General features: G+C 37.1%; 2 protein-coding genes across 3 annotated transcripts; one reads left to right on the plus strand and one right to left on the minus strand.

Moving 5' to 3' along the window:
* Window positions 1-17,451: 17,451 nt before the first annotated feature.
* On the plus strand, window positions 17,452-98,464 carry APOOL (apolipoprotein O like). Of its 2 annotated transcripts, XM_030807195.1 has the most exons (10): window positions 17,452-17,484; window positions 23,216-23,248; window positions 60,278-60,382; window positions 65,222-65,341; window positions 68,199-68,253; window positions 69,674-69,772; window positions 78,053-78,144; window positions 84,886-84,999; window positions 85,162-85,279; window positions 98,116-98,464. In XM_030807195.1, exons 3-10 carry the CDS (start codon window positions 60,278-60,280, stop codon window positions 98,202-98,204), a joined length of 792 nt encoding a protein of 263 aa, XP_030663055.1. In that variant the 5' UTR covers window positions 17,452-17,484; window positions 23,216-23,248; the 3' UTR covers window positions 98,205-98,464. The 2 variants fall into 2 exon arrangements, with proteins under 2 accessions (XP_030663055.1, XP_012354247.1); XM_012498793.2 differs by lacking the exon at window positions 23,216-23,248 and having other exon boundaries at window positions 17,459-17,484.
* A 3,013-nt stretch (window positions 98,465-101,477) lies between these two features.
* On the minus strand, window positions 101,478-117,810 carry SATL1 (spermidine/spermine N1-acetyl transferase like 1). The gene is made up of 6 exons (XM_003282215.4): window positions 116,911-117,810; window positions 113,453-113,504; window positions 105,151-105,231; window positions 104,358-104,459; window positions 103,452-103,492; window positions 101,478-102,829 (listed from the first exon to the last, which is right to left on the minus strand). Exons 1-6 carry the CDS (start codon window positions 117,808-117,810, stop codon window positions 102,659-102,661), a joined length of 1,347 nt encoding a protein of 448 aa, XP_003282263.1. The 3' UTR covers window positions 101,478-102,658.
* Window positions 117,811-144,179: the final 26,369 nt, after the last annotated feature.

Here is a 144,179-nt window from a genome sequence, read left to right on the forward strand (position 1 = left end):
AATGTAAATAATATAAATAAGACAACACTAACAACACCACAGGATGCCTAAAATATTGCATGTTAAAACAATACTTTTGTTTTGAAAATTAATTTAGTTTATTCCTCTCAACTACCAAATTAGTTTGGCATAAAAAGACACAGGGCATAAGGGGGAAATTATTGAAATATTTTACTAAATCGCTGAGTAGAATGCCCTTCTCAGAGAGAAGAGGACCACTTTTTAATGGCCAGATAATCATCATGGTATTCAAATTACACAACTATAGTTACCTGTAAAATTTGGTTTTAAAAAACATTTATTTCAGCCAGGCGTGGTGGCTTACGCCTGTAATCCCAGCACTTTGGGAGGCCGAGGCAGGTGGATCACCTGAGGTTGGGAGTTTGAGACCAGCCTGACCAATATGGAGAAACCCTGTCTCTAATAAAAATACAAAAAATTAGCCGGGCATCATGGTGCATACCTGTAAACCCAGCTACTCGGGAGGCTGAGGCAGGAGAATAGCTTGAAGCCGGGAGGTGGAGGTTGCAGTGAGCGGAGATCATGCCATTGTGCTCCAGCCTGGGCAACAAGAGCGAAACTCTGTCTCAAAACAAAAACAAAAACAAAAAAACAAAACAAAAAAGCAAAAAAAAATTTATTTCACAAAAACCTTTAAGATAGGTAAGATATGACTGGAAGGTAATGAGGCTAGCTCATAAACTACAGGGGGGAAATAATCTCATTATATTCAAGCATAATATATTTTTTTCCAAAGTTTTGGGGTGTATGGGCCATTATTCAATTTGTACATTTAAATTTTCAACTATGCTGAATAATGGTAGCTGTTGTTTTTACAAAACCAAGGGCAATTTAAATTTTAGGTTACCACCTAACCCCTAATTATGTGTTTTACCACATAATGCAAGGGGTGGTAATCTGTAGTCTAATGGCAAACTCCTGCCCACTCACAGGATCCATTTGGTCTTTGAGGAAGAAGGTAAAGAGGATAGCCCTCTCTTCACTACCCCCGTTTCAGTGTGTGCTTACTGAACCATGACTTTGGCATCAGAAGAAAAGGACAAGTAGTGAGATTTCTTTCCCATATTTCTTACCAGCCCAGAAGATAGGATACCATTTCAGACTTGAGTAACCTGAATTTTGTATAGGGTAGCAAAACCACAGAAGTAATGGAAGGATACAGGCTGCCATACTTCAGTTACTGCCAATGCCTGACTCAGAAAAAAACAAACTGACAATTCACCTTGTTTAGCACAGAGTCTATATATATACACGATCTTGTCACACTGACTTTGTAAAACAGAACTATTACATTTCTGATCTTCAAAGGGAACCACCTTGTGGGTGCAAAAACAGTAAAATAAGATGGAAACTGAGAAACGGCTTACTAAGAACTAACATTTACTACAAAGCAAGTGAAAAAAAGACAAACAAAATTGTGCTCAACCATATATAATACTGACATATAATTGAAAATGGTCACTAAAACACTACCACCATCAACAAGAGCAGCAAAACCCTGCTACGTCAGTGTTATTTCTTATCCTTTATGATCAATATATTTTTGGGGTACTGTATTTAGTGACTTTAAACATAAAAAATTATATGTGAAGTGGCCAGGTGCTTCTTTGCAAAATTTTAAGAAATTGAATGAAACTAAGGTAAATAATCAAATGTGAAGATGGTCTAAGAAGATAATTCTGAATCTTGTAAAGAAAATTACTTCCAAATATTGTTAGTTCAGAACTGAGCAATGCAAAAGTTTCAATGACACATCACTATTTATCTTCCAAGATTGTCCCATGTCTTCTTAGGGCTCTCTATGTCAAGTAAATTATCTAAAGTCATTCAATAATCATCATAATTCTAGAGGAAAGAGAGAGTAAAGAACATGGAATATACGGAATAAGAAATTTTCCTCACAAATTTCACATAAATTGAACCTGAGGCCTTCATGGAAAAAAAATGTTAAAATTGAAAATCTAAAGGCATAGGATTGAAGAAGGAAAATGATGAGCCATTTCTAATTCTCTTGCTTTTTCCAAATAAATGACAGATTAAAATTACCTACATGTAATATTTCTATATTTTAATATGTTCCTATAAAATAAGAAGAAAATTACTTGCTAAACTTGATGATAGCATAGGATGGGAGAAAGAAGTCTGAAAGTGTCCTGCATATTTTACTATGCAAGAAGGAACAGTTAATCAGAAAACAACAATAAATAGTTATTGGTTAACCACCATAATTAGCCATATTGTTTCCTTCTAAGGCTCTAGAAAAATGTAAAGTGTGCACTGCTCAGTGTGAGTAACAGATGAATTCTTCTAATTTTACAGATGTTTTACATCCATTCCCCTAATTATACTAAAATAATTGTAACTTGTAAATTAAATTGTACAATGTGCATTCAGATAAGTTGAAATAATTTTTAATTCACAAATTACTTAGCAGAAGAATGAGTTTGCTTTACTAAATAATATTTCTTTTATGTCTGTTTAAGTCTTCAAAAATTAAGCAAATGAAAAAACATTTTCCTCAAAGGTTAATATGATGGAACTAAGGGGAAAAATATTTGACACAAAAACACTTACCTAAGAACCAACAAAATGTAGTATTCAAATATCATAACTGCTACTTTCATTTCAATAAACATAGTGTTAGAAAAATATTTCTCAAAGCATTTAATTCAATTCAAAATATTTTTGAAGCATTCTGAATAGGGAAATAATTCATGCATAACCACGACCTGTACATTAGAACAAAGGGACTTCAACAGTTTGTAACATTAAAAAATATATATTTCAAACGGTCTGTTTGTCTATAATTAGAAGGTAAAATGAAGAATTGAGGCTTTACACATATAGTGAAACCTTAATTTATTTCAGAAAACCACAATATCAAGAATCATTACAAAATTACAACACACAACTATAGAAGAAAATTTATCCAAAAAATCAAGCAAGGGCATTAATTTTGAACATTAAACTCATGGTAACTGAACGTACAACAGTATTTCTTTTTAAGAATGAGACAGTATAGACAGTGTGTATAATTTATATTAAAATCCATTAACTAGCAAGAAAGCTTCATTTATTGCATGTGGCATTTCCATCTAATGATTAAACTTTAAGCATGTTTTAGAAGTGAAAACTCAAAATATAGCAAACTGCTTTTAGTAGATCATAGGGTATAAAGTACATATGTCTGTTCAGTAAATCTTTTAAGAGCAAAGAGCCTCATTGATGTGTGATAATCTTGTAGAAAGTGGGGGGATAAAAGAAGAGCAAAACAGAAATTAGAATAAAACTGTAGCAAACCACCATGGCACACGTTTATCTACATAACAAACCTACACATCCTGAATATGTACCCCTGAACCTAAAAGTTGAAAATCAAAAAAGAAACTTAGAAATTAATGATAAAATATTGTGAGCAGTCCCAGATCATATTTTAGCATTCTTTTGCCAAGTGAATGGAGTGATTATGAAACAGATATCTCATTTGCCATTAGAAAAGGAATTAGTTGCATAATAATAGACTTGATTATATTGTTTGTTTCACTGTCTTCCCACTTTTCATGTGGGCAGCATCTCATTTTTTTTTTTGTATCCTTTGCTGGTATGCAAAATAGATTGGTACATTAGTTTTAAAAAAGGAAAAAAATAAAATGATGTATTTTGAAGGTTTTTACAAGTTTTTTTGCACGTTTGAACTTGTCATTTTACTTTTTATTAATATGAACAAATAAGCCTTACAATAATTAAACTTTAGCACTAACATCCCTAAAGTTTATGCTACCCCTGGCCGGGTGCAGTGGCTCATGCCTATAATTCCAGCACTTTGGGAGGCTGAGATGGGTGGATCATGAGGTCAAGAGATGGAGATCATCCTGGCCAACATGCTGAAACTCAGTCTCTATTAAAAATACAAAAATTAGCCAGGCATGGTGGTGTGCGCCTGTAGTCCCAGCTACTCAGGAGGCTGAGGCAGGAGAATCGCTTGAACCTGGGAGGCAGAGGTTGCAGTGAGCTGAGATCATGCCACTGTACTCCAGCCTGGGTGACAGAGCAAGACTCCATCTCAAAAAAAAAAAAAAAAGAAGTTTATGCTATCACCGATTTCCTAATTCTTATGATATACATCATCAATTTATGAATTTGCCTAGAGCATATTTTTGCTATTAAAAAGTAATATTTAAGAGTTTATTTTTAAAGCTGACTTACCTCCAGTAGATTTGATTATCTTATGCGACTAGTATTTACCTACAAACTACGTTTTCTATTCTTATACATATACTAGAGTAAAATAAGAGATCATCTTCAAAATAAAACTTTAGAAATGCAGTGACATTCAAAATTATAGCTAATATGATATTAAACTGTGTTAGAATTATTAACAGTTAATATTGCTGATTTTCCCCAAAGCCCAATACTGAAGATCATCATGAAAATACTAATTTTCATAATTCTTCCATAAGTGTATCTAGTCATTCAAAAATAAATACACATTCAGAATTTTAAAGTTGCAGAATAATAATGGGCACAGTTCATTCCTGAAACTTAACATTTCAATACTATGTAATAAGTGCTAATGGCAACACATGTGCAGTACTCAGATGGATTAAAAAGTCTGTGAAGAAGAAAAGATCACAAAGGCGTCGTATTGACTTGGAAATATCCATTATTGTCAAAATTCGGTAATAACACCTCTACACATTACACCTTCTCAAACCTTTAAGCCTGTCAAATTCTCAAACCAAGTGTTTGTTTGTTGTATCTGTGTGCAGCATGTTTCAAGTAAGTGACTTTATATTTCTTTTTCTACATTTATCACCAGTGACTAGAGAGCAAATCTGTCTTAACTTAAAAAACAAACAAACAAACAAACAAAAACCCTTTCCTGATTCAAGAAAATGAGCAAGAGCTGATGCAGTGCTTAAAATTTTACTATTCATTATGAATTTAAACTTTCTACCTTTCGGAAATGAAAGATACAACTTGAATTTATTTTCAAAGAAAAGGACAGTGAGTAAAGTACACTGGTATTATGAAACACTTTCCATTTTTACACTGATACTGTATTCAGTTTTTTAAAATGTGTATTGCCATTAATTGCTGGCCATTGTTGACTTCTGCCTTATGTATGAAGTGTCTACTTGGATAGGTTTAAACAGTGTAGCATTCAAGGTGATATTTTAATATATATGTGGCATGTATACCTTGGCCTCTATTGTATCTTTAAATAAAATGTGGTATAGATTGATGTGATAGGTTTTTTTTTTAATTCTGGGGTTGAATTATCACAACACTGGGATATTAAACTGTTAGTGCTCAATCTGTACAATTATCCTAATCTTGCAAAGTTTACAACAGGTATTTCAATATCTTACTAAGTTAAAATTCTAATGAAGAATATTGCAGACCGGGTTATAACAATTCAAATGCAAAATTTTTACTTGATTAATCTTATTTCTGTAGCAAAATTTACCAATCATTTATTAGGATTGTTTGCAAAAATATACAAAATTAGGCTGGGTGCAGTGGCTCACATCTGTACTCCCAGCACTTTGGGAGGCCAAGGTGGGAGGATTGCTTGAAGCCCAGGAGTTCAAGACCAGCCTAGGCAACAAAGTGAGACCACCCCACCCCCCCACCATCTCTACAAAAAATAAAGAAATTAGCCAGGCACGCTTGCAGTCCCTGCTACTAGGGAAGCTGAGACAGGAGGATCACTTGAGTCCAGGAGTTCGAGGTTACAGTAAGCCATGATCTCCACTGTTCTCCAGCCAGGATGACAGAGTGAGACCCTGTCTCAAAAAATAATAATAAAACCGAAATCACTTCTACACCTACTGATGCAGCTGCTACCATGGTCTTTTGTCCAAGTGTCGTGGTATGATGTAGGCACTATCGTTTTTTTATCTTTCTCTGTGAGTGTGTGTGTGCATGAATACACATATATGTGAAACACAGAGAAAGGAGACTTGGAAATAAATACATACACCATCATTCGCACTTATGTTTAATCATTGACAGTTTTAACACAGTTACTTTCCTAAGCACCTTAAGATTATTTTATATTTTACTGTAGAAAGATTCCAATATCACTTCATTTGTACTGGTAATATGCACCTGTGGTTCTTATACTTTGCCTTGCTAAGCTGGCAAGCAGAGAAATAGATATTTCAAATGTTACCTTTTGTGTCCGAAATTAGTAATTAAATATCATAAAAAAGTAGAAAAAATGTTATGATTAATTCTATGTAATAAAAAGAAGAGCTAACCTACCGACTTACACACTGAAAATCTTGGTTGGTTCTATGTTTCACATGTTTCGTTTATATACGAAATTCATTAAAAATTCAGTTTTTCTTTATTCAGAAAGTGAACTATTTTGTAAAATGCAAAAGATTAAGAAACATGAACTAAAACACTAGAAATGTTTGATGCTACAGGAATTAAAATTAACTCACTTCTGTCTTATATCTTAAAACTAAATTTCAACTCGTGGATAATGTTGTTTCTCCTAAATATTTTAAATTTTGTATTTGTAACATGCTGAGACTTGTACTCTAAGTTATGTAACCTATAAGTGTTAGTTGTTTCTTTTCCTTCTCATCAAGTAAATTATGCAACTTATTGTAATTGATGCTATTTTGCTATCAGATTTCTGCCAGATACCTTGTTAATATTTAGTGTCTGGTAAAATTTGTTGATGGTGAGTGTTACTGTGCAGTCCTTATTAGGCATATATTTTCCAATACATTACAATGATATGCAAGGTCCGTTGCAAACATGTTTTAAAATGGTCTTTTTTCTAACATATTGATCTGCTGCAAATAATATATATTTGGCACAATAGTGAAAGGAACATATTTCTTCCTAAATTCAATTTTTCCCCCTTTTTTTATTTTTTATTTACTTTAAGTTCTGGGATACATGTGCTGAACGTGCAGGTTTGTTACATAGGTACACATGTGCTGAATGTGCAGGTTTGTTACATAGGTATACATGTGCCATGGTGGTTTGCTACACCTATCAACCTGTCATTTAGGTTTTAAGCCCCGCATACATTAGGTATTTGTCCTAATGCTCTCCCTCTCCTTTCCCCCGACCCCCCAACAGCCCCTGGTGTGTGATGTTCCCCTCCCTGTATCCATGTGTTCTCATTGTTCAACTCCAGCTTTTGAGTGAGAACATGCAGTGTTTGGTTTTCTGTTCCTGTGTTAGTTTGCTGAGGATGATGGTTTCCAGTTTCATCTATGTCCCTGCGAAGGACATGATCTCGTTCCCTTTTATCTCTGAATAGTATTCCATGGTGTATATGTACCACATTTTCTTTATCCAGTCTATCATTGATGGGCATTTGGGTTGGTTCCAAGTCTTTGCTTTTGTAAAGAGTGATGCAAAAAACACATGTGTGCATGTGTCTTTATAGGAGAATGATTTATAATCCTTTGGGTATATACCCAGTAATGGGATTGCTGGGTCAAATGGTATTTCTGGTTCTAGATCCTTGAGGAATTGCCACTCCACAATGGTTGAACTAATTTACACTCCCACCAACAGTGTAAAAGCGTTTCTATTTCTCCACAGCCTTGCCAGCATCTGTTGTTTCCAGACTTTTTAATGATTGCCATTCTAACTGGTGTAAGATGAAATAATTAAACATATAGTTGAAAATTTCAACAATACACTTGACAAAGCAGAAGAAATCCTCTGGGAACTTGAAGACAGGTCTTTCAAATTAATCTGGTCAGACAAAAAGAAAAAAGAATTTTAAAAAATGAACAAAGCCTTTGAGAAGTATAGAATTATGCAAAATGACTGAACCTATGAATTAAAGATATTCATACAGAAGAAGAAAGACCAAGAGCAAAAAGTTTGGAAAATTAATTTCAGGAAATAACTGAGGAAAACTTCCTAGTCTAGCAAAAGATGTAGATATCCTGATATAAGAAGCTCAGTAAATACATTGCAAGAAGGAACTCACCATGGCATGTAGGCATCAGACTAAGATCATCAAGGAAAAAACCTAAAATCAGCAAAAGTGTCTAGTCATCTATAAATGATACCCCACTAGACTAATAGCAGACTTCTTAGCAGAAACTCTATGAGCCAGAATGGAGTGGGATTCTTTTTTCAGAAGTGGTTAAATTTAAAAAAAAAAAAAAACATGCCAAACTCAAATTTTGTATTTTCTGAGAAGAGCTTCATAAATTAAGGAAAAATAAAGTCTTTCTCAGTCAAGTAAACACTGACAGAATTTGACACCTTTAGACTAGTCCTAACAAAAATAGGCAAAGGAGTTCTAAACATGGAAACAAAAGATCAATACTCACCATCCTAAAATCCCATGAAAGTATAAAACTCACAGATTTTATAAAACAATCACACAAATAAGAATGAGAAAGAAAGAAAATGGCAACATGACGGAACTCCACCAAATCACAAAAAGACAGAGAAAAAAGAAACAAAGAATCTACAAAGCAACTAGATAACAATATTATGACAGGAACAAAACCTCACATATCAATATTAACTTTTAACAGAAATGGATTAAATGCTCCATTCAAATGATACAGATTTGCAGAATGGATAAAAAACACGGATTAACTATATGCTACTTACAAGAAACTCACTCTTAAAGACACATAGACTGAAGGTAAAAGGGTGGAAAAATGATATTCCATGGAAACAGAAACCATAAATAGGAGTCCAGGTGTGGTGGCTCACGCCTGTAATTCCAGCACTTTGGGAGGCTGAGGCAGGTGGATCACTTAAGGTCAGGAGTTTGAGCCCAGCCTGGCCAACATGGTGAAACCTCGTCTCTACTAAAAATACAAAAAAAAAAAAAAAATTATCCAGGCATAGTAGCGTGTGCCTGTAATCCCAGCTACGCGGGAGGCTGAGGCAGGAGAATTACTTGAACCTGGGAGGCGAAGGTTGAGGTGAGCCAAGATTGTGCCACTGCACTCCAGCCTGGGTGACGGAGTGAGACTCCTTCTCAAAAGAAAAACAAAACACATACACACAAACAAGAGTAGCTATACTTATCTAAGATAAAACAGAATTTAAATCAACAGTAAAAAAAGCCAAAGAAAAGTGATTATATAATGATAAATGGATTCATCTAATAAGAAGATATAAAAATCCTGCATCTATCTGCACCCAATCCTGGAGCACCCAGATTCATAACACAAATATTACTAGACCTACCAAAAAGATGGAAAGCAATATAAGAATAATGGGGGAATAGAACACTCCACTGACAGCACTATACAGATTATCAAGGCAGAAAATCAACAAGAAAACACTACTTAAATTGGACTTTAGACCAAATTGATCTAATAGATATTTATAAAACATTCTATCCAACAACAACAGAATATACATTCTTATCATCAGCACATAGACTGTGCTCCAAGACAAACCATGTATTAGGCCACAAAAGAAGTCTTAATACATTTTTAAAAATTGAAATCATATCAAGTATCTTCTTGGACAAAAGTAGAATAAAACTGAAAATCAATTCCAAGAGGAACTCTTGAAAAAATACATAGAAATTAAACAACACACTACTGAATAATATTTGGATCAATGATGAAATTAAGATAAAAACTTTAAACATTTTGGAAACAAATGAAAATGGAGACACAACATACTAAAACCCCTAGGATACAATAAAAACACTGCTAAGAGGAAAGTTTGTCATGCTAAATGCCTACATCAAAAAACTCAGAACACAAATAACCTAATGCTACACCTCAAGGAACTAGAAAAATAAGAAACAAACATAAAGCTAGCAAAAGAAAAGAAATAACAAAGATCTTGGAAGACCTAAATGAAATTGAGGTCAAAAAAATACAAAGAATCAATTAAACAAAAAGTTGATTATCTCAAAAGATAAACAAAATTGGAAAAATTTTGCAATCTATCCATCTGACAAAGGGCTAATATCCAGGATCTACAAATAACTTAAACACATTTACAAGAAAAAAAACAAACGAACAACCACATCAAAAAGTGGGCAAAAGGTATGAACAGACACTTATCAAAAGAAGACATTTATGCAGCCAACAAACACATAAAAAATGCTCATCATCACTGGTCATTACAGAAATGCAAATCAAAACCACAATGTGATACCACCTCACACCAGTTAGAATGGCAATCCTTAAAAAGTCGGGAAACAACAGATGCTGGAGAGGATGTGAAAAAATAGGAACGCTTTTACACTGTTGGTGGGAGTGTAAATTAGTTCAACCATTGTGGAAGACAGTGTGGCGATTCCTCAAGGATCTGGAACTAGAAATACTATTTGACCCAGCAATCCCATTTCTGGGTATATACCCAGTGGATTACAAATCATTCTACTATAAAGACTCACGCACATGGATGTTTACTGTGGCACTGTTCACAATAGCAAAGGCTTGGAACCAACCCAAGTGCCCATCAACGATAGACTGGATTAAGAAAATGTGGGCACGGCCAGGTGCAGTGGCTCACGCTTGTAATCCCAGCACTTTGGGAGGCCGAGGCGGGCAGATCATGAGGTCAGGAGATTGAGACCACGGTGAAACCCCGTCTCTACTAAAAATACAAAAAAATTAGCTGGGCATGGTGGCGGGCGACTGTAGTCCCAGCTACTTGGAGAGGCTGAGGCAGGAGAATGGCGTGAACCCAGGAGGCGGAGCTTGCAGTGAGCCGAGATTGCGCCACTGCACTCCAGCCTGGGCGACAGAGCGAGACTCTGTCTCAAAAAAAAAAAAAAAAAAAAAGAAAATGTGGGCAGATATACACCATGGAATACTATGCAGCCATAAAAAAGGATGAGTTCATGTCCTTTGCAGGGACATGGATGAGGCTGGAAACCATCATTCTCAGCAAACTAGCACAAGAATGGAAAACCAGACACTGCAGGTTCTCACGCAAAGTGGGAGTTGAACAATGAGAACACATGGATACAGGGAGGGGAACATCACACACCAGGGCCTGTCAGGGGTTGGGGGGCTAGGGGAGGGATAGCATTAGGAGAAATACCTAATGTTGACGATAGGTTGATGGGTGCAGCAAACCACCATGGCGCATGTATACCTATGTAACAAACCTGTACGTTCTGCACATGTACTCCAGAACTTAAAGTATAATAAAAAATAAAAATAAAATAAAAGGCTGTTTATAAAAAGATACAAAGACTCTATTAAACAAAAAGTTTTTTATTTCAAAAGATAAAAAAAATTGAGGCCAAGTGCAGTGGCTCATGCTTATAATCCCAGCACTTTGGGAAGCTGAGGTGGGCAGATACTAATGATACTAATCAGCCATAAAAAAGGACAAAATCATATCTTTTGCAGTAACATGGATGGAACTGGAGGCCATTATCTTAAATGAAGTAACTTAGAAACAGAAAGTCAAATGTCACATGATCTCACTTATAAATAGGAGCCAAATAATGTCTATACATGGACATAGAGTGTGGGATAATGAACATTGGAGACTCAGAGGTGTGGGAGGTGGGAGGGGTGTGAGGGATGAGAAAATACTTAAATGGATACAATGTATACTATTTGGGTGATAGTTATACCAAAAGCTCAGACTTCACCACTACACAATATACCCATGTATAAAAACTGCACTTGTACCCCCTAAATTTATACAAATAAAAAATAATAAAATAACATAGCCACGATAGAGAAGAGGAGAATTAGCTGCCTAAGTTCAGGTATATTTATCCTGAAAAAGGGGTTTTCTCGAAGAGTAAAATGAAACTTTTCCAGTGAGACTGGGTAGATGAGTTTATTGGCAAAAAAGTGGTTGAAGAGATGTACCACAAGGTCTAGGCTGGTTAGAAAATAAAATGAGGCCAGAAGGGACTAACAGATAGTGAAAAAGGTGATGTGATGGTGGCTTTAAAATATGTATTTAAAGTCTTTGGTATTCCTCCAATTAAAGCTAGAGCCTACTAACTCTACGAGCTCTATGAGGACACTCAGTCAACCTTATGGAATGATTCACGTGGCATATCTGAAGGCTCCTATCAACAACCACCAAAGCGAATGAGCCATTTTGGAAGTGGATCCTTAAACCCCAATCAAGTCTTCTGATAACTGCAGCTCTGGCTGATATCTTGAGTACAACCTCATGAGAGATGAGTAAAATCATCCAGCTAAACCACTTCAGAACTCTTGACCCACAGAAACTGTGAGACAATACATGCTTGTTTTTTATATTGCTAAATTTAGGGTAAAGTGTTGTGCAACCAAAGATAGCTAATATAGACATTAAGGTCTAGAGAGCTCAAGGAAAACAATAATGTGTGGGTCAAAGAGCTCAAGGGAAAATAGGTGAAGTCTGAAAAAATAATGTTTGAATTTAAAATTTCAGAGGTAATGTAGTTTCCTTAGCGATAACAGAGTCAAAACTACGGCCATTGTTGTGGATAGCTGAGGTGAATTGAAAATAAAAGTCACTGGAGAGGACGATTTCATGTGTCCACAAGAATACTGCTGTTGCCCAGGATCACCAAATACCATTAAATAAGAGCCTATTTTTGACATGAACCTAGGATGTCAGAGCTAGAAATAACATACCATTGTTAAGTTATGTAGACCATATAAGTGGACTTGATTTGTTTCTCAATATGTGGCCCAAGGAATATCCATATTAGAAACACCTGGGGTACTCTTCAGACATGCCCCTACATCAGAACAAATAAATACCAATATCCAAGGGTGGGACCCAGGAATTCTCATTTTATCAAATTATCCAGGTGATTCCCAAATACACTAACTTTTGGAACATCTGGTCTGGCTCAGCTCCTTCAAGATTCTGCCTTTAGAGGCCAAGATTTTATTTTGATGCTAATACTCTCCATTATACAAAGCTGCCTTTTGTGCCCAAAGCAATTAGTGGCAATGATAAACTTACAATAATAAATCAAGGAATATTTAAGAATAAATAACCTAAAAGAAAATCCAAATTCTTTATATAGATCTGGTTCCTGCCAGACTCTTCTATCACTTTCTGCCTTACTTATGGCACTCCAGTGAGTTTATTCTCACCTCACGGTCTTTGCATTAGTTGTTCCTTCTGCTTGGAGTGCTCAAATATTAACATGAGTAGATTCACTTTTTACTCAAGACTGCTGAAACATCTGTTCCTTCAAGAGGTATTCCCAATCTAAAGTAACTTTCACCCCAAACCAGAGACTAAATACTATAGTCACTCTCTATAGTATTTATCAGCATTTAAAATAATCTTAATTTATTTACTGTCTTAGTCAAAATATACTTAAGCTCCCTGGGACCAGGGATTTTGTCTGTGTTGTTCATTGCCTCAAGCCCAGTATGTATTTTTTCTGACTTTTTAAATATTTCTGCCACTAATTGGGACATCACATAGACATATTCTGAGAATTACACTTCTTTTTATTCTCATACACAACAGTTCCATATCCTATAGATCATTCTTATGTAAAGTCAAAGCATTTAGTTGATAAAAACATGCCAATCATAAGCTTCCATATTTGTGGATAAGGTCATAAAAGCATTGAATGCATTCCATTGATTTATTCTTGAATGTTCATATAGGAAAAGATGAGTGTAAGGGGATTATGAATTTTTTTCTGTTTTTGGATTGAAAAAGTTAATATTGTTTTTGTTTATTTATTTACTTTTTAAAAAACTTTTATTTTAGGTTCTTGGGTGCATGTGCAGGTTTGTTATATAGGTAAAGTTGTGTTATAGGGGTTTGTTGTACAGGTTATTTCATCACCCAGGTACTAAGCCTAGCATCAAATAGTTATTTTTCTGACCCTCTCCCTCCTCCCACCCTCTACCCTCAAGTGGGCCCCAATGTCCGTTGTTCCCTTCTTTGTGTTCACATTCTCTCATCATTTGGCTCCTACTTATAAGTGAGAGCATGTGATATTTGGTTTTCTGTTCCTGCATTAGTTTAAAATAAAGGCCTCCAGCTCCATCCATGTTGCTTCAAAGGACATGACATCATTTTTTTTTGGCTGTGTAGTATTTCATGGCATATATGTACCACATTTTCTTTACCCAGTCTATAGTGATTGGGCATTTAGGTTGATTCCATGTCTGTTATTGGGAATAGTGCTGCAATAAACATATGTGTGCATGTGTCTTCATGATAGAACAATTTACATTCTTTTGTGTATTTACTCAGTAATAGGATTGCTCAGTTGAATGGTATTTCTGTTTCTAGCTCTTTGAGGAATTGCCACACTGCTTTCTATAATTGTTGAACTAATTTACACTCCCACCAACAGTGTATTAGTGTTCCCTTTTCTCTGCAACCTCACCAGCATCTGTTATTTTTTGACTTTTTAATAATAGCCATTCTGACTGGCATGAGATGGTATCTCACTGTGATTTTGATTTACATTTCTCTAATGATCACTGATATTGAACTTTTTCTCATATGCTTGTTGGCCGCATGTATATCTTCTTTTGAGAAGTGTCTGTTCATGTCTTTTGCCCACTTTTGAATGGGGTTGTTAGATTTTCTTGTAAATTTGTTTAAATTCCTTACAGAAGCTGGATAGTATTTTCTCCCATTCTGTAGGCTATCCGTTTATTGATAGTTTCTTTTGCTGTGCAGAAACTCTTTAGTTTAATTAGATCCCATTTGTCAGTTTTTGCTTTTGTTGCAATGATTTTGGTGTCTTTGTCATGAAATCTTTGCTAGTTCATATGTCCAGAATGGCATTGCCCAGGTTGTCTTCCAGGGTTTTTATAGTTTTGGGTTTTACATTTAAGTCTTTAATCCATCTCGAGTTAATTTTTTATTGTGGTATAAGGAAGGGGTCCAGTTTCAGTCTTCTGCCTATGGCTCACCAGTTTTCCCAGCACCATTTATTGAATAGGGAGTCCATTATTGGGTATATACCCAAAGGAATATAAGTCATTCTACTATAAAGACACATGCATGGGTCTGTTCATTACAGCACTATTCTCACTAGCAAAGACATTGACTCAACCTAAATGCCCATCAACAGTAGACTGGATAAAGAAAATGTGATACATATATACCATGGAATGCTATGCAGCCAAAAAAAACATAAAAAAGAATAAGATCATATTAAGATCATATCCTTGGCAGCACCATGGGTAGAGCTGGAGGCCATTATCCTCAGTGAACTAGTGCAGGAACAGAAAACCAAATACTGCAGGTTCTGACTTATAAGTGGGAACTAAATGATGAATATGCATAGACATAAAGATGGAAACAATAGACACTGGGGCCTACTTGACAGTGGAAGGTGGAAGAAATATGAGGATTGAAAAACTACCTATCAAGTGCCATGCTTATTACTTGGGTGAGGAAATAATCTGTATGTCAAACCCACTTGACATGCAATTTTCCTGTATAACAAACCTGCGCATGTACCCAAACCCAAAATAAAAGTTAAAGTTGGAAAAGAAGCAACAACTACAACTACAACAACAAAGCATGGGTGTTATTGAAATACCTGAAATTTTTGGGAAATAAGATAGTTATAAATTTATTCTAAGCTTATTCACAATTTTAAGACTTTTCCTATTTGCCTGTTGATTATTGTGAAATAAACCTGACTGATATTAAAATCAACAAAAAGTGTGCCTCAATCAGTTATGAACAAAGTTAGCTTGACAAATCTATACCATTTATTTAATATGCAGAAATGTTAAATTTGGATGAAATTATTGACAAATACACAGAGGTTAAGGCTCAAAAACAGAAACTGTAATATTATTATTCATTCCTGTGGTAGACCACTATGTAGATATAAGTATTTTTCCTTTGAAAAATACATTAATGCAATTAAAACACCTTGATCCATTTTTTCCTTTTTGGTTCTGTACTATTTATTTTGCATTTTATTTTTATATTGGCATATATATGTATGTATATGTTTATATTAAGTTCAATAAAAGAAAATAGTCACTCAAAGTTTCTTCTGCAGCCAGTATTATTAGTTTCATTTCATCATTATTTCTTAAAATAATTTTGTCATTTACAGGACAGTTCTGTTAAAAAGGATCTGTTTTGGGTATGAAATGTGATAGGTATCAACTAATGCCTAGTATATAGTTTGCACTTAATAAATATTTGTTGACTGAATGAATGAATACATGAATTAATATTGGGACTGTTGATGGGCATATTATGAGCATCTTCTTTCCTCAGAATCCTTCATGGAGGCCTACGGAAGACCTTGCTCCTGTTGTGAATATTGCAATATACCCTTAGTATATTCTCCTGATAGCACCAAAATCATCCTTTAAAAGTGTAAATTAGATCACATCACACCTTTGCTCAGAATCCTCCAATGATTTCCCATCTTATTCAGCATAAAATCCAAATTTATTTTGGCGGCACGAAAACCCCGACACTGTGTTACTTCGCTACCTCTGAAATTATTGCTCCAGCCTCACTGGCCTTTTTCTTTGCTTTTCCTTCCGTATGCAACCCTCTTCTCTAAAATCATCCAGGACTTTTATCAAATGAGCTTATCAGAGAGTCTTTCTCTCATTGATATAAACCAGTAAACTCCCACCTCATTCCCATACTGTTTTATTTTCCTTCATAGCATTTGTCTCTTTTTAAAACTGTATTACTTATTTTTATTTATTTATTTTTTTTGAGACGGAGTCTCGCTCTGTCGCCCAGGCTGGAGTGCAGTGGCGCAATCTCGGCTCACTGCAAGCTCCGCCTCCCGGGTTCACGCCATTCTCCTGCCTCAGCCTCCCGAGTAGCTGGGACTACAGGCGCCCTCCACTACGCCCGGGTAATTTTTTTTGTACTTTTAATAGAGACGGGGTTTCACCGTGTTAGCCAGGATGGTCTCGATCTCCTGACCTCGTGATCCGCCCGTCTCGGCCTCCCAAAGTGCTGGGACTACAGGCGTGAGCCACAGCGCCGGCCTCATTTGTCTTTTTTACTCCTGGAATCATAAGCTCTGTGAGGAAGCCACTATGTTTTGTCTATGCTCCAAACAACTGCCTGGCATAGAGTAAGCTCTCCGTGACTTAGTTTTAGAATGAATGAACTTACCCATGTTTCGCAGAGGTAATAAGTTGTTTTTCTGACTATATAATTAATTATTAAAGCAGCTACACTTGGGTATTAAGTCGTTATCTAGACATATCACATGTGCCTGAAACAAAATAATTAAAAGTTCTGCACCCAGGAAAATAACTCCCAACTGGAGTATGGACAATGTTCTGAAAGGCTTTATCTGGGGCCGGGAGGCTCAACCACAGGGGTGAACGGTTTCTCCGGAAGACAGCTGACCAAAACCGCAGCAGTTGCCAAGGCAGCTGGAGGAGGGCGGAGAAAAGGCGGTAACTGGCAGGCAAGGGGCGTAACGGGGTGGGGCTGTCGTAAGGGAAGCCTAGCCGAACTGATTTGTCCCTCTCCGCTCTCCGTCTGAAAACCTTGGCCGAAAGGGTCGTAGACATGGCGGCCATCAGGGTAAGCGAAAACGAACTTGCTTAATTTCTGTGGGTGCCGATGGCATCCCGATAACTGTAAAAGGGATCCTACTAACTTCTGAAGGAGCCCTGGAGCAAGGGGCGGGGTGGAGATGGGTTTTGAGATAATTGCAATCTTTATCGTTTGAAGCCTCAAGACACCTGGCCTTTCCCCATTTGGGTTTTATCAGCCTGGGACACTGCTCCCTCAATCCCCTGTGGTTGTCGATTTACACAGTGGCACAGTACAAAACTGGGAAACGGCTGGGTGAAAATGGCTGGCTAGGCGACGAGCTGCAGTAGACGTTTTGGTCTTGAGCTGCAATAAAGAGAAAAAAAATATATATGAACTTGGCATTTGTCTCGGCGCACAGGGCAAGGCCTCATGACCTTATGGAAGGACTTTGTTGAAACATTTGGGGTGAAACTGACCAGGATAGAGAAGTCCCATAGTCTCTCAGCAGTGCGCTGGTTTACACATAGTGTTGTTGCTCTCTGTGCTCGAATAACCTGTTTCTTTCGAGTTTTACGCTTGGCAAAGGTGCCTTTACTTGGGAATCCGTGTACAGTGAGTGACTCAGCTGGCTGCTTGCTGCAGTTCCCTAAGTAGTGTTTAATAATGGTAGTCTACAGATATTTACGTAGCGGGTTTTAATTGTAAAATATTCTGTTAGGCTTGCAGGAGATACAATATGAATAATTCAGTTCCGCTGAAGTTTAAGTCGGCAGCGTCTACAGTTCTGGTTCTCATACTTCATCTGAGTTCTTTCAGCAACCTCCTACCTGAACTTGCTACCTCAAGCCTGGCTCTCATGTAATCCGTTTTCCTCTGTGTTGCCAGAGTACATCTACCAAAACGCAAATTTGATTTTTGCCTCCTCCCGCCCGCCGCGCCCATTTAAGAAGCTTTATGGGCATGTCATCATCTCCCCTCTGGGGTCAGGTCATACTCTTACGTCTAGAACACCTGATTTTACCTAGACTTTCCAGCCTCATCTCTTGTCACTCAGGAACCCTCCTCCTGTCGATACTGAGCTACTTGCTTGACCCCTCCATGCTTTTTTACGTGCTCTTTCTCTGGGCCTAAAGTGCCTTTTCCCATGCTTATTTAGTTGTATTTATAGTTCATTCATTCATTCAACAGGTATTTGTGTACAGCCTCCCTATATGCAAAACACAAAAATGCCTTGTCTAATAGTGTCCTTGATCTCCCCAGTCTATTTTATTTTATTTTTTATTTTTGAGATGGAGTCTTTCTCTGTCTCCCAGGCTTGGGTGCAGTGGCGTGATCTCAGCCCACTGCAACCTCCACCTCCTGGGTTCAAGCGATTCTCCTGCCTCAGCCTCCTGAGTAGCTGGGACTACAGGCGCCTGCCACCATGCCCGGCTAATTTATTTTTATTTTTATTTTTTAGTAGAGACGGGGTTTCACCATGTTGGTCACGCTGGTCTCGAACTCCTGACCTCGTGATCTACCCGCCTGGGCCTCCAAAAGTATTGGGTTTACAGGCGTGAGCCACCGCACCCGGTCCTCGCCAGTCTATTTTAAATAACTCTTGTTTGTGCTCCCAGAGGACTCTGGGCACACTCTTAACCAAGCGTTTATTCCACTGCACATATAGACTACTTACTTGCTGTTCTAACTACCTAAACTATAAGCTCCTTAAAGACAGTAATTATATTAACCTTTGTATCCGTAGTACCTAGCACAGGTCTGATGTATATTAGGTAGTCAACACGTTCCACATGAATAAAGTGCCAGGCAGTGATGACAAAAGAGATTAAGTGGTGGAGACATAACACATATAACACAAATGACTGTGATTCAGAGTAAGGGGAGTTTCTTACCTCAAGAGAAGTACAAAGTGCTCTGAGGCTCAAAAGGAGAGAGAGCTCACACTTGGTTTGAAGAGAGTAAAGAGAGGCTTCATGGAGAAGGTGCAGAGACAGAAGGAATGGTCAGTGGCAAAAAGCAAACCAGAATAGTGTGTTTTCATTGAAACTTAGAGAAGAGAGTTGAACAGTCCTTTGATTTCACCATTAATAAGTTGCTGCAGTTATCATTTATTAAGTGCTTACTCCAGGCCAGGCACTATGCTAAAACATGTTAAATGTGTTAATTCACTAATTCTAAAGATAACTTTATGTGGTGGGTATTATTACCATTTTACACATGAAAATTAAGGTTTAGAGAAGTCAGATTATTCAAAACCATGCTAATAAGAGCTGAAGTGAGCTAAAGAGATAAATAGAGTGGTAGAGGAACAACCAAGATTGTACGAGGTTAAGAAAAGAATAAGGGATGGAGAACTGACATTCAATTATCACCTACTTTGGCCAGATGCTTTACATATATTATTTTAGTTTAATCCTCTTGATGACCCTAAGAAATGGGTAATATATCCATTTTACACATGAAAAAATGGAGGCTTAGAAAAACTGCTTGCTCCAGGTCATACAACCACTAAGTGGAAGAACTAGGTTCAAACAGTATATTTATCTCCAAAGTCTTTCCACTCCTCCTTGCTTCCTCCTCCTTGCTTCCTCTGGAAAGGAGTTATACATTACTCTTTAGAGAAGTTTGGTGGTGAAAGGAAGGAACGCAATCTTGGAATGAGGGTAGCAAATTCCAGAAAATGTGTCTTTTAATTAAAAAAAAAAAACTAAAAACAAAACAGGAGACAGAAGACTCGAGCTACTTTGGAGACAAGGGAAAATGTACCAGGAGGTATCTAGAGGGACAGATAATAGTATTTACAGCTATTATGTTATTGAATATTGACTATGTGCTAGGAATTTTGCTAAGCACTTTATGCGGATTCTCTCATTTATGTTTCACGTTGGCCCTATGAGTAGGAACTGTTATTAATCACTTTTTACAGGTAGGGAAACAGAAGCTTAAAAAGGTCGAGTAACTCCAAGGTCACACAGGAGTAAAGTGGTAGAGCTGGATCTGAAATCACATGGTTTGAGTCCTGAACCTGGACTCTTAACCATACTTTGTAAGAAAGTGGTAAAATCAAGAGAACAAGTGGAGGGATTAACATTGCAAAGAGGAAACACACTTTGCTTCAAAGGCCAGAGTTGGTCGAGATAGAAGGTGAAGATACAAAGTGATTTCGAAGAACGGAGGAGGTAGAGGAGGGAGCTCACATTGGAGGTCTGTATCTTCTGGGTGGAAGGTCATCTGCTGAGAGAGGAAAATGTGCCTTTAGGAGTTTAAGAATGGGATAGGCTTGGAAAAGGTGCTATAGGAAATTCAGTAGTATCAGTAGCCATTGAATAAAATGTTAATAATTGCTGAGAAGTGAGGGCCTGGCTAATGTTGGCTCTAGTAGTGACTTTCTCCAGCAGTGCTCACAGCATAGGAGGGGAAGAGGAGACAGTGGGGTTGCTCAAGTGCTGAGTGTTGTCAAAGTGAGAATGATAGAAGATCTAGGGAATTTATCCAAATAGTCATCCACTGTGGATAAGGAGACAAAGAAGAAGATTGAAGTGATGGACTAGGGTACTAGAAGATTTATGGCCATAGTGAGAAAGAAGAACTAGTTCAAAAAGAGTAGGAGAGTTGAAAGAGCATTCTATTTTAATGAGGGAAATTTCAAGCATTTAGGATCTTGAAGGTGAAACAATTTCTAATAATTGCAAGGTAGGGTAACTGTTAGAAATGGCTAAGATTTGTGGAGATCATGGTGCTTGAGAAGCAAGGACTGTGCTGATCTCTCGGGTCTTCTGGAATCGGGGAATTGCTGGGGGTCTGGCCTTCAATTAAGTGGATTGGGAGGAATGTATAATAGTAGTGTCAAATAAAAGCCAAGTTTCATTTAATGCCAGAGGTTGAGAGTGAGTTTGAGGACAATTTGGGTATTGGCAGATAATTTGTTTTTAATGAATACTTAAAATAAAAATTTGTCTATGATTTATTGAGGACTTACTGTGTATCAGGTACTGTGCTAAGCTGTTGATACACATTATTTCATTTAATTCTCACTAAAAGTCTTCTAAGGTAGGTAACTTTACCTGTAAGAAATGAAATAGATCAGTAAGGAAATCGAAACTGTAATGATAGGAGGTTGTACTCAGAGAAAAGCTTGCTGAATTTATGATTTTAGCTGTTAAGAAGTTCTAGGGAATGGTAAATTCAAGATGTCCCCAGGAAATAGGTAGCTATAAGACCCCCTGGGTTTATGTATTTTTTTTTCTTTTTTTCCCCAGCTTTATTGAGGTATAACTGACAAATAAAATTGTTTGATTTTAAGGTGTGCAGTGTGATGATTTGATATACATATATTTTGTGGAATGATTACCGGAATCAAATTAGTTTATATGTATCACTTCACCATGCTGTGTATTATATCCCTTGAACTTACGTGTCATTGAAAGTTTGTGCCCTTTGGCCAACCTCCCAACCTCTCGCCTTTCCTTTACCTTTGCCTCTAGGAACCACCATTCTATTCTCTAGTTCAGTAAGTTCAACTTCTAAAAATTCCACATACAAATAAAATCATGCAGAGTTTGTCTTTCTCTGTCTGACTTACTTTACTTAGCATAATACCCTTGAGGGTTATCTATGTTGTTGCAAATGACAGGATTTCTTTCTTTTTTTTTATGGTTGAATGATAACCTGTGTGTGTGTGTGTGTGTGTGTGTATACCACAGTTTCTTCATCCGTTGATCTATTGGCAGATACTTCGATTAGACACTTAGGTTGTTTTCATGTTTTGGCTATTGTGAATAATACTGCAATGAAAATGGGAGTGCAGATATCTTTGCAATTGCTGATTTCATTTGCTTTGGTTGTACACCTGCTTTGGCTATTCAGAGTCTTTTGTGATTCCATACAAATTTTGCAATTGTTTATTTTTTCTATGTCTGTGAAAAATGCCACTAGAATTGAATCTTTGGATTGCTTTGGGTGGTATGGTTATTTTAACAACATTAATTCTTCCAATTCATGAACATAGGACATCTTGCCATTCATTTGTATCTTCAATTTTGTCCATTATGGTTTGATAGTTTTCAATATACAGCTTTTGACCTCTTGGGTTAAGTTTATTCTTAAGTGTTTTATTCCTTCTGATGCTATTTTAAATGGGATTGCGTTCTTTCTTTTTTGGGTAGATCATCTTCGATGGTATATAGAAATGTAACTGCTTTTTTGTATGTTGACTTTGTATGCTGCAGTTCCCTGAGTTTATTTATTAGTTCTAACAGCTTTTTGGTGGCGTATTTAAGATCTTCTATGTATAATATCATGTAATCTGGGAAAAGAGACAATTTTACTTCTTCTTTTCCAATTTGTATGTCTTTCATTTCTTTTTCTTGCCTAATTGCTTTGACTAGAACTTCCAGTGCTGTGTTAAATAGAAGTGGCAAGAGACTTGTTCCTGATCTTAGATGAAAAGCTTTTAGCTTTTCACCATTGGGTATGATATTAGTTGTGGCCTTATCATATATGGCTTTTATTATGTTGAGGTACATACCTTGGATAATTAATTTGTTGAGAGTTTTTATCACAAGAGGATGTTGAATTTTGCCAAATGCTTTTTCCACATTCATTGAAATGATCGTGTTGTTTTTGTCTTTCATTCTATTAATGTGGTGTATCATGTTTATTGATTTGGATATGTTGAACCATCCTTGCATCTCTGGGATAAAACTTACTGATCATGGTGAATGAGCCTTTTACTTTTATTTATTTATTTACTTTTTTTTTTCAACTTCTATTTTAGGTTCAGGTGTACATGTGAAGATTTGTTACACAGGTAAACTCGTATCACGGGCATTTGTTGTGCAGATTATTTCATCACCCAGCTATTAAGCTCTTACCCAATAGTTATCTTTTCTGCTCCTCTCCTTGCTCCCACCCATTACCCTCAGTGTCTGTGGTTTCCTTCTTTGTGTTTGTAAGTTCTCATCATTTAAGTTCTCATCATTTAGCTCCCACTTATAAGTAAGAACGTGTGGCATTTGGTTTTCTGTTCCTGCGTTTACTTGCTAAGGATAATAGCCTACAGCTCCATCCATGTTTGTGTAAAAGACATGATCTCATTTCTTTTTATGGCTGCATAGTATTCCATGGTGTATATGTACCAATTTTTTTTAATCCAATCTGTTATTGGTGAACATTTGGGTTGATTCCATATCTTTGCTATTGTGAATAGTGCTGTCAAGCTACCCTTCTAAGTGGCTGTACCATTTTGCATTCCTACTAGCAATGAATGAGACTTGCTGTTGCTCCATGTTCTCCCCAGCATTTACCATCATCAGTGTTTCAGATTTTCACCCTGCTAGTAGGTATACAGTGGTATCTCATTGTTGTTTTAATTTGTAGTTCTCCAATGACATGCTGTTAAGCATCTTTTCATATGCTTATTTGCCATCTGTGTATCTTTGATGAAGTATCTGTTCAGATATTTTGCCCATTTAAAAAAATTTTAAGTTTTTCAGGAACAGGTGGTTTTAGGTTAAATGGATGAGTTCTTTAGTGGTGATTTCTGAGATTTTGGTGCACCTGTCACCTGAGCAGTTTACACTGTCTCCAATGTGCAGTATTTTGTCCCTTACCGCCTCCCAGTGTTCCCAAGTCCCCAAAGTGCATTATCTTATTTTTATGCCTTTGCATCCTCATAGCTTAGCCCCCACTTATTAGTGAAAACATGATAGTTGGTTTTCAATACCTGAGTTACTTCACTTGGAATAATGTTCTCCAACTTCATCTGGGTTGCTGCAAATGCCATTATTTTGTTCCTTTTTATGTCTGAGTAGTATTCCATGTTGTATACATGCCACATTTTCTTGATCTACTCATTGGTTGATGGGCATTTGGGTTGGTTACATATTTTCACAATTGCAAATTGTGCTGCTGTAAACATGCATGTGCAAGTGACTTTTTTATATAATGACTTTTTTTCTTTGGGTAAATACCCAGTAGTGGGGTTGCTAGATCAAATAGTAGTTCTACTTTTAGTTCTTTAAGGAATCTCCATACTGTTTTCCATAGTGGTTGTACTAGCTTACATTCCCACCAGCACTGTAAAAGTGTTCCCTTTTCACCACATCCACACCAACATCTATTATTTTTTTATTTTTAATTATGGCCATTCTTGCAGGAGTAAGATGGTATCGCATTGTGGTTGTAATTTCCATTTCCCTGATAATTAGTGATGTTAAGCATTTTTTCATATGTTTGTTGGACATTTGCATATTTTGAGAATTTTCTGTTCATGACCTTCGCCTACTTTTTGATGCAATTATTTGTTCATTTCTTGATTTGTTTGAGTTCCTTGTAGATACTGGATATTAGTCCTTTGTCAGATGCATAGTTTGTGAGTATTTTCTCCCACTCTGTCAGTTGTCTGTTTTCTCTGCTATTTTGTTTGCTGTGTAGAAGCTTTTTAGTTTAATTAGGTCCCATCTATTTATTTTTGTTTTTGTTGAATTTGCTTTTGGGTTCTTGGTCATGAACTACTCTTTGCCTAAGCCAATGTCTAGAATAGTTTTTCTGATGTTATCTTCTGGAATTTTTATGGTTTCAGGTCTTAGATTTAAGTCTTTGATCCATCTTGAGTTGATTTTTGTATAAGGTGAGAGATAAGGATCCAGTGTAATTCTTCTACATATGGCTTGCCAGTTATTCCAACATGATTTGTTGAACGGGGTGTGTGTGCTTTTCCCACTCTGTTTTTATTTGCTTTGCCTAAGATCAATTGGCTGTAAGTATTTGGCTTTATTTCTTGGTTCTCTACTGTGTTCCATTGGTCTACGTGCCTACTTTCATACCAGTACCATGTTTTGGTAACTGTAGCCTAGTTTGTAGTACAGTTTGAAGTTGGGTAATATGATGCCTTCAGATTTGTTCTTTTTGCTTAGTATTACTTCAGCTATGTGGGCTCTTTTTTGGTTCCATAAGAATTTAAGGATTGTTTTCTTCTAGTTCTGTGGAGAATGATGATGATATTTTGATGTGAATTGTATTGAATCCGTAGATCACTTTTGGCAGTATGGTCATTTTCACAATATTGATTGTACCCATCCATGAGCATGGTATATGATTCCATTTGTTTGTGTCATCTATAATTTCTTTCAGTAGTGTTTTATAGTTTTCTTGTAGAGATATTCTACCTCCTGAGGTTTTTTTGTTTGTTTGTTTATTTTTTGTTTCTGTTTTGCAGCTGTTGTAAAAGGGATTGAGTTATCGATTTGATTCTCAGCTTGGTCATTGTTGGTGTATAGCAGTCCTACTGATTTGTGTACATTGATTTTGTAAGCTGAGACTTTACTGAATTATTTGTTAGCTCTAGGAGCTTTTTGGATGAGTTCTTAGACTTTTCTAGGTATATTATCGTATCATTGGTGAACAGCAGTGGTTTGACTTCCCCTTTTCTGATTTGGGTGCCCTTTATTTCTTTCTCGTCTGATTTCTTTGGCTAGGACTTCCAGTATCATGTTGAATCGAAGTGGTGACAGTGGTTATCCTTGTCTTGTTTCAGTTCTCATTGGGAATGCTTTCAATTTTTCCCCATTTAGTATATGATATTGGCTGTGGGTTTGTCATAAGTGGCTTTTCTTACCTTGAGGTCTGTCCCTTCTATGCCAATTTTGCAGAAGGTTTTTATCATGAAGGGAGCCAGTTTTTCAAATGCTTTTTCTGCTTCTATTGAGGTGATCTTATGACTTTTAGTTTTAGTTCCGTGTATGTGATGTGTCACATTTCTTGACTTGTGTATGTTAAACCATCCCTGCATCCCTGGTATGAAACCCACTTGCTCATCTTTTTAATACGCTGTTTGGATTCAGTTAGCTAGTATTTTGTTGAGGATTTTTGCATCTGTGTTCATCAGGGATATTGGTCTGTAGTTTTCTTTTTTTTGTTATGTCCTTTCCTGGTTTTGGTATTTGGGTAATACTGGCTTCATAGAATGATCTAGGGAGGACTCCCTCTTTCTTTATTTGTTGTAATAGTTTCAGTAGGATTGGTACCAATTCTTCTTTGAATGTCTGATACAGTTTAGCTGTGAATCCATCTGGTCCTGGAATCTGTTTTTGTTGGCAATTTTTAAATTACTGTTGTGATTTCGCTATTGGTCTGTTCAGTTTGTTTCTTCCTTATTTAATCTAGGAGGATTGTATATTTCCAGGAATGTATCCATCTATTCTAGGTTTTCTAGTTTGTGTGCACAAAGGTGTTCATAGTAGCCTTCAATGATCTTTTGCATTTCTGTGGTATCAGTTGTGATATCTCCCTTTTCATTTCTACGTGAGCTGATTTGGATATTCTCTCTTCTTTAATCTCTCTAATGGTCAATCAGTTTTCTTAATCGTTTCAAATAAACGATCTTTGTTTTATTTATCTCTTGTATTTTTTTGTTTCAATTTTATTTGGTCCTGCTCTGATTTTGTTATTTCTTTTCTTCTAGCTTTAGGTTTAGTTTGACCTTGTTTCTCCAGTTCCTAGAGGTGTGATATTGTCAATATTTGGGCTCTTTCACACTTCTTGATGTAGGCATTTAATGCCATGAACTTTCCTCTTAGCACTACTTTTGCTGTATCCCAGAGGTTTGGATAAGTTGTGTTACTGTTATTCAGGTCAAAGACTTTTTAAATTTCCATCTTGATTTCGTTGTTGGCCCAAAGATCATTCAGTAGTAGATTATTTAATTTATGTGTATTTGTATAGTTTTGAGGGTTGCCTTTGGAGTTGATTTCAGTTTTATTCTACAGTGGTCTGAAAAGATGCTTAATATGATTTTGATTTTCTTAAATTTATTCAGAAGTGTTTTATGGCCTATCATGTGGTCTGTCTTGGAGAATGTTCCATGTCCTGATGAAAAGAATGTATATTCTGCAGTTTTGGGGTAGTAAGTTCTATAAATATCTAAGTCCATTTGTTCTAGGATGTAGTTTAAATCCGTTGTTTCTTTGTTGACTTTCTGTCTTGATGACCTGTCTAGTGCTGTCAGTGTAGTATTGAAGTCCCCTACTATTATTGTGTTGCTGTCTATCTCATTTCTTAGGTCTAGTAGTAATTGTTTTATGAATTTTGGAGCTCCCATGTTAGGTACATATGTGTTTAGGACTGTGATATTTTTCTGTTGGAGTAGTCCTCTTATCACTATATAATATCCCTCTTTGTCTTTTTAAACTGTTTTTATTTTAAAGTGTGTTTTGTCTGATATAAGAGTAGCTACTCCTGCTCACTTTTGCTGTCTGTTTGCATGGACTATCTTTTTCCACCCCTTTACCTTAAGTATATGTGAGTCCTTATGTGTTAAGTGAGTCTCAGCAATTACTTGGTTGGTGGATTTTTATTCATTCTGCCATTCTTTATCTTTTAAGTGGAGCATTTAGGCTATTTACTATCAACGTTAGTATTGAGATGTGAGGTACTGTTCTATTTATCATGCTAGTTGTTGCCTGAATACCTTTTTTTAATTGTATTATTGTTTTATAGGCCTGTGAGATTTATGCTTTTAGTTGGTTGTATTTTGGTGTATTTTGAGGTTTTCTTTCAAGATTTAGAACTGCTTTTAGCAGTTCTTGTAGTGCTGGCTTGGTAGTGGCAAATTCTCAGCATTTTTTTTTTGTCTGAAAACGGCTTTATATCTCCTTTATTTATGAAGTTTAGGTTTGCTGGAAACAAAATTACTGGCTGACAATTATTTTATTTAAGGAGGTTAAAGATAGGACCCCAGTTCCTTCTGGCTGTAAAGTTTCTGCTAGGAAATTTGCTGTTAGTCTGATAGGTTTTTCTTTATAGTTTACCTGATGCTTTTGTCTCACAGCTCTTAAGATTCTTTCCTTCACCTTGAGTTTAGATAACCCGATGACTGTGTGTCTAGGCGATGATCTTTTTTGTGATGAATTTCTCAGAAGTCCTTTGAGCTTTTTAGTTGGATGTCTAGATCTCTAGCAAGACCAGGGAATTTTTTCTCAATTATTCCTTCAAACGAGTTTTCCAAACTTTTAGATTTCTCTTCTTCCTCAGGAACACCAATTATTCTTAGATTTGGCCATTTAACATAATCCTCAGTTTATTGGAAGCTTTGTTCATTTTTTTAGATTACTTTTTCCTTGTCTTTTTCTGATTGGGTTAATTCGAAAGCCTTGTCTTCGAGCTCTGAAATTCTTTCTTCTACTGGTTCTAGTCTATTTTTGAAAATTTCCACTGCATTTTATATTTCACTAAGTGTGTCTTTCATTTCCAGAAGTTGTGATTGGTTTTTCTTTATGATACCTATTTCTATGGAAAACGTTTCATTCATATCCTGTATTTTTTTTTTAAATTATCTAAGGTCTTTTTCACCTTTCTGTGGTATCTCCTTGAGTAGTTTAATAATCAGCCTTCTAAATTCTTTATCTGGCAATTCAGAGATTTCTTCTTGGTTGGGATCCACTGCTGGGGAGCTGGTGTGATTATTTGGGGGTGTTATAGAATCCTGTGTTGTCATTACCAGAATTACTTTTCTGGTTTCTTCTCATTTATGTAGACTATTTCTTAAAATTGTTCTTGAATCTTTTTTTGATTGGACTTCTTTTTTATTTTAAATTTTTTTCCTTCTTAATGATCGGACTTTAATATTTATTTATTTATTTATTTATTTATATATTTATTTATTTATGAGATGGAGTTTCACTCTTGTGGCCCAGGCTGGAGTGCAATGGTGTGATCTCTGCTCACTGCAACTTCCGCTCCCTGGGTTTAAGTGATTCTCCTGCCTCAGCCTTCGGAGTAGCTGGGATTATAGGTGTGTGCCACCATGCACGGCTAATTTTGTATTTTTATTAGAGATGGGATTTCACCATGTTGGCCAGGCTGGTCTCAAGCTCCTGACCTCAGGTGATCCACCCACCTTGGCCTCCCAAAGTGCTGGGATTACCGGCATGAGCCACCATGCCTGGCCCAGACTTTAATATTTATTTTAGCCTAATTTGGTTCTTTGTGCTTGTAGGGGTGAAGACTCTGTATGAGATCCTTAGTTATAAAGAGAGCCTTTGTGTGCTGGCTTTCCCTGATGCTGGTTGTAGTAGTTATATTTGTGGTGTGTGGGTGAGTTCACTGGCTCCTATGGAGTTGGAATGGCAGGGATCTTTTGAAGGTTATCTCATTCTCTCATGGCATACAGTTTATTTATTTACTTAATTTTTTCCATTGTTTTATTTACTAAATTGATGATTCAGTCTTCAGTCTAATAGGGAAAGTATCCCTGGATAGTCACCAGTTGTGGCTAAGATAGGGTTGGTGCAAATGGCAAAAACTTCAATTACTTTTGCACCAACCTAATAATGCCCAACTGTGGGCCAAGGTCCCAACCTTGATGAGGGTTGCTGGGGGAACTCTCAGTGAGATCTGCTGAGGTTTTATCAGAGTGAAGAGTGGGAGCTACCTCAGCTCCCCTGCCAGGTCAGCAGGAAAGTTATTCACATCATAGCCTCACTCCTGTCTTTGTGTTTCAGCTACTTGGATCATACAGGCACATCTTTTCATGTATAGGAATGTTGATCTTCCAGGTAGGGAGGAATTGTGACTCTGCCTCTCATGCTGGCCTGAACCTGGAGTGTGCTTCTCTTATGGGGATACACTCACCCTGGATTGTTCCAGCAAGTCTGTCTATACATTCCTCTAGGCTGCGTTCCTGTTGGGGAAGCCCCTGCTGTGTCTTCAGCGGAGTGCTGGGAGGGAACAAGGTCCCCTTCTCCAAGACCTTTTATGATCACAGAGGCTGCCTGCCTGTTGGGGTATAGGTGTAGACTTTCTCTACTGTGCCCAGCATTGCAATTGTGTCTCTGCTGTGAGAAACTACCCACTAGCAGAAAGATCTAGAACTCAAGTCCTGCTGTTCAGATTCTTTTATCCCATGGGGTGATCGCCTGACGTGGTGCTCTCCCTCTTCTTAGGAGCAGGGTTATTCTGTCATGAGTTGCTGTAATGGCCTGAGATAATTGGCCTCCAGTCAGGAGGTAACACATTCAAGATAACACCAACTGTGGTAGCAGTAGTGGGTTATAAGCTTGCCCTAAGTTTGCCAGAGGAAAGTATTCTGTTTTCTCAGGTAATGGGCAGGGCCATAAAGCTCCCAAGAGTTCATGTCTTTTGTACTTGGTTACCAGGGCAGGTTGGAAAATACCACCACGTGGGGGCAGGGTTATTAGGTGGATCTGAGCTTAGACTCTTCTTGCACGGGGCTTGCATAGGCCTCTGTGGGGGTTGAGGGGGGTGGTTCTCAGGCCAATGGGGTTATATTCCAGAGGGGATTATGGCTGCCTCTGCTGTGCAGTATAGTTCTCCAGGGATTTGGGGTATAGCCAGTAGTGAAAGGACTAACCCAGCTCCCATGCATTTAGCAAGGCCGATCTTGATTCTGCAGTGTCCTGCTAACAGTTTAGATCCAGGCAGCCTGTGCTCAGAGCTCAGACCTGTCCCGGGCCATAAGTTTCCTTGCTGAGAACACAAGCACGGCTTTCAGGCCCTCTTCTCTCTGTGTGTGCTCACAATGTTGGTGATTCCTATGCTCGTATTTGCAGCAGTTCCTGTTCACCCCCCATATTCTGCTCAAGAATGTTTGTGCCCAGTCAAAATTATTACAAAATTCAGTTGGAAGTTTCTTTCACCCTTTGACCCCTCCCTAATTCTGCTGGCTGTCTTCTCTGAGGGCCCCTGTGAGATATAGTTAGGGATGGCTTCCCTGGGCTTGAGCTGGAGACTCTGAATGCCTACAAGGTCCTTCCCCACTGGTGCTTTTACCTTTATATTTCATGCAGCTCCTGAAATCTGTTCCAGCTCCAAGCAAGGTTAAATCCTTCTCCTGTGATCTGGATTTTTAGATTCCGCAGTGGAATGTGTGTTTGGAGGCAGGTTTTCACCCTCTCTCACTTTGGGAACTCACCCGTCTCATGGAATTTGCAGCAGTGCTCCACTACCATCGAAGGATCTGTGAATTCTTTTGGTTTTCCTGGTGTGTTCCTGCAGTGGTTCTTGGAACAAAAGTTCATGGTATGAGTGTCCACACACTTTTCTGTCTGTCCAAGTGGGAGATGCATGTTAGCCCTGCTTCCTATTTGGTGTTTTCCTCCCATCCATGAATGAGGCTTTTAATGTGCTGTTGAATTTAGTTTGCTGGTATTTTGTTGAGGACTTTAGCATCTATGTTGTATTAGACCATTTTTGCATTGCTATAAAGGAATACCTGAAGTTAGCTAATCTGTGAAAAGAGGTTTTATTTTTGGTTTACAGTACTGCAGGCTGTACAGGAAGCATGGTGCTGACATGTTTATGGTGAGGGCCTCAGGAAGCTAACTATCATGCCAGAAGACAATGAGGAGCCAGTATGTCATATGGTGAGAGCGGGAGCAAGAAAGCAAGTGGGGAGGTGCCACAAAATTTTAAACAACCAGAGGTTGCAAAAACTCACTCACTATTATGAGGACAACACCAAGTTATTTATGAGGGACTGCTCCTGTGATCCAGTAACCTCCCACCGGGCCCCACCTTCAAATTTGAGATGACATTTCAACATGAGATTTGGAGGGGACAAACATCCAAATGTGATCAGTGATTCAGTTGATAGTGTCCCGTAAGTTCCTCAGGTTTTCTTCACTATTTTTCATTCTTTTTTTTTTTTATCTTCTCAATGGATAATTTCATAAGATCTGCCTTCAAGTTTGCAGATTCTTTCTTCTATTTGATCATGTCTGCTGTTTGAAGCTCTCTTCTACATTTTTATTTCATTCATTATATTCTTCAGTTCTAAAATTTTTGTTTGGTTCTTTTTGATAATTTCTGTTTCTTTGTTGAACTTGTTTTGTTTATTACTCTTCTGAGTTCATTGAGCTGTATGTGTTCTCTTGTATCTCACTGATCTTCCTTAAAATAATTATTTTTAATTATTTTTCAGATAACATAGATCTCCGTTTCTTTGAGATCACTTACTGCATAGTTACTGTGTTTCTTTAGTGGTATCATATTTCCTTGATGTTTTCATTTTTCTGGCAGCCTTACGTTTATATGTGTGCAGTCTGTGGTGGCTATAGTGGCTAGGGCTCTTGTGGTCTTTGGTAGTGGTGGCTGCTGGGTTCCTCCTGCACTCCTTTTCTCTCATGGGGGGATATTCTAGCCAAGGTTATTCCTCTTGGCACTGGTTGTGGCATGCTGGCATTCACACAACTGTAGCTGTGGTGATGCTGGGATTGGGGCAGGTGCATGATCAGTGGCTGCTATGGTTTGAATGTGGGTGTTCCCTTCAAATTTATATGTTGGAAACTAATACCGTATGTGACAATTTTAATAAGTGGGGCCTATCTGAAAGATATTAAGTCATGAGGGCTCTGCCCTCACAAATGGGATTAGTGCCCCCATAATAGAGATTGAAGGGAATGTACTTACTTCTTCTGCCATGTAAGGATGCTGGAAGAAGTTACCATCTTTGAAACACAGAGCAAGCCCTCATTAGAGACTGTGTCTTCTGTTGCCTTGATATGTGACTTTCCAGCCTCCAGAACTGTAAGCAGTACATTTCTATAATTATAAATAATCCAGCTTAAGGCATTTTGTTATAGCAGCCCAAAGAGGCTAAGACAGTGATGGTGGTACCAGTGCTTAAGGCACAGGTATTTGGAGTAGCAGCTTATGTGAGGATCTGTGGTTAGGTGTGCACAGAACTGCTGTGGCATCTGGGGACTGGGGCACAGACGTACTTGCTGGGGTAGTAGTGCCAGCGATTAAGACATGGTCTTGTGCAGATCATCTACAGAGTTCAGGGTGGGTCTCTAGGACATTCCACAATGACTTGACCTCATGGGGAAAGGATATAACAGTAACACAGATCCAGCAATGACAGGACCAAGAAGAGGACTGGGCTGTGGGTCTGTGGTGCAACTGTAGTGTGGCCCAAGGGGTAGCTGGTTGTAGCCAAAGCTCAGGCCCCAGGGAGTGGGGCAAACAGCAGTGATAGCTGTGACTTAAGCCCCAGAGTGTAGAGTCTAGAGCAGTGGCAGCATAACCCCAGTGATGGTTATCAAAACCCTGGCTCAAGACCCATGGGCTAGGGCACGGAGTAGTGGGAATGCATCCTTAGTAAGGACATGTGAAAGCCCTGATTCAGGACCTAGGGGTGGGGTGCTGAACAGAGGCATTGTTAGCAGGATCGGTGATGATGATATGACTGGTCAAAACCCTGACTCAGAGAAAAGCATCAGCAAGATGGCAGAATAGGATGCTCCAGCAGTCATTCCCTTGCAGAAACATCAATTCAAAGATCCCTCTATATACGAAATGACCTTTATAGGAGCTAAGGAAACCAAGTGAGAAATTACAGCTCCTGGGTGTAGCACAGAATTATGAAAAGATGCATTGATGAGGGCAAGAGGGACGGTCAGTTTTACATTGCCCATGTCATCCCTCCCCCAACACCAGGCAGTGTAGTGTGGAGAGAAGGAGGGCAATGGACACTGGACTTTGCCTTGGACACCAGCAACAGGCTTGTCTCAGTAAAACACAATGCAGGGTAGGCCCCCACAGCTCCAGACTCCAGGTCAACATCTATGGACTAAGCCTCTAAGCCCACCTGTTCTAGCACCAGGCTGCATCCCACAGCCCCGGGCTCCAGACCTATGCAGCAGACTTGCTCTCCAGGCTGCTTTATTGTCAGGACAACCTCAGGACCCTCAGGTTCTGGACTGTCCTCAGTGTTGAGCTGACCTCAGTGGTCCTAAGCTCTCGGCTATCCCCAGCACCAGGCTGGCTCTTGCAGCCTTAGTCATCAGGCTAGCATGTGTGGATACAGGTTCCAGGTCTGCTCAGTACCAGGCTAGCCCCTTTACCCGAGGTTCAAGTTAATACCTGCAGATACAGCCTGAAAGCCCACCTTGGTATCAGGCAGGACCCCCTAGCCCCAAGCTCCAGGCCTCCCTAGTGCTAGGCCAACATGAGCAGCTCCAGGCTCTAGACTATCCCCTGCCCCAGACAGGTCCTTGCAGTTTTAGGCTCCAGAGCCACCCCAGGGCAAGGCCACCCCTAGTGACACTAGGATCAGGATCGTCCCCAGCAGTGGGCCAGTTCTCAATGGCCATAGGCTTGAGGTCCACTCCTTAGCACCCTTAGCCTCTGACACTAGGCAGGAACTCAAAGACACAGGCTCTAGGTCTTCCCAGTGTTAGGCCAGTCCCTGTGGCCCCATGCCCCAGCAGACGCAGGGTCCAGGCCTGTCCCAGTAGACACTGCTAGTGGATTGGCCTCAATGGACCCAGGCTCCAGGAACACCCATGTATACCCAGGACCCAGGCTGGCCCCAGGACCCAGGCTCGCCCCAGAACCCAGGCCAGTCCTTTCAGACTTAGCCTCTAGACAAGCACCTATACACTCAGCCTCCAGCCAACACCAGCAGACACAGGCTCCAGGCCTATCTCCACAGCCCTAGGATCCTGACCGTTTCTAGTAGCTCCAGGTACCAGGCCAGTGCCATAATCCTAGGCTTCAGACCAGCCCCTACAGAACCAAGCTCCATGCTGGCCCCAGGCTCTAGAGAACCCAGAGTTCAGGCCCGCTCCAGCAGACCCAGGGTCCATTCTCACCCCAATACTGGGACAGAGCCTATAGACTGAGATGCTAAGACAACCCAGACCCAGGTTCCAGGCCCATCCCAGTGGTCCCAGGTGCCAAGCCTCTCTCAGCGCCAGGCCAGTTCCTGTGGATTCAGGCTCCAGGTCCCAAATATAAAACCTAATGTTACACCTCAAGAAGCTAGGAAAAAAACAAACAACAACAAAAAAAAAACTAAGCCCAAAGTTAGCAGAAAGAAGTAATAAAGATCAGAGCACAAATAAATGAAATAGAAACCAGAAAAACAATATAAAAGATCAGTGAAACTAAGAGTTGGTTTTTGTGAAAAGATAACATAGATAAACCTTTAGCTAGACTCAGTTCTAAAAAAGAGAAGACAAATCAGAAATGAGAGACATTACAAATGATACCACAGAAATACTAAAAATCGTGAGACTACTGTGAACAATTATATGCCAACAAACTGGATAACCTAGAAAAAAACTGATAAATTGCTAGACACGTACAACTTACCAAGACTGAATTACAAAGAAATAGAAAATCTGAACAGAGCGCTAATGAATAAGGAGATTGAGTCACTTATAAAAAGTCTGTCAAAGAAAAGCCGAGGATACGATGGCTTCACTGCTGAATTCTACCAAACATTTAAAGAAGGAGTAATATCAGTTCTTCTCAAACTCTTCAAAAACTGAACAACAGGCAATACTTTCAAATGCATAACAAGGCCAGCATTACCATGATACAAAAGCCAGACACGGATACAACAAGAAAAGAAAATTACAGGTCAGTATTCCTGATGAACTTAGATGCAAAAGTCTTCAATAAAATACTAGTAAACTGAACTCAACAGCACATTAAAATAATCACTTACCCTGATCAGTGGGATTTATCCATGGGATGGAAGGATGGTTCAAAATATGCAGATCAATACATGTGACATATGACATTAACAAAAGGAAGGACAAAAGCCATATGATCATGTCAATAGAAGCAGAAAAGGCATTTGACAAAATTCAATATCCTTTCATGATAAAAACTTCAAGAAATTAGTTATACAGGGAATATACCTAAACATGGTAAAGGCCATATATGAGAATCCTACATTTAACATCATACTCAATGGTGAAAAGCTAAAAGCCTTTCCTCTAAGACCAAGCACAAGGCAAGGATGCCCACTCTTGCCGTTTCTATTTAATATAGTACTGGAAGTCCTACCTAGAGCAATTAGGCAAGAGAAAGAAATAAAAGGTATCTCAATTGAGAAGGAAGAAGTTAAATTGTCCTTATGCTATAATCTGGATGTATTTTTCCCCAAACCTCATATTGAAATTTGTTTCCCAATGTTGGAAGTGGGTCCTCATGGTAGATGTTTGGGTCACAGGGCCAGATCCCCCATGAATGGTTTGGTGCAGTCCTTACTATAATGAGTGAGTTCTCACTCCATATTTCCTGCAAGAGCTGGTGGTTACAAAGAGCCTTGCACCTCCAATCTCTCTTTTGCTTCCTCTCTTGCCATGTATCTAGCCTTCCATCCAGCTGAATTGTGAGCAAAATAAACCTTTTTTCTTTATAAATTACCCAATCTCAGATATTCTTTCATAACAACACAAAAGGACTAAGACCCTGTTTGAAACAACATGATCTTTATATACAGAAAACCTTAGACTACACAAAAATCTTTTAAAAGTAATAAATAAATTTAGTGAAGTTGAAGAATACAAAACCAGCATACAAAATCAGTGTTTCTATACACTAACAGTGAACTATCCCAAAAAATCAAGAAAATTATTTCATTTAAAATAGCCACTATAAAAAATACTTAGAAATAAATTTAGCCAAGTAAGTGAAAGATCTGCACACTGAAAACTTCAAAACACTGATGAAATGGAAGACAGAAACAAATTGAAAGCTATCCCATGGTTATGAATTGAGAGAATTCATATTATTAAAATGTCCATACTACCCAAAACAGTCTACATATTCAGTGCAATCCCTATCAAAATTTCAATGACACTTTCCCCAGAAACAGAAAAGCAATCCTAAAATCCATATGCAACCAAAAGAGACTCCGAACAGCCAGAACAATATTGGCAAAAAGAAGAAAGCCAGAGGCATCACATTGCACGATTTGAAAATCTATTCCAACGCTATAATAATAAAAAAGCTTGGCACTGGCATAAATACATACGCACAGATTAAGACAACAGAGTGGAGTCCAGAGTGAGTCCAGAGTAAGTCCACCAGACAAAGTAGTTTTCAAGACAAAAATATAAGAAGAAAGAGAATATCACTGCATCCATCTGGATTTTCTCTAAGATAATTTCTATTGGGTCAAAACTTCCCGTTTATTTGCATGTTTTATATTTTTGTGTTGTAAATGGGACATTTTAGATAATGTAGCAACTCTGGTTTCCGATAGCACCCTTCATCCCACCCCAGGCTTCTTGTTGTTGTTGTTGTTGTTTGTTCCCTTATTTGTTTAGTGACTTTCTTGGACTTACTCTGTGAAGTCTATTTGTAACATGGTATGAAGTCTCAGATATGCCTACCTAGATACTTTTTTCTGTTTTTATCTGTAGGCCTAGATTTCTAGGGATTGCCTCTGTGCCAGCATGCTTAGTGATCAGTGGTTGGCCAGAGGTTGTGATTAAGCATTTTAAACCAGCAAGGTGTTTACCCTTTACTGTTGATTCTGTTTGTGGCTTGGAGAGTGCTTTCACAGTTGAAGAAGCTTGAGGTTGCCTCATATTCAGCCAAAAACTAGATAATAATTTTTCTCTTCAGGCATTCCTTGGAGTATGCAGCCTTGGGTATGTGCCTAGTATTCTTGGCCACTGGTGATGACTGGTATTTGTGGAGTTCTCTTTGTCTCTTTTTCTGATCTCCCCAATAATGGCTCTTGGCTTCTATTTATATCATACCAAACTTTTAGTCTCCACTGATTGCTGTTAGTTCTGTTGTTTTTGATAACAATCCGGAGCATAAATTGCCCTGCAGTTTGATCCAGATAAAGTCTAGTTGCCTGGCAAAGTTAGGGTGTTGCCAGTTTTCACGCTTGATCCAGTTTTCCCCTGGGAAGAACCCCTGCCATATCTAACTGGGATACCACTTTTGCACCATAAAGTTGGGAGATATACAAGATTCCACATGGGTGTTTTAACTCCTAGACCAGCTCTTCAGTCACACAGAGCTATGAGGGACTAGGGAACTGGACTTTTCACCAGCAGCCGTCCTTTCTGAATCCTCTCTATGGGGCAGAAGCTTTGGTTGAAAAAGCAGCATATTTCCCAGTTTTCACCATCTGCCAAATCCATCTGGAATATCTCTTTTAGCTCATGGAATTGGGAAAGATGAGAGTTGCCAGTCTGCTGGTGAGCTCTTTGAAATAGCTCTTTCAGAACAGAGCTCTGAATGGGTATGGGTACAGACCATTGTTGTAAACTGGACTGTGTTAGGCCATTTATGCATTGCTATAAAGAAATACCTGAGACTGGGTAATTTATAAGCAAAAGAGGTTTAATTGGCTCACGATTGTTTAGGCGTTACAGGAAGCATGGTGGCATCTGCTTCTGGGGGGGCCTCGCAAAGCCTCCAATCATGGCAGACTACAAAAGGGGGAGCAGGCATCTCCCATGACAAGAGAAAGGGCAAGAGAGAGAGATAGAGAGTATGTGGGGAGGGGAGGTTCCACACAGTTTTAAATGACCAGGTCTCACAACAGCTCACTCACTGTCATGAAGACAACACCAAGCCATAAGGGATCTGCCCCCAAAATGCAAACACCTCCCACTAGGTCTCACCTTCAGCATTGGGGATTATAATTCAACATGAGATTTGAGCAGGGACAAATATCCAAATTACATCATTCCACCTCTGGCCCCTCCTAAATCTCATGTCCTTCCCACATTGCAAAATACAATTGTACCTTCCCAACAGTCCCCAAAAGTCTTAACTCCTTCCAGTGTTAACTCATAATTGCAAAGTCCAAAGTCTTATCTGAGACAAGGCAAGCCCCTTCCACCTATAAGCCTGTCAAATAAAAAACAGGTTTTTTATTTGTTGGGTATAGGCATTAGGTAAACATTCTCTTTCCAAAAGGGAGAAATCAGCTAAAAGAAATGGGCTACAGGCCCCATGTACGTTCAACACCCAGCAGGGCAGTCATTAAATCTTAAAGCTCCAAAATAATCTCCTTTGACTGTATGTTCCATATCCAGGGCACACTGCTGCAAAGGGTGGGCTTCCAAGGCCTTGGGCAGCTCCGCCCCTGTGTCTTTGCAGGTTTCATCCCCCAGGGCTGCTCTTATGGATTGGATTTGAATGACTGTAGCTTTTCTAGGTGTAGGGTGCAAGCAGCTGGTGAATCTACCATTCTGGGGTCTGGAGGTTGGTATCCCCTTTCTCACAGCTCCACTAGGCAGTGCTCTATTGGGGACCAACCCTTGGCACTGCCATAGTGTGTGGGGGCTCCAACCCTTGGCACTGCCATAATAGAGGTTCTCTGTGAGGGCTTCACCTCTGCAGTAGTCTCCTGCCTCAGTACCGAGGCTTTCTCATATATCCTGAACATCCTTATATATCCTCAGGGAAGAGGCTGCCAAGTATTCATCACTCTTGGATTCTGCACCCGTACAGGCTGAACACTACATAGAAGCTACCAAGGCTTATGTCTTGCATTCTCCAGAGTGGTAGCCTGAACTCTACCAGGGCCCCTTTGGGCCATGACTGGAGCTAGAGTGGCTGGGATATGGGAAACAGTGTTCTGAGGCTGTGCAGGGCTATGGGGCCCTGAGCCTGGCCTACAAAACCCTTCTATCGTCCTAGGCCCCTGGGCCTGTGATGGGAGGGCTGCTGCAAAGGTGTCTGAAATACCTTCAAGGCCTTTTCCCCATTGTCTTGGATATTAGCCCTTGGCTCCCTTTTAGTTATATGACTATCTCTAGCAGGTGGTTGCTCAGCAGCCTGTTTGAAAAAGCTTTTTCTTTGTCTGCCACATGGCCAGGCTGCAAATATTTCAAAACTTTTATGCTCTGCCTTCTGTTTAAATATAATTTCTAACTTTAAGTCATTTATTAGTTCTTGCATCTCAGTGTAGGCTGTTACAAGCAGCCACATCACTTCTTGAATGCTTTGCTACTTAGAATTTTTTTTTCTATCAGATACGCTAGGTCATCACTTTTAAGTTCAAAACTCCACAGATCCCTAGGGCATGGACACAATATAGCCAAGTTCTTTACTAAGGCATAGCAAGGTTGACCTTTGCTCCAGTTCCCAAAATATCCTCATTTCCATCTCACACCTCAGCAGCCTAGAGTTCATTGTCCATATCACTGTCAGCATTTTGGTCAAAACCATTTAAGCAGTCTCTAAGAAGTTCCAGACTTTCCCTCATCTTCCTATTTTCTGAGCCCTCCACACTTTTCCAACCTCTGTCCATTACCCAGTTGCAGAGTCACTTTCAAATTTTCAGGTATCTTTATAGCAATGCCCCACTCCTGATACCAATTTTCTGTGTTAGGCATTCTGGCATTGCTATAAGGAAATACCTGACACTGGGTAATTTATAAAGAAAAGAGGTTTAATTGGCTCACAGTTTTGCAGGCTTTACAGGAAGCATGGTAGCATCTGCTTCTGTGAAGATTCTCAGGGAGCTTCTAATTATGGTGGAAAGTGAAGCTGGAGCAAGCACCTTACATGGCAGAAGCAAGAGAAGTGGGGGGAGGGAAGGAGAAAGGGAGAAGGGAAGGTACCACAGACTTTTAAACAACAAGATTTCACGAACTCACTGTCGTGAAGACAGCACCAAGCCATGACGGATCTGCCGCCATGACCCAAACACCTCCCACCACCAGCCCCCGCTTCCAATATTGGGGATTAATATTCAACGTGTGATTTGGGGAGGGATAAATATCCAAACTATATCACGGACATTTTAGATAATATATTGGAGCAACTCTAGTTTCTGATAACACTTCACAACCCCACCTCATGCTTGTTATTGGTGTTGCATGTTTGTTCACTTATTTGTTTTGTGGCTTTCCTGGACTAACTGTGATGTCTCTTTCCCGTATAGCATGAAGTCTCAGCTATCTGATATATATTCCGGATACTAATGCTCTGTTAGATGAATAGTTTGGGTCAGTATTTTTCATCCACTCTGCCAGTATCTGCCTTAATTAGTATATTTAAACAATTGACATGCAATTCAGTTATTGATATGTTAGGGTTTAAGTCGCCATGAATGCCATTGCCTCCCACTCTTCTTACCAAGTTCTATAGATTTTGTTGAATAAAGGCATCTCAATTTGTTGTGAGTGATTTGATCAATATTCAGAGAATTTGCTAATTTTTACTAGTTTGATAGATGTCTCCCTGCGGGAGAAGTTTCATCAAGCTTTTCATACTGCCATTCAAGAACCAAGTGAATGTTTCCAGTTTGGGCTGTTGCAAATAAAGCTGCTACAAACAATTGTGTACAGGATTTTTTGTGGATATAAATTTCATTTTACTGGTATAAATGCCCAGCAGTATGATTGCTGAGTCCTATGGTAATTACGTTTAGTTGTTTTAAAAAATGATTCTTGGTGGTTTGACACTTCTATTAAGTTTTTATAGCTGCTGTAACAGATTACCACAGCCTCAGTGGCCAAAAACAACAAAAATTTGTTTCCTCACAGTTCTGGAGGTCATAAGTCTAAAACAAGGTGTTGGCAGGCATGTGTTCCTTCTGGGAGTTTTAGGGGAGAATCCATTTCTTTGCCTTTTGTATTTGGTAGAGACCATCAGCATTCCTAGTCTCATGATGACTTCTTCCATTTTGAAAGCCAGTAATGGCTATGCAAATCCTACAGATTCTGCCTCACTATGATACTCTTCTGTAATCAAATCTCTCTCTTTTTTATTTTCATATTTTTTAAAAGTTTTGTAGGTACATAGTACATGTATATATTTATGGGACACATGAGATATTTTGATGTAGGCATGCAATGTGAAATAAGTACATTATGGAGAATGGGATATCCATTCCTTCAAGCATTTGTTCTTTGAGTTACAAGCAGTCCAATTGCACTCTTTAAGTTCTTTTAAAATGAACAATTATGTTATTATTGACTCTAGTCACACTATTGTGCTACCAAATAGTAGGTCTGATTGATTTTTTTTTTTTTTGTAATAACTAACCATTCCCACATCTCCCCTTACCCCTATCACTATCCTTCCCAGCCTCTGGTAATCATCCTTCTACTCCCTATGTCCGTGAATTCAATTGTTTTGATTTTTAGATCTCACAAGTAAATGAGAACATACGATCTTTGTCTTTCTGTGCCTGACTTATTTCACTTAACATAATGACCTCCAGTTTCATCCTTGTTGTTGAAAATTACTGGATCTCATACTTTTTTGTGGCTCAATAGTACTTAATCATGTATAGGTACCACATTTTCTTTATTCATTGATCTGTTGATGGACACTTAGGTTGTTTCCAAATCTTAGCTGTTGTGAACAGTGCTGCAACAAACAGAGTGCAGATATCTGTTGGCTATACTGATTTCCTTTCTTTTGGGTATATATCCAGCAGTGGGATTGCTGGACTATATGGTAGCTCAAGTTTTAGTTTTTTTGAGGAACCTCCAAAATGTTCTCCATAGTAATTGTACTAACTTACATTCCCAGAAACAATATACAAGGGTTCCCTTTTCTCCACATCCTTGCCGGCATTTATTACTGCCTGTCTTTTGGATATAAGCCATTTTAACTGGACTCACATGAGAATTTCCCTGCCCTATCATATAAAAGCTGTATAACTTTGGGCAGATCACATAAATGATCTAAGTGTGTTTTCTTATCTGAGTAATTAAAATAAGAATTGTACTTGTTTCCCAGGGTTTTTATACTGGAAAATACTAAATTGGTAATAGGTAATATGCACAACACTATGCTAGGGCTATTTCAGATGTTCAATAATTGCTAGCTTCTGCCGTTATTCTGTTTTAGAAGAATTCTTTTTTTTTCCCCCAGCACCTAGTGTAGTGCAATATTTCTTCTGATCTTCAGATCTCAGTTTAATTCTCACTTCCTTCATGCCAGTGGACTAATAACCTGTTTCTCGTCACAGTGAACATCAAAAGTCTCAAGCAATTATAATGGAAATTTGTTGTGTCTATAAGGAACTCAAATCACCAAGAAAAACAAATAATCCCATCAAAAAGTGGGCAAAGAACATAAATAGACATTTCTCAAAAGATGTACAAACAGTCATCAAACATATTACAAAATTCTCAACATCACTAATCATCAGGGAAATACAAATTAAAACCACAATGAGATACCACTTACTTCTGCAAGAATGGCCATAATTAAAAAGCCAAAAAGCAGTAGCTGTTCATGTGGATGTGGTGAAAAAGGAACACTTTTACACTGCTGGAGTGTAAATTAGTACAACCACCATGGAAAACAGTATGGGGATTCCTTAAATAACTAAAAATATATCTACCAGTTGATCCAGCAGTCCCACTACTGGGTGTCTACCCAAAGGAGAAGAAGTTATGATATGAAAAAGATATGCACATGCATGTTTATAGCAGCACAATTCACAATTGCAAAAATATGGAACCAACCTAAATGCCCATCAACCAATGAGTAGATCAAGAAAATGTGGTATATATACAGCGTGGAATACTACTCAGCCATTAAAAGGAATGAAATAATGTCTTTTGTGGCATCTTGGATGGAGCTGGCAGTGATTATTCTAAGTGAAGTAACACAGGAGTGGAAAACCAAAAACCATATGTTTTCACTTATAAGTAGGAGCTAAGCTATGAGTACACAAATGCATACTGAGTGATATAATGGACTTTAAAGAGTCAGAATGGGTATACTGGGAGGTGGGTCAGGGATTAAAAAAAACACTACACCTTAGGTATAATGTTCACTGCTCAGGTGACAGGTGCACTAAAGTTTCTACTACATAATTCATCCATGTGACCAAAAACCACTTGTACCCCAAAAGCTATTGAATTAAAAAAAGTAGATAAATAAATACAACGTAATGTTGTGTATACACCACGGAATACTACTCATCCACAAATAACAGTGAAAGAATGTCTTCTGTAGCAACTTGGATGGGACTGGCAGCCATTCTTCTAAATGAAGTAACTCAGGAATGGAAAGCCAAATACCCTCTGTTCTCACTTATAAGTGGGGGTTAAGCTATAGGTATGCAAAGACATACAGAGTAGTATGGAATTTGGAGACTCAGAAGGGGCAGAGTGGAAGGAGGACTCGATGAAAAAGTACATATTAGGTTAAAATGTATACTATTTGGGTTATGGGTGCACTTAAATCTCATAGTTTACCTCTATACAGTTCACCCATGTACACAAAAACCACTTGTACTCCAAAAACTATTGAAATAGTAGATATATAGAAATTAAAAATAATAAAATGATTTTTTCAGAGTTCACCAGAATTGTATTTGATTCTTAGAGCACTCCTGAGGGCATTTTGTATCTGCATATCAGGATAAAATGTACTTGCGATAAATTTCATTTGTGTTGGAGCCAGATTGATTGGGTCCTCAAATGCCTCAGAGTGTGTTGGCCTGCAAGCATATGCAAAAATTTCAGAGTAAGTACATGTTGAGCTAAGATAGTTAATAACTTTCATTAGATTTTCAAAAAGTTAAGATTGCTGAATCAGTCTTACAATTTCAGTTTCGCTTCAGGACCTTTAGTTGTTTGCCTTCACAAATGCTTGGTATATAGGCATCTCATAAATGTTATTACATAAAATGACTTAGTAGATTCTCTGTGTGTACTGCTCTATTTAAACCTGCGTATCATTTTATTATTTAGTTTTAAGGTCCTTAGTCATGCAAAGTCTTTTGGATACGAGAGGTGTAAGACTACTCACAGGAGTCTATATTTAATAGAAAAATAGGCTGCATATATTTCAAAAAGATAAATAATAATATAATGTTATATTTGTTAAACACCAGATTAGTGCCTCACAAAAATATGAACTGTATGAATTCAGAGAGATGTCTTTGAGTGAACTAGTGGGAATTGAGCCAGGCCTTCAGTGAAGGGCAGGGTTTTGGTAAGTGTATTCATTCAATAATTATTTTTTTGAGTACCTGCTGTGTGCCAAGTACTGTTAGGTACAGGAGAGGAGAGGGCTTTCTAGTACAACACATGCAGTGTGTGAAGGCACTGAGGGAGGAATGTGCTTGACATGTTTGGGGCCTAGGAAGATTAATTTGGCTAGGGCCAGAGGAAGGCGGTAAAGGTTGTTTGTAGAGCTGAGAGAACAAACAGTATTTTAGAAAGATCAATTCAGCATTTCTGTATAGCTTATTTAATCCTGTTTTGAAATTTTGTAACATCTGAATTCTAAACTGACAACAACTTTAAAATCATCTTTTATTGGAGTGCTGCAGTCTTTTCAAGTAAATAGAATGCTCTCAATATTCCTCTCCCACGTTTCCACCAGGGAGATACAGCCTAATTTTTTTCCCCAGATATAGCATATGTGTGTATATGTGTGTGTCAAAGGAGGCTGTTAGGTGTTTTTCAAAATCTGATTACTGAGTTTGACAATATTCGGTATTTGTCAATGTACTGATTAAAATATCTAAAAAAATACTCATAAAATACTTTAGCCTGATTAACAAACTGGCTAAAGTGGAATTTTGCTGATCTGTTGTGCCATTTCTGGAGGATTTTTAAGATGTTTAGTTGTGGCTAGGCATGATGGCTCATGCCTGTAATCCCAGCACTTTGGGAGGCCGAGGCGGGCCGATCAACTGAGGTCGGGAGTTCAAGACTAGCCTGACCAACATGGAGAAACTCCGTCTCTGCTAAAAATACAAAATTAGCCGGGCATGGTGCCACATGCCTGTAATCCCAGCTACTTGGGAGGCTGAGGCAGGAGAATCACTTGAACCTAGGGGGCGGAGGTTGCAGTGAGCCGAGATCGCGCCATTGCACTCCAGCCTGGGCAACGAGTGAAATTCCTTCTCAAAAAGAAAAAAAAAAAGTTTTAAAAAAGATGTTTAGTTGTGTAGATATACTCCCTATGTATGTTTTTATTTTTAATTTTCCAGTTAGATTTTTATTTATCTAAGATAAACTTTTGATACTTTCAAATATTACCCAGTAATAATTGCACCACAATTACTGAATGATTAATATGTTCAGAAATTTCAGAATAATTCTTTCATACATCATAATTAAAGTAACTTAGTGCTTGAAATGCTTTACCATTAGTATTGTGTGATTTCATAATACAACCACACTGATGTAGACACTTATTTGTTGTAGGAAACTTAAGATTGGTCTTTTAAGTGCTAGAGCTCTAATTTTGATGAACCTTATATCTTGAATGTATTACGTAACTCCCACCTATGTTAAACCAGACAGTTGAACCCTTTCTTCGTAACTCAGTATCTTTAGTTTTTAACTTTGCCAATTGTAATATGTTGTATTTGTTATCTTAAGTGAAGGTATAGATAGTGGACCTGAATGGGTATTGAGCCCGGAAATAGTCTTAGAAAGTGCTATATTGAAAAAGTGGCTGGTGTCATTTGCTTTTTCTTCCATAATTCTGAATTGAAATATATACAACTTCTTGGCTTTGTGGGCAGGGTGACATGCTCAGTAAATCAAAGGCAGCCTTTTTCCAAGTGTTTTTCTGTTCTCCAAAGGCCACTGCTGTTATTTGTGTTCTTTACTTGTATCCAAATACTTTCTGGTGCATAGTAGGCGTTCAGCAAATGTTAATTACCCCTTTTCCATTGCTATTATATTAGACCACAGGTGTTATTTTGTCAGCACATTCATCTTCAGAGTATTTGACTTTTAGAGATGTGTTACAGGTCACTCCTTTCTCTTAGTATTCTTAATATTTAGTTTTCAAGAAAACACCAGATGCTATGCATCATTTTAAATGGCACTTTGATGTGGGCAACAGAGAAAAATGGAAGAACCTGGATTCTCAGTAAGCTAGTGAATTAACCAATCCTTATGTCTGCCTGCTCCTAGACTTTGTTATATGGAGAATAAGTTTTTTTCATTGTTGAAGCCAGTTTAAGTTGGAGATTCCAGAATTTTAGCCAAAAGCATCTTAAATAAGACCTACTATACTGGATTATTGTGAAGATTAAAAAGACTAGATCTGTATAAAGCACCTGACACATAGTATGCACTCCTGAAATACAGAAGAAACACACTGTCATCAGAGATCTCTTTTCTTTTCAGGGACATTGTAATGAGGTGTGGCACAGATACCATAACACTACCAGATTGTAGAGCTTTTCCATCATGCATTTGTAGCTTTGTTGCTGGTTCTTTTCCTTTGCCAGCCATACTGTGCCTCTGGTACTTTTATTCTCTTTTTTATTATTTCTTAACTCTTCTGTTCCTTGTTACTTCTCCCATTTTGTGACTTTTGGTATGTATAATCTTAACTTTTATAATCAGAAGTGGCCAACTGGAGTAACCTTACCTCTAATACTCAGCTCTTGGTTTTTCTCCCTTTGTGTTGGTTGCTGGATGTTCCAGGACAGGTTTTTGGCCACAAGAGATTTTGAAAGTGTCTTGTTTCTTTTCCCCCTTTGCTGGTTGAGGAACTCCTCTAGAAGATGAAAAGTTCTAGATAGCTGAGTCACACAATGTATATTTTCTAAATAAAAAAAAAAATACCATTAGTCAAGATAGGTATTATTGGGGAAAAGTGTATTTTCTTGCAGAATGACTTTTTTTCTCCTCTTTTATTTTAGAATCAGGTTGTATTTGATCATGTTTCCCCATAATGTTAGACTAGAAGTAATAAACAGATTATTGAAATGTTTTATAAATATTATTTTAGAAAAATGCTACATGATAGAGAATAATTATAGAAATCAGCCTTAAGTTTTTGGTAAAAGTAATAGGCTTCATAATTAAATTCTAGTTGGCACCTTTTTTTTTTAAAATAATTTCAACTTTTATTCTAGGTTTAGGGGTACATGTGCAGGTTTGTTACAAGAGTATATTGAATGATGCTGATGTATGGGGTTTGATCCCATCACCCAGGTAGTGAGCATATTACCCAATAGTTTTTCAATTCTTTTCTCCCTCCCTCCCCCAACTACTAGTCTTCAGTGTCTTTTGTTCCCATCTATATGTCCATGTATACCAAATGTTTAGTTTCCACTTAAAAGTGAGAACATGCAGTATTTGATTTTCTGTTCCTGCATTAATTCAGTTGGGATAATGACTTCCAGCTGCATCCATGTTGCTGTAAAGGACATGCTTTCTTCTTTTTTATGGATGCATAGTATTCCATGGTGTATATGTATCTCATTTTCTATATTCAATACACCACTGATGGGCACCTAGGTTTATTCCATGTATTTCGTATTGTGAATAGTGCTGCGATGAACACATAAGTGCATGTATATATGGTAAAATATATTCCTTTGGATATATACCCAGTAGTGGGATTGCTGAGTCAAATGATAGTTCTGTTTTAATCTCTCTGAGAAATATCCAAACTGCTTTCCACAGTGGCGGCTGAACTAATCTATATTCCCACCATCAGTGTATAATGTTCCCTTTTCTCAGCAGCCTCACCAGCATCTGTTGTTTTTTGATTTTTTATAATAGCCATTCTGACTGGTGTGAGGTGGTATCTCACTGTGGTTTTGATTTGCATCTCTCTGATAATTAGTGATGTTGAGCTTATTTTCATATATTTGTTGGCCACTTGTATGTTATCTTTTGACAAGTGTCTGTTCAGATCTTTTCCCCATTTTTTAATGGGGTAAGTTGTTTTCTGCTTGTTCGATTGTCTAAGTTTTGTGTAGATTCTGGATATGAGACCTTTTTAGATGCATAGTTTGTGAATATTTCCTCATATTCAGTAAGTTATCTGTTTAATAGTTTCTTTTGCTGTGCACATGCTCTTTAGTTTAATTAGGTTCCATTTGTCAATTTTTGCTTTTGTTGGAATTGCTTTTGATGCCTTTGCCAGGGCTGATGTCCAGAATGGTATTTTCTAGCTTATCTTTCAGGGTTTTTATTTTTTTAGGCTTTACATTTAAGTCTTTAATCCATCTTGAGTTGATTTTCGTGTATGGTGAAAGGCAGAAGTTTAGTTTTAATCTTCTGCATAGGGCTCACCAGTTATCCCAGCACCACCTGTTAAATAGGGAATTCTTTACCCGTTACTTGTTTTTGTTGAGTTTGTCAAAGATCAGATGGTTACAGTTGTGTGGCTTTATTTCTGGGTTCTCCAGCGTCTGACCTGAGTTCTCTAACCTCTAACCTGTTACATTGGTCTATGTGTCTGTTTTTGTACCAGTACCATGCTGTGTTGGTTACTATAGCCTTGTACTATAGTTTGAAGTCAGGAAGTGTGATGACACCAGCTTTGTTCTTTTTACTTAGGATAGTTTTGGCTATTTGGGCTTCTTTTTGATTCCATATTAATTTTAGAATAGTTGTTTCTACTTCTGTGAGAAATGTCATTGGTAGTTTGATGGGAATAACTTGAATCTGTAAATTGCTTTGGGCAGTGTGGCCATTTAAAAAATATTGATTCTTCCTATCCATGAGCATGGAATGTTTTCCCATTTGTTTGTGTCATCTCTGATTTCTTTCAGCAGTGTTTTATAGTTCTGATTGTAGAGATCTTTCACCTCTGTGGTTAGCTGTATTCCTAGGTATTTTATTCTGTTCATGGCTAATGTGAATGGGATTGTATTCTTAAGTTGGCTCTCAACTTGGATGTTGATAATTTATAGAAATGCTCCTGATTTTTCAAATATTTATTTTGTATCCTAAAACTTTGCTGGAATTGTTTATTAGAACCATACCTATTGGACAGATATTATGGGATTTTCTAGGTATAAGATCGTATCTTCTTTGAAGAGACTTTGTCTTTTCATATTTGGATCACTTTTATATATTTATTTTGCCTGACTCCTGGCTAGGACTTCCAGTACTATATTGACTAGGCATGAAAAGAGTGCACATCCTTGTCTTATTGTAGTTGTCAAAGGGAATGCTTCCAGGTTTTGCCCATTCAGTTAGATGTTGGCTGTGAGTTTGTCATAGATGGCTATTATTTTGCGGTATGTTCCTTTGATGCCTAATTTGTGGAGGGTTTTTAAAATGAAGGGTTGTTGAATTTTATTTTTAAAATTTTATTTCGGCTGGGCGCGGTGGCTCACGCTTGTAATCCCAGCACTTTGGGAGGCCGAGGTGGGCGGATCACGAGGTCAGGAGATCGAGACCACGGTGAAACCCCGTCTCTACTAAAAATACAAAAAAATTAGCCGGGCGTGGTGGCGGGCACCTGTAGTCCCAGCTACTCGGAGAGGCTGAGGCAGGAGAATGGCGCGAACCCAGGAGGCGGAGCTTGCAGTGAGCTGAGATTGCGCCACTGCACTCCAGCCTGGGCGACAGAGCGAGACTCCATCTCAAAATAAATAAATAAATAAAAGAGCGAGACTCTGTCTCAAAATAAATAAATAAATAAAATAAAATAAAATAAAATTTTATTTCAATAGTTTTGGGGGAGCAAGTGGTTTTTGGTTGCATGGATAAGTTCTTTAGTAGTGATTTCTGAGATTTGGTGTACACATCACCTGAACAGTGTACACTGTACCCAGTATGTAGTCTTTTTTCCCTCGCATCCCTCTCATTCTTCCCCTTGAGTCCCCAAAGCCCATTATATTATTATTATGTCTTGCATCCTCATGTATTAGCTCTCCTCAAGCTTAGCTCTCATGTATAAATGAAAACATACAATATTTGGTTTTCCATTCCTGAATTACGTCACTTAGAATAATGGCCTCCAACTCCATCCAAGTTGCTGCAGAGGCCATTATTTCATTCTGTTTTATGGCTGAGTAGTATTCTATGGTGTATATGTAACACATTTTCTTTATCCACTCCTTGGATGATGGTTATTTAGGTTGGATCCATATTTTTGCAATTGCAAAAGGTGCTGCTATAAACGTGTGTATATGTGTCTTTTTCAAATCTGGAGGCGTCACATTACCTGATGATATGGATTGGCTGTGTTCCCACCCAAATCTCATATTGAATTGTAGCTCCCATAATTTGCTCATGTTGTGGGAGATAATTGAGTCTCATGAATAAGTCTCATGAGATCTGATGGTTTTATAAGGGGAAACCCCTTTTGCTTCGCTGTCATTCTTCTCTTGTCTGCTGCCATATGAGATGTGCCTTTCACCTTCTGCCATGATTTTGAGGCCTCTCTAGCCATGTGGAACTGTGAGTCCATTAAACCTCTTTCTTTGGTAAATTGCTCAGTCTCAGATATGTCTTTATCAGCAGTGTGAAAACAGACTAGTACACCTGACTTCAAACTATACTATGAGGCTATACTTACCAAAGCAACATGGTACTGGTGTAAAACTAGGCACATAGACCAATGGAACAGAATAGAGAACCCAGAAATAAAGCCAAATACAGCCAACTGATCTTTGACAAAGCATACAAAAATATAAAGTAGGGAAAGGACACCCTACTGAACAAGTGGTGCTGGGATAACTGGTAAGCCACACATAGAAGAATGAAAATGGACCCCTGTCTGTCACAATATACAAACATCAACTCAAGATTGATCAAAGCCTTAAATATAAGGCTTGAAACTATAAAAATTCTAGAAGACAACATTGTAAAAACTCTTGTAGACATCAGTCTAGGCAAAGAATTCATGACTAAGACCCCCAAAACAAATACAACAAAAACAAAAATAAACAAATGGCACCTAATTAAACTAAAAAGCTTCTGCACAGCAAAAGAAATCAGCAGAGAAAACAGACAACCTACAGAGTGGGAGAAAATATTCGCAAACTATGCATATGACAAAGGTTGTTGAATTTTACTGAAATCCTTTTCTGCATCTATTAAGAGGATCATAGGGTCTTGTTTTTAGTTCTGTTTATGTGATTAATTACATTTCTTAATTTGCATCTATTAAACCACCTTTGCATCCCAGGTTTAAAGCCTTCTTGGTCGTGGTGTTTTCCTAGATTTGGCTTTCTAGTATTTCCTAGATGTTCTCCTAGATTTGGCTTTCTAGTATTTTGTTTAGAAGTTTTACATCTATGTTTATCAGAGTATCGGCCAGAAGTTTTCTTCTTCTGTTGTGTTTCTGTGGGGTTTTGGTATTACAATGATGCTAGCCTCATAGTCCCTCCTCCTCAATTTTTGGAATACTTTTAGTAGGATTGGTGCCAGCTCTTCTTTATACATCTGGTAGAACTAAGCTGTGAATCTATCTGGTCCAAGTTTTTTTTTTTTTTTTTTTTTTTTCTGGTTGGTAGGCTTTTTATTACTGTTTAAATTTCTGAACTCATTATTTCTCTGTTCCGAGTTTTAATTTCTTCATGTTTCAATCTTGGGTGGTATATATTTCTAGGAATTTATTTGTTTCTTCCAGGTGTTCTAGCTTGTGTTCATAGAGGATTTCATAATAGTTTCTGGGGGTTGTTTGTATTTCCATGTAGTTGGTGGTAATGTTCCATTTGTCACTTCTGATTGTGTTTATTTGGATCTCCTTTTTTTCATTATTAGTCTAGCTAGTTGTCTCTCAATCTTATTTATTTCTTCAAAAAACCAACTTTTTTTAAATCTTTTGTATCGTTTTTCACATCTATTATATTGAGTTGCTCTATGATTTTGGTTATTATTTTTCTTCTGCTACCTTTTTGGTTGGTTGGTTCTTGTTTTTCAAGTTTCTCTAGGTGTGATGTTAGGTGATGTTAATTTGAGATCTGTCAAGCTTTTTGATGTGGATTTTCAGTGCTATAAACTTTCCTCTTAATAGTGCTTTAGCTGTGTCCCAGAGGTTCTGATATGTTGTATCTTTGTTTTCATTAGTTTCAAATGATTTTTTGGTTTCTGCCCTAATTTCATTGTATACCCAAAAGTAATTCAGGAGCATATTGTTTAATTTCCATGTAATTGTATGGTTTTAAGAGATTTTGGTATTGACTTATTTTTTTTTAATTGCACTGTGGTCTGAGAATGTGATTGGTATGATTTCAGTTTTTTTGTGTGTGTGTTTTTTGAGAACTGCTTTAGGGCTGATTGGTCAATTTTAGAGTATGTGCCATGTGCAGATGAGAGTAATGTATATTCTGTTTTTGTTGGGTGGAGTGTTATGTAGATGTCTGTTAGATCCATATGGTCATGTGTCAAGTTCAGGTCCTGGTATCTTTGTTAGTTTTCTGTCTTGATATTTCTAGTACTGCCAGCGGGGTGTTGAAGTTTCCCATAGTTATTGTGTATTTATGTAAGTCTCCTTGTAGGTCTCTAAGAACTAGAACTTACTTTATGAATCTGGGCACTCCAGTATTGGGTGCATATATATTTAGGATTGTTAAGTCTTCTCGAATTGAACTCATTATTATATAATGTCCTTCTTTGTCCTTTTTTGATCGTTGGTTTAAAGTCTTTTTTGTGTAAAATTAGATTAGCACCCCCTGCCCTTATTCATATTGTGTTTCCTTGGTGAATTTTTCTCCATCCATTTAATTTGAGCCAATGGATGTCACTGCATGTGAGATGGGTCTCTTGAAGACAGCATACAATTGGTTTTTACTTCTTTATCTAACTTGCCACTGCATGCCTTTCAAATGGGGCATTTAGCCTGTTTACATTCAAGTTTAACATTGATATGTGCAGATTTGGTCTTGTCATCTTGTTGTTAGCGGGTTAATATGCAGATTTGATTGTGTGGTTGCTTTATAGTATCAATAGTCTATGTCCTTAAGGGGATTTTTGTGGTGCCACTAGCAGTCTTTCATTTCCATGTTTAGTACTCCTTTAAGGACCTCTTGTAAGGCAGATCTGGTGGTAACAAATTTCCTTAGCATTTGTTTGTCTGACAAGAATCTTATTTCTCATTAGCTTATGAAGCATGTTTTGGCTGGATATGATATTCTTGTTTGGAATTTGTTTTATTTAAGAATGCTGCATATAGGCCCCAAATCTCTTCTGGCTTACAGCATTTCTGCTGGAAGGCCACTCTTAGCCTGATGGAGTTCCCTTTACAGATGACCTGCTTCTTCTCTCTAGCTGCCTTTAATATTTTTTCACATTGACCCTGAAGAATATGATAAGTATGTGTCTTGGGGATGGTCATCTTATATACTGTCTCACATGGCTTCTATTCATTTCTTGAATTTGAATGTTGACCTTTCTAGTGAGGTTGGGGACATTTTCATGGACAATATTGTCAAATATGTTTTCCAAGTTACTGTCTCTTTCTCTCTGTGTTTTAGGGATGCCAGTGAGTCATTGGTTTGGTCTCTTTACATAATTCCACATTTCCAGAGGTTTTGTTCCTTTTTTATTCTCTTTGTTTTTGTCTAACTGAGTTGATTGGAAGAACTGATCTTCAAGCTCAGATTCTTCCCTCAGGTTGGTCTTTTCTGCTGTTAGTACTTCTGACTATATTATGAAATTTTTACAGTGCAGTTTTTCAGCTCTTTCTATTGGTTTTGGTTCTTAAAATGGCAATTTTATCTTTCAACTCTTGTATTGTTTTATTTAATTATTTAGATTCTTTGGATTTGGTTCAACTTTCTTCTGAATCTTGATGTTCTTCATTCCTATCTATATTCTAAACCTTTTGTCTTTCATTTCTACCACTTTAGTCTGGTTAAGTACCATTGCTGTGGAGGTAGTGCAGTTGTTTGGAGGTAAGAAGACACTCTGGCTTTTCCAGTTGCCCGAGTTCTTGCACTCATTCTTTTTCACGTGTGGGCTGACGTTCCTTTAATGTTTGATGTTGCTGTCCTTTGGATTTGTTGTTGTTGTTTTGTTTTGCTGCAGTAATTGTAAAAGTGGTGTGTCTCTTGATTACTTCTGGGAGCTCCATCCCAGGGAAATGCAGAGCTGCTGCCAGCCCAAGTGCTCAGATTGGGGTAGGGTGGCTGTACTGGGGACCCTGGTAGGGAAGCTCTGTTCAGTGAGGAGTACCACTGGCAGAGACCTGCTGGAAAATAATCTGGCCACTTTTCTGTAAGGCTGCTGCAGTGTGCTGGAGGCCAGCAATATTTTGGGCTCTTCTCTCCCTTCTCAGCCTGAGTGTAGTAGAGGTGGGGCCTGAGGCATTGGCAAAAATGTCAGTCCTGTCAGTTACGTCTGGGAGGTTTATCCCAGAAGAATTGCAGAGCTGCTATTGGCCTGAATTCTTAGGTGGGGTTGGTGTGGTTGTGTTAGGATCCCAGGCCAGTGGGCTTTGCCTAGACAGGTGTAGCAGAGGCAAAGCCTGCAGTCCGTCCATTCCTCAGCACCATGAATATGGCCCCTATCCTGGGGCCATGTGAGAGAGTCTGGCCTCCCTTGTTGGTGGAACTATGTAGCTGGTGCAAGAGTGCTCAGGAGTCGAAGTCCCTTGGGCATCCTTATGTGCCTGAGTGGCAACTCTGCCCACCCAGAAAACTCCAGACAACCTGAGTCTGTCTGGAGGCCTTGGGAATAGAGGGTCTATGGGGATCTCCTGTGTCCAGGACTGCAAAGGTTCATGGCATAAGTGTGAGTGTCTGGGGGCTTTTGCTGACTTACCATTTCCCTGTGGTGGGGAGCCCCCCTTGTCTTCCTGCCAGTCCTGGGTGGGCAGCTGTCCTGTCTTGCACTTCTCTGCTCTCTGTGGGTCATGGTGCTCCGTTGATGAATTCCAGCATGTCCTCCTGGATGATTCAGTGGAAGAGCTTGTGTTCACTGGCTGCTGTGTATCTTCTCCTTGAGAGCAGCATACACTGGCTGCTTCTAATCAGCCATCTTCACACCTCCCAAAACAAAAATTCTTAATAGCAAAAGCTAACCAAATACAAAATCAGTAGAAGAAAAGAAATAATAAAGATCAGAACAGAAATAAGTGAAATTGAAATGAAGAAAATAATACAAAAGATCAATGAAACAAAAAGTTGGTTGTTTTAAAAGATGAAATTTACAAACCTTTAGCTAGACTAACAAAACAAAAGAGAGAGAACACCCAAATAAATAAAATCAGAGATGAAAAAGGAGACATTCAACCAATACTGCAGACATTCAAGGGATCATTAGTGGCTGCTGTGATCAACTATATGCCAATAAATTGGAAAATCTAGAAGAAATGGATAAATTCCCAGACACACACAACCTACCAACATTGAACCATGAAGAAATCCAAAATCTGAACAGACAGATAACAATGAGATGGAAGACATAGTAAAAATCTCCCCAGAAGGAAAAAGCCTGGGACTTGATGTCTTCACTGCTGGATTTTGCCAAATATTTAAAGAAGAAATACCAGTTCTACTGAAACTATTCTGAAAAACAGAGAAGAGGGGAATGCTTCTGAACTCATTCTACAAGGCTAATATTACCCTGATATTAAAACACATCAAAAAAGAAAACTATAGACCAATATCCCTGATGAATATTGATGCAAAAATCCTCAACAAAATACCAGCAAATCAAATTCCAAAACACATTCAAAAGATCATTCATCATGACCAAGTAGGATTTATCCCAGTGATGCAAGGATGGTTCAGCATATGCAAATCAGTTAGTGTAGTACATTGTATCAACAGAATGAAGGATCAAAATCATATAACCATTTCAATTGATTCTGAAAAAGCATTTGATAAAATTCAACATCAGTTCCTGATAAAAAACCTTCAAAAAACTTGCTGTCACAGGAAGCCCACCCTGTATTTTTCCCTGGAGAAATGGTACAGTATTCTGTAAATCAGTATTCACAGCTACTTTATAGAATATAACTGCTGGAAATAACAAGAATCAGCTATATTTTTATTGTAGGAATAGTTGGGGGGGGGTGAGTCTTACGGGTAAGTTACCTCATGCTCATCTTTTAGCCCTGCTGTTTGTAAATTTCCATGTGAGAGAATTCTGTTTTAGGACCTGTTATATTTTGTAGAGAGCCAGTTTTTAATCTCATTGATTTTAAATAAGTCATAATTTTGACTTGATGAGTTATTATTTTGAGTTACAAATAGTTTTAAGTCAAGGTCTTTCCTCTTGTGAAAACTTGATTATCTCTGCTCAATTTTAATGCTGTTTAATTAATGACAGCCTCATGAGGCTGTAAGTTTTTTATAACACCCCAACCTCTAATAACTTTTTGAATATCTTATTTGGTTTTCTAAATTGGAGGCTGGCAATTTTTTTTTTTTTTGTAAATGGCCACATGGTAAATGTTTTAGGCTTTGCAGGATGCATAAGATTTCTTGTCACATATTCTTCTTTGTTTTTACAAATCTTTAAATATGTTTTTTAAAAACATTTTAAGCTTAGAGTCCAGGCCAGATTTAGCCCAGAGTTGTAGCTTGCCAATCTTTGTTCAAAAATTTTCAAAGTGCTGTACCATTAGCTTTCCCTCTTTAAGATAGTGACATGTACTTCACCAGTATAACTTAGACTTGTAGATACCCTAGTGTGCCAGTCTTCCTGATTGCTTTTGACAAAAATTGCAACCTTTTTTTGTTTGGAGGTAATAAATGTGCTGGATAGATTTTATTGTTATCACTGTTCTCACTAGAGCCTGATTAGCATGAAATACATGTGAAAAAAAAATGAGTAATAAGCACAGCCACTTAATTTTTTTATTCAGCAAACAGAAGGAATGGGAAACTAAACGTAATTGCCTATGTACCAAGTGTAAGCCATTTTAATATAACTCCTTATTTAATCCTTGTGATAATCAACAGGATGGCATACACATTTTTTCAGATATTTAGCCTAATAATAATTAGTTAACCTAATTAAGACATCACTGTCCACTAGAATTTTCTGCTATGATGGACTTGTTTTATATCTGTGCTCTACATTATGGCTGTTGAGCACTTGAAATGGGACTAATGCAACTGAAGTTTTTATTTATTAATAATTTTAATTTCAATTTAAATAACCACATGTGGCTAGTAGTTACCATACTGGGCAGCATAACTTGAAGAGCTTCAATAATTGATTCAAGTTTAGACAGTCAGTTCTGTGTAACTCCTAAGCTCATATATATATGTGTGTGTATATATATATATATATATATGTATTTTTTTGTTGAGACAGAATTTTGCTCTTGTTGCCCAGGCTGGAGTACAGTGGTGCTATTTCGGCTCACTGCAACCTCCACCTCCTGGGTTCAAGTGATTCTCCTGCCTCAGCCTCCCAAGTAGCTGGGATTACAGGCATGCACCACCACACTCAGCTAATTTTGTATTTTCAGTAGAGACAGGGTTTCACCATGTTGGTCAGGCTGGTCTCGAACTCCTGACCTCAGGTGATCCACCCGCCTCGGCCTCCCAAAGTGCTGGGATTATAGGCGTGAGCCACCACTCCTGGCCCTAAGCTCATATTTTTTTTTCCATTGTGCCATACCGCCTCCTCAATAAAAATCAAGGAATCTATGAAGACAGTAGGAAAGAATGGGTGGATCTTTATTACCTTACAGAGTAAAAAATGTGGAGAAAGTACTTAGGCAATTTTCAAGGTATATTAACTTTTAGGCCATGAGCTCAATTAGTAAATCCATAATCTGGAATACTAGATCATAATTATCAGCAATACCTATGAAATTCTTTTATAGTCTACATATTATTATTGCATTATATGAAGTAATATGAGTATACTCTGTGATCATTAGTGTGTTGAAAAAATTCAGATATTAGCATACTTTGATAGTATTTGTCTTATATCCAGGGAGTAGTCTCTTAAGAAGAAGTAAAATCTAGTCAGATATTTCAAAAAAAGCTTTCAATGTTATAAAATTTTACATCCTTCCTATAATATAGAGCTTTTATTAACAAAATTTCCCTGGTTCATGGGGACCGTACTTGCTGGCATCAGTTTTAATATACATTTAAATTATACCTGACATAGGTATGGTGTGGAAATCTTGTTATTTCATTAATGAATACCAACTGGGTATAAGAAATAAAAAAAGTGATGTCTTTAAGGGAAGCATGTGCAATAAATCATTCTATGATGCTGTTTCCTGTGCTAGAAGGAGGCATGGGGGAGGAGAATAAAAAAAATTGATCTTCTTAGTGTTGACTCTTAATTTTACCCTGTATTTTTACAGCCCCAATCTAAATCAGAGTCCTGCCCAGTTTAAACAGGAAATTACTTAACTGATTGATGCCTGAGTAGCTTCCCTTGCTCTTCTCAGAAAATATTAAAAACAGTGTCAGAAATGAAGTATAGGTACTATCACTGTCATTGGAGAACGTTTAGAATCCTTTAGCCAATGATTCTTCCAGGTGTTGCACAATTTTATTTGTGTGTAAAACAAGGAGACTGCTTCCCTTATAATGTCCTTTGTCAAATTCAGGAAGCTTCTTTCCCATCTAAAGAATCAGAGTGTTAAAATATTTGTACCTTGGAAAGCTTTTCAATTGGCCTTGTTGAATGGATAATCTTTGGGAATTATTTTGGTACCTGAATAACACTAGAAGACTTTATTCTTAGAGCCGGTACTTTTCCTCATTCTTAATTCAAATCAAGTTATAGCTAAAACAAAGATCACTTTTTGCTTTAGATTTAGCAAGAAACAGGTAAAAGGGAATGCATTGGGAAAATCGAGGCAAAGGATTTATAATAGAAAGAATTCATTTTTTATGGATAATGTTAATATAAATTGTATTTCAAGATGCAGGCTGCATCACTCAGTACTCCAGACCACTCTTATCCTTTACTTTCTCCAGAGCATTTATCAACTTATAATATAACATATAGTTTATTGTGTTTATTGTCTGTCTCCTCTCTACTAGAATGTCATTTGTATGAGAACAGGAATCTTTGTTTTGTTCACTGATATATTCTAAGCACTAAGACCAGAGTCTGGCACATAGTAGGTGTTCAATTGATGTTTGTGGACTGAATGAATATCAAGACCAATCCCACTCCATTCCTCAGATTTTAGTAATTATTACATTGCTATATTATTACATAATAATATTCCAGATTAATATTATATTGCTATATTTCTTATGAAGTAGTTAACAAACAGGTAAAAATAGTGCTCTGCCATCCAGTGTAAGAAGATAATTTTATCAACTATGTCTTAAAAATGTATGAGGTAATTTGGAGTGTTTGAGTATTTAATATATTAAAGTGAAACCAATAGATTTCCTGAGATTCTTCCAGAATTTATTAGGAAATGGAAGATGGAAAGCTTTTCAACTAAAAAGGTGTTTTTGATATATCTTTCTTAGATGGGAAAACTGACAACCATGCCTGCAGGTCTGATATATGCATCTGTAAGTGTACATGCAGCCAAAGAAGAGGAATCCAAAAAGCAGCTAGTGAAACCAGAGCAGGTAATTTGCCTATAAAGGTTTATTAACTTTGTATAATATCAAGATGACACAAAAGCTATATTTTTAAAAATCATCTTTGCTCATCAAAAATGTCTTAGAAGTCTTTGTTAGATAGATTTTAAAAGTTGAGAGAAATAGTTATGAAGTATCTCAAAAGACAATATGTAACTCAAGCATCTAAAATTCTAACTCCAATGAAAAACAACTAGTGATTTTTCTTAATGAATAATCAATAAGTAGTGGAGGGTGTTAGACGTTCTAGGCAGTCTGATTTTTCTTTCTTGAAAAACTTACACAGGTACATTCAGTATTAGGAAACTTGAGTTTAAGAAAGTCATTAAGATCTCAGTTTTGGAAGTGACCTTATATGTTTTCTAGATCAACCTTCTGTATGGTACTGTAATTCCCTCTATAGTAGGCACATTTAGTGGCCATATATCTTCTACATGAATAAAACTCTAGGTAAAGGAGCCTGAGGAGCCCATTCCATTTTCTAAATCCTCTCATTTAACTTAAAGTCCTTTCTTATGTCAGATAGAAATTTGTCTCATAATAACTTCTACCTGTTGGTGCTGTATCTCTTGCATTGGTGCCATACAGAAAACTCTCTTTCAAAAAACAAGCCTTTAAATATCAGTTATACTTTAAGTAATTTTGCTTCCAGGATAAACATTTTAAAGCATTTAGTTGCTTCAACTATTTCTCATACATCACAGCTTTGAGTTCCTCACTATCATGATCAGCCTCTGCCAAGCATGTTCAGGATAGTTAGTGTTTTCTTCAGGTGTAAGTAGTTTGTTTTTCTTTTTAAAAAGCATTTTGGTTTTTGGTGCCATGACTTGGATGTATGAACCACGGTGTTTTGACTGCTACAGGATAGAGTCGATCTCTGACTTCTCTTCTAGATGTTATATTTCTATTAATGCTGCCTAAGATCACGTTAGTTTTTATATTTGAGCGCTCAAAATCAACCATGCTCATAAGCAGCCTTTGACCATGACATAGTAAGCATGTGGTTCTCTAAAATTCATTAAGCCTTTTTACATGGACTACTGGTAAGGTATGCCTCATCCCAGTTTGTACTTAGGCATTTGAACTTTTTGGACTCTGTTGAAGGTATATTTATACCTGTTTAAATTTTACCTTGTTGATCTGGCTTATGCCAGCCTGTTTAGCTGTAATTGTGGTTACTAATTCTATTCATCATTGTGCTTTTTATCTCTTCCCACTTTAAGTCACTCTTAAGATTTATCTACACACTTAATAATATGTTTTTGAATCAGGCCTGAATTTGAGTCCTGATGCCATGAGTGACTAGTTAGATGACATTGGGCAGAATTCTTAATGGTGTCATAAATATTCTGTTGTATGAATATACTACCATCAAATAAATGTAAAATTTTCATAAATTTTTGGAAATGTAGACTATTTCCAGCTATTGCTATTGTAATCAGTACTTGTTGAACCACTTTGTATTGAATCTATATATACATCTATAACCATTTCCTTAGAATGAATTTCTATAAGCAGAAGTGTAGGTCAAAAGGCACAAAAAATTGATAATATTCCAAACTGACATGCATAAAGATAATATTCATAAATTCAACCAAAAATATTTTCTAAGCTCCTCTTACATATTTTGAGGCACTGTTCTAATTACTAGATAAAGTTTATTTTCATTAATGGTCTAGGGTAGAGTCATTCCCCTACCCGCTAACTGATTCTAAGTATTTTTTTATTTTTTCTTTTTATTAATCTTAGGAGGATGTTGATTTTAAGGCTTCCTTGACACTCCCATATCTGGACAGCTCAAATCTAGGTAGGAAGATAAATCCCTAATGGCTGAATTTAATTTTTGAAATTTTAAAATAAAGTAGTGCTGTTTATTATGGAATACACAGTATTCCTTGGTATTTACTGTATTCCCCAAGTACATTTTAAGTATCATTTAATTGAATTACTTATTAAACAAAGTTGGTTGCCAGCTATGTGCTAGGGGCTATACACAAAGTCAGGATCTAGTCCTTGAGGAATGTAGAATTTCTGAAGGGATTAAAATGTGATTTATGTGCAACATTTCCAGCTACTTTTATTGTGTAAAGTGAGCTATACTTCCGTTTAAATCTGTAATAACACTTCTACTAAACCAGAATACTTTATGAATGAAGTGTTCTGGTTATTTGGTTATTTGAATCTTTTGGTAAACTTGTAGCTAAACAGAAAATCTGTTTTAGTTCAACTCTTCTCACTAAACATCTTTTTAAATATTCTCAGTGTATTCCTTCCTTATATGCCATCTAGTGAACATAATTAAATCTCCCTTTAATAGAAAACTCTGTAGGACCATGAGACAATCATTTTTTTAACCATGAAATCGGTAGTATTCAGATCAGTAAAATGACTGGCAATTGGAATGCATGTATACAGCCAGCCCTAGACATCCTTGGACATTTCTTTTTAAAATCCCTCTATGAGGTGAATTATACTTATTTTCTTGTCATTTGCTTGTTATCACTGAGAAATAACAGAAAAATACTGATTTGAGAGTTTTAGTTACTTTGGTTCAATTTAATTTTAAATGTGATTTTATAGCTTACTCAATGTAATCATAATTTCTAAATGAGAACATACAAGTTCTATCTATACAATAAGTGGCATTTAAGCCCCAAGGCCTCTAAAATTTGTAGTGAGAATGCTCTTCTCAGTGGAGACTGTAGTAACATCCTACTGGCTAGCTCTTAAAATTAAAGTAGAGCTGAAATCCTATCATCATAAACCTTTCAACTATGCCTATGCCTTAGAAGGAAAATACTTTAAAACACTGCCTCTTAACCATTCTGACCCCTTTGAGAGTCTGATAAAAACTTTGAATGCTCTTCCTAGAAAACTACATATACAAAATTTTGTTTATAATAGGCAACAAACAGATAAAGAACCTGAATCCGTGAGGCGCGGTGCCTCACGCTTGTAATCCCAGCACTTTAGGATGCCAAGGCGGGCGGATTGCTTGAGCTCAGGAATTGGAGACCAGTCTGGGCAACAGGGTGAAACCCCATCTCTACAAAAAAATACGAAAATTAGCCGGGTTTGTTGGGGGTGTGCCTGTAGTTCCAGCTACTCGGGATGCTGAGGTGGGAGGATTTCTTGAGCCCGGGAGATTGAGGCTGCAGTGAGCTGTGTTCATGCCACTGTACTCTAGACTGGATGACAAAGCAAGACCCTGTCTCAAAAAACAAACAAACAAACAACTTAATCAGCAGGTTTTGATGGGGACAGAGGGGAGAGAATAAGAACAATGAGTATAATAAAGTTTGGAATTGGGATGTGTAAATAATAAAGAGGATAGAAACACGACGGACAAACATATAAGTAAATAACGTTGCCCACTCTGACACCAGTACATCCACATATATCTCTCCTTTCTAGGGTAGAGAGGAAACTTGCCTACTTGCAGTGCACCTGCTTTTTATATATAAAATGCATCTTTAATAAGATATGCATCTCTCACCTTCCTAATTATACATAGTTGCCAATGTGTGGTGAATTTAATCTAAGCATTAGTCCAGAAAGATAAACACTAACTCTTGAATCCTGGTATGGGTAGTAAAGAGTCATTTAATGGTAAAACAAGACTTTTCTGACTTACTACTGGAAAAGCTTTACCAAACTCACACTGTCTTATGTTTTATATATTTTTAAAATTTAAATAAAAAAACTGACATAAAATTGTATGTATTTACCTTGTACAGCATGATGCTTTGAAGTATATATACATTGTGGAATGACTAAATCTGTCTAATTTACATGTGTATCACCTTGAATAGTTATCATTTTTGGGATGAGGACATTTTATACCCACTCTTAGCATTTTTCAAGAATACAATATAGTGTTAACTATAGTTTCATTTTTGTTGTTGGTAGAGGACCAAATCCAAAGTTATTAATCATCTAGTTCCCTTGATGTTGATTTGTAAACTTGATTCTTCCCAGTTCTATCTTCCTCAAACACCAAGCTTCGTAGGAGGATTTATACCCTAAGTATAAAAGCAAAAAAAAAAAAAAAATTTTTTTAAAAGGAAGTAAGTCCTTACCTGGTTAAGTTTTTCATTGTTCTTTTGTGTATGTTTGTTTTTATTAAATACTAATTAGAATCAAAAGGCTGTTCAAAATATGAAAGGTATGAATAATATGATGATGATAATGATGTACAACTGTATACCTACCACCCAATTTAAAGGAAAACAAAATCCTCTGTGTTTCCATTTCATTCCACTCAGAGGTTACCATTACCCTGAATTTTTACTATTATTCCCCTCCTTTACTTTTTAATTTTACCTTATGTGGCTGTATCGCTAAGCAATATGATTTTTGTTTTTTTTAAGTAACCTTATATTCCTGAAATTCATCCAAATTTTTCCATGTTGCTGTAATTTTTATATTTACCCCCTAATTTCTAATATTTCTTTGTACGAATATACCCCAAAGGATCCATTTTACTGTGGATGGACATTGGGTTGGTTGTAATTAAAATGTTGCTGTGAACGTTATTATACTAACTCTGGGTGTGCAAAGGCAGTAGTTTCTCTAAATATACATAGGAGTAGAACCATTGGATTATATTATATTTGGCATCTTTTAATTTCTGGGTTTTAAACAGTCTTTATTTATAAACCGTTTACCACATCATTCCTCTATTTAAGATGGTTTTTAAAAAGTGTTTTATCAGCATTTTTAGTTGTTTTTAGGAAGAAGGCTGATGAGGATTCCTGTTCTGCCATACCGCTGTTATGGACAGTCCAGCTATTTTATGTTTTTGACATGAACATTTTTTGCCTGTAGCTCCCCATATATACTGCACCACCGCTCCAGTCTAAATATGTTGAAGAGCAGCCTGGTCATTTACAAATGGGCTTTGCTTCCATCCGCACTGCAACTGGTTGTTATATTGGCTGGTGCAAGGTAAGTCAATTCTGATAGTGGTTTAATATCAGAGATTTCTGATTAATTGTTCCAGTTACCTATTGGTGTGTAGAAAACTAATCCAAAACTTAATGGCTTAAAACCACAACCATTATATTATATCTTATGATTTTGTAAGTCATGAATTTGATCTGAGTTCAGACAGGTGATTTGTCTGTTGCATGTGGCATTGACAGAGGTGGCCCAGTGGTGTTCATCTGGCAAATGGGCTGATCTAGACAGTCCAAGACAGCTTTATTTGCATCTCTGGCACCTTGTTAAGGATGGCTGGATGCCTGGGTTCAGCTGGGATTATTGACTAGAACACTTACACGTGGCCTCTCAAGCATGGTGATTTCAAATAGTTCAGATATAACTTACATGGGTAATTCAGGGCTCCTAAAGACAATGTTACAAGTGGCCCTAGGCAGAATTTGCCAGGCTTTTTGCCTACCATCAGATGTCCAAGAAAGTCACTTCTACAGCATTCTATTGTTAAGTCACTAAGGCCAGCTCAAGTTTTAAAGGGAAGGGAATTAGATGCCAAATCTCAGTAGAAGTAGCAGCAAATAATTTGTGGCTATATTGAACCTACTCCACCACTACTGCATAGATTAAAGTAGTTCAGCAAGGATTTATATCACCTAGCATGTACACAGTATCACTCACTTTTTATGTGAAGTTCTGAGATTATTTCTGAATATTTTCTTCTTTGGCTAAGCAAAGTGTTATTTACTTGTTGGGGTTAGCTCATAAGACCATTCTAACTACAGTAAGCTATTGGGCAAAGTAGAATACACGTGACTTTAATGCTTAGCCTTCAATCAGTGATATCTATCAGCAGAGTGGTAGAGTAAGCTGATACGACACTAATGTTTCATTATCATCACATAAACATCATTGTGTTAGCGTCAGTATCTCCAGTGTCAGTATCTTAATGTTGGCACCAGCGTTTTCATCATTCTGACCTAGTAAACATGTGACTTTTCCCCAAATATAGCCTGGTGGTGAACCATTGTTCTTTTTTAGTTTCTATCCATTATCTTTAAAAAGAAATCTAATGAGCTTATGAAAAATAATTTGTGCTTAGGTGAAATACCAAATCAATGAACTCTGATAATTCCAGATAATATTTCAAATATCTGATAAATACACGATGTTATTTTTGAAAACTTGTGTTTGTCATACAATTCTTATGGTACTGGTTGTACTACACACTATTAATAGTTTGATCTAAGAGGGAAATACCTTAACCAATTATGGTCTGAATCATGCCCCTATGACTGTGTGCCAATAGCTAGATGATTCAGACTTAAGCCTCCTGAGATGTAATTTTCCATAATGTTCTGAAATTTTTCTTCAGTGAGATAAAATGTTCCTGAGAGGTCTTTAAATTGCTATTGTAACTATCATCTAATTTAAGACTCAAAAGAATGTTTTATTCCATTAATATGCTCAAACAAATAGGTTGAAGAAAGGCAATTTCCAATGCATTTTGTCCTAAATGTAAACAACTTTTTTTCCTAATTTTCCACTAAAAATGTAATATTCTTTAAAAATTATGTCTGACTCAAATTCGTTCCACATTAAACCTTGAATCATGTAGAGCAAATTCAATTTCTACTCCTGCTAGCTTAGTGTTTTGAAATTTGGGTAGCACTGACCCCAAGTGGTAAAAATGAATTCCTTAGCAGAGCTAAGAAAAATTTTTTTTGAAAGATGACTAATTTTCTTCCTTAATGGTTAAATGATTCCCAATCGACTGGTCAATAGGTATTTTAACTTTGAAGGTGAAATATTCTCAAGACAGTCCCTACAGAAAAGTAGTTCAATAGCAGTTAGCATTTATGCTGATTTGTACAATTTTAAACCAAGATGAACCTCTGCATCTCTCTGATAACTATTAAAATATGTAAGACAAAATTACAAAACCAAGCTATCTCTATAACAAAAACTTATTTCTTCCCTGTCCAATATAATAATCTCTGTTTTCTCTGCTTTGAAAGTCTGTTTTGTTCTTGTTTTTATCCCAAGGTTTCATAGCAGCTAGTTCAGAGAAGGATTGTGTTTTCTGGTTCCATCAACAGAGTACAATATGGCCACGAGTAAATAATTTTGTGACTTCCTTTTTTTTTCTTATCTAAGTGAGATAATACCTAGCACTCAATAAATATATTTAACACTCTTTTGCACTAAAATAAATCAGAAACAGGTAAAGTTAAAGATTTGCTTTAAAACTTTAATTCCTCTGATGTATTAACATAGTTTTGATTTCTAGGGAATTTATGTTCCTATTTAAAAACAGGATAAACACTGGTCTATGTAGGATGATTTCTGTCCTGAGGTAATTTAGATTTTTTTTCTCATTCTAATGCACACTAAGAAAAGGGAGGAAGATGAAGCCCTTTGCTTTAGGCTTTTTGCTCTTTTTTTCCCTCCACAAATCATTATGTTTTTGCTATTGCATCTTTATTAATCAGATGTTGCTTCTAAACTGAAATATACCTCCCTTCTTCTTTATTTAAATTCCATTTATTTTTCTAGGTCATTATAAAATAAGATGATAAATCTTTTTTTTCAGTATCATTTCTGCTCTGATTATTTCATAGACACATTATCCATTTATATGAGAAAAATGGTATAAGTGTTATCCATATTAAATAGAATGAAAAGCAGGAAATGAAAACAAGCTAAGTTAAATGAGTATTCTGGTAGTGAATACATAGGAAAGCTGGATTTAGATTTGGGCATACTGTTAAGTCAACCTTTTAATATAATCTCAGAGATGCAGGCAATTTTATCTCATTATCAACAGCTTCAAAAATGCAGATGTCTTCCCCCCCTTTTTTTTGCTTAGGGTGTTTATGTCTTTGTGAAAAATGGGATAATGGATACAGTACAATTTGGAAAAGGTAGGTGGGTAAATAATTAGAAATGTTTTATTGTGTTTTTAAATTGCATTGTTTAAATGTGAGAAAAATAAACTTGGTATGTTACCCATTATCATGCATTTACCAACTCAGAAGTTACTCTCTATAGCAATTTATTGATTAATTTATTGATTATTTGTTGATTATTGATTAATAGCAAAGCAGTAATATTCATTACTCAGCAGTTATTATTGGCTAAGGTGTACTTAGCATTTTACATAATTTTTGTCACAATTATGTTAGTATTGGTATTATAATTATTCCCATTTTACAGATGAGGGCAACTGAGGTTTAGAAAGGTTAAGTAGGTTATCGAGGTTACATAACTGTAAGTGGTAGTGCCAGGATACAAACTGAGGTCTGTTTTAACTACAAAGTCTATATTATATATCATAAAGTATAAGTTAAAAACATGTCTCCATTGTTGCTAATTAGTTTAAGTGCTACTTGCTGTTAAAATACATTGAATTTTGCTGTCAATTGCTAGGAAATGTTATAGCAATCACTAACCCTGGAATATTTAAGCTAATGGTTGAAAAGCAATTATACTTTTCTCTTTAGCTTGTTAATGGTGTTTGGCAACAGATATAGCTTTGTAATATTCTTAGCTTATGCCAGTTGTCATAATAAATATGTATAGGAGATAGAAAGATGAGCTAAAATGTTGAATGTTTCCATGAAGTTGATGAACTGTATTTGAATTGTCATTATTTAATGTATTAGGAATAAATTCAAAATTATATTCCTCATCAGTCACGAGGAATAGGATTAAATATGTGATTGCCATTAAATAATTAACTATGATAGAAAAGTGTACTTTTGGAACCAGAAACAAATTCAACATATAGAAAGCCAAGAACTACTCTTCATCTACTTTTTGTCTAGGCTCACTGATGATTGACTTTAACCAACAGCAGTGGCTGTCCTGAGGTTATTAGGGAGTAGTGGCAAGCAAGGTCTAGTAGCTGTGTATATCCTTAAACTATTATTCAAAACTCCTTAATAAGGTATTTATTTCATTTCTTACTGGAGGCTACCAGTGTTTGAACAGATAAGGGCAGAAGTTCATTATAGAGATATAATACATACACAGTCAGAAATTTACCTTATGGTAACCCATATTAAGATGTGCCCTCTAGCATTACATTTCCTTATAGTAATAACCATCAGTATCATTAAGAAAAGAAAAATCAGCTACGGAAGGAAAATTTTATTTTGTAACAAGTAAATATATCTAGTTTTTTAGCTTGCTACTCATATCGTCATTATATACAGCTCTTTTGAAGAATGTTTAAACCTCATTATTGTCTTAGCAAATCTCTTTAACCTTCCTGCATTATAGCTGTATAGAATGTCCAGTAGAATTCAGTTATTTATGTTAATTTTTAACTGATTTCTTGAGATGCTTATGTCTATCTGAAGAATCCTCCTCGAGATTTTCTTCCGAAAATGGGAGTTATTACAGTTTCAGGATTGGCGGGCTTGGTTTCAGCGAGAAGAGGTAGGGTTTTTAAAAATATATTCTGTCTTAATGCCATGATATTAGTTTCTGAATTTTGCAGTCATGAGAAAACATCATATGGTTTATTGAATATTATCTGGATAGGCTACTGTAAAGATTTTTAGATTCTGTATTACAGCATGCTTACTTTTATAAGGACTTTGTGTTTTCAAAACTATAGCTATTCCAAAGGTTGTTCAACGTCATTAGTCATTATGGAAATGCAGATGAAAACTAGAATGAGATACCATGTCAGTCCCAACAACATTGGTCAGGATGAGAACAAGACAAAATCAGATTTTATCTCATATATCAATATCTCTGTCTCAAATCTTTAAAGTAGCTGCCAGAATATGGGGGTCATGACTGAGAAAAGTAGTTTGAGTGATTAGTATGTATTTTTACATTAAGATAAAACTCTCAAGAAATTTTTTCGGTAGTTAGTGACTCTTAAGGTCTTAAAAAAAGTTACCTAGAAAACAAAATGACAAATTATAATTTTAATAGAAACAGCTATGTATTTAAAGAAATTTTTGGCTGGGCGTGGTGGCTCACGCCTGTAATCCCAGCACTTTGGGAGGCCAAGGTGGGTAGATCACCTGAGTTCGGGAGTTGGAGACCAGCCTGACCAACATGGAGAAACCCTGTCTCTACTAAAAATACAAAATTAGCCGGGCGTGGTGGCACATGCCTGTAATCCCAGCTACTCAGGAGGCTGAGGCAGGATAATCACTTGGACCCGGGAGGCAGAGGTTGTGATGAGCCAAGATCATGCCATTACACTCCAGCCTGGGCAACAAGAGTGAAACTCCGTCTCAAAAAAATAAATATTTTAAAATTATCACACAGTAAATTCATACAATTCTATCAGTTTTGATATATACATAGAGTCATGTAACCATCACCACAACCAGGATACAGAACAGTTATATCATTCCCAAAAAGTACCTCATGCTGTCTGTCTGCAGTCAGATCTTCTTCCCACTTCTAACTCCCAGAAACACTGATCTGTCGTCTGTCACTATAGCTCTGTCTTTTTGAGAATGCCATCTAAATGGAATCATACATAGACTGGCTTCTTTCACTCAGATTATCAAGATTGTTGCATGTGTCAATAGCTTGTTCCTTTTTGTTACTAAGTAGTATTCCTTCATATGGATGTGCCACGGTTTACTTTATCACTTACCTGTTGGACATTTGGGTTGTTTCCAGCTTTTGGTGATTAGGAATATAGCTACTATGAAAATTTGTATACAGGTTTTTCATTTCTCCAAGCCCTTACTAAGCTGGTGTAGTTCTCTAGTCACTAGCCATTTTGGTCACCTTTCATCCATCCTTTGTCCACATTCCAGTTGCTAGACATTGTCCCCAAACTAAATTACTTATATTGGAAGGCACAGCTCTGAGCCAGTCTGGAATCTGATGTCAGGTACTTTGTAGTTTGTTTTTCCAGCTATAGTCCTAAAAGCCTCAAATCAAGGCATAATTAGGTACAAAACTGCTGTGCAATTATAAGAACATTCTAGCATCCTAACTCATATAATATGTGTATATATATATATATATAAAACATATATAAATATATATATGAGAGGACGCTAGAATATTCTTATTGTATATATATATATATCTAATCTGAATGGATGAGATACATAAATCTCATCTGAATGGATGAGATACATATATCTCATCTGAATGGATGAGATACATATATCTCATCTGAATGGATGAGATACATATATCTCATCTGAATGGATGAGATACATAAATCTCATCTGAATGGATGAGATACATAAATCTCATCTGAATGGATGAGATACATATATCTCATCTGAATGGGTGAGATACATATATCTCATCTGAATGGGTGAGATACATATATCTCATCTGAATGGGTGAGATACATATATCTCATCTGAATGGGTGAGATACATATATCTCATCTGAATGGGTGAGATACATAAATCTCATCTGAATGGATGAGATACATATATCTCATCTGAATGGGTGAGATACATATATCTCATCTGAATGGGTGAGATACATATATCTCATCTGAATGGGTGAGATACATATATCTCATCTGAATGGGTGAGATATATATATATATATATATCTCCCTATAGCTAATATTAATGCTTCCCTATATCCTATTCCTTATAATAGGTAAGCAGCTTCTAATTGAATAGGTATTATAAATTATTCAGTAAGAAATAATTACAAACCAAGATCACCGTATAAAACAATAAGACTCAAAGAATTAAATTTTGAAGGAAATTGTACAAAACATATTACTCAGTTTCTCAGTAAGAAACTTATACCATTCTTGTAAGAGAAAATGTTCCTTAGGTCATTCACTGTGTTTTCAAATGTCAGAGCTAGAATAATCTAAGCCAGTGTTTTTCAAATTGGAGAGCTCAACCTATTAGTAGGTAGTGGCATAAATATAATGAATCTCAGGAGACATTTTACCTTTTTTTTTTTAAATTTTAAGTTACAGGGTACATGTACAGCATGTTTAGATTTATTACGTAGGTAAATGTGTGCCATGATGGTTTTGTGCACCTATCAACTCATCACCTAGGTATAAGCCCAGCATGTATCAGCTATTTTTCCTGATGTTCTCCCCCCACCACCCTCCCACGACAGGCCTCAGTGTGTGTTGTTCCCCTCCCTGTATCCATGTCTTCTCATTGTTCAGCTCCCACTTATAAGTGAGAACGTGCAGTGTTTGGTTTTCTGTTCCTGTGTTGGTTTGCTGAGGATAATGGCTTTCCAGCTTCATCCATGTCCCTGCAAAGGACATGATCTCATTCCTTTTTATGGCTACATAGTATTCCATGGTGTATATGTACCACATTTTCTTTATCCAGTCTATCATTGATGGACATTTGGGTTGATTTCATGTCTTTGCTATTGTGAATAGTGCTGCAATGAACATATGCACGCATGTATCTTTATAATAGAATGATTTATGTTCCTTTGGGTATATACCCAGTAATGGGATTGCTGGGTCAAATGGTATTTCCAGTTCTAAATCTTTGAGGAATCACCACATCATCTTCCACAATGGTTGAACTAATTTACATCCCCACCAACAGTGTAAAAGTGTTCATTTCTCTCCACAACTTCACCAACATCTGTTATTTTATGACTTTAGTAATAGCCATTCTGACTAGTGTGAGAGATTATCTCATTGTGGTTTTGATTTGCATTTCTCTGATGATCAATGATGTTGAGCTTTTTTTCATGTTTATTGGCCACATGTATGTCTTCTTTTGAGAAGTGTTTGTTCATGTCCTTTGCCTATTTTTAAATGGGGTTCTTAGTTTTTTTTCTTATAAATTTGCTTAAGTTCCTTGTAGATTCTGGATATTAGACCTTTGTCAGATGGATAGATTGCAAAAATTTTCTCCCATTCTGTAGGTTGTCTGTTCTTTCTGATGATGGTTTCTTTTGCTGTGCAGAAGCTCTTTAATTAGATCTGTCAATTTTTGCTTTTGTTGTGATTGCTTTTGGTTATTTCATCATAAAATTTTTGCCCATGCCTATGTCTGAATGGTATTGCCTATATTTTCTTCTAAGGTTTTTATAGTTTTGGGTTTTACATTTAAGTCTTTAATCCATCATGAGTTACTTTTTGTATAAGGTCTAAGGAAGGGATCCAATTTCAGTTTTCCTGCATATGGCTAGCCAGTTTTCCCAGCACCATTTATTAAATAGTGAATCCTTTCCCCATTGCTTGTTTTTGTCAGGTTTGTCAAAGATCAGATGGTTGTAGATGTGCGGTTTTAGTTCTCTATTCTGTTCCCTTGGTCTGTGTGCCCATTTTTGTACCAATACCTTGCTGTTTTGGCTACTGTAGCCTTGTGGTATAGTTTGAAGTCAGGTAGCATGATGGCTCCAACTTTGTTCTTTTTTGCTTAGGGTTGTCCTGGCTATATGAGCTCTTTTTTGGTTCCATGTGAATTTTAAAATAGTTTTTTCTAATTCTGTGAAGAATGTCAATGATAACTGAATGGGAATAGCATTGAATCTTTAAATTCCTTTGGGCAGTGTGGCCATTTTCACGATATTGTTTCTTCCTATCCATGAGCATGGAAAGTTTTTCCATTTGTTTGTGTCTTCTCTGATTTCCTCGAGCAATGGTTTGTAGTTCTCCTTGAAGAGGTCCGTCACTTCCCGTTAGCTGTATTCCTAGGTATTTTATTCTTTTGTGGCAATTGTGAATGGGAGTTCATTTATGATTTGGCTCTCTCCTTGCCTGTTGTTGTGTATAGATATATGCTAGCAAATTTTGCACTTTGATTTTTGTATCTTGAGGCTTAGCTGAAATTGCTTATCAGCTTAAGAAGCTTTTGGGCTGAGTTGAGGGGGTTTTCTAGATATAGGGATCATATCATCTGCAAACAAAGACAATTTGACTTCCTCTCCTGCTATTTCAATATGCTTTTTTTTTTTTTTTATCTTGCCTGATTGCCCTGGCAAGAACTTCCAATACTATGTTGAATAAGAGTGGTGAGAGAGGGCATCCTTGTCTTGTGCCAGTTTTCAAGGGGAATGCTTCCAGCCTTTGCCCATTCATTATGATATTGGCTGTGGGTTTGTCATAAATGACTCTTATTATTTTGAGACATGTTCATTCAATACCTAGTTTATTGAGAGTTTTTGACATGAAGGGTTGTTGAATTTTATCAAAGGCTTTTTCTGCGTCTATTCAGATGATCATGTGGTTTTTGTCTTTAGTTCTTTTTACATGATGAATTACATCTATTGATTTTGTGTATGTTGAACCAACCTTGCATCCCAGGGATGAAGCCAACTTGATCACAGTGGATAAGCTTTTTGATGTGCTTCTGGATTTGGTTTGCCAGTATTTTATTGAGGATTTTTGCATTGATGTTCATCAGGAATATTGGCCTGAAGTTTTCTTTTCTTTTCTTTTTTTTTTTTTTTTTTTTTGTTGTTGTATCTCTGCCAGGTTTTGGTATCAGGATGATGCTGGCCTCATACAATGAGTTAGGGAGGAGTCCCTCCTTCTCAGTTGTTTGGAATAGTTTCAGAAGAAATGGTACCAGCTCCTCTTTCTACCTCTGGTAGAATTCAGCTGTAAATCCATCTGGTCCTGAGCTTTTTTTGGATAGTAGGCTATTCATTACTGCCTCAATTTCAGAACGTTTTTCTGGCCTATTCAGGGATTCAACTTCTTCCTGGTTCAGTCTTGGGAGAGTGTATGTGTCCAGAAATTTATTCATTTTTAGATTTTATAGTATATTTGCATAGAGGTGTTTATAGTATTCTCTGGTGTTTTGTATTTCTATGGGATCAGTGGTGGTATCTTCCTTATCATTTCAGATTGTGTTTATTTGAATCTTCTCTCTTTTTTTCTTCATTAGTGTAGCTAGCAGTCTATTTTTATTATTGTTGTTGTTTTTTGTCTGTTTTTTTTTTTTTTTTTCTCAAAAAAACAGCTCCTGGAATTTATTTTTTTATTTTTTTTTGAGGGGATTTTTGTGCCTTTGTCACCTTCAGCTCTGAAGCTTGGTTATTTCTTGTCTTCTGCTAGGTCTGCGGTTTGTTGGCTCTTGGTTCTCTAGTTATTTTAGTTGTCATGTTAGGATGTCAATTTGAGATCTTTCTAGCTTTTTGATGTGGGCATTTAGTGGTATAAATTTCCCTCTTAACGCCACTTTAGCTGTGTCGCAGAGATTCTGGCATGTTGTCTCTTTGTTCTCATTAGTTTCAAAGAACATCTTGATCTCTGCCTTAATTTCATTATTTACCCAGAAGTCATTCAAGAACAGCTTGTACAATTTCCATGAAGTCGTGCGGTTTTGAGTGAGTTTCTTAATCTTTAGTTCTAATTTGATTGTGCTGTGGTCTGAGAGACTATTATGATTTCAGTTTTTTTACATTTGCTGAGGAGTGTTTTACTTCCAATTATGTGATCAATTTTAGAGTAAGTGCCACATGGCACTGAGAAAAATGTATATTCTGTTTTTTTTTGGAGGGGTGGAGAGTTCTATAGATATCTATCAGGTCCACTTGATCTAGAGCTGAGTTCAAGTCCGAGTATCATTGGTAATTTTCTGTCTTGATGATCTTTCTGATATTGACAGTGGGGTATTAAAGTCTCCCACTATCATTATGTGGAGGTCTGTGTCTCTTGGTAGGTCTTTAGTACTTGCTTTATGAATCTGGGTGCTCCTGTATTGGGTACATATATATTTAGGATGGTTAGCTCTTCTTGTTGAATTGAACCCTTTACCATTATGTAATGACCTTCTTTGTGTTTTTTGACATCTGTTGGTTTAAAGTCTATTTTGTCAGACACTAGGATTGCAACCTCTGTTTTTTTCTGCTTTCCATTTGCTTGGTAAGTTTTCCTCCATCCCTTTATTTTGAGCCTATGTGTGTCTTTGCACATGAGATGTGTCTCTTGAATACAGCACACTGATGGGTCTTGTCTTTTTGTCCAGCTTACCATCCTGTCTTTAATTGGGGCATTTAGTCCATTTTCATTTAAGGTTAATATTGTTATGTGTGAATTTGATCCTATCATAATGATGCTGGCTAGTTAATTTGCAGACTTGTTAATGTAGTTGCTTCATAGTGTCATTGGTCTGTGTACTTTGGTGTGTTTTTGTAGTGGCTGGTAATGGTTTTTCCTTTCCATGTTTAGTGCACAATGCAGGTGTCTTGGTGATGAAATCCCTCAGTATTTGCTTGTCAGGATGCATTTTATTTAAAAATAGAGGAGAATAGCAAATATCAGAGTAGTTTGTTCTTGCAGACTGGCCTTTCTTACCAGGTAAAGAGAGGATGACTATAAGTCTTTTTAATCTTTAAAATGACACATAAGGAAAAACTGCCACCTACTATATTTAGGAGCAGCACAATTAGGGGAATTTGGTTAAGTCAGGGGAACTTACCTCAAGCGATACTAGGATTATAAAATAAGAAATTTAACTGTAGATAATGGAATAATAGCAAGCAGGACTAGAGTAAAGGAGCAACTTAGGACATTTTAATATACTTAAACCCTCTTTCTGCATACCACAGAAGTCTGACTCTAAAGAAAAGCTAAACTAGTTTGAATCAGTCTGGCCACCCACCACCCCCGACCTCAGTCCATTATAGACATGACTTTAGAAGGCTTCCTTAATAATAGTTAAACCAGACCGAGATAGACCTCTTGTTTTTCCCTCCCCTAAACTGCAAATTCACCTGCAAACATTCATTTTCATTTGTATAATATACCAGATAGGCTGTTCCCTTTTTAGATTAGGGATTGTATAAGCTGCTTCAGATCATAAAAGTACTTATCCCAATTAAAAAACCCATCATCCAGTTACCTGGATCATATATACAGTATAAGATACTCTGTGACAAGCGTTAAACATACATATTATTTTGAACCAACAATCTGTTGGAACTAAGCTATGGCTTAAAGTGGTGGATTTCAAACTATTCTGTAGAACCCTTAGTTTCATGGAAGTCTTTAGTGGTGCTATCGGGATAAAGGAAAAGCCACACAGCCAGGGTTTGATACAGAGCTTCCCACCCCCAAGTTAGTCAGAGCAGCATCAAGTTTATAGATTTTATATATTGAAGTTCCTAGGGAGATTCTATTTGAAAGATATTTTGAAAGGATTTTGTTATCAAAAAAAGATACGAAAATAACTCTTAAATGATGCATAGTTAAGGCACTTATTGATATGCATTACTTATGTCAGGTTACTTGCAATTATTATTCAGTATTCTAAGTCAGTGACATGAAGGAGTTATGTACCTGTTAAAGTCCTTAGTTGATGATTTAGTTGAGTCATTCACCTTTCCAAATACCTAATCAAAAAAGGACATGTAAGAGAGAGTCCATTTCACTTTTACATGGTGTCACAAACACAGTAGTTAATTAATTCTCTATATTATCATGCTTTATTAGATACTTGCAAAATTGTGGTTATAAATTTGGGTTTCGTAGGACATGAAAAATACCTAGCTTTCAAGCAGAAGAAAATCATCAATTCCTTTTGTGTAGGTAATTGTGAATATTAGATTGAGAATACTTTTGTTAAATTGGACATGACAGCTAAGGGGTTATTGGCTTGAGATCCTTAAGGGCATTTTAGCTTCCATCTTGATTGGTGTAATTACCTAAAAAGTAATTTAACAGAGGGTGATGGCTTACCAGGGGAGCAAAGAAAGCATTACAGTATAAGAACATCAAGTTTCTGGTGGTATATATTTGGAGTTTAATAATTTATTTGCATTTTATAGGTTCCAAGTTTAAGAAAATTACTTATCCTCTGGGACTGGCCACTTTAGGAGCAACTGTTTGCTACCCAGTTCAGTCCGTAATAATTGCTAAGGTAAGTTCTTTTTAAATAATAGCAACATTTCAGTATTTGTTTAAACTCTCAATGTGACAATATTTAAATGTTACACAGCACCTGCAACATTTAATTTTAAGAGACATAGTTGGTATCAACTCTTATGTTGGCCAAATCACATTAGCATCTCAGCATGGTAAATGCCATTCTTAATAGGATGAATTTGTGTAAATATAATTCAACAATGTAAAGGCAGATTTGAAGATTACATTCAGAGACACTGAATTAGAATTTATGGGGAGAAATACTGCTCCGTTGTTGAGGTATATAAACTTCAATTTTTATTTAAAAGAAGATTAAAATGCTAGCAGCTGTTTGGTTCAGCAGATTAACCTGACATAAGAAACAACCAGTTGATAGATTGGCTTCAGTAGTTTCTGAAGGTAAAACACACATACACACACACACACATACACACACACACACACACACGCACAGGAACTCAATATTGAAACCACTTAGAATTAAGAAACACCTGTATAAATGCTTATTATAGTTGTTTTGTCTTTTTCTTGTGAGCTTAAGTACAAATCCAGATTCTCTTAATGATTTGAATGGTTTTTTTCAGTATTTTATTTTTAACACATGTTCAGATGGAGAAGGAAAACTTTGGGTTATGCATTTTTTTCCCTCTTTTCCTTCTCCTCTTAATTACCAACAGTTAGCACTTCCCCCTCATGCTTGAAACAATGTGTAGTGTTACCAGAAGGACTTTCTGTACTTGTATTCCCATTACGTCATCCCTTTAACTATTGATGTAGAGACAGTTGCCTATCAATATTTTGAGAATGTCAAGGATATGGTGTACTATATAGTTTGTAATGTGATCAAACTATAAAAGCTCATAACAAAGGAAGAGAGCATTATTCATTAAGTCTACTTATACCTGAAATAATTGATAACATGGTAAACTTATTTTTAAAACTCTTTCTTAATAATTTACATAGGAATTAACCACTTAAATTAATAAAATGCTAGTATTGAAAGAAACTGTTAAGCTCATTTAATTCAACTTTCATCTTTTCTCATTTATCTATAGGGAAACTGTAGCTCAGAGGAGTTTCACAGTGGCTGACTTGCCCAGCATCATACTGACCTTCAGATTTTTTGGCCTCCATGTTCATTATTCCTCCCAGTGGATGATACTTCCACTGATTCTTCTTCTTTTTTTTTTTTTTTCTTTTTTTTTTTTGAGATGGGGTCTTGCTCTGTCACCCAGGCTGGAGTGCAATGGCCCAGTCTTGGCTCACTGCAGCCTCCGCCTTCTGGGTTCAAGTGATCCTCCTGCCTCAGCCTCCCGAGTAGCTGGGATTACAGGCGCCCACCACCACGTCCAGCTAATTTTTGTATTTTTAGTAGAGATGGGGTTTTACCAGGCTGGCCAGGCTGGTCTCGAACTCCTGACCTCAGGTGATCCATCCGCCTCGGCTTCCCAAAGTGCTGGGATTACAGGCGTGAGCCACCGTGCCCGGCCCTGATTCTTCTTTTTTATAAGAGTAATGACATCATGGTTGCTTTTAAAAATTATACCTGCTTATCTTTAGATAATCTAAATATTTCAGAAAAGTTTAGGAAAAAAAACAACAACCCAAAATGCATCTATCCATACAAATATCCATGTCCACATTTGGATAGAATATTCTTCTAGATATCTTAACATGCATACACAGAGATAGAAAAACAGACATATGAATAGGCAGATAAGAATGAGATCATAGTATGTGTCTTATTTTTATTTTTTAAAATAAAGTATTAAGCTGAATTTTACTTTACAAAAGGAAAAACAAAATAATTGCTGAACTTCAAATAAAAATTTTTCTAACATAAGAGATTAGTTTTTAAATGTTCTTCTAGGGCAAATAATAATTGTTACTTTAATTCTTAGAGTTGAAATCCTTGCTTTTCTTTTGACTATAGTAATATCATATTTAATATTTTACAAATTCAAATATATAATTTTTTTTTAACCTGAGATCCGTGATGGACTTTAGAGAGTCTATAGCACACTCCAAAACTTTATGAAAAGTCATGTATGTACAAGAAAAACCTTCTTATTTGACATAATCAGGACCAGTAGTTAACAATCAAAAATGTTAAAGCAGCGAGTTGTAAAAATATATATAAAAATATATACCCACAATTTTACTTCAAATTAAAACATAAATGTCCTTCTTCAGCCTGGCCAATGTGTTGAAACTCCGTCTCTAGTAAAAATACAAAAATTAGCCAGGCCTGGTGGCGGGCGCCTGCAATTCCAGCTTCTTGGGAGGCTGAGGCACAAGAATCACATGAACCCAGGTGGCGGAGGTTGCAGTGAGCCGAGATTGCACCACTGCACTCCAGCCTGGGCGACAGAGCGAGACTCCATCTCAAAAAAAAAAAAAAAAAGTCTTTCCTTTTTCTCTATTTTGAAGTAGGGCTTTTCGTTGAGTATTGGTCTCCTGGTTAAAGATCTATAACATCTTTCCATTCGTAAGCCATATCTGTAGTCTGTCTTCTACAATTTCCAGACTAGGTTCCTTTAAAATAGAATGAACAGTTAAAAACATTAAAAAAAAATTAAGTGCAGAATCCTTTTAGATGTCTATTATTTCTCCCAGCTGTTATAATTGTCTTGCTCACCTCTAATTTCATAGCAGTTATTTTTTTAGCCATTCACATTTGAGTCTTTACGAAGCATTTAACTTAATTTTCTTAGAAACAATAATTCTTTTTATATTCATATTTTATCATATTAGGTTACATTTAGACTGTTTAATTACAAGTAAAACTGATGCAGCAACTTGGGGAAAAAAGGAACTTATTCTTAATACGCATACTAATCAACTTATGAAAGATAGTACCTTAGCATATTGGAGAGCACCTGATAGGGATGAATATTCAGCATTCTACAAACATCATTTGTAATAAATTAAAAAAGCATTTTATTAATCAGTCAAGTCTCCTAAAAGGATGTCAGGTGAGAGCTTTTTACTGTATCTGTATTTTTCTGAAGGAAAGGGCCTATAGCTTTCAAGAGCTTCTCCAAGGTATCTGTGATATTAAAAAGTTTAAGAAATGATAGTCTAGAAGGTCCTTTGAAAAATGAAAGACTGACTCCAGTTATTCATCATTTTGAAAATACACTTCAAGATGGAACTACTCTTTGCTTTTTATAATTTTCCTCACAATATTTTTATTATTAATTTATGTAAAGAGTAGCAAGTATTCTGTCTTTGAAAGCTATAAAATATCTAGGAATAGACTTACCAAATAATGTTTTAATGCCTGTTTAAAAGAAAAATAAACTTTACTGAAGGGTATTTTTAAATTTTCACAATATTTAATTGATGAATAAAGATTGAATATATTCAAGGTGTACAACATGATGATTTGACATACATATACATTGTGTAATGATTATTACAATCAAATTAACATATCCATCACCACCCATGCAGCACATTATATACCCAGAACTTGTTCATCTTATGACTGAAAGTTTGTACCCTTTGACCAACATCTTGTTTACCTCACTGCTATCGCCTGGCAACCTCCATTCTACTCTCTGCTTCTATTGTGCGTATATATCCAAAAAAAAAAAAAAATGAAATCAGTATCTTGAAGAGATATATGCACCTTCATGTTCATTGCAGCATTATTCAAAATAGTCAAGATTAGAAACAACCTAAGTGTCTCTCAGTAGATAAATGGATAAAGATAATTTGGTACATATATAGAACAGAATGCTGTTTAGCCATTAAAAACGGAAATTCTGCCATTTGCAATGGCATGGATAACCCAGAGGACATTATACTCAGTGAAATAAGATAGACACAGAAAGACAAATACTGTGTGATCTCACTTATATGTGAAGGATATTTAACAAAAAATCTTGAATGTCTTTGGAGATATATCCTGTTTCTGGATGAAAGACTAAATGTTGAAATACGGTGAGTATTTCAAAGTCTAGAAATTTAATTCAGTTCTTACAAAAGCTCTGGATTTGAATGGAGTGTGATAGTCATTCACCTAGTATTTGTTGTCTGTCTACTGTGTATTGGTTACTATAGTATACACAGTAAAATAGATCAAGAGGACAAAAGAGAATATCCAAACAATTATATTGAGTATATTTTTGTACACATGAGGGTAGGGGATTGATACGTGGTACAGATAGCATTTCAAATCAGTGTGTAATGGAAAGGATGGATTTTTTTTTTTTCCAAGAACTGTGTTGGGCTAATTGGCTGTTTGGAAAATTACTCAGACCTTTACCAACTATCATGGGAAAACTAATTCTAGGTGGAATACAGATCTAATCATAAACTAGAGTACTATAAAAGGTATGAGAAGAAATAAGAGGAATACCTGTTTAATCTTGAGATAGGAAAAGCTTTCTTAAGCAAAATACAATCTAGAAGCCATCAAAGAAAAAGTTGACATATTTGACTACATCACAATTAATACATTTCTGTAGATTACCATACACAAAGTTAATGGATACATGAAAAACAGGGAAAACTATTTGTAACATATATGACGAAGTACTAATATCCTTCAGGTATTAAGAACTCCTGGCCAGGCGTGGTGGCTCACGCCTGTAATCCCAGCACTTTGGGAAGCCGAGGCAGACGGATCACAAGGTCAGGAGATCGAGACCATCCTGGCTAACACAGTGAAACCCGTCTCTACTAAAAATACAAAAAATTAGCCAGGCATGGTGGCGTGTGCCTGTAGTCCCAGCTACTCGGGAGGCTGAGACAGGAGAATGGCGTGAACCTGGGAGGCGGAGCTTGCAGTGAGTTGAGATTGCGCCACTGCACTCCAGCCTGGGTGACAGAGAGAGACTCCGTCTCAAAAAAAAAAAAAAAAACTCCTATAAATCAATGAGCAAAAGATGAATGTGCCCTCTGGGAAAATGAAAAAAAGCAGTCTACAAAATAAGAAACATAAATGGCCTAATATGTGTAAGATACTTGATTTCATGAACAAATAAATGCAAATTTGAAAAATCATTTAGATATTGGTTTTTAGCCTTTAAATTTGACAAAGATTTAAAAGACTTATAATATCACTGCTGGTAAATAGGGTAGGAAAACAGACATATACTCTTGGTGGTAGTGTAAATTGCTGCAGTATATTGCTGACTTTCTGGAGAGCAACATGGTAATACTGTCAAAAATTAATATGTGTATACTCTTCAGTGCAGAAATTTCAGCTCTAGGAATTTATCCTGAGGAAATACTATAAGGGTTATGGTCCCAGTTGTATGTATAAGGATGCTAATTTCATCATTGCTTATACTTGCCGTCTCCCTACCCCCAAAAAGGAAAACAGCCCATATGCTCACCAATGGGATTTGTTAAATCATCGTACCTCAATAGGGAATTTGTTAAACAAATTGTGGTGCATACATTATAGAATACTAAACTAAGCAGCAAATTTAAAAAGTAGATCTACGGTATATAAAGTTATATAGAACCGTGCCTTTGAAATATTGTCAAGCTTTTAAAAAAATCATATCTCAGAATAATATGTTTACTGTGATCTCAAGTATTTGAAAAGGAAAACAAACTAAATACATATGTAATTTATTTTAAAATTTAATTGAAAACATAATTGAGATTGTATTGTATAATCTGTTCTGTAACTTTTTCAATTAGTGGTTCATCATGGACTTCCATTCATGCCAGTACATATAGATCTACTTCATCTTTTTTGAAAGATCTGTAAATATTAACATTACATTTGTTGTAAAATTTGTGTATGCATAATGTATATATGAGTAAAAATTCAGGAAGAATATATGTATAACTGTTAACAAAGGTTGTATTTGGGGAGGAAGAGGAATTTCTTTATATTAGTGTATTACTTAACTTTTCAACTGTAGTATATACTTAGTAAAAACAATAAAAATATTTCTATTTGAGGATGGGAACATAATTTTTAAAAAATATATGTTTGTAGAAATTATAATCCTGAAAAACACCTCAAAACATCTTCAAAACTTGAAAAATCAATGGCTGTTGAAATCACTTTAACTATAATGAACAAAAAGATTGGAGAAGAATAGGAAAAAGAAGAAATCAGAAGTAGATTTTCAAAGAGAAATAGAGATGAATGAAAATAACAGTAACTGTAGGAATTCAGCCAGCATCCTGGCCTTTGCTTGAGTGTATTTATCAGTCACTGTTTATTTTACCTTTCTACCAAAAAAGAATATTATTCTTTGGAGGAATTAGTTGATGCCTTTTATTTCTTTATGAATGGAGAAAGCACCATCAAATTTTAAGCAAAAGCATTAACTTTGTAGCATGTTAAAAATCTCATTTTCTCAGTCAGCAGTTTATTATCTCAAATTATATTCCCCAAACTCCTGTTAATAGACACAGTTTTCACTTATATCAAATCACCATGTTATATACCTTAAATAGATACAATTTTATATATGTCAATCTAATCTCACTAAAGCTGAAAAAAATTTAAAAAATAGACATAGTTTTAAATTTATGTGTTACAATGTGAATGCAGATTATACATTTCTTATAACCCTTTGCATGACACAAAAAATTTTTCATATAAGATTTTAGAAATGGTGCTTTGTGTTATATGATTTAGAGATTTATATCTTTATTGATTGACTTCAGTGTTCATATGAAATACCTGACAAATCTAAAATACATTTTTAATTTTAACTTTTAAAAATATGTTATTTGACTTACTTTTTGTTTTAATTAGGTAACAGCGAAAAAGGTATATGCTATAAGCCAGCAAATTTTTGGAGCAGTTAAATCATTGTGGACAAAAAGCAGCAAAGAAGAGTCACTCCCTAAACCAAAAGAAAAAACTAAGGTAGAGTTTACATGGAGCAAGACGGTCAACATTGAGTTTTGTTTGGGTGGATGTTGGCTTGTAATGAGGGTACTGGACAGAGGTCGAGGATAAAATGAGAAAGTAGATGAAGGAATTAGTAAAATGATTTACTTATGAAGGAAAAATCTGTTTGGTAAACAGCTAGGATCCTCTTCTGAAGTAGAAGTACCTGCAAAAACAACTCACGTCTTGAAACAGTCAGTGCCCTTGCCAACAGAACTCAGCTCTGAAGCAAAGACCAAATCAGAATCCACCTCAGGTTTGTTGGGTATAAGTCAATTTTGTTTTCATTCTTTTCTTAAATAATTTGATAGCATTATCATTAGTGGTTTGAACTTAAGATGTGTTCTCCCCATAAATATTTTGTCTTTCTAATATCTGTGGTTTCTGTTTCTTTTTAGGTTATGAGGTACTTAGGTACCCGCGATTGCTTTAAATTATCACGTAGTTCATAATACAGATCTTTATATGTGAGTATATAGAGTAGCACTGACAGGTTGATTAGGTGAAGCATTTAATATAACTATAAATTTGAGCTATTAGGTGGGGGAAAATGGGCCTTCCTAGATTCTGTAATTTTAAAGGGATGAGTCACACCTACATAAAGAAATGTCAGCTTCCATTTTTTGTGCTATTTACCTATCAGTCTCCCTGTCAATCTTAAGACTGTTTTATTTTTATTAAGTTTAGTTTTACTAAGTTTAGGCACCAAAAGAACTTTCAGCATCAAATAGTAGAAATATCATCAATTATAATACTTATAATATTGCTAGTATTCCATACTGGCAATAAATACTTTGTGGGACCAAGCAGTGACAATTATACTTTCTAAACAAATACTGCTGTGATTTTACTGTGATCAAAAAGAAGGTGACAAAGTGTTTAATACCATTTTGACAATGTATTCCTATTGATTTGCATAGGTTTATGTATATGTACAATGTGAATTATAAAACCCGCTAAGTTGTCTTATTGCAAAGGAAGGTGGCTAATTCAGAGGTTGGGGAATAATAATAATATCCACCCTTTATCGAGCACATACTGTGATGCAGAAAGCTAGAAGTATATTGTGTTATTCAGCCCTTACCCACAAAGCAAAACAAAAACCTCTGCTGGATCGGTAATTATTCCCATTTTATGATGAAGAGACTGAGACTCAGGGAGCTAAAATAAGTTGCCCCAAATCATATAGCTTGTGAGTAGCAGAGTTCTGTTTATGGCCTAGATCCTCTTGACATCAAAGTCTAAGCTCTTTCCATTGTCTATAGATTATCTAATTTAAAACTGGAAGTTAGTCTCTAATTTCAGCCTCCTCCTGTCACTTAATCGTCATAAAAACTGTCATTGAATAACAAACCTGATTTGAGTTTTACTATTTTCCTCTGTCTCTCTCTTTTCTAATCGAGAGGAGCTTTACAGTTTTTAGACTCTGAATAATCTACAGGTGACCATATTCTCACAAGAATATAATGTATGGTCATTTTTCCAAATGCCTGTTAATTCCAGAGTATCTTTATGAAGATGAAACATACTACAGCTTAACAGTGGGACCAAAACCTTCCCAAGCTAATGTCTTTTCCTCACACATCTAGATTCTGGAACCCTTTATTTGCCTGTCTTGGGTGATGTGGTATATGAAAAGCATTCTATGGAGACAATGCAGGGGGAGAAAGAGATGCCAGTGCTACTCATTCTTATCATAGATGTCTTGGTCAGTTTGAGCTGCTGTAAAAAATACCATAGACTGGGTGGCTTATAAACAACAGAAATTTATTTCTCACAGTTCTAGAGACTGAAATTCTGAGATCAGGGTGCCAATATGGTCAGGTTCTGGTAAAGACCCTCTTCTGACTTGTAGACAGCCTACTTATCATTGTATTCTCACATGGCAGAGAACAGAGGGAAGCAAGCTCTCTCAAGATTCATAAGGGCACTACTGATCCCATTCACGAAGGCTGTACCCTCATCACCTGCTCTAATTCTAACCACTTCCCAAAGCTCTCCACCTCCTAACACCATCACAATGGGGGAGATAGTGTCTCAACATGTGAATTTTGGGGGGACACCAACACCCAGTACATAACAATATATCATTTGGAGTTTATTATACAGTATAACGTTGGGATTCACCATTTCCATGTTTCATATGTAGAATAAAACAATTTTTTTTTTTTGGTATGGGAAACAGTAGTGAATGTGAGCACAGGTTATAGAATAAGACTTGAATCAAAATCCCAGATCCAGCATTTACTAGTTCTGTTACCTGGGGAAAATTATCAAACACCTCAAGCCTCAGTCTCCTCATCCAACAAAAAGGGGACAATAATAATTCTCACATGGTTGTGAGGATTAAGTGAGATATTGCATGTAAAGCACTAACTACAATGCCAGGGACATACTAAGGGGTATCAGTGGGTATTAAAATATATCATTATTATTATTTGCCTAGAGCAATTAGCCATTTTGATGAAAAACAGATTTTCACTGAGCATACTTAAGGAGCAAGTCACTTACCTAGTGAGCCTAGCCATGGCTATCACTTATCACCATACAGAACAGATAGGGTGTACTGTCCAACTATATGTTGTGGCTCTGAATATGAGTTTGGTTGTTCTCTACCATCTCATGTACATTAATGGAGAAAATTGCTATTTTGGGAATCACAAATTTAGAATTTGGTGTCATAGACCTCTTCAAGAATCTGATGAAAGCAGAATGAAATTTCTCACAGTCTTACAAGATTAATGTCCCTCTAAAGCAGAAGTTGACAAACTATGGCCCGTATGCCAATTCTGACTATGTTTTTTTTTTTTTAGGTGATAAATTTGCTAAACCTATATATATATATATATAATATATATCTATATTTTTAAATTATACTTTTTTAAGTTCTAGGGTACATGTGCACAACATGCAGTTTTGTTACATAGGTATACATGTGCCATTGTTGGTTTGCTGCACCCATTAACTCGTCATTTACATGAGGTATTTCTCCTAATGCTATCCCTCCCCCTGCCCCCACCCCACAACAGGCCCCTGTGTGTGATGTTCCCCGCCCTGTGTCCAAGTGTTCTCATTGTTCAGTTCCCACCTATGAGTGAGAATATGCGGTGTTTGGTTATCTGTCCTTGTGATAGTCTGCTCTGAATGATGGTTTCCAGCTGCATCCATGTCCCTGCAAAGGACATGAACTCATCCTTTTTTATGGCCGCATAGTATTCCATGGTGTATATGTGCCACATTTTCTTAATCCAGTCTATCATTGATGGACATTTGGGTTGGTTCCATGTTTTTGCTATTGTGAATAGTGCCGCAGTAAACATACGTGTGCGTGTGTGTTTATAGTAGCATGATTTATAATCCTTTGGGTATATACCCAGTAATGGGATGGCTGGGTCAAATGATATTTCTAGCTCTACATCCTTGAGGAATCGCCACACTGTCTTCCACAATGGTTGAACTAATTTACACTCCCACCAACAGTGTAAAAGCATTCCTATTTCTCCACATCCTCTCCAGCATCTGTTTTTTCTTGACTTTTTAATGATCGCCATTCTAAACTGGTGTGAGATGGTATCTCATTGTGGTTTTGATTTGCAGTGATGATGAGCATTTTTTCATGTGTCTGTTGGCTGCATAAATGTCTTCTTTTGAGAAGTGTCTGTTCATATCCTTCACCCACTTTTTGATGGCGTTGTTTTTTTCTTGTAAATTTGTTTAAGTTCTTTGTAGATTCTGGATATTAACCCTTTGTCGGATGGGTAGATTGCAAAAATTTTCTCCCATTCTGTAGGTTGCCTGTTCACTCTGATGGTAGTTTCTTTTGCTGTGCAGAAGCTCTTTAGTTTAATTAGATCCCATTTGTCAATTTTGGCTTTTGTTGCCATTGCTTTTGGTGTTTTAGTCATGAAGTCCTTTCCCATGCCTATGTCCTGAATGGTATTGCCTAGGTTTTCTTCTAGGGTTTTTATGGTTTTAAGTCTAACATTTAAGTCTTTAATCCCTCTTGAATTAATTTTTGTATAAGGTGTAAGGAAGGGATCCAGTTTCAGCTTTCTACATATGGCTAGCCAGTTTTCTCAGCACCATTTATTAAATAGGGAATCCTTTCCCCATTTCTTGTTTTTGTCAGGTTTGTCAAAGATCAGATGGTTGTAGATGTGTGGTGTTACTTCTGAGGTGTCTGTTCTGTTCTATTGGTCTATCTGTCTGTACCAGTACCATGTTGTTTTGGTTACTGTAGCCTTGTATAGTTTGAAGTCAGGTAGCATGATGCCTCCAGCTTTGTTCTGTTTGCTTAGGATTGGCTTGGCAATGTGGGCTCTTTTTTGGTTCCATATGAACTTTAAAGTAGTTTTTTTCCAATTCTGTGAAGAAAGTCATTGGTAGCTTGATGGGGATGGCATTGAATCTATAAATTACCTTAGGCAGTATGGCCATTTTCACAATATTGTTTGTTCCTATCCATGAGCATGGAATGTTTTTCCATTTGTATGTATCCTCTTTTATTTCCTTGAGCAGTGGTTTGTAGTTCTCCTTGAAGAGGTCCTTCACATCCCTTGTAAGTTGGATTCCTAGGTATTTCGTTCTCTTTCTAGCAATTGTGAATGGGAGTTCACTCATGATTTGGCTCTCTGTTTGTTATTGGTGTATAAGAATGCTTGTGATTTTTGCACATTGATTTTGTATCCTGAGACTTTGCTGAAGTTGCTTCTCAGCTTAAGGAGATTTTGGGCTGAGACAATGGGGTTTTCCAAATATACAATCATGTCATCTGCAAACAGGGACAATTTGACTTCCTCTTTTCCTAATTGAATACCCTTTATTTCTTTCTCTTGCCTGATTGCCCTGGCCAGAACTTCCAACACTGTGTTGAATAGGAGTGGTGAGAGAGGGCATCCCTGTCTAGTGCCAGTTTTCAAAGGGAATTCTTCCAGTTTTTGCCCATTCAGTATGACACTGGCTGTGGGTTTGTCATAAATAGCTCTTATTATATTTAGATATGTTCCATAACTAGTTTATTGAGAGTTTTTAACATGAAGGGCAGTTGAATTTTGTCGAAGGGCTTTTCTGCATCTATTGAGATAATGATGTGGTTTTTCGTTGGTTCTGTTTATGTGATGGATTACATTTATTGGATGGATTACATTTATTGATTTGCGTATGTTGAACCAGCCTTGCATCCCAGGGAGGAAGCCAACTTAATCGTGGCAGATAAGCTTTTTGATGTGCTGCTTGATTCGGTTTGCCAGTATTTTATTGAGGATTTTCACATCAATGTTCATCAGGGATATTGGTCTAAAATTCTCTTTTTTTGTTGTGTGTCTGCCAGGGTTTGGTATCAGGATGATGCTGGCCTCAGAAATGAGTTAGGGAGAATTCCCTCTTTTTCTATTGATTGGAATAGTTTCAGAAGGAATGGTACCAGCTCCTCTTTGTACCTCTGGTAGATTTCGGCTGTGAATCTGTCTGGTCCTGGACTTTTTTTGGTTGGTAGGCTATTAATTATCGCCTCAATTTCAGAGCCTGTTATTAGTCTATTCAGAGATTCAACTTCTTCCTGGTTTAGTCTTGGGAGGGTGTATGTGTCCAAGAATTTATGCATTTCTTCTAGATTTTCTAGTTTATTTGCGTAGAGGTGTTTGTAGTATTTTCTGATGGTAGTTTGTATTCCTGTGGGGTCAGTGGTGATATCCCCTTTAGCATTTTTTATTGCATCTATTTGATTCTTCTCTCTTTTCTTCTTTATTAGTCTTGCTGGCAGTCTATCAATTTTGCTGATCTTTTCAAATAACCAGCTCCTGGGTTCATTGATTTTTTGAAGGGTTTTTTGTGTCTCTATCTTTTTCAGTTCTGCTCTGATCTTAGTTATTTCTTGCCTTCTGCTAGCTTTTGAATGTGTTTGCTCTTGCTTCTCTAGTTCTTTTAATTGTGATGTTAGGGTGTCAATTTTAGATCTTTCCTGCTTTCTCCTGTGGGCATTTAGTGCTATAAATTTCCCTCTACACACTGCTTTAAATGTGTCCCAGAGATTGTGGTACGTTGTGTCTTTGTTCTCATTGGTTTCAAAGAACATCTTTATTTCTGCCTTCATTTCGTTATGTACCTAATAGTCATTCAGGAGCAGGTTGTTCAGTTTCCATGTAGTTGAGCGGTTTTGAGTGAGTTTCTTAATCCTGAGTTCTAATTTGATTGCACTGTGGTCTGAGAGATACTTTGTTGTGATTTCTGTTCTTTTATATTTGCTGAGGAGTGCTTTACTTCCAACTATGTGGTCAATTTTGGAATAGGTGTGGTGTGGTGCTGAGAAGAATGTATATTCTGTTGATTTGGGGTGGAGAGTTCTGTAGATGTCTGTTAGATCTGCTTGGTGCAGAGCTGAGTTCAAGTCCTGGATATCCTTGTTAACCTTCTGTGTCATTGATCTGTCTAATGTTGACAGTGGGATGTTAAAGTCTCCCATTTTTATTGTGTGGAAGTCTAAAGTCTCTTTGTAGGTCTCTAAGGACTTTCGCTTTTTGAATCTGGGTGCTCCTGTATTGGGTGCATATATATTTAGGATAGTTAGCACTTGTTGTTGAATTGTTCCCTTTACCATTATGTAGTGGCCTTCTTTGTCTCTTTTGATGTTTTTTGGTTTAAAGTCTGTTTTATCAGAGGCTAGAATTGCAACCCCTGCTGTTTTTTGCTTTCGATCTGCTTGTTAGATCTTCCTCCTTCCCTTTATTTTGAGCCTATGTGTGTCTCTGCACGTGAGATCGGTCTCCTGAATACAGCACACTGATGAGTCTTGACTCTTTATCCAATTTGCCAGTCTGTGTCTTTTAATTGGGGCATTTAGTCCATTTACATTTAAGGTTAATATTGTTATGTGTGAATTTGATCCTGTCGTTATGATGTTAGGTGGTTATTTTGCCAGTTAGTTGATGCAGTTTTTTCCTAGCATCGATGGTCTTTACAATTTAGCATGTTTTTGCAGTGGTTGGTACTGGTTGTTCCTTTCCATGTTTAGTGCTTCCTTCAGGAGCTCTTGTAAGAAAGGACTGATGGTGACAAAATCTCTCAGCATTTGCTTGTCTGTAAAGGATTTTATTTCTCCCTCACTTACAAAGCTTAGTTTGGCTGGATATGAAATGCTGGGTTGAAAATTCTTTTCTTTAAGAATGTTGAATATCGGCCCCCGCTCTCTTCTGGCTTGTAGAGTTTCTGCTGAGAGATCTGCTGTTAGTCTGATAGGCTTCCCTTTGTGGGTAACCTGACCTTTCTCTCTGGCTGCCCTTCCAACAGACTTGCAGCTGAGGGTCCTGACTGTTAGAAGGAAAACTAACAAACAGAAAGGAATTTTTTCCTTCATTTCAACTTTGGTGAATCTGACAGTTATGTGTCTTGGGGTTGCTCTTCTCGAGGAGTATCTTTGTGGTGTTCTCTTTATTTCCTGAATTTGAATGTTGGCCTGCCTTGCTAGGTTGGGGAAGTTCTCCTGGATAATATCCTGCAGAGTGTTTTCCAACTTGGTTCCATTCTCCCTGTCACTTTCAGGTACACCAATCAAACGTAGATTTGGTCTTTTCTCATAGTCCCATATTTCTTGGAGGCTTTCTTCATTTCTTTTTACGCTTTTGTCTGTAAACTTCTCTTCTCGCTTTATTTCATTAATTTTTCATTAATTCAATCACTGATACCCTTTCTTCCACTTGATCGAATCAGCTATTGAAGCTTGTGTGTGAGTCATGTAGCTGTCGTGCCATGATTTGCAGCTCCATCAGGTCATTTAAGGTCTTCTCTACACTGTTCTAGTTAGCCATTCATCTAATATTTTTTCAAGGTTTTTAGCTTCCGTGTGGTGGGTTCGAACATTCTCCTTTAGCTTGGAGAAGTTTGTTATTACCGACCTTCTGAAGCCTACTTCTGTCAGCTCGTCAAAATCATTCTCCATCCATCTTTGTTCCATTGATGGCGAGGAGCTGTGACCCTTTGGAGGAGAAGAGGTACTCTGGTTTTTAGAATTTTCAGATTTTCTACTCTGGTTTCTCCCCATCGTTGTGGTTTTATCTACCTTTGGTCTTTGATGCTGGTGACCTACAGATGGGGTTTTGGTGTGGATGTCCTTTTTGTTGATGTTGATGCTATTCCTTTCTGTTTGTTAGTTTTCCTTCTAACAGTCAGGACCCTCAGCTGCAGGTCTGTTGGAATTTGCTAAAGGCCCACTCCAGACCGTGTTTGCCTGGGTATCCCGAGCAGAGGCTGCAGAACAGCAAATATGGCAGAACAGCAAATATTGCTGCCTGATCCTTCTTCCGGAAGCTTTGTCCCAGAGGGACACCCGCATGTATGAGATGTCCTGACTCACTATTTTTGTATATTCTGCAAGCTAACAGTGATGGTTGAAAAAAAATCAAAAGAACAATATTTCATAGCAAGTGAAAATTACATGAAATTCAGATGTCAATGTCCAGAAATAATGTTTTATTAGAACATACCCACACACATTGATCTATGTATTGTCTATGGCTGCTTTTAAACTACAATGGCAGAGTCAAGCACTTGTGACAGAGACCATATGGTTCACAAAGTCAAAAATATTTACTACTGACCTTTTGCAGAAAAGTTTGCCAATTCCTCTTCCAGAGAGAGGGCATGTGCCACATATGCATGACCCATGTCCCCCTTATGGTAGTTGCCAGATTTTTTGTGGATTCAGAGACTAAATAGCCAAACTCAAAACCTCTTAAGGGCAAAATCGAATTTCCTACAGTTTTTTGGTGCTGTGGAGACAGAAACTAGTCAGACTGTCAGTCAGAAGCTTGGGAGTGCCATAGGTGAACCGGGAGGAACCAGAGGTTAACTGACTCTTACTAAAATTAGAACGCAGCCCAGACCCAGCTCAATGCCTGACTAGATTGAGATGATAAGTGTTTCACCCTTTGTAAAGAGAGAAAGGGCACCCCTGTCTGGTGCCCTTTATCTTCTGGAGCTTCTACCTTTCTTTTATACATAATGTCCAGTATACAAACAAACAAAATACTAGTTATGCAAAAAGGCAGGAAGATGTGACTGACAGTCAAAAGAAAAAATACATAAATATAACAATAACAGCAGACCCACAGATGACCTAAATATTGAAGTTAACTGAAAAGGACTTTACAATAACTATAATTAAAATATTAAATAGAAAAAAAGATGGACAAAATGGATGAAAAGATGGAGAATGTCACAGGGACTTGGAATCTGTTAAAAAATTCTAGTGGATATTCTAGAAGTGAAAAATACAGTACCCGAAATTAAGAACTCATTGGATGGGTTTAACAGCAGACTATTTACCAGAAAGCACAGAATTAATGAATTCAAAGACAAGTCAATAAAAAATAGCCAAACTGAAGCACACAGAGAAAAAAGGAATGGAAAAGTTTGAGAAAGTACTTTATAGTGACTAGTGTCTTTAAGTATTTGAGTTGCTAAGAAGCTGAATGCTGAATGTCATCCTGATTTTATACACAAGAAACCAAAAGAGAATTTGTAACAATTCTAACTTCACTAGCAATTTATTAGTTATCTGTCTCTTTTTTTTGTAACTAACTTGCTTAAAATATCAATGAGATAACATGTGAACTAAATTATCAGTTATGTGATATTATCAGATACCACATAAGGGCTATTTGAGACTATAATTCATTGCTGTCTTATAACTTTAAACATGTTTCTTTCCTATTTGTAATAACACCAACTTTTTGAATAGTCTGCTAAAAAGCTTTAAGCAGAAAATGTTCTTATTAGAGAGCAAGGGTATAAAATTGCAAAGGAATGCATCATGATGATTAGGGCATTCAGATTCAAGAAGAGTTTTATGACAGCTTATTCTTTGGGAGTGTAAGAGAGCCCTTAATCCATTGAAGAGATGAAGACATTTCTAAGAAAGATATAATTCATAGTTGCTTGTAAGAGCATGAGATGAAGCTTTTTTTTTTTGAGATGTTGTCTCGCTCTGTCACCCGGGCTGGAGTGCAGTGGTGCGATCTCGGCTCACTGTAACCTCTGCCTCCCGGGTTCAAGCGATTCTCCTGTCTCAGCCTCCCAAGTAACTGAGACCACAGGCACCTGCCACCATGCCCAGCTAATTTTTTGTCTTTTTGGTAAAGACGGGCTTTCACTGTGTTAGCCAGGATGGTCTTGATCTCCTGACCTTGTGATCCGCCCACCTCGGCCTCCCAAAGTGCTGGGATTACATGCTTGAGCTACTACGCCCGGCCTTTGAGATGAAGCTTTTTAAAAAGATGAATCAAATGACAGGCCAAGTGGTTCTAAACCAGAGAGATCCATATCACAATTACTTGAGGGGTTTTTTTTTTTCTCAAAATTCATAGGTCCAGACTCTACCAAGAATTGTAAATCTGAATCTCCAGAGGTGAGGCCTCTAAGCAGGTGGATTTTAGGAAGAGCTTTACAGGGGATTCTGATACATATTACTCTCGCTAATAATCTCTGTTTTAAGTTGTGAATAAATTAAAATCTTGAAGCCTTTTAAGAAGTTTTGAGGGGTGATATAAAGGCAAAAGAATGTTTCTAATTCCGGAAATTGGGGTAAGCTGAATCTTTCACCAAACTTTGAACAAGAATATAAATTAAGGAAGTATTTAGAAGTGCTAGAGAACTTAGTTGATGGACATTGTTAAGCAAATTTGACACATTGAGATTTACATAAAATAATTGTTTGTCACATGCCTACTATATAGTGTTTTCTGCTTGATAAAACTTGTTGCACACTTTTCACTTGTACTGAGCAATGGTTCCCACCAGATGGCTGTAGAGATACAGCAGAACCACCAGTGGATTCCTAACCATTTTTTGTGCTACAGCCTCTTCTCAGAATAATGTTTTCAAATGCAGAAAATAAAACACATAGTAATGTATGAACTTCCTTAAGTGTATTAAACAACAATATCTAACAATAGGTCTAACAACTTTTAATTTTTAAGTAGCAGTGAGTGTGAATATTTTGAGATAATCTGCAACTATAATGTAATAAGATATCTGTGATTTCTGTTGGTGACAAAGAAATCTAAGGTACTGCTGATACTATTGTGTTTTGTTGCCTGTATACATTATTGAAGACAATGTCCATTTAACTCAGAGGTAAGTGAAAATAATGACACATTTTCCTCATCCAAGTTAATAGATCACATGAGTTCTATAACATACCCCCAGAGACATGAGGTTAAGAATTTATTCTGTGGAGAGCTGCATTACCTGTACCATCATCAATATTAATTACTTATGAATCTGGTTGTTTTGTTAATATATTTGGTGATGAAGTTACACATAGGTGTGTCACACTGTAAAATATGTTTCAGAAAAGATAGGTATAAGATAAATCATTATATTCCAATTTCTCTCCTTTGTTTTCATTATAAAACTAAATTAAATTCTTTTATGCAGAAAAGGTATGGTTCCCAAATGTAATAAAATCAATTTTGAAATGAATCCGATTTTGAACATATTTAAAATAAAAACAAATTTCTGAAAAAATGTTTGTAGTATTATGTCACAAAGTAAATATAAAATAGTTGTCTCTTGCCTACTTACCATGTACAAGGTATTATATGCGGCAGTTTGTGTGCATTATCATGTTTAGTACTAAAACTAGTTGTATGAGATTTTTACTGCTATAAACATCATTTTAAAGAAGAGCCTGGGTTGTTATGTTGTGGTCAGACAAATGTAGATTCATTCCTGGCTCCACCACTTATCAGCTGAATGACTTTGGTCAAGTTAACCTCTCCAAATTAAAATTTTCTTATCTGTAAAATAAGTACAATGTAAAAATAGTATCTGTTTCATGGTGGGATTATGAGATAATGCATGAAAATAACTTAGCTACTTGCCGGGGACACAGGAAGCTTGTCAAGATCACCAGTGATCCACACATTGCCAAATCCAGGAGTCGATTCTCAATCTCCATCTTATGCAATCCATCAGTAACCTTTGACACAGGTTAAATTCCGTCCTCCTTCAATCTCTTCACTTGGCCTGTGGGATATCTCTTGCTCTTGGTTCTCTTACCTCATTCACTGGCTTTCCACCTCAGTCTTCTTTCCTACATTCTCCTAACCCTCTTAACATCTTCTAATCTTAACCCAAAAGACTCATTTGTACTCAGATGTTTAGTAAGCAATTCAAATTTAACACATCCAACACTTAATGATTCATTTGTTTTCCCCTAAACCTGCTTCTCCCACATTTTCCCCTATCTCAGTAAATATCACCTCCATTCTTCCAGTTTCTCAAGTTGAAGAGTCTCTCTCACAAGACATAGTCCATTTAGGAAATCTTGTCCATTCTACCTTCAACATTATCCAGAATCTGGTACCTTTTCACCACTTCTACTGCTACCATCCTAACTAAAGCCCTCAGCATGTCTTCTGGAGTATTGTAATTGCTTTCTAACTGGTCTCCCTGCTTCTATCCCTTGTTTCCCTATAGTTTCTTTTCCCCATAGCCAAGAGTGATCTTTTTAAAAACATAGCATCATTCACTCCTCTACTCAAAATTGTCCAGTAGCTTCTCATCTCACTTAAAGCCAAAATCTTTACCATAGCCCTGTGTGACCTAGCTTTCCATTATCTTTTTGATCACATCTCCTATCATTCTGTCTCTCACTGCCTTGCCGCCACCCCTACATACACCACATTTGTCTACTGTGTTTCAACCATATTGGTTCCTCAGACATACCTCAGGTCCATTACACTTGCCGTCTGCTCATCCTGGAAGACATTGCCTGCTGGTATCTATAGGGTGCACACCCTCACCTCCTTCAGTTCTCGGCTCATATATCACCTTTCCAGAAGGCTTTCCCTGGCTGCCCTATTTAAAATTACAAATCACCTAAGCACTCCATATATCCTTCCTTGTTTCATTTTTTCACATAGCACTTCACCACCATCTGATATATATTTAATTAGTTTGTCTGTCTCACCTAACTGAAATGTTAGGTCTGTGTCACCAGAGATTTTTATCTGGTTTGTTCACTGCTATCTTCCCAGTATCAAAAATAAATTTGTTAAGTGACTAATTTTTCTTTTCATTTTAATACTTTATCAGGTGCAACACAGTTTATGCCTGACCCCAAGCTCATGGATCACGGGCAGTCCCACCCAGAAGATATAGATATGTACAGCACTAGAAGCTGAAGTAGACTGCATACAGAGACTACACAGAAAACTACAAGATGTGTGACATTGCAAATAATGATGAAAAAAATCATGTAATGGGTAACTGATACATAGAGTATTACTTAAACCAAGTTTTTCCCTTACATCTCCAAATGTGCAATTTGATAAATTACATAAGTGGTTAACACACAAACTGTGAATGCAATGCAAACAATATTGAATGATTGATGAGGAGACTTAGGAAGAAGTATTAGCTTGCATTTGATGACCTTTAAGGGCACTTAAAAAAAAAATGAAGACATGAATTCTAGTGAGATTAAAATCTAAAAATACATATATATGTATAAAGACATACATATTTATACATATAAACATGTATTTCTGCTCTAGCTTTCCCAGATTAATGCCAGTTAAATTAGAATGGTGTATGGAAAGGTGTGTTTCCTCTGGTTTTTTTTTTTTGTTTTTTTTTTTCCATTTCCTAGAGCTGGAATAAAATATCCATGTTTTATGGGACTTGAGCTTGGCTTTGTCCCTTGGTTTTGTTGATGTTAATTCCTCTTAAATATCTAAAAACATCTCTACCTATTTGAGAGGGCCATATGCTACACAGGCTTCCTAATACTGCTTAGCAATCCTTCTGCTGGTTCCTAAGTGGTTTACTATTGTGTTCCCTGGAAGAGGTATTACAAACATTTTATTCTCCTCAAGCCTCTTATAACTGTCAAAGTTGACTGTGCCTCCTATTTCATAGAGAAAAAAGTAAATTATTAGACATAACCATTCCCAAAACTTCTTCCCATCTACCTTCAAAACTTACCTCTTTTCAGCCATGCATCCCCCTTTTCTAAGACATGTTTCTCTTTGTGTTCTTGACCTCATTCCTTCCCATCTAAGACCATATTCCACCCTGTTTAATTTCTAGTCTTTGGTTTCTCTTTTTACTAGTTTCTTTCCTCCACCTCTACATAGCTGCAGGTCTTCTCTGTCTTAAATCAACAATAACAAAACAAGACAAAAACCTTTCCTTAACTTGGCCTCTTCCCTTGAACTATTTTTTCTCTCTCCTTCCTATAATTGTTATACTTCTTTAAAAAGTAATTGTTACTTTTTGACCAAAGTAAATATTGTCCCTTTTTTCCCTACTTTCAAGTCCTCTCTATCTTGTGACATTCTGGCCTCCATACCTGCTTAATTTTTTTTGAGATAGGGTCTTGCTCTGTTGCCCAGGCTGGAGTGCAGTGGCACAAACACAGCTCACTGCAACCTCCACCTCCCAGGACCAAGCAATCCTCCCATCTCACCCTCCCAAGTAGCTGGGACTATAGGCACCCACCACCATGCCTAATTTTTTGTATTTTTGGTAGAGACAGGGTTTCACCATGTTGTCTAGGCTGGTCTCGAACTCCTGAGCTCAAGCATCTGTCCGAATCAGCCTCCCACAGTGTTGGGATTCCAGGCGTGAGCCACCGCACCCAGCCCCTACTTGAATTTTTATGTCATTATTGACTCTTCACCACTCTCTCCTTGAAACTCACTTATCCCTTTGTTTTCTATTTTTCCTGCTTTTGTTATTCTTCATTTTTCTTCTCTTGCTCTGAATCCCTTAAATGCTGAGGCTGCTCAAGTTTCATCCCTAGTCCTATTTTCTTATTCTATATGCACTCTCATTTTCATTTAACAGACTTCACTGGCTTCAGGCACCGTTTGTTTTATTGTTCATATTTTCAGTCCCCATATCTCTCTAGTGCTGTAGACCTTTATTTCTACTTATTAGTTATATTTACCTAACATCTCATAGATATGCCAATGTCAATGTGCCTAAAACAAAATTGTCTCTACCTCCCGCTCCTTCAAATCTATTCTGTCTTCTCTAATCCTATAATTACTGTCCCTCAAGTCATCATCATCACTTTTCTGGGTTACTGTAATAGGCTTCAGGCTAATTTGCTCACTGTCAATCTTGCTCTCTCTCATTTCAGAATACGTTCTGCTTGCAGGTGACAGTAAACTAGTTAAACAAATATTTAATATTAGCTTAAGCAAAAAAAAAAAAAAAAAGGCCTATCCTATTTATAGCCTAGAATTAGGCAGTATAGTGTTGGGACAGTGGCTCATTGGTGCTATCAAGGACATAGACTTTTTCTCTTTCCACTCTGTCCTCTACAGCATGCTGGTTTGTTACCTCATGGTCACAAGATGTCTGCTGTACCTCCAGGGAGCAGATACACATTCAAAGTAGGCAATAGCAGATAAAAATGTACACAACATGCATCTGACTCCCTTTTATCAGAAAAGTAAATGCTTTCTTAGAATCTCCTCAGAAGACCTCTGTGTATATCTCAACCAGTACTTGTCATATAGCCACACACTTAGCTCAAGGAAGATAGGGAATAGGGAAATCATGTTTCTTTTCCCCTGTGGTGAGGAAGGCAAGGGGTAAGGGGTTGGGAACAGGTGTTGAGTGAAAGCTAACATACAGAATCTGCTACCCTATTCTTGTAACCCATTTGTCTATTATGACATAGTTGTCTTCCTGACAACTATAATGAATAGTTGTCTTTCTGAAATCTTTAGTGGCTCATCATTGCCTGCAGAATCAAAACTCCTTAGTTTGATATACAAGGCCCTTCATATCTGATTCCAGCTTACCTTCTAATCCTATCTTCCCTCTCCTTACCCACCCTACTGCTAATGTGTATTATATTGTCTTTATGATATACCATTTGTTTCTTGAACATGCTTTGCTCATTATTGCCTCTTTCTCTGCCTGTGCTAGTGTGTCCTCTTAGAATGTTCTTCCATCTTATCCTGCTCTACATTCTAACTTCTACCCATCCTACAAGTCCAAATCCAGTGTCGTGTTCCCTTTCTCAATCCTCCAGGGTAGAATTTAGATGTTCTCTCTTTTAGAGATAGGTCTTGCTATATTGCCCAGGCTGGTCTCAAACTCATGGCCTCAAGCGATCTTCCCACCTCAGCCAACCAGAGATGAGCGACTGTGCTCAGCCTTTTTTAAAAAATTGGAGGTATTTGATATGGCCGGGTATGGTGGCTCACACCTATAATCCCAGCACTTTGGGAGGCCAAGGTGGGTGAATCATCTGAGGTCAGGAGTTCGAGACCAGCCTGACCAACATAGTGAAACCCTGTCTCTACTAAAAACACACACAAAAAGTACAAAATTAGCCAGGCGTGGTGGCTCATGCCTGTAATTCCAGCTACTTGGGAGGCTGAGGCAGGAGAATCACTTGAACCCAGGAGGTGGAGGCTGCAGTGAGCCGAGATCGTGCCATTGCACTTCAGCCTGGGCACAAGAACAAAACTCAATCTCAAAAAAATAAATAATTAAAAATAAAGGTATATAATATGTCTTAGATTTGTTGAAATATGAGTGTGTTTGAGATCTGATCCAAGGTTTTAAAAAATTCATTTCAAATACTGGAGATAAATTCTGAGGAGCTTACTTATGAAAAACTAGCAAGTGATAGCTGGTATTTACAGATATGGTACTTATACAATTTATGTAATTAATATTTTCTTACAGACAAGGTTCCTTGTGGGTATCACTGAATAATTTTTGTGTAGTTTCTATGCCCATGAAGTGCCTGGTAGGTAGTAGGAACTCACATGTTCTGCTATGCTGCTTGCAGCACAGGACACAAAAGTTAGAATTATTTCAAAGGACTTATACTCTACTAGGAAAGAGAGAAACATAGAAATATAGTGTTGTATGTGGTACCTTCCCTAAGATAAGTACAACCAAAGAGCTATGGATGTTCAGAGATAGAATGTAGTACTGGGATGATGTCAAGGAGGCAGTGGTACTTAAGCTGCTCAAGGTAGGGAAGCAGTTTACTTGCTAGTTTTTCATAAGTAAGCTCTTCAGCATTTATCTCCAGTATTTGAAATGAATTTTTTTAAACCTCAGATCTGAATATATTCAAGTACCCATTCATCAGATCTAAGGCATATCATATACCTTTAATTTAAAAAAAATGCTGAGCAGAGTTGCTTATGTCTGGGAGGCTGAAGTGGGAGGATTGCTTGAGGCCAAAAGTTTGAGACCAGCCTGAACAACATAGCAAGATCCTGCCTCTAAAAACAAACAAAAAATGCTGCCAGTTGATCATTACATTTATCCCAACATCAGATATGTCAAATTGTGAAAAAAGAAGCATCTTAATTTTGATGAAATATGGTAGGTAAAAAATAGCACAAAGCTAAGTATAAGTGACTTTTAAATTATCTGCTCTTTTGGATTATCACTACTGCTACTAGCCGTTAGAATATTGGTTTGGATAATGGAAAGTTGACTAGAGCTACAAAATCTGTTTCAAAATAAAAGATCTGCTCAAACAATAATGTGATGATCATTTGCTGTATTGTACAACAAAGTCAAACTGCTGTTAGACTCAGGTGACAGTCAAATGTTGGAGGCTGTGTTGGGATGAGTTGTTACAAGGCCTCTTTCATTCTTCCCATGCTATGTCCAGGAGTTCTTCTCTGTTAAACCTGAAGAGATGCCAGCCCTCCTTAGAGGAAAGGTCTAAAGCCCCTCGACTAGTATAGTAGTCGATAGAAGCCTGGTTCCAAATGACGACAAGAAAGTGCATGCAGTTACATTGAGTTCTGATGGCTATCTGTTTAAAAACAAACAAGCAAATATTACTTTCATTTGAAAGTATAATCTTTGTTAACATATATTTTATTGAAGGTCTACTCTATGCAAGACACTATGTGTGAATAATACTTCCAAATTTAGTAGTTATCTTTTGAACTTTTCTATAGCTGTAAAAAGAAAAAAGTCTCACTGTTCTGAGCTTTAAAGCCCTCTTTAAAATCTCAAAACTGATTTGCAAAGCCTTTATCGTACAGAAAAGGTGTACCTAAGAGAACACATGTTCTCATATGTTTCCAAAGTACAAGAAGATCTTGCTTTTATAGTCTTGTAATATTCATACTGTGAGCCTGTTTTTTTGAATAAAAATGCTTTCTAATCTCCCTCCTCCTTACTTTTACTTGATAGCAAAAAGGGTGTATAGTGTGGTTGTGGATTATATATAAATCAATTTTAATTGACTATAACTCATATACTCTATATCATCATCTGATTTGAAAATCCAGTTTAATTTGGGTAGGAATTTGAAGTATATGTTGGGGTTATGTTCAAATGGTGAGATTAATGATTTAATTTATGCCCTGTGAATATTTATTGAAGAAAAGGTTAATGTATAGAATATCAATACTAATTGTAATACATACCTGACTTAGCCTCTTCAGCATTTCAGCTCCAATACCTAGGCCTTTTAAATAGACAATGCAAAATGAAAACTGCAAATTTCACTTAACTAGTTATTTGCTTTAGTTTAAAATAAATAATATCTAAAACTCTATATCTGTTTTTTGTATATTATTAATAGCTTCTGGAAACACAACTCATGAATGCTTTCATATCCATTTTTCCTAATTGGAATGAGGTACCAAAGGTCATAGAAGAGTTTGGGTTTATTTTAAAGATCAGTGAAGAAGTGAGTCTCTGCCACTATTGTCTTATAATGGTATATTTCTTATGTATTTTTACTGAAAACCACCTAAAATGTAAAAGCATTTTTTAAAGATAAAAGTATAGCTGTGTGGCCAGGCACGATGGCTCACACCTGTAATCCCAGCACTTTGGGAGACCAAGGCAGGAGGATCACTTGAGCCCAGGAGTTTGAGACCAGCCTGGGCAACACAGGCCCTGTTTCTCCAAAAAATAAAGAATTAGCTGGGTGCTGTGGCACATGCCTGTAGACCCAGCTACTTGGGAGGCTGAGGTGGGAGGATTGCTTGCGTGTAGGAGGTTGAGGTTGCAATGAGACGTGATCACACCACTGCACTCTAGCCTGGGTGACAGAAAACCCTGTCTCCAAAACAGAATAAAAAAATAAATAGCCATGTGATAGCTTGGCTTATTCAAACCTTGAGAGGAACTAATAAAATGTTTTTCTAATCTGTGACTGAGTCTTCACTGCATGAAAGAATATCTAGGATAGAGATCAAACTCATTAAGTAGCAATAAGTTACATTAACTAAAACACCATATGTATAGTAAAGCCCTATGTCCTTAAAATATGTCATTTTAATTTTTAAAGTATTTAAAAGTAATATCATAAATTTTAGTTTTACCTTGGTAAGCTTGTGTGACGTAAAAGTCCTCTAGGTAAAGTACCTTGCCAGTCCGTGAGTCATATGTAAAGTAGTACATGGCAAATCCAACAGTCAGTTTGCCTAGGAAGGGAGAAGAAAGGGTGTAGAAAGGTTGTGTTAAATCTTAGCCAGTTCTTTACTCCCAAATTGAATGTCTTTTGGCGTTTGTTTAACTATTAAAGTAATAAATGCTCACTGGAAAAAAAATAACAATACAAAAACATATAGTGTAGAGGACTTAAGTCCCTTAAAATACAACCTTTAAGATATAAGCTCTCTTTTTATAGTGTGGTGTACGATCTTCCAAAAAATTTTAGCTGGGCGCAGTGGCTCATGGCTGTAATCCCTGTGCTTTGGGAGGCCAAGGCAGGAGGGTCGCTTGAGCTCAGGAGTTTGAGACCAGTCTGGGCAACATAGTGATACCCTGTCTCTACAAAAAATAATTTTAAATTAGTTGGACATAGTGGCACATGTCTGTAGTCCCAGCTACTTGGGAGGCTGAGACATTTGTGCACAGGAGTTTAGTTGGAGGCTGCAGTGAGTCATGATCATGCCACTGCACACCAGCTTGGGTGACAGAGCGAGACCCTGTCTCTTAATAATAATGCTTATACAAACATAAGTACATGCCATGCATTTTCTTTAAAAAAACTGGGTTTATACACATTCTCTTCTCTTCTGCTTAATAGTAATTATATGCTACAAAACTACTATTTTTCAGCATGGAAAAAATATACTCCAGATTAAACTGGAGAAGAAAGACTTACTCTACCTGATGGTTTTTGTTGATTGTTTACTTCTGCAATCAGGCAGTAGAAAAGGGGATTGTCCCCAAAGCCATCTCTGAGTAAATCTGAAATATCAATTCATATATAGTATGTCAGAAAGTTTATAGCAGAGAGAAGGAGATGGTGGATAGGAAGCACTAGGAATTTCGCTCTCCACCTGGATAGCAATTGTATTGGTGGAAACTGAAGTGAGTATTTTGGAACTCTGGAGTTTATCTGAACATTTGCAACTTACAGGAGACAGCCTGGCTGGTCAATTGCAGTTAATTTGGATCAAATTCAGCCATCAGTGAGGTGGCAGCTACCCAGCATTCAGCACCCTCTACTCCATGGGAACAGCAACCTGTATTTCTGTAGCAGCTTGCTGGAGCAAGGGTGACCAATAAACATCTTGTCCTCAAATACTGAAGTTCTGTGTTTTGACTGTGTATTGTTACTCTGATCACTGAGGTGAGGACTTGGAGGTTAACTGCCATCGTTCCAACCCCCACGAGCTGAAGTGGCTTCCAGGAGATTTAAAGGAGCTGCCCTGTTTTGTGAGACATTTGGGAATTGAAAACATATATACAGGGGAATTTAGAAAGTTACCATGTGTGACTAGATAAAGACACAGAGGGGACCTGAGACCACATTAAGCTTTCAACTCAGGCTGATCCCTGACACAGAGACACCCTGTAATGCTTTAAAATAAACTCCATCAAATCCTGGGGAAAAAGGAGAATCTGATTTCCAAAGTTACCATAGTATAAGTTTCAAATGTCTAGCTTTCAACAAAAATCACAAGAAATGATGGTCATTCAAAGGAATAAAATAACAAAAAAACATACCTGAAGAAAGCCAGATGTTTGACTTTACTAAACAACTTAAAACATCTGTCTTAAAGATGCCCAGAGAGATAAAAGAAGACATGCACAAATACAGGAAAAATATATATAAACAAAATAATATAGATATAAATTTAAAAAAATCCTCCCCCTAACATTCTGAAGCTTAAAAGTACAATAACTGAAATGAAAAAAAAAATGCACTATACTGGAGGGGTTCAAAGGCACATTTGAATAAGTTGAAGAAAGAATATGTGAACTTGAAACTAGGCCAGGTGAAATTATTGAGTTTGAGAAACAGAAAAGGGATGAGGAAAAGTGAACAAAGCCAAAAGTGTCTGTGGAACATCATCATCATCAAGTGGAACAGGATACATCTTGTGGGACTTACAGGAGAGAGAGAATTTGAAAAAATAACTGCTGAAAACCAAATTTGACATAAAACATGAATCTACAAATACAAGAAGCTCAACAAACTAAGTAGGATACACCCAAAGAAATCCACACCAAGACACATTATAATGAAAGTCTCAAAAACCAAAGACAGAGAATCTTACACAGCAAGAGAAGCAATTTGTCATATATGGGGGATCCTCAATTAGATTACCATCTGATTTCCCATCAGAAACCTTGGAAGCCAAAAAGCAGTGGATTGATATTTAAAGTCTGGGGGGCAGGGGGAGCAGGGACTGTCAACTAAGAATTTTATATCCACCAAAACTGTCCTTCAAAATGAGGGATAAATTAAGACATTCCCAAACACCACCCCTGGCCCCCTCAAAAGAAACTGAAGGAATTCATTACCATTAGACCTGCCCAGCAAGAAATGCCAAAAGGAGTCTTTCAGGTTGAAATGAAAGTAATCTAAACAGTAACTCAAAGTTGTATGAATAAAGATTTCTGGTAAAGACAGATATATGAGCAATTACAACAGGTAGTATTGTAATTATGTTTATATAGTCGACCCTTGAACAACATGGGTTGGAACTGTGCAAGTACACTTACACATGGATTTTTTTCAAACACAGATCAAAAACGATATTCATTGGAGGAGAAACCCACATATACAGAGGACTGACTTTTCATATATGTGAGTTCAGTAGGACTCACTGCGGGACTTGAGTATGCATGGATTTGGGTATATACAGTGGGTCCTGGAACCAATCTCCTGCATATACTGAGAGAAGACCCTAACTCCACGTTTTGTTTTCTACATTGTCTAAAAGACAAATGGATAAAAATAATTACCAATTTTTATTTTTTCGAGACAGAGTCTTGCTCACCCAGGTTGGAGTGCAGTGGCATGATCTCAGCTCACTGCAACCTCTGCCTCCTGGGTTCAGGTAGTTCTCATGCCTCAGCCTCCCATGTAGCTGGGACTACAGGCACCTGCCATCATGCCCAGCTAATTTTTTAAAGTATTTTCAGTAGAGATGGGTTTTTGCCATGTTGGCCAGGCTAGTCTCGAACTCCTGGCCTCAAGTGATCCACCCACCTCAGCCTCCCAAAGTGCTGGGGTTACAGGCGTGAGCCACCATGCCCAGCCTAATGTATGTTATTGGGTACACAATGTAAAAGGTGTAATCCCTGACATCAATAACAGAAGAGGGGGGCAGAGATATATATAAGAAGAATTTTGTATGCTATTGAAGTTAAGTTGGTTTAAATCAAAATTAGATTGTTATAACCATCAAATATAATCCCCATGGTAAACACAAAATATCTATAAAATACACACATAAGGAAATGAGAAGGAATCAAAATGTTTCACTACAAAAATAAAACACAGAAAAAGGACTAATGGAGGAAAGTAGGAACAACCAAAAGATTTCAGGCGTATGGAAGACAGTTAAATAGTACAGGTGAGTCCTTCCTCATCAGTAATTAAATGTAAATGGATTAAAGACTCCTACCAAAACACAGAGATAGGCAGAATAGATTAAGGAAAACAAACAAAAACGTGATCCAGGTATATACTGTCTACAAGAGACATACTGTAGATCCAAAGTCACAAATATGTTGAAATGATGGAAAAAGGTATTTCATGCAATAGTAACTAAAAGAGAGCTAGGGTGGCTATACTAGTATCAGACAAAATAGACTTTAAGTCAAAAACAATTACAAGAGACAAAGTACATTATGAAATGATAAAGGGGTTAATTCACCAAGAACATATAGTATTTATAAATATACATGTATTGAACATCACAGTTCCAAAATATATGAAGCAAACACTGACAGAACTGAGAGAAGTACACAGCAAGACAATAATAGGAGATTCAATACCCCACTTTCAGTAATAGATAGGACAACCAGACAGAAAAGTAGATGATTTGAACACTATAGACCAATTGTATCTAACAGACATATACAGAAACCTCTATCCAACTACAACAGAATACACATTTTTTCCCTCAAGTACACATGGAACTTTCTTTAGGATAGATACATTAGGTCACATACCAAGTCTTAATAAATTTTAAAATATGAAAATCACAGTATTTTTTCTAATGATAGTACAATGATACTAGAAATCAGCAGGAAAAAAACTTGAGAAATTTACAAATACGTGGAAATTAAACAATGCACTGTACACAACCAATGGGTCAAAGAGGAAAGTATAAGGGAAATAGGAAAACAGAGATGGACGAAAATGAAAACACAACAAACAAAAGCTTACGAGATGCAGTGAAAGTAGTGCTCAGAGGGAAAATTATAGCTGTAAATGCCATTTAAAAGATTATCTAAAACAATAATCTAACTTTATGCCTTAAGGAACTAGAAAAAGAAGAGCAAACTAAGCCCAAAGCTTGCAGAAGTAAGATAATAATAAAAATTGGATAGAGATAAAATAGAGGATAGAAAAACATGGAGAAAATCAATGAAGGTTGATTATTTGAAAAGATCAACAAAATTGACAGCTAGACTGACAAAGAGGATGCAAATAATTAAAATCAGAAATGAAAATAAGGACATTACTGCCAACACTACAACATTAAAAGGGAGTATAAAAATATTATGATTTATATAACAACAAATTAGATAGCCTAGAAGAAATGGACACATTCCTTCAAACATGCAAATTACCTAAACCTACTTAAGAAACACAAAATCTCAACAGACCTGCAAGAGTTTGAATCAGTAATCAAAGATCTCCCAACAAAAAAAAGTAAGGAACCAAATGGCCTCATCACTGGTGAATTCTACCAAACATTTACAGAAGAATTAATACCAGTCGTTCTCTAACTCTTCCACAAAAATGAAGAGATGGGAACACTTTGTAATTAATTCTGTGAGGTTGGCATTACTCTGATTCCAAAGGCAGTCAAAGATATTAGAAGAAAGTTACAGGCCAATATTCCTTAATAATATAGGTTAAAAAATTCTCCACAAAATTGGAAATTGAACTCAACAGCATATTAAAGGGATTATTCACCATAATCAAGTGTGATTTATCCTAGGAATGTAAGGGTGCACCAACATAAGAATATCAATTTAATACATCATATTAATGAAACAAAGGGGAAAAACCCACATAATCAAATCAATGAATGCCGAAAAAGGCGTTTGACTAAAGCACAACACTTTCATGATAAAAGCTTTTATAAAACTACGAATAGAGGGACATTCCTCAACATGATACAGTGTACTTATGAAAATGACATTATACTCAATGGTGAATGACTGAAAACATTCCCCCTAAGATTAGGAAGAAGACGAAAATGCCCACTTTCACCACTGGTATTCAACATTGTATTGGAAGTTATGACCAGAGCTATTAGAGAAGAAAAATAAATAGAAACCATCCATAGGCCAGGCCCAGTGTCTCATGCCTGTAATCCCAACACTTTGGGAGGCCAAGGCGGGTGGATCACCTGACGTCAGGAGTTTGTGACCAGCCTGGCCAACATGATGAACCCCATCTCTACTAAAAATACAAAAATTAGCCAGGCATGGTGGCATGCACCTGCAATCCCAGCTGCTCGAGAGGCTGAGGCAGGAGAATCACTTTAACCTGGGACATGGAGGTTGCAGTGAGCCGAGATCGTGCCAATGCACAACAGAGCAAGACTCTGTCTCAAAACAAAACAAAACAAAACAAAAAACCAAAAAAAATCCATAGTAGAAAGGAAAAGGTAAAACTATCTCTATTTGCAGATCACATGATTCTATATAGAGAAAATTCCAAAGAATCTGAGAGAAAGCTTCTAGAGCTGTAAACAAATTCAGCAAAGTTGCAGGGTACAAGATCAATAAACACAAATAAGTTATGTTTCTATATAGCAGCAAAAAACAAACCAAAAAATAAATTAGGAAAGCAGTACCACTTACAATAACCCCTAAAAGAATTGAATACCTAGGAATAAATCTAATCAAGGAGGTTAAAAACTTGTATACTGAAAGCTATAAAACATTGCTGAAAGAAACTGGAAAATATCCAAAGAAATTAAAAAAAAAACAACCCTGTGTATGCATAGGAATACAACATTGGTAGGATGCCAATACTATTCAAAATGATCTACATATGTAATGCAGTCCCTATTAAAATTCCAACAGCTTTTTTCACAGAAATAGAAAAGCTGATCCTCACATTCATATGGAATTCCAAGGGGACCCAAATAGCCAAAACAATCTTGAAAACAAAGAATAATATTGGAGGACTCACACTTCCCGCCTTTGAAACTTATTACAAAGCTACAGCAGTTAATACTGTAGCGTAGTGACAAAAGGACAGACAATGGAACAGAATAGAGACCTCAGAAACAAACCCTCACATATCTGATCCATTGATTTTTGACAAGGGTTCTATGACCATTCATGGGGAAAAGGACTGTCTTTTCAACAAACAGTACTAGGGCAACTGAATATCCATATGCAAAATAATGAAGTTGGACCCTTAACTTCACACCATGTACAAAATGTAACTCAAAATAGATCAAATACCTCAACATAAGTGCTAAACCTATAAAACTCTTAGAAGAAACACGGGAAATCTTCAAGACATTGGATTTGGCAATGATTTCTTGGATATAACACCAAAAGCACAAGTGACAAAAGAATGAATAAATTGGACTTTATCAAAAATAAAATCTTTTGTATGTGAAAGGACAATATCAAGAGTAAAAAGGCAACCCATGGAATGGGAGAAAGTATTTGGAAATAACATCTGATAAGGGATTAATATCCAGACTATATAAAGGACTCCTACAACTCAACAACAAAAAACCAACTCAATTCCAAAATGTGGAAATATCATAAATAGACACTTCTCAAAGAAGATATACAAAGGGTCAATAAGCACATGAAAAGGTGTTCAACATTACTAATCATTAGTGCAATGCACATCAAAACACAATGAGATATCACTTCATACCGACTAGGATGGGTATTACAAAAAAACAAAAATAAGTGTTGGTGAGGATGTGGAGAAATTAGAACCCTTGTGCTTCACTAATGAGAATGTAAAATGATGCAGCTGTTATGGAAAACAGTATGGAGGCTCCTCAGAAAAACCCCAAAATTATCATTTGATCAAGCTATTCCACTTTTAAGTACGTGCCCAAAATAATGAAAGCAGCAACTCAGACAGATACTTGTACACCAACGTTTCACAGCAGCATTATTCACAATAGCCAAAATTTGGAAACAGCCAAAATAAACAAAATGATATATATATCTATCTCACATTTTATATATACACAATGGAATGTTATTCAGCTTTGAAAAGGAAAGAAATTCAGATACAGGCTACAACTTGGATGAAACTTGAAACATTATGCTAAGTGAAATAAGGCAGACACACAAGGACAAATATTATATGTTTCCAGTCATATGAGGTACCTAGAACAGACAAACTTGTAGAGATAGAAAGTAGAATAGTAGTTATGAGAGCCTAGGGGGAGGGAGGTCGGCAATGGGGAGTTATTGTTTAATGATTACAGAGTTTCAGTTGGGTGATGAAAAGATCTGGAGATGGATAGTGGTGCTGGTTGCACAACAATGGATGTATTGAATGTCACTGAATTATACAGTTACAAATAGTTAAAATGATATGTGTATTTAATCACATTTTTTAAAAGTTTACGACAATAGGTAAGAGTAAACAAAAATCAAATATCTCACCGGCATCTATACAAGTACATAAGGACATTTTAAGATAAAAACAGGACTGAGAACATTATGAAATTACTGCAATTTAAATATATACTGAAATCCTAAGGCAGGATGCTGGAGTATACAAAGTATTTTGTTGTTTGTTGTTTATGATTGTTACATATTACCCTGAGCAGTATTTTTCTAACTGCAATGAAATAGTGTAGGGGCATTATCTCAACATAGCACAGATTGAGTATTTCTTATCCAAAATTCTTGGGAATAGAAGTGTTTTGAATGTCTGATTTTTCTGATTTTTAAAATATGTCATTATATACTCAACAGTTGAGCATCCCTAATCTGAAATTTGAAATACTCCAATGAACATTTCCTTTGAGTGTAATGCCAGTGCTCAAAAAGTTTCTGATTTTGGAGCATTTCAAATTTCAGATTATCAGGTTGGGGATGCTCATTTTGTTACGCTGTTTCAGTTTGAGTACTGCTTTCATAGAGTGTACATTACTTTCAACTTTGTATTTCTTACTATTTCTTTTAAGCCAACAAAATTACTATTTAGTTAACATTCTAGTGGTGTTAATTATCAAGTATAAGAACGTAAGTATCATCACATAAGACGACTGATCCATGATCTATGCAGTTCAGAATTCTATTTCTGACCAAGGCACTAAGACTAGTTTGTTAGGGCATGGCGCAAATGACTCCACAAAACATCCCATAACTTCCTTCTGAATCTGTCACCCAGTATTATAGTGAAACCATTTATCTCCTTGGTAGAATGTTCTCAGTTTATTACATGCATTCTGAAGTATTCAACTTCAAGGAGTTATCCTTCATCAATTCTAGATTTTGATAACTGTCTTCACCTAGTCTTTGTCATTTGTAATTTTATATACACTAATAATCTCTTCATCTTCATATTTACTGCCCAAAATATTCTAATTCAGAAATCACTAGCCTATCCTATTAATCTTGATGACTATCAAAATGTAGTAAATACTTTGAAAATATTTTAAATCATTTTGCTTTTACCAGTTTCCTTGTATCAAGTTACTACCAACATACTGGGTGTTAAATTATACTTTTTTGACCAGTAACACTCCTCATTTTATATTCTGAAAACCAGCTGAAGTCTATTGCAGCTGTAAAGGTGTAAGAGCTCTTAAGTATCATTTTTGTACTAAAAATAAGGAAAATAAAATAGTGGAGCACTGACAAAGCTATCAAATTTATGTCCTGTACATGCTAGTAATGGTGTCATCTTTATGTACCAATAACAATAGCTTCCACATATCTAAGTAGTACTGTGTGTTTCTTTTTCTTGCTCTGAAAATACCACAAGACATCTTACCAACTGCTGTTAACTCCATTGCATCTAGCATGTTTTCACAGGCAGCCAATTCCTGTCAAAGTAGATAAAACCTTCAGTTTATGATTTAGCAGTAAATTATTAAGATGATAATCATCATAAAATTTCCATTAAATATTTATTGACATGTGATGTCCTGGGCAGTGTTAAAAGTGAGTCAGACTTAATCCCAGTCATCTAGAAACAAAATCTAAAACAGTAATGCAACAAAAGGATGTATAAATATTATTAGAGAGAGAGATTAACTATGTTTATACTGCACACATGTGAATGTCAATTATCCAGATTAGTAACCTTGAATGCAGCCAGAAACTGGGAAGTAAAGCAAAAAAAGTTACTGAGCATTCAAGGGAGCTGTCATAAAGTTTATGTATTATGAAGCTCACAGGCTTTACAGAGAAGGCTCTTGTTTGCCTGTGAGATGTTTTTGCCAGTTTAACTTGAGGCTTTTTTTATTGTGGCTTTTTACTATATCACTTTATTTTACATACTCAGGTTCTTTCCTTCATGGTTTATATCTCATGCTTGGAAAGCAAAAAATATTCACTCGTTTTCTTTTTAAGATCATAATATTAATAATTGATTTGTTCAACTTTTTTTTGGTATAAGAAGTTAGGTACAATTTCACCTTTATCTTTTCCTCCCAGTTATCCCAACAGCACTTACTGAATAACCCATCTTGGCTGACTTGACATGTCCCTTTTATCATATACTACATCCTCACTTACAGTAATCCCTTTGTATCCATGGGAGATTAGTTTCAGGACCTGCTCCCTCAGCCCCAGGATACCAAGATCTGAGAGTGTTCAAGCCCCTAATATAGCAGAGTATTTGCATGTACCCTGTGTACATCCTCTTATATACTTTAAATCATCTCTGGATTACTTATAATATCTAATGCAATGTAAATATTATGTAAATAGTTATACTGTATTGTATAGGGAATAATGACAAGAAAAAAGTCTGTACATGTTCAGTACAGTTGCAATTTTTACAAATATTTTCAATCCATGGTTGTTTGAATCTACAGATGCAGAAGCCATGGATACAGAAGGCTGACTGCATACTTAAGAGAACTTCTGGACTCTCCATTCTGTCCCATTGATCTATCTTTCCACTAGTTACCATAGTATTTTAATTACTTACAGTTTTATAATATCTGGTATAGATCATCTCCCCTCATTACTCTTCTTTTTTGAATTTTTAAAATGTTTCTATGTGAAGATTTGGAGATTTTGACTGGAATTGCATTAAACTTTTAATGGAAAAAAGCTTTTAAAATACAGGAGAACCCCAAGGGCCAGATTACATAGAGCATTAGTAAGAAGTTTGGATTGTATTGTCAAGACAACCAGAAGCTCAATGGAGTTTGAAGCATTTTGGCTGCTGTGTAGAGAATGGATTGGTCAGGGAGGACAATATTTATGTCGATACCTCCCCTAAGACACTGTAAGCTCCTTGAGGGTAGAGACTGTAATCCAAGAATCCTTATATATTTTATACTACTTGGTATATAATCTTCCCCTAATATGCATTCAATGTTTGTATAATGAACAAAAATAAAATATTAATATGACCCAGCACCATCTGTGGTTCACCAGTGGTCCAAAACCACACTTTAAGGACCACCACAATAAAAAGCTTTAGAAATTCTGGTAAGCAAGAAGTATGGCTGCCTGGCAATGAAATGACTAGGATCCCAAATAATGCTGTGATGTCGTGATTGAGAATAGTATAAAATGAGTTCATACAGAGGATACTTGGAATAGGACAGTCAATAAAACCTGCAATATATTCAGCTAAGCAATTACTGTGATTGCAAACTCTAATAAACTCCTCTGCAAAGACAGAATGTTTTGCAAACTTAGCAATGAACAGGAGTTAGGACAAATGGACATAAAATATTAAGAAGAACGTAAAACTCAAAGCCAATTAATCATTATATACATGTATGTGAGAGAGTAATTTAGCTTTTCTATTATTTTTCTACAATGAATACTCATTAAAACTACTCCCAATAAACATCTTATGTATTATCAGATACATGTGGCAAATTAAAAAGTAAATGTGGCCAGAAACCCTTCAGATAGTTTCATTGAAATGGGGTAATCTAGTGATGTATTATTCCCTTGGTGATGACAGTGGGCATTGCTTGGAAAGTTAGGAAAAGTGCATTTGTCCAGGTAAAGAGATTAATTGTCATTCAGCAATAAATTTATTAATTGCCAACCGAGTGTCAGATGCTAGAACTACAAAAAACTCTTTAAAAAATGTTTTCTACCACCTGGAAGAATGTGGATCTGTAATAATCTGTTGGGCATAGTATTTTGATAGGTTATCTAATCATTCAGATTAATGCCAGTTAAAGAAATCATGTGAGAATTTGTGGAAATGGAATAGAATGTAAGCCATAAAAGAATAGATAACCCAATTCTTACAGATCTGTAACCAGGCCTAGAATCACTTCAACGGGTGGATTTCACTAGAAAACTATGGGTATTTTATTTTGGCCATTAAAACACACTCTCCAAAGGGAACACAAACTTGGCCTGATTTAGATAAGATTTAAATATATTAGTGAGGATATTATTAAAACATTTTCATTACAAAACACTTATGAGGGCTGCATATCTATAATCTATGCCTTTTTCCAGCCACATATTTACTCCATAAAGAACCTGGTCTACAGCTTTATATGGAATTGTGTAGGTTGTCCATCATATAAATGAGTGCTTTCAGCACCACAGAACTTCAGCACAGTAACTGTGACTACTAGATAGCTTGTCCCTTTAATTAACTGGAATGATTTCCAAGGGAGCCATTAAAATAAACATTTAAATGAGTAATATGTAACCCAGCTCCTTGGCTCCTGGGGGCTGTCTGTGGATGGGCTTCAGTGATCAATGAACTGTCTGAAAATGTATGGAAAATTTGTTGCATGTGAATATTGTTTTTTAGGTAGCTGATCATCAGTTTCTACAAGTAGGTGTGGCCTTAGAAGCAATGCGACTCCCCACCACAAAATCTTAGCCACTAAAATATGAAATTCTATCATTGGTGGGTCATTTGTTTAAGGTAAGCATTTCCTTTCTCTGAGACACTCTTTTAAAGTTAAAATTTCCCCAGGAAAGAGAACACATTCAGTCCCTAAAATTTCCAGGAATTGGTTCCCCTATAACTTTTTGAGCCCCTTACTATATGCCAAGCAATTTATGTGTAATCATTTTATGTTATTGTTTCATAACAACAATCTTTTGAGATACATATTGTTATAATCTTGATTTTAGATGCAGAAAATGAAGAGTAAAGAAGTTAAGTAACTACCAGAGGTTATGTACACATAACTAGCAGAGGCAGAATTCGAACTCCAACTATGCCTCGCTTACTCTTTCAACCCTACACCAATGCCATGAGGCTCCATGTAATAAAAATAGGCTTACTTTAATCAGTCGCAAAATTTCTGGGCAGTCTCCAGCCTCTGCATGTCTTATTTGAAAGTAATCCATGCTTGTTTGCCTCATGCCCATTTGGCTCACGCTTGTTTGGCTCCTGCCTGGTTGACTCAGGCCTGGTTGACTCAGCACTAATTGGTTCAGGTCTTGTTGGCTCAGGCCTGGGTGACTCGGCCCCACTTCCCATATGCCTGGTTGACCCCTGCCTGGATGGCTCATGCCTGTTTGGTTCTTACTTGATTGGCTAGTGCCTGGTTGTCTCATGCCTAGTTGGCTGGGGACTTGCTGGCTGATGCCTGGTTGCCACATGTCTGGTGGACTCTTGTTTGGTTGCCTCGGGACTGGTTGGCTCAGGCCTGTTTGCCATGTGCCTGGTTGGCTCATGCCTATTTGGCTTGTGCCTGATTGGCTGGTGCCTACTTGTCTCATGCTTGGTTGGCTCCTACCTGACTGTCTCATGTCTAGTTGCCACATCACTGGTTGGCTTATACCTGATTGGTTTGTGCCTGCTTGGCTCGTGCTTGATTGTCTGGGGCCTGATTGGCTTGGGCCTGGTTGCGATGGACCTGGTTGGCTTATGCCTGCTTCACTCAGGACTAGTTGGCTCAGGCTTTGTGGCCACATGCCTGGTTGGCTCCTACCTAATTGCCATGTGCCTGGTTGTTTCATGTCGGGTTGGTTTATGTATGGTAGGTTTGTACCTGATTGCCTCATGCCAGCTTGGCTCATGCTTGGTTGTTTCATGTCCACTTCGATCATTTCATATAGGCTTGAACTCCGTTGGTTCATGTCCATTTGGTTCATATCAAGTGAGCTTGTGCTTGGCTGGTTTATGCCTGCTTGGTTCGAGTCTGATAAACTTGATTGGTTCGTGCCTGATTGGTTCATGCCCAGTTGATTCCTGCTTGGTTGACTAAGGATGGGGTGGCAGATGATGGGTTGGCAGACAACTGATTCGCTGATGGCTAACTGTCTTGATGGAACAGGATCCCTTAACTGTAGTGCTGTGGTGGGAGGTTGTTGGCTGTTCCCAGTTCTTCTCAACTTGATTCGCCCACTTTGAGATACCCCTCTATCAAGGTGGGAGTTGGAAAAAGCGAGGACCACCTCAGGAAGGTTATTAATGCCTCCGATTTGCTGGAGTTGACTTCACCAGCGACCACAGCTGCAAGCTTGGCCGAGTTTCAGGTTGTAATCTGGCCTTTCCCTGCCAAAAGGGGGGAAGTAAAGGGAAGAAGAAAATGATCCTGGAGGAGTATAACCACCAGCCCGCCCCTGCATAGTCACTGCATCGTCACTGCATCGTCACTGCATCATAGTGCCGAAGTCACAATGCAGGTATCAAAGTGCCTACGTGCTCCCCCGTGTGGTGAGGGAGAGGCAAAGCAGGGCTCGCTTGACCACTATTTCATCCTCTCTTAAGAGCTTCAAATGGTGAAGCAAGAGGCTGTAATGAGTCTCAGAGCTTATGCTTGGCACTCCCAAGAGTCCCTGCTGTTTTAGCCAATTCAAAGAAACTTGCCCCAACTCCCCTCCCTTTCCCTACATCCCATTCCTCAAATAATTCAATTCCTATTTCCGTCCTGATTTTTCACTTACACTGGAAACTAGTTGTCCCGATGAAGTGCTCAAGTCTCGAATGCAGATACTACGTCTTTAAAAATAATAATAGCTGGGCTGGACGTGGTGACTCACGCCTGTAATCCCAGCGCTTTGGAAAGCCGTGGCGGGTGGATGGCCTAGGGTCAGGAGTTCGAGACCAGCCTGGCCAATATAATGAAACCTCGTGTCTACTAAAAATACAAAAAATTAGCTGGGCATGGTGGCGGGCACCTGTAATCCCAGCTACTCGGGAGGCTGAGGCAGGAGAATCGCTTGAACCCAGGAGGTGGAGGTTGCAGTGAGCTGAGATCGCATTATTGCACTCCTGCCTGGGCAACAAGAGTGAAACTCCGTCTCAAAAATAATAGTAATAATAATAGCTACAGCTAACATTTACTGAGTTCCTTCATGGCCTAGGCTCAGTGGAATGTACGTTTCATTTTCTTATTCAATCCATATCAACACTATTATCCCCAATTCTGAGGAAACTGACTCAAAAGATTTGGTTACCTCCCCAAGGCTTTGTAAAAGTTGGTGGAGAGCCTGAATTCAGTCCCAGATCTATCTTTCCAGGTTTTTTATTATTACTCTGTCCTGCCTCTTAAACACATTCCACTCGTTCTCCATCCTCATTATCTATGAGGTCAGGCATTTTGTCGTTTTACCTCTCCCCTCTGCAGGATTCATTCTCCCATCATTTTGACTGCTGGCTTACTTCCTCAACAATGTATATTCTATAACTGGTTCTAATATTGTTTCAGATGGAATATTGTTTATTTTTTAAATATACCAGAGAACTTTGGTTGAGGCTGTTCTAAGTCTCACGCTGTGTTAAGGGCTTTACATATGTATTATCTCACTTAATCATCAAAATAATCCCATGATGTATGTACCGTTGTTCCCCATTTTATCAATAAACTGGAAGTTAACTCAGTTCCCGAAGTGTAGTAAACGGAGGAATGGGAATGGGTATCCAAGGCCCATCCCATAGATAGAAGCTTTCAATTTAAATTAGAGAGCCCAATCACTATTAGGCCTATGCTAGCTATAAATTGTACCTAGAGAGCCCATCTTAGCATGACAAGTAAATCAAGTCACATCGCAGAACTATGTCAAGCCTAATACAAATTAGATGTATGTGTGTTGCTGCTTTCCATCTACCTTATAATAAAAACAAGAGCTAATATTTAGTGAATTATTTCTGTGGTGTCAGGCATGGTTCTAGGGAACACTTGTATTAACCCAATCCTCATAACAATCCAATGAGGTGGGAGATAGTCTTATCCCCATTTTTCAAGTAAAGGAACAAATTGAGAGAGGTTAAGTAACTTGACATAGGTCACACAGCTAAAAGTCCAGACAAAACAAAGAAAACCCAGTTATTTTGTTTTCTTCTGAAATGCAGGCAAAGAGATGAGATAATTTTGCTGTCTACTTTACAAAATCAAACAATTTGCATAATTTTTGTGAGAATGGATGAAGCTTGTCTTTTGCTTTCTTAGAGGAAGAGGCAAGTAATAGGTTTCTGGTTGATGTCTTTAATAAGTAAAGTTAGAAAAATGCAGTTTCATAATCTAGAATTGGTTAATGAGTTTATTTTGCATTTTCTTTACATGAGTTGAAGACTATTTAGATATTTGTTTTTTATTTTTAAATAATATTGGGTTTGAACATAATGCATTTGTGTTTTTAAGGGAACATACACAAAATATATTTTTGCTTAAAGTTACTTATTAGAACAATTTGTCCCATCTTGGAAACTCAGAATAAGACTGGCTCCATCAAACATTCAAAAATCCACTTTAATTGGTACACCATCAGGGAAAACATAGTTTTTTTCTTTTTATTAATTTTTTTTGCACACAAAAACAATAAACATTTTTTAAAAATACATACAAACAAAAAGATGCGTATCAAACATATTAGGAAGGTTACACATGGGAAGTCGGGGAATAGAAATGGGGGGTGGGAGTTAAAATAAATGAGAGAGGGACTTTATATGGATCAGTGATAATAACTCAATCCTCTATTTGACAAAGAAGAGGGAGAAGGAAGAGGAAGAAAAAGAAAGTGGGATAAAGGATCAGAAAGGGAGGTAAATAGAAAAAATCAGAGTATGACTCCAGGGTAGACCTGTTTTGTTGTCACTGAGTTGGTTGGTTGGTTTGTCTGTTGTATTTTTCATGTTTCGCCAAGTTGGCCAGACTGGTCTCGAACTCCTAGCCCGAAGTGATCAACCCGCCTCGCCCCCCAGAGTGCCGGGACCACAGGCGTGAGCCACCACGTCCAGCCCCCACATTGCTTCTGGCCTCCGTGGTAGACCTCCCAGACGGAGCGGCCGGGCAGAGGCGCTCCTCACTTCTTCCCCGACACGGGGCGGCCGGGCAGAGGTGCTCCTCACTTCCCAGACAGGGCGGCCGGGCAGAGGCGCTCCTCACTTCCCAGACGATGGGTGGCCGGGCAGAGGCGCTCCTCACTTCCCAGACGGGGCGGCCGGGCAGAGGCGCTCCTCACTTCCCAGACGGGGTGGCCGGGCAGAGGCGCTCCTCACCTCCCAGACGATGGGTGGCCGGGCAGAGGCGCTCCTCACTTCCCAGACGGCGGGTGGTCGGGCAGAGGCGCTCCTCACTTCCCAGACGGGGCGGCCGGGCAGAGGCGCTCCTCACTTCCCAGATGGGGCGGCCGAGCCGAGGCGCTCCTCACTTCCCAGACGATGGGTGGCCGGGCAGAGGCGCGAAAACATAGTTTTTAATGGACTATTTTTAAAAAAGCTTCAGTAGTCAATCTTTGCCACAAGGCGGCAGTGTTATCCAGTTTAGGAACCAAAAATCTAAGAAATATTGTAAGCTCGTTTGAATTTGAAGTTTTCTTTTATTCCAGATAGTAACAGAAAATTTCTAAAAGCCTAATTTTAGTTTTAACATACTATTTTATTAAAGATCTAGTTTAGGTAGTGAGTTTTGTAGGCCAAGACTTCCCAAATTCTCTTTCTAAAACTTCAAAATGTACATGCATTGTCTGCTCTACCAAAATGTTTTGAATTAATGTAACATATGAAGCCACTCCTCAGAGATCTATAATACATACAATCCCGTTTTTATGTAAGTGCTAAGTAAAATCCAGACACTTTTAGTAGCAGAATGTATCCAAATCATGAGACAACAAATTATGTTACCTGCAGCAAATTTGTAAGGGTCTGTAGCAACCTCAATTCTTGCTTCCCCAGAAGAAAGAATTAGACTGAGGGGCATAAGGTGGAAGAAGAGACCAAGGCAAGTTTTAGAGCAGGAGTGAAAGTTTATTAAAAAGTTTTAAAGGCCAGGTGCGGTGGCTCAGGCTTGTAATCCCAGCACTTTGGGAGGCTGAAGTGGGTGGATCAGTTGAGGTCAGGAGTTTGAGACCAGCTTGGCCAACATGGTGAAACCCTGTCTGTATTAAAAATACACAAAATTAGCTAGGCATGGTGGTGGGTGCCTGTAATCCCAGCTACTCAGGAGGCTGAGGCAAGAGAATCGCTTAAAACCTGGGAGGTGGAGGTTGCAGTGAGCTGAGATCGTGCCACTGCACTCCAGCCTGGGTAACAGAGTGAGACTCTGTCTCAAAAAAACAGCTTTAGAGAGGGAAGAAAAGGAAGTAAAGTACACTTGGAAGAGGGCCAAGCAGGTGACTTGCGGGATGAAGCACACTGTTTGACCTTTGAGTTAGGGCTATATATGTTGGCTTACTTCCGGGGTCTTATGTCCCTTTTCCACCGATTCTTTCCTTGGGCGGGGCTGTCTACATGCACAGTGGCTTGCTACCGCTTGGGAGGGGCTGCATGTGCAGTGTGTTTACTGGAGTTGTATGCATGCTCACTTGAGGCATTCTTCCCTTACCAGATGAATAATCCTAGAGGGTCATATACCAGTTAGACTCTGCCATTTTGCCTTTTAATGCGCATGCTTGAGTCCACTCACCCAACTCCTGAGATCTTTTTGGGAAGATGCTGACCACCAGTTTCAGGTTTTTATATCTATAGGGAGACTGCCTTTCCTGGTGCCAGCTGTGACCAATTATTATGTTAGCAAAACAGTTAACTGCCTGACCATCACCTGATGGTCACCTGACATTCCTGGTCAGGGGGGCTCCCCTGCCCTGCTCATGTCTGCCTGACTAACTACTGTAACATTTCCCCCATCAAGAGTTTAAGACCCTAATTCTTTGGGGAAAATGAATGAAAGTAAGTCTTCTGTAACTGCTTCCTTTTTCCTTCTGACAGCGCGGGGCTGGTGGTGGTGGTTTTGTGGGTCTTGGACTCTTGCTACCTGTCAGGGCAGGGTGGCTCCATGGGTTAGTGAAAGTGGTATCTAGCTAGGTCCAAGGGAGTCAGGGGCAGAATTATGCCTCTGTTGTGTCCCACTGATGGGTAGTCTAGGGTTTCTCTGTAAAAGGGTGACTCTTGAATATTGAGAGGATTATATCCCTCACTGAGGATCATTTGGAGCGTGATGGCCTGAAGGCAAGAGGAGACAAATCAGGTTATTATTTAGAAGAATGTCAAACCAAAATAATAGGCTGCAGATAGCTCCAAAAAATCCTGAGGCTACCGACATGCTGCAGTAATGCCTGCTAAGAGTTAGGTGCATGGGGTTGCTAGCTGATTTCAATATGTGCCCAGAATTAGAGTGTCGATCCACATTTTTGCATTATCCATCCCTTTTGTTTCCTCTGAGCTGCAGGCAGAGATCACTAGTTGGTTCAGAGGAAAAAGCAGGGTTAGTCTACATTGCAGACAAAAACTCAAAAAAAACTGAAGAGTCTAGAGCCTAATAACACATAGACTATATCTTTTTAACATAATTTTTCTGTCTCCAGTCCTCATCTGTATTAAAAACAAATCATAATAAGACTGATTTGTTTTGCAAAATAAGCTTTAGTTTTATTATACTTGGCTTGATTATTTGCATAAAGCACAGCAAGAATAATTATTTGCCGTATAAGCTCCTTTTAAAATTGGCTTCGATGGAACTTTGTTCCACAAGAAATCTCAGATAAGACTTTTTAAAATCTTAAGCCCAGCCATAGGTGGGTGCCATCAAATACCATATGAGTTGGGTAAATTCCTCTCCTCTTGAGATCCCAAGATAACTTGGGATCCCTGGGCCTGTCAGAAAGTGACATTCTTTACTTACCACAGGTTAGTAACCATGTACAGGGACTGTGTATACAAGGTATGAGGCCAGTTTTCACAAGAGACTTTTATTGGTTCTCTAAGTTACATTTGATTCCTTAAAAGAAAGCATGCTGTTCCAGTCAAAGATTTGGTAAAATAACTAGTGGCTCTAATTGTGTCCTATTACAAAAGAAAACAGATTTTTATTGCACTTATAAAAATAACTGTATTTTTATAAGCTAAGAATATTCACAAATAGTTTCCAAATTACTGAGAAACCAGGTAGAGAGGAACTAATATGCTCCAAATTTTATTTATAAGAGTATACTGTACTCAATTGTTAAAAGCTCTAAATAGCTCAAAAGAAACGTTTTCTTGACTCTGAAAAAAAAGGATCAGCAACATTTTAAGCAAAAAGTCATTAAAGGATTATTTCAGTCCTCTATTTGTTCACTGCATGCAGTCCTGCTCTGCTTGATATTCATGAATATTTTAGCTCTCCATGAGAGTTCTGAAAGTGTTTTCCTCTATTCTAATGTCACAATCTCCAAAGTTATCAGAAACCTGCTTTTGAGAGCAACTGTTAAAGTTCTATAGCTGATTATAAAACCACATTTTTAAGAGGATTAAAACAAGACAACAATTGTCTGTGGATAACAAAAAGTCTTAGGGCAGCGAGAGTCAAAGACAAAACTGAAAAGGAAATGTGTTACCTCTGTGGGATGCAATAATTTAACATAACATATACTAAGTTATATCAGAATTACAGGTTTGCATAACTTTGGAACACATACCAATAACACATTTATAGAAATACAGTCAAAAGAAAGCCAGATTTTACCTTTGCATTAGTGTACTATTGATGTCAAACCCAGTTCTTAATAAAATCTTATAGACAAATCTATACAATCTTAATCAGTTTGACCATAAGGTAGGATTCTTATAAAACTTTTATAACCCTTTACAATTTTCTGTCAAAGAGCAGAATTATCTCTTTCGTCTGATTCCCATATCTTATGATCTTTAAGGAGATGAGTAGCCTATTTTTTAAATAACTGCCACAAGGAGGCTGGACTTCCCTCCCTTTGAATATGAACTTGAAGGTCTTGATGCATATTGAGAAGGGCTTGGAAGTGATTAGAGAAATGGAGGCTACAGGAGGAGGTGGAAGGAAGTGAGAGGAATATTCATGGAAAGCCTTCAAATGCTTGAAAAAACAGCAGCCCTTGGATTCCAGAGGGTAAAGTTTATTTGCCCTCTTGACCTAATGGAGGGAAATTTGCAGTACTTGGGGCTTGAGGTAAGAACTTGCAAATGGCAAAGGAAGGATTTCTCCTCCTCCCAAAGGGAGGCTAACTCAAAAAAAGCAAATAGGTGAGTTCCTCAAAGGGCAACAGAGTGAGGCCCTATGCAGGCAGACAAACTGCTTCAAAAGCCACTGGAATACTTGGCCCTGTGGCATAACAGGAATGAAAAGTGTATGGTAAGTCATAAAGAGCTGGGACAGCTGGGGTTCCAATTAGTGTCTGTCCTGGCAATGTGCCAGAAGACAAGAGAAGGGTTGGAGGTCATCTGAGCTGGTAGGTTAAAAACAGGTATAAATCTCAGGGGATATCCACAGAAGAGCCCACGTTTTTGCTGCCAAGAAAACGTGGCAAGAGCTCTGGGTGCAAAAATAACAGGGAATACGTGTTTAAGAAGTCACATGGCATGTGAAGTGTAACTAGAGAAAAGGCAGACTTGCCCCCAAGGTGTACATTCTGGCAGGTGCACAAGGCCATTTCAAAACACACACAGAGAGAACAGGAAAATAGGCAGTGTGGGTTCTTTGGAAAGAGCCAATTTTAGTTGAACAAGCTGAAGAAACCCCAGACATTGCACAGTTTTAGGCTTTCGCTCTACCACTCTCATGAGCGTCCCGTCCAGGAGGGCCATTAATGTTTCAGTTCTAATCAGTGTGGACCCCAGGATCCTTCCCACCACCACTGAAAGCCACCCATCAGGGTGAGCTGAGAGATCAGCCAGGGGGAGCAGAGCCATTTGTGGCTGAGAGGAATCATTCTAGGGGTTGGTTAGTAAGCAGGAGAGTGAACAGGGAGAAGAAAACTGCATATGGGGGTTGAACACTTCTAGCCAAAGAACGAAAAGTATAGAGGTTACATGCCTCTATAAAGTGAAGTGGAGAGGTGTCTTACCACTGGGAAATGTATCCAAGTCACATGGCACCAAAGTATGTTAGCAGCAGATTATATCCCAGTCACATGGTATCAACGTATGCTACTGGTGGTGAATCCATGTGGGTCTGCAGAACAAAGAATTTGATTGAGAGGCATAAGGCAGAAGGAGATACTGAGGCAAATTTTAGCAGCAATGAAAGTTTATTAAAAAGCTTTAGTGCAGGAACAAAAGGAATTAATGTACACTTGGAAGAGGGCCAAGCAGGCAACTTGAGAGATCAAGTACAGGGTTTGACTTTTGACTTGGGGTTTTATATGTTGGCATACTTCCGGGGTCTTGTGACCCTTCTCCCATGACTCTTCCCTTAGGGTGGGCTCTCTGCATGTGCAGTGGCCTGTTAGCACTCCGGAGGGGCTGCATGTGCAGTGGAGTCCTATGCATGCTCACTTGAGGCATTTCTTCTCTTACCAGCCAAATGTTACTAGAAGGTCATATACCAGTTAGACTCCACCATTTTACCTCATAATGTGTATGCTTGAGCCCGCTCACCCAACTTCTGAGAGACAGGAGAGACAGTATTTCAGAGAAACAGTTAACAACCAACTGACCATCACCTGACATTCCTGGTGGGCTGGGGGGTCTCTACTGCTCTGCTCATGTCTGTCTACCTACCTACTCCAATAGTAGGTAGTCTCTAAAACAATAATTGGTCACAGCCAGCACCAGGGAAAGGCAGTCTCCCAATAGATAGAAAAACCCAAAACTGATGATCAGCAGCTTCCCAATAAGATCTCAGGCGTTGGGCATGTGGGCTCAAGCATGTGCACTAAGAGGCAAAATAGTAGAGTCTAACTGGCATATGACCTTCCAGGAACATTTGGTTGGTAAGAGAAGAATGCCTCAAGTGAGCATGCATATAACTCTAGTAAACATACTGCATGTGCTTCCTTCCCAACCGCTTGTAGGCCACTGCACATGCAGGCAGCCCAGCCCAAGGGAAGAATCAGGGGATAAGGGACACAAGGCCCCAGAAGTATGCCAACATATAAAATCCTAAGTCAAAGGTCAAACCGTGTGCTTTATCTTTCAAGTTGCCCACTTGGCCATCTTCCAAGTGTACTTTACTTTCTTTCATTCTCACGTTAAAGCTTTATAATAAACTTTCCCTCCTGTTCTAAAACTTGCCTCAGTCCCTCCTTCTGCCTTATTTCCCTCAGTCGAATTATTTCTTCTGAGGAGGCAAGAATTGAGGTTGTTGCAGACTTACATGGATTTGCCACTGGTAACAACTCAAGCTTGGTTTCATCTAAATAAATACCTGTGATTAAGAAAGGCATTTGTATAATCTTCATCTACAGCAAGCAGAGTTTAAATTTCTGAGAATCTCCTTACCTCAGAGCCAATATTGTTTTTTCTTTCTCTTTTGAGTTCATAGGCTTTTTTGGTACCCCTGTAAGATTCAAACAGGAAGGAAGAGAAAGAGAAAGGGAGAGAAAAAGAAAGGTTAGGGGAAGGAAACCTTAAAGCAAGGAGCCAGACTGGAACAGAGCTGACAAATGGGGTAGGTTCTGAAATAAGAACTTGAAGTGCTTTGGAGACATTCATCCATAAGCAACACTTACTTTTTAAAGTAATATTTACTGTATTATATTTTATTAAAGAATGCATGCTAATTGTAGAAAATGTCTATGACAGGTAGACAGAAAATTACCTCTAGAGTTTGTTGTAATTGGAGAAAAGCACACTCAAGAATTTGAATTTTCTTCTTTTCCAGATATCATCAGCAAATTTCCAATTAAGGGAAAATCTATCTCTTTGTTTTTGCTGTCTCTTTGCTTAGCTAAGGGTGGAGATCAGGGACAAAGGCTTTTTTTGTTTATAAAAGTTATCCAGCAGTAACCTTTCGTGAAAGGCAAGATGGATCTGGGGGCTACTCTGGGATAGGGGCTGATAGTGAAACTGCTTTGCCAATAAAAAAAGAACTTAGCTTTTTTTTTTTTTTTTTTTTTCCAGAGTGCAGTCTAGAGAAAGAGGCTGAGAAGAGGGCTTAAATGTAAGGTCAGAGCTCTTGGCATGAGGAGCAGAATCTGGCAAAACGGGTAGTAGGCTGAGGCCTAGGGCACAAAACAGCCAGTAAAAGGTTATCTTTAAGATGTCAATATTCAGTTTTAAATGTTTCCCTATTTGGTGCTATATGGAAATATGTCTACCTTTTCCCCAATAATTTAGTTAAAGTTGCTTACCACACACCAGTCTTGTATTTGCGGTAGTGCATTTGGGGGCATGAAAGTGAAGGGATGAGGAGCACATGTGAACAGAGGTGCTGAAAGAGGACAACAGCCACAGGAGCTGAACCCAGGGACTGTAGCCTGGACTGAGTCATGAACAGGTTCATAAGAAGAAGGTAACTCTGGAGAAGGAAGGTTAAGTAAAGAGAATAAATCCTGTTACCTGGGATGGAAACTCAAGACATTTTGTTATTACAAAAATAAGTGACTCCAGAAGATTGGAAGACATTTAGGTCACTTACAAAACACATAAAATAGAAATGAAAAATTGCTTAGAATCCTATCTGGAGATAACCACTATTTACATTTCAGTGACTATACTTCTACTCTTTTCTTTTTAAATACATAGAATGAATTTTTAAATAAAATTGAAGTCATAGTTGCTTTTTTTCACTGAAAAATATATTGTATTCTTGAAAATCACTGGGAGTAGATTTAAGTGTTCTTATCACAAAAATGATAAGTATCTGAGGTAATACATATGTTAATTAGCTTGATTTAGCCATTTCACAATGGATACATACTTCAACACAGCATGTTGTACACGATAAATATATACAAGTTTTGTCAACTAAAGTTAATCAAATAAATTTTTATAAGCAAACAAATATACACATATATATATCATTAGTCTTCCACAGATCCATAGCATTACATATAATATTTCAAAAAATTATTATCATTCAACAAATACTTATTCAACATTAACTATGTGCCAAGCTGTTTGAGGCAATGCCGAACATTAATCAAGTGACAGGTACTACGGCAAATGCTTTTTATACATAATCCCATTTATTCATCACAATGAATTAGGCATAAGGACCCCAATTTCACAGGTAAGTAAACTGAGGCTTAGAGAAGCTACAGTCCCTGGGTTCAGCTCCTGTCACTGTTGTCCTCTTTCAGCACCTCTGCTCACATGTGATCCTCATCCCTTCACTTTCATGCCCCCAAATACACTACCATAAATACAAAGCTGGTGTGTGGTAAGCAACTTTAACTAAAGTATTGGGGAAAAAAGTAGACATCGTGTGCCCACGATTACAAACCTTCAAAATGATTGAGCCAGATTCCAGATCCAGAGCTAGTGTGATTCCAGAGCCCACTGCTCTCAATCAGATGCTGTCACTTCACTGCTTAAGTATATGTTTTCATTTATTTAACCAATCTCATATTTGATGTGCATTTTAATTTTTTCCCATTTTGTGGCATTAAACAATGTTCCAGGAAACATACTTGTATAATACATTTTAAAATAAATATCGCTTTAAATATTTCTTGGAAACTCTAGAGACTTTTTGTAAAAATATTAGTTGACAATGCCTAGAAAAAGGCCCTATTTAAGACACTTAAATACCTTGCATTTGATATATAAGTCAGGGAATGCCAAGTTAGAGCCTACTTTTTATGTTAAAAAAATCTGGTTTTATTTTAGCTCCTCAAATATTTTAAGGAGAATCAGAGGAAATTGGTGGAGAAAAGCTATCCTTAAGAGGGATTTTGGATACCATTAGTAACAATTAATGATACTTAAAATATCTAGGTATTTTTATTTTATTTTAATAACCAAGAATAAAATGAAGTTTAGTGTCTTCTTAAATTAAGCGAATAAAAGGCTAAAATAAAAAAATGTTCAAGTACTAGAATAGGATAATTCAGGATATATTTATGAAGTAACTTGTTCTCACTTTGAGTCTTAATTATGAAGAACTTTAATTTAAATCCCGCTTTTTCTCCTTCAAATAGTCCTCCTTTTAAACTGCCTAGTAACCCAACTAAATATTACTATAATCTTGTTGTTTTAGTCTCTTCAAATATCCCTGTTCCTGTGCTAGTACTTTGAGAAAGCTTGTCTCTCCAGGGTATGGTTGAGGTGAAATGGGGCAGATACTACAGCTGTGACCCCAGAGAAATTTTTATATTCCCTTTATTTGTACTCACAAATCTTACTAACCTTTGACTGTTTACTTACTGTCTTTCTGGAATGTCCCCAGTTTAGAAGGAAATCCCAGCTCCAAAAGAGGAAAAATACCAGTCTTTCTGTACTTCCAATGAAGAAGTGATATTTGTGGAAAAATTGAGAGGTAAATTTAAAAACTGTTCAGAGGAATGTAATTTTGGGATGAAAGGGACCAAAAAGAGCTAACAAGTTTGATGAAATTGAGAAATTGGTTTACTTTGGGATTATTAGGAAACATCCAACATAGCAGGAAACAAAGTTAGAGAAACTGCATTTCCAGAAATTGAGTTTATGTTAATGGTGGTTGATGAGAGAATCCTGCTTCATTTAAACTTTGGAACTTGAAAAATCATAGCCATAAATTATCTTATGTAATATCTTGAAACATTATCAAAAAGGTTTTTACAATAAATATTGTGCTTAGTTAATAAGTACTCATTAGATGCTAGTGATTTAGCAACATATACTTGAAGACATTCTTTTTCATCTATGAGGCTTTCTATTACAAAAAATATTTAGAGTTGTCTGTCATAGCAAGGCGTGAAAGACAAATGGGGTCCTGCTTAAATTGACCTGAGACCTTTTGAATCATCACATATGGTGATGATACTCCCAACATTGTAATGGCCTTCAGTTGCCTGGAGTATATAAAATCTTGGAGGATAATCTCAGAATTCAAGAGGCTGTCAAATATGGAAAGAGGTAGTAGAAGAACAATGAACTGGGCAAAAGCAAAATAAAAAGCAAAACATAACAAACATAAAAAATTGTAAAGAATTAGCTCTGTGCTTCTTAGTAACTTTGAGACCTTAAGAACCTTAACCTCCATGAGCTTCAGATGTTTTATCTGTAAAATGGAAATGATAACACTTGCCCAACCTACCTCATAGATTTTTTGTGGGGATCCATTCAGATGAAAAAATGTATAAGAAAGTGCAAATGTAAATGATTTTTTTTTTTTTTTTTTTGAGAAGGAGTCTCGCTCTTTCACCCAGGCTGGAGTGCAGTGGTGCGATCTCAGCTCACTGCAGGCTCCGCCCCCCGGGGTTCACGCCATTCTCCTGCCTCAGCCTCCTGCGTAGCTGGGACTACAGGTGCCCGCCACCTCGCCTGGCTAATTTTTTGTATTTTTAATACAGACAGGGTTTCACCGTGTTAGCCAGGATGGTCTCGATCTCCTGACCTCGTGACCCGCCCGCCTCGGCCTCCCAAAGTGCTGGGATTACAGGCATGAGCCACCACGCCTGGCCTAGGGATTGTTATATTATTTATTTTATATTTATTTTTTGTGGGTACACAGTAGATGAATTATTATATTTAGAGAGAGAATAATGTATATATATAAATATATGTATGTTTATAAATATATAAATATATACTATATATAAATATATGTATTTCTTGTTACTAGCTATTTCTTGTTAGTATATAGTATATCTATAAATAGATATACTATATTTATATAGTATATCTATTTCTTGTTAGTATATAGTATATATATTTATAGATATATAAATAATCTATCACAGGTGATAGATTCCAGGACTCCCAGTGGATACTTGAAATTGCAGATAGTACTGAACCCTATAGGCACTATGATTTTTGCTATACATACATATCTATGATAAAGTTTTTTTTTAATTTTTAATTTTTGTGGGCACATAGTAGATGTATGTATTTATAGAGTACATGAGCTATTCTGATACAGGAATGAAATGCATAATCATCATATCAGGGTAAATGGGGTGTCCATCACCTCAAGCATTTATCCTTCCTTTGTGTTACCAATAATCTAATTATACTCTTAATTATTTTTAAATGGACAATAAATTATCGTTGGCTGTAGTCATCCTGTTAATTTATAAATTGGACATAGTAAGAGATTAACAAGAATAACAATTGGTAAAATAGAGTAATTATAAGAATATACTGTAGGCCAGGCACAGTGGCTCACGCCTGTAATCCTAATACTTTGGGAGGCCGAGGCAGGGTGGATCACGAGGTCAGGAGATCGAGATCAGCCTGGCTAACACACGGTGAAACGCTGTCTAAAATACAAAAAAATTGCCGGGCATGGTGGTGGGCGCCTGTAGTCCCAGCTGCTTGGGAGGCTGAGGCAGGAGAATGGCGTGAACCCGGGAGGAGAAGCTTGCAGTGAGCCGAGATCGCGCCACTGCACTCCAGCCCCGGCAACAGAGCGAGACTCCGTCTCAAAAAAAAAAAAAAAAAAAGAATATACTGTAATAAATGTTATGTGAATGTGATCTCTTACAAAATATCTTACTGTATGTAGTATTTTCAGATCGTGGTACCACAGGTAACTGAAACCACAGAAAGTGAAACTGCAAATAAGGGGGACTATATTATGGCATACTGTCATAGCTGACATGAAAAGATTGGTTAGGTGATTACTATAATCTTTCATAGCTATGACTGTCTAGGATTCTCTAAGAAAATGCATCTACCAGTTTCAAACAGGTGGTACTCTACTTAAAAGGATGTGGCTTTTAATATGTAATATACTGTCATTTATTGGAGGTCAAAGTATATTTTTCAAATATATCTTATTCATACTCATAGATTTCTTCCTGGAAAAGGACTTTCACAAGAGTATATTTCTCGTTTAGCCTAGGAATGAATCACAAAAAAATGGCCTATTATACAATAATATTTCACTCATTCAACAAGATTTATTGGGTACCTAGTATGTGCCAAGTACTATTCCAGGCATTTGATAGGTAATCATGGTTAAAACAAAGATCTAAGTTTTTAAATAGCTTACAATATATAAGAGAAAGACAGACATAAAAATAAGCATAATTAGTAAATTTGACAAGATGCACGGTACCCAAAGATAGGGTCAACATAAATACTGGATTGCTAGAACATTTCCAGTTTATGCCTGATGTCCCAGAATAATTATTAATAATGCTCTCTTCATTCCCAATGTGCACTAATTTAGACAGATAGATTAAACAGTCACTCTACTAGTAGGCCACTAGGGGTAGCAGGCACCTCAGCCACATCTCTCGCTCTCTTTTTTATTTTATTTTATTTATTTATTTATTTATTTTTTTTGAGACAGGTCCTAGCTCTGTCACCCAGGCTGGATTGCAATGGTGCAATCACGGCTCATGCAGCATCTACCTCCTGGACTCAAGTAATCCTCCCACCTCAGCCCCCCAGGTACCTGGGATTATAGTTGTGCACCACCACACTCGGTTCTTTTATTATTATTATTTTATATTTTGAAGAGACTGGGTCTCACTGTGTTGCCCAGGCTGGTCTTGAACTTCTGAGCTCAAGAGACCCACCTGTCTCAGCCTCCTCAGTAGCTGGGATTATAGGCATATGCCACTGCACCCAGACAGCCCCAACTCTTAATGATGTTTTGATAATTTCAAGAAAACTGTGGAGAGTCATTTTGCCCAGTATATGGCTGCAGTGTCTCCTCCCCGATCTGAACTGAGAAAAAGTTTTCTAAAGTCTGAAACTCAGTAGGAACGTTTCTTACGAGTCAAGTCACAGGACCTATAAACATGCACAGAAACTGCAATTCCAAGAAAACGAAAACTATTTTAACCTTCCTCCAGCCTAAACACAAAGAAGAGATTCCATGGAGTCAGAGTTCAGATTGTCTGAATCCCAGGTCTCTGAGTATCCGAGTATGTTTGGGGATGGAGGTGATGGGCAAGAAGGGGAAGTTTCTTTGATGAGATTAGGTACATAGAATCCAAAAGGAAGCTGTTTGCCCTTTGTAGAGCGTATTTTTTTCCTAATGTAAAATATGACACACTGATTCTACTACATAAACATATTGCTAAAAGGAGTGAAAGGGCAACATCAGAAAACATAACGCAGTTTTTAGGTAAAAATATAGTAGAGTACTTTAAAAGTTTCACTTACACCTTTAAATATGGAAACAACTTCACTGGGCCAAAATGCTCCACTGAACATTCAACTACCCAACATTCCAAAAGTGCCCACCAGAATTAATATGTCAAATGGTGCTGTTTGGAGAAATTTAAGTCACATCTGTTTTCAATAGCCAACATTTAGAAAAAAAAAAGTTGTACTTCTTGGCTTGGCAAAGATTTTATGCTGTTTCATAGACAGGTATGATTATACCACTTATTTCTTTGGCCATTTCTTTCCTTTTACATGGATTCACATGGTTTTTATTATATCATGTAAGTACACATTTGTATTGAACACATTGCAGATTGAAAATTTTCTTAAAAATATAGTACAACCTTTAGATATTCTAAGAAACAGTGTTAAATATAAGTAGCCTAAAACAATTACTAATATTGACACAAGTAAAAATTTTAGTTACTGGTCCATAGAATTTTTCATATTTATCTCAGAGATCAGAGACAAATATGTTATCTTTAAGAGAAAATAATTATTTTTCTCTTCTAAAAATAATCGCCTTTTTAAAAAACAGATACTTTCAGGTTTGTGAATTTTAAACAACAGAACCTTTGCTTGTAATATTGTCTAGTTCCTTAGCCTTGGATACTACAAAGCATTGATTCCCTCTCTAATTAAAGCATAATTAATTATTTATATCTTTAACCTATAGAAATAAAGCAACTAAAATTTTTCTTACATTGTTCACAATGTGCAGTCAGAAAACACCAAGAGATGAACAGAATTCAAGACAGTATAAACAAGCGATCCACCATCATGAGAGTAAGATAGAAGAACGCAGTCCTGACAACTACATTTAAAGACTGCTGCAATTAGGAGAGGCAATCAGCAGAGATTGTGAATGGTTTATATAGGAGATAAGGGACCATGGATTTTGAATTTGCTCCTTACAGCATGTATAAATTACTAGTTAACTTTTTGGTTGTACACTTGTCAGATCCCCATATCTATACTTCCTGTATATGGAACATGCATGAATTGTGTATGAGTTGTATACCACTTGAGTTCAGTCATAGCCATTTATTATTTCCAAGAACTATTTGTTCATCTTCGTACTAAGATTCATGTTTTATTATTTGCCAAAGTTAAACCTTTGCTTGAAACATATTGCTACTAATACATTTTCCAACCCTGCTCATAACCAGAGATCTCTGACCTTGCAGCCACCAAGAATGCTGAACAATCATCTGAGGACATCATTGGGTATCACTGGCAAAGAGAAGAGATGAAGAAAAGATAAGAAAAAGAAACAAAAGTGGAAGAGGGCAGAAAGAGAGAAACAAAAGTAAGGAGAGTTTTCAGGAGGAGAAAATAAAGAGAAGACAGAGAAGGAAGTGTCCGGTAAGGAAACAAATACAGATGTAATCCAGTTGGGATACCAGGCTTTCATTAGGATATTCTCTCTCTTTTTCTCCTCAGATCCACATTTGTCGGGACGCCAATTCACCTAATCATATCTGCCATATATTTTCCATCTAAGTCACCTTGACAAACTATCATTAACCTTGTAGCCCCTGTGTGTCTCAGAATCCACTCTTCTCCCCACCTACTGGCATGTGTATTTATTTTTATGTAAGTATTTCTGCTGGAATTTATCTATTATTGTACTTTATTCACCATTCTTCCTTTCTTGCCACTAATAAAATTGCAGTTTCATGAGAGTTTCAGGTTGAACCTTCATGCCACCTGTTAATACAGATAATTTTTTATCTACCCAGCTTACCTTGACCTGGTATAATTTGTTTGCTCTCAACAACTGTACTTCAATTTTTAAAAAATGATCTTCTTGTTTTATAATATCATAGCAATAAAGTATGTACTTAATATTATTAGGTTGGTGCCAAAGTAATTGCAGTTTTTGCAATTATTTTTAATGGCAAAACAGCAATTACTTCTGCATCAACCTAATATTAGTACAATATTATGAAAATATATATGCACATTTTTGGAAAACAGGCATTTTTGTTTATTTGTTTTTATTATGGTAAGAGAAAAGTAATTATTTGAGTATTTAATAAGAAATAAGATACAAAAGGTTATGAATCATAGATAGACACTAATTCTTTATCTAAGCTCTACATGAATTCCCTCTACAAAAATTCATTGGTTTTTGACAGGAGGCTGAGTATCTCTTGATTGAGAATTTATATATTATTATGGTAATTATTATTGTTATTACTGTAAACTGAAGCACTCTACTTAAACATTTTGGTGATATGTGTTTCAAACCTTCTGGAAACAACCAGCTCTGTCAGAAATACACTTCTTTCTATTAAACTAAATTCTATTTTCCTGAAACTTCCAGCCAATATGGAGCAAATTCACTGTGACACACCTAGAAAGTCCTACCATATGGTGAGACTTCAGAAATACAGTAGCATCAAGACTATCAGACTGACAAGTCATAGGAAGGCAACATTTCAGCGTACACATCCAATATACTATGGGTGTAGTTAATATTGTCTTTCTTCATCTATATCCTTTCTAAGACATTAAGGTTAGCTGTAAATTATCTATGTGAAGCACATAATGGTGGTTACCTATCTAACAACATATTGCCCAATAAACACCTTTCTTCTCCCAACAGAGGCTGGGAGTGTTAATTATTGTTATCTCAGCCTGTCTTGCAGCTAGGAGTGGCCACATGGAACAATTCTAGCCAATGAGACATAAGGGGAAGTTTGCTGGGGTTTCTCAGAAAGTTTCTTTTGTAAAAAAGGAAAGGGCAGCCTTCCCTTGCAGCTCCTTTCTTCCTGCTTTGCATACAGCTGTGTCATGATGTGATGCTTGGAATGGCTGCAGTCATCTTGCAACCCTGAGAAGAATCATCCTAATAAACTGGAGGTTCCAGAGCAGAAAGATGGGGAAAAAATAGGGTCCTTGATAACCTCAGTGAACTAATGAATCAAGACTGGGACTGCCTAACCTAAGACTTCCTGTTATGTGAGATTTATTAATAAATCTTTGTTGTTTAAAATATGTTTAGTTGGGTGTTCTCTTACTTGCAGCCAAAAGTATTCTAACTGACAAACCATGTTAATTAAAGGGACAATAATATGGATCAACCAAAATGCCTTTGAAAAAAATTCTAGGGATGTAACATAAATATTCTGTATTCTACACATTGGGAACAGTAGCTAGCAACCTGTTAATCTGATGCATGAAACAGGACACAATTAAATCCAAGAAGGTTAACAATGGATTCTAAATTTTGAATTGACTGTATAAGGGGGAATTCAGTGTGGACTGCAATTAAACTATAATCAGATATAATAGATAAGTGTACTTAAATAATTCATTAAAACTAATCTTATAATAACCAGAGTGCATCTAGATGAACTAGGATATATTTGTCTGATCTACATATGGCCAAACATATTTCAAAGGGAGAAAAAAATTACCTTAATTCTGCCACTTGCTAACTGTGTGGCCTTGGGAAGGTTACCTAATCTCTCTGCGCTTCAGTTTCCTCTTTTGAAAAGTAAAAATTAAAATAATAATACCACCCTCTTAGGGTTGTTATGGGGATTAGACAAGTAAATCACTTACCTGGCACATAGTAAGTGCTCAATAAGTGTGGCTACTATTATTATTTATTATTTTATCACATAAACATAGTTCAAATAAAAACTCAGAACAAAATGTGGTCATTTAGGTGAGCAGGACATGACACAATTTTAGCTTACATCCTTGAATGAGTTGGAAAAAATCAGGCAAGAAATGTGTCGATTGTTAATGGAAGTAGGGGTTAATTTAAAAGTATCAGATTGGTTCAAACGTAATTGCGGTTTTTGCTATTAAAAGCAATGGTAAAAACCGCAATTACTTTTATACCAAGCTAGTAGTTTGGGTTTAAGTTCAAAAACATAACAAACTAATAGTAGTTACCTTTGGGAGGATAGTGACTGAGAGTTGGCAAGAAGGGGACACTGGGGTGCTAATAATGTTCTGGTTCTTGATCTAGGTACTAGTTACATGGGCTTGCTCACTGTGTGAAGATTTATCTAACTGTGCATTTATGATACTTTTCTGAATGTAATACTTGAGTAAAAATATTTTTAAAAGGCAGGTTGGGGTGTTCATAGAAATAGTGTAAATCTACTGTAAAAGTCAGATTCTTATCTTGAAAAAGGCATATTATACTTTACCTGTTTATGGACAAAGACAAATTCATTAATAACGACCCATAAGAAAATGACATTAATCTGAGGTGTCTTTGTGAGATTTACGAAGATTTCTCAGGACAGTGTAATGAGGAACTAAGCTTGTGTTCCTCTCTTCAGAGACTGAACTAAGCTCAGTGAACCTTGACATTATCATCATGGCCTTAAATGAATTCTTGCTCAGAAAAGGAAAAGATTTATGGTGGGGTTAAGTATATAGACTCCAGAGCCCAAGACTTTGGGTTCATGTCTCTTGGCTCCCCCATTTATTAGCTGTGTATTTCAGTTTCTTCATCTGTAAAATGAGAATAACAGAGCATATACCTCAGTGGGTTACTGTGATAATAATATGAGTTATATGTATCAACTCATTTTTTTATCACAATAACCCAATGAGGTTGTGTATATATGTACCCAATTTATGTATATGATAAATACATATACATATATACATGTATGTATTTACTACAGTGCTTGGCACATAGATGCTATAAAAGTATTAGCTGTTATTATAGATTCTAGGCTCCTCTCCGTTTAGAAACTTTATCCCAAATGTTGAGGGACTCTGGTAGGATTAAGGCTCCATCCTGGCCTCCAAACTGTGATTTATCGAAGTGAAAGGCTCATTATGATGGTGGTCAGCAAATGGCTAGAAAATTCTGCATAGAACAGTAGAAACAGATTCACATGAATCAGGCAAGCCAAAGATCATTTGAAAATTTGTACTGAAAGGAATAATAGTAAAAAAGTAGCAATAATATTTTTAATGATAATAACTTGAACATTGGCTCCCATCTCATTTCTTCTTGCCTACTTAAGGACTTTGCTGCAGAAAATCTTCATTTCTCTCCTGCATTAGAATTTTCAGCTTTCCATTGGATCATTCTCATCAATAAATACACTCTGATTTCCTTAATCTCCAAAACAAACAAAAAATATTTGCCCCACATCTTCCTTCAGCTATTTTTCTTTTCTCTACTCCCATTCACAGGAAAACTCCTCAAAAGAAATGCTGTTTCCAACTTCAGCAAAGTCTCAGGATACAAAATCAATGTACAAAAATCACAAGCATTCTTATACACCAATAACAGACAAACAGAGAGCCAAATCGTGAGTGAACTCCCATTCACAATTGCTTCAAAGAGAATAAAATACCTAGGAATCCAACTTACAAGGGACGTGAAGGACCTCTTCAAGGAGAACTACAAACCACTGCTCAATGAAATAAAAGAGGATACACACAAATGGAAGAACATTCCATGCTCATAGGTTGGAAGAATCAATATCGTGAAAATGGCCATACTGCCCAAGGTAATTTATAGATTCAGTGCCATCCCCATCAAGCTACCAATGACTTTCTTCACAGAATTGGAAAAAACTACTTAAAAGTTCATATGGAACCAAAAAAGAGCCCGCATCGCCAAGTCAATCCTAAGCCAAAAGAACAAAGCTGGAGGCATCACACTACCTGACTTCAAACTATACTACAAGACTACAGTAACCAAAACAGCATGGTACTGGTACCAAAACAGACATATAGATCAATGGAACAGAACAGAGCCCTCAGAAATGATGCCGCATATCTACAACTATCTGATCTTTGACAAACCTGACAAAAACAAGAAATGGGGAAAGGATTCCCTATTTAATAAATGGTGCTGGGAAAACTGGCTAGCCATATGTACAAAGCTGAAACTGGATCCCTTCCTTACACCTTATACAAAAATTAATTCAAGATGGATTAAAGACTTAAATGTTAGACCTAAAACCATTACAATCCTACAAGAAAACCTAGGCAATACCATTCAGGACATAGGCGTGGGCAAGGACTTCCCGTCTAAAACACCAAAAGCAATGGCAACAAAAGCCAAAATTGACAAATGGGATCTAATTAAACTAAAGAGCTTCTGCACAGCAAAAGAAACTACCATCAGAGTGAACAGGCAACCTACAGAATGGGAGAAAATTTTTGCAACCTACTCATCTGACAAAGGGCTAATATCCAGAATCTACAATGAACTCAAACAAATTTACAAGAAAAAAACAAACAAACTGTTTATTGGAATAACACATACTAGTAGTACCTTACTTAGGATCTGACATTTACTGTTTGATGGGGTAACCTGATAACAATTCTGCAGGAGACAATGAAGCACTCTCTAAAAGATACTATATGAACAATTCTTGCCAGTAGTCACTCCCATTGGGGAATTTGGGAAAGTCATATTCTCCCTCTCCATAAATGCATCGACATTTCTATGTGATGTATGCCATCTCAGTTTTCAGTATATGCATCAGAGAACCACATTCACATTATTTGGCAGGGTCTCAAGGTTTTATAAAAACACTAGACATTCATATATGAGTTATTTATTTCTATAAAATAGAGGAGGAAAATCTGGAATCATGGGAAAGATGGGGGCAGGTAGATTTTGCTGGCAGTCTTTTCTCATCTTCTCATGTTTCTTCTTGCATTTGCTACAGAGTGGCCAAGTTAGTCTGTTAACCTACATTCATTGCTGTAGGAGTAGGTGCGAGGAAACACTCAGATTGCAGGTATGGAACTGGAAGCCTAGGCTGCTTCGACCTCTTCAGAGCAGTGATAGAAGTAGTGTAGCCAAAGTGAATACAGGTATAATCCGTAGGCAAAATGCCGACAATTTTAAAAACAGTCTTGAGACAGCCCTTGTGGATGAGCCTTATTTTTCTTCATACCTGCCACATCTTCATTGCCTAATGATTGGGAAATCTTGACAGCCTTCTGCATGCTGACTCAGTGTGTTAAAACCTGTAGGCTTTAGAGTGTTTGCTCATGTGGAAAATGGGACAACATAAAACTCTTGAAGTCCTTAAGGAGAAATGTGATGGATGAGTAACAATGAAATGTTTGATTCATTCAAGGGAGACCATTTGTTTTTTCCTAATATGTGAGCTTTTTCTATTTCTCTCTATGTAGATGTCCAAATTTCAGAAGTCGGTGGAAAAATTATTGGTACATGGGGACCAAATGTGACCAACTCTGGAGTACTCTGGATCTGATTTTAGTAGCAGCATTGCCTGGAATACGATTGGCTTTAATAGTTGGTGTAACGATCCAGACTATGTACTGCTGTAAAAAGAAGCCAAAGAAGAATATAGCTGACCATTAGTAAGAAATTTCTAAATACCTTGAGAATGATGGCAAATCTCTTGTGAGATCAGCAAATGAATCCAGAAATAATAAATATAATTTATCATGCGTATTACATACAGGTGGTATGTTCTCCTTCACATTCATCAACGTTGTAATTAAATTCTAACAAAAGTCAGATTAACACGGCCACACCAGACATGTTTTGTTCAGGATTTGGATAAAGCAAAAACTGGAAAGTCACTTCCCCAGACAGAAGCCAAGTGTAATTCACAAAATAACTGTCCTACTTCAGTGTTTTCCTTCCCACCAAGGGTCAGTATTTGTGTGCACCCCATATACTGTCCTAATAGTGTGTGTTGGTCGCGGGTGGGAGATGGTGTATCATTACCTCACACTCACTCCCTAATCCCAGCAACAATGCCAGATAAATGGAAAGAGGAATCCAATAGACTTGCTCTAATCTGAGTCTGTCTTGGGTAAATCTCTTCACCTCATTGGGCTTCATGTTCCTAATCTATAATATAGAAATTGTTATAATCAGATCTACCCACCTCACAGAGATGGTGGAATGATACTTAAAGCAGCAATCATTTATCGAGAGTTTATTATGTGTGTCAGGCTGAATTATAAATGTTTCACACCTATCAACTCATTTAATACTCACCACCTTATAAAGTCCTGATGAGATTACTGAGGCACGAAGAGATCAAATAACTTAGCCAAGGTTACAGGCCTAACTCTGAACCCAGACAGTATGGCCACTAGACCTAAACTCTTAACTCCAGACTATATTAATGGAATCTAATGAGATAAAATAGTGCTTAGAAAGCTGTAAAGCCATGCTATATTCCTTTCCCTTATTTGTTTAAAAGCAAACTGTATCCTTTATACTTTGCACTGTCTCTGAATGAGAGGTATGAGGGGTAAATAACAGTATAGTAAAATCTCATAAATTTTATATCAGCAAATTCGAATTAGCATCTACATTAAATTATAATTCCCCAGTGACAAGATAATGTTACCCTCTATGCAGTATAAAGGTAGTTTGAAATATTACTTTAAAATTGGAAGTGGCTGATACTGTGAGCTGCATACTCCTAAGAATGGGCTTATAAATTGTAATAAAATCAGCAATTTGAACAGCCTCAGATATTTGTCTCTGGGAGGAATGAGATAAACTCTCCAACCTTTTTGTCATTTCAAAATCCTAAACTTTGCACCATAATTCCGTATCCTTTAAAGCATCATGTGGTATACATGTATATATAGGCATAAAATCAATGCTAAACATTAATTTTTAAAATTTAAATTACTGTGGAGAATTCCATATCACCATTTGACAGAGGTTGGAAACCTCCTGAGATGTTAAAGAATCATTATGATTAGAAATCACACCTGTAAATATGTCACTTTTGAACTATTCTCCATAGCTTTCCTACTCTAAGGTTTTCTAGAACACTGGATTTGTATTCCAATCTTTCTCTTCCTCTAATTGGGTATAACTTTGAGGTGATCACTTAGCCCCTATTTCCTCCTTTAGAAGTAGGGAGAGGGATAATACATATCTTACTTCCCTATACTTGTAAGATTCAAATGAAATAATTAATAAAAAATTGTACTGAGAAGCAAAAGTAAAACAGAAAGATTTATTATAAATCACAAGGACTTGGGGTTATTTACATGCTTTTTGGGTAAATAATTAAGCTGCTTTATTTTCTTCCAATTAAAATGCAGTTTAGTTTGAGCTCCATTTTATTCCCCCTCTGCCATTTCCTGATTTGTGAATTGACAAAGTAACTTTAAATATACTCTGGGAGATTCTTTAGTGTAGTGAAAAACATAGGGGCCATGGTGCCAGACAGAATGAGACTCAATTCCCTGCCCCATAAATCACTGACTATGTGGCCTAGGGGAACTTCCTTAACATTTCTTAGAGTTGGGTTTCTTATCCACAAAATGAAGTTAAAATTACCTTCCTTGCAGGCTTTTTGTAAATATTTAAATAAAATAATGTAATATTTTTGTGGAATATACTGATGTCTGCAATTTACTTTTGAGTGTTTCAAAAAATAAGGTGTATTAATGGATAGATAAAGGAATGAATAGATGGACAGATATATATTAAAGCTAGTATATTAAAATTTTAATGGTACAATTAAGTTGGTGGATACATGGGCATTAACTGTAAAATTCTTTCAGCTTTGCTATATGTTTCAGCGTTTTTATAATAAAATGTTGGATGAATCAGACAATCTTAAGTAAACCACTTTGAACATGGAAAACATTAAAAAAAGGTCGCCATTCTTATTGCTTTCTCTTGGGTATAGTCTGAAAATGGGAGCATTCATTCTGTATTGTCGCAAAACAGTTTATCAAAGAAAAAGATTTATAACCAATTAAGCAAATGCTCTATCCTATGTTGTTGTTGTTGTTTTTCAAATGCTCCAGAGAACAGAGGTGTTCATCAGGACTCCAACCTTAGCAGAATTCTACATATGATTTTGATACTGATATGAGGCCTCCTCAACCTGATCAAGGCCAGGTAAACACTGGAACTGATCTGCCAGATAAACTAAGTTTACAGAAGGCACTATAAACAGAAATGCCTCAGAGAAACAAAAAGAACCTTGGGAGATCAAAGAAGTAGTCAGAGACAACAAAATGAGATGTAATCAGAAGATCAAATTGCACAAATATGGGACGGTTGATGACAGGTAGAGTACAGGTTGATGATCAGTAGAGTACAGGCCAGGCCTGGGGCATTTACACTGGGAGTGCTGTCTACTATTCCTCTCCACCATTTGTTTCCAGGTAGCATCAAGTTAAAACACACATCTAAGGCAGCCTT

This window comes from Nomascus leucogenys, chromosome X (assembly GCF_006542625.1).
Source record: "Nomascus leucogenys isolate Asia chromosome X, Asia_NLE_v1, whole genome shotgun sequence".
Taxonomy (NCBI): Eukaryota; Metazoa; Chordata; class Mammalia; order Primates; family Hylobatidae; genus Nomascus; species Nomascus leucogenys.

What these genes read in the sequence shown, in the direction of transcription:
- APOOL (XM_012498793.2), top strand. An exon ending in AGTCCGTAATAATTGCTAAG is followed by an intron (nt 78,145 to 84,885) that starts GTAAGTTCTTTT and finishes TGTTTTAATTAG; the next exon opens with GTAACAGCGAAAAAGGTATA. An exon ending in AACCAAAAGAAAAAACTAAG is followed by an intron (nt 85,000 to 85,161) that starts GTAGAGTTTACA and finishes TTTGGTAAACAG; the next exon opens with CTAGGATCCTCTTCTGAAGT.
- SATL1 (XM_003282215.4), bottom strand. Translation starts at nt 117,810, where the DNA reads ATGAACCAATCAGGCACGAACCAATCAAGTTTATCAGACTCGAACCAA. An exon ending in AATGGAGTTAACAGCAGTTG is followed by an intron (nt 105,232 to 113,452) that starts GTAAGATGTCTT and finishes TTGATATTTCAG; the next exon opens with ATTTACTCAGAGATGGCTTT. An exon ending in TGCTGAAGAGGCTAAGTCAG is followed by an intron (nt 102,830 to 103,451) that starts GTATGTATTACA and finishes GTTTTTAAACAG; the next exon opens with ATAGCCATCAGAACTCAATG.